The 144,179-nt window shown below is 41.6% G+C and overlaps 1 protein-coding gene and 1 long non-coding RNA gene across 3 annotated transcripts; one reads left to right on the top strand and one right to left on the bottom strand.

Annotated features, from left to right (window-relative positions):
* Positions 1 to 74,180: 74,180 nt before the first annotated feature.
* Positions 74,181 to 76,865, bottom strand: LOC143679092 (uncharacterized). The gene is made up of 2 exons (XR_013173550.1): positions 75,938 to 76,865; positions 74,181 to 74,465 (listed from the first exon to the last, which is right to left on the bottom strand). It is a non-coding gene; the product is annotated as an uncharacterized LOC143679092 (long non-coding RNA).
* Positions 76,866 to 80,719: 3,854 nt separating this feature from the next.
* Positions 80,720 to 121,215, top strand: DUSP10 (dual specificity phosphatase 10). Of its 2 annotated transcripts, none has more exons than XM_077157913.1 (5): positions 80,720 to 80,799; positions 81,429 to 81,555; positions 83,829 to 84,679; positions 117,118 to 117,489; positions 119,971 to 121,215. In XM_077157913.1, the coding sequence occupies exons 3-5, from the start codon at positions 83,872 to 83,874 to the stop codon at positions 120,234 to 120,236; spliced, it is 1,446 nt and encodes a 481-aa protein (XP_077014028.1). In that variant the 5' UTR covers positions 80,720 to 80,799; positions 81,429 to 81,555; positions 83,829 to 83,871; the 3' UTR covers positions 120,237 to 121,215. The 2 variants fall into 2 exon arrangements, with proteins under 2 accessions (XP_077014028.1, XP_077014027.1); XM_077157912.1 differs by having other exon boundaries at positions 80,731 to 80,953.
* Positions 121,216 to 144,179: the final 22,964 nt, after the last annotated feature.

The following is a 144,179-nucleotide window of genomic DNA, read 5'->3' as shown; positions in this document are numbered from 1 at the left end:
AACAACAATGTCCCTTCTGGGAATCGCAACCCCCCGATGCTTCTCCAATTCATTTGTTAGAGCAATAACTTGGTAGAAGGGGCCAACTCATATCTCCTTCACGAGGACACGCTGCAGGTGTCAGGCTCTTCCACCAGCACCTTCAAGGTTTTCAAGCAAGAATCTGGTCATAGATGCCCCTTAAAGATAATCTAATTTAAACGCTCTGCCCTTGGAACCATGTGCGAGAAAAGATCCCCTGAGTAAACGAATGCACATCGACAAATGAAGCACCCACAAGTTGTTTCTTTGGCACTCTGGTTTCTACTATAGCACACTGGGTATGATGTTACCTTGCCTACATGAAAGCTCTGGATAAGCAGAGGATGATAGAAAGAGGTTGGGTGGATTTATCAAAACCCCGGGTTCAAATCTTTACTCTGCCACTTACTTTAAGAAAGATATTTAATGGTTCTTATTCTTTGTTTCCTCATTAACAAAACTAAATAAGACCAGGAGCCTCATAAGAGGACATAATTATTAATCATATTAGCATATCTAATCACAGCATTGCAGCTATTATGTAGTAATAGATTATTGATAAACAAGAGTGATCATTGTTTTTACTCTTCTAATAGCTCTAGTTAAGTCCCAAATTATTTCTCTCCCTCTCATTTGTCAAAGCCCCAGTCAGAGACACTGCAGCCGAAGTGGCAATCTTGCTTCCAGGGAAATGCACAGACTTACTATAGGGCCGACTTCTCTGGATTTTAAGAGATCCAGGTTTTAGGGTAATTTGATCCTTGCACAGGAAATTGTCTCAAAAATGACTATTACTTTTCCCACTGACCCTGATTTCCTGGATGCACCAGACTCCTACTTCTCAGTGGAGAGTCAGGCCAGAAGCTATAGACCCATTCTTCTAAAACTCAATGTCTCTATCTCAGGCACCAGGAAACATGGGTGAAGCCAGGCTACCTGTGATAAAATAGGACTTCTTTGTCCACAGTGAGTGCTGGTGTCTCTTAGAATCATCCTTACTGCCCTCCCCTATATTTTGAACACATATAAGTGACACCCTCCAGAATCTATTGAATTCAGTCCCTCAAACCTGTGCCCTCAGCACTGACCTACCCACACCACCATCTGGGCCCATCCAGCAATCATGAGTCCAGATGCTCTTCCACCTAACTATTATATATGCTATTATAAACATCCGTGGTCATCTCTCCAGACATGCACTCATTTATCCTTCTTTACCTATGGACAATCTTCATCATTTGCAGATTCTGTATTTTGTGAATTTACCCTAAGTTATTAAAAGTTCTTTATAACCCCAATCAATAAAGAGGGTACTTTTGCTGTTATTTGTGGACACGGGTAGAGCAGCAAAAAATTTGAGTCACCAGACACACATCCCAGCTGAGGTCAAATAAGCAACACTCTGCTATCTTGTTTCGTCTCTTATATCGTGAACAAGTTCCCATTTCACAGTATATTGAATGGCACATTTTGTGCATTTTTGTGCTTTCCATTGAGATTTCAACTCTTTAGAATGGCCTTCAAGCATAGCGCTGAAGTGCTGTCTAGTGTTCCTAAAGGCAGAGAGGCTGTGATGTGCTTCACAGAGAAAAGACATGTCACTTTGTTCAAACATGAGTTACAGTGTTGTTGGCTGTTAGGTCCGTGTTGATGAACCAACAACATTGTGAAATGAAATGACTTTGAGTACAAACACATGTAAACAAGGTTATATATTAATTGTTTGATAAAAATGTTGTGACCAGAGATTTATAGGAAACTGGCCCTGTATTTCCCCTAGGAGAATTTGTTAATTCAGTGTTCGTGGTAATGTCATGGTATATAGCTACAGCAAATAACAAGAATCTACTATACATATGCTTGTTCATTTTAATTAGTCGTTCATTCTATAAGCATTCATTAAGCTCTCACTACATGTGGGCACCTTTTTGGATCTGGATGCATTTGACACATATGAGGGGCCCTGGCTTCTAGGAAGAAACACTAAAGTGTCTGATTGGTGATCCTGGAGGCCTTTATCTATTCCAAAATAGCCAGTGTCCCTGGAGACTAAGTCCAACCCAAGACCAAGCCACTGGAAATGCATTTTTTGTTCCTCTTCCTGAGCCTCTCCTCAGCCGGGCTCCTCAAAGTCCTAGGCAGTACTGGAATTGCCCCCAGACAGGCCTGCATCTCTCTGACACCAAGATCCTAACCCCGGGGCAGAAGCCTCTCCACCTGAGTAGGGTCATACCCTAGTCTCCACCTAAACCTGGGAGCTTCTTCCTCACCCCCTCCCATCCCCCAGAAGCAAGGTAACAGACAAAGGATACTTTGAAAAGCATAATCCTTTTCCCTTCATTATCTGTGTACTTTAAATGTTCATGGATTTGCTTTTTTAAAGCAAAAATACAGTAGCCCAACTCCTCTTTTATTCTTTGGCATGGGCAGGCACCAGGAATCGAACCTGGGTCTCTGGCATGGCAGGTGAGAACTCTGCCACTGCACCACCATCGCACTGTTCAACCCAGCCCCTTTCAAAGCGCCTTCCAAGAAGCTGTTTGATTCAAAAGATAATCAAACCTCTGGCTGTGCTGTTCAGTGGCTTCTAACTTCTGCTAAACACAGAAAAGAAATCGAGGTTAGATCCTGCCTATTTTATCTTGGAGGGAAGATGCATAGAATCTATTTAGGAAAGAGCAGGAGGGGTGTGTGTGTATGTTGGGATGGGGAGAGGTGTTTTTCCCCAGACAAAGTGGGGAGTTTATCCCCCAAAGACTCCTGGCAGCCAGACCCAAGAACATCCTTGGAGACCTGGCTTGAGCAGCAGCAGGTCTTTCAGCGGGCCTGCTCGGTTTTATGCTGTATAGGTAAATAGAGCCACAGAGTACGTGCTCTCTGGAACTGAAATGCCTGAGAGATCCTCAGCACTTCCTCAATTATACATTTATTTTAAATTCACAGCATAGACCTCTCCCAAGCCCGTAATTTTAACCTGAGTGCCTTTTCTTCTCTTTCTGCAGATTTTTATTTCAATGCTGTTTCACACTACAAAGTCGATTTCCCTCTAACTCTCTCATGTTGTGATAAATTACTTATATTTAAGATCTCAAAAGCCATCACTGTATTTTTCTTTCTTTCGGCAAAGACAGGGCATTCTAAGCAGTTGTTTATGATGTTAAAAATGTTGCCGGCTTTTCTTCCCTACATTGCAACTGAGTCATGCTTCACCCACCAGTGGCCCCTGCCTCAGAACGATGGTGACGTTCCTAATGACAGCATGCAAACCAAGCAAGTCAAACAAGAAGCCACAGTGTCCAGTTGCAGCTCACAGTGTTGTGAGTGACATGCAGCGAGGAAAGGGCTGGAGGCTCCAACGTGAGCTGTGCCTAAAATACCTTTCCTATCACATCTCTCAGGTTTATTAATGTTGAGGGAGTAATTGTACCACTATCATTTGCAAAAACTTTATTGAAAGAGGAAGAGTGGAGAGGCTAGGGTGGAGGGAGAGGCAGAGGAAATTGGGTGGTCCTGAGAGAGGTAGCCTGAGGATTAGCAGTGGTCCTTTCAGACGGGAAAAGGATGACACTAGAGCTGACCTTAGCAGAGTGTTATGTGCCAGGCACTGTTCTAGGTCCTTTACCTGTATTATTTCATTGACTCTTCACAGCAACCCTGTGAGGTAGGAGCTATTATGATCTCTTGGGGCAAATGAATTGCTGTCACATTGCATGCAGAAGGATGATTTTATATACAGATAGACATATCACATGTCCATTGATAGGGACTGATATTGTCTGTAGCTTGTGCATTTAAGATCACTGGAAGCTGACCTTTCCCTGTGGCCTAGTTTAGAATATAATCTTGTGCCTCTAGGAAGAAAACTAGAGACCGAAATCAGCTGGATACTCACAAAACCCCAGGCATCTGAACGCAAGACTAAGCGTGTGACCCCTCTAGAAAGCCACAAACAGTGCTCATCTCACAAGGAGGAAGAGGAAGACGGACTCTGTGCCATGGGCGCAGAGGTCCAGCAATCCCAACTCTCCACGATCTCCCCCATTTAATTAGCCCATTCCTGAAATCTCATCTTTAGACACCCCTCAACAAAGACGGGGCTGGTACAGAGTAGGACCTCAATAAATACCAGTTTCTTTTTTATTTGGATTGGTACAATGTATTTGCAGTAAAATAGACCTTCCACTGAATTCATTTATAAGATACAGTCTGAAGAACAGATTTCACTAAATGTGAGGGGAAAAAAGCTCCTGAGGTTACCAGGCATCTGAGGTGGGATGGAGCAAATACCCCAGGGGAAATAAAGGATTTTGCCAACATTGCTTGGGACATCCGTGGCAGCCAGAGGTGTGGGGCAGTGAGATGCCTGCAGTCTGCAGAAAGCTATAAAGGATGGACACAGCCTAATCTTATGCCTCATGCGTTTCCTATTTTCCTTTAGCAGTAAAGCTATAGATGATTCTCCTAACTGAGGGGCCATTTTGTGGGTATATTTTGGGGAAGGAGTAGATGGATTTGGTTTTTCCTTTCCCTATTCGTTGCACAGCATGGGAAAGCATGGAATGTCTGATGGCACCAACATTTGAATATCCAAAATACTCAGCAACCCCTCATCCTTTGCAAACTCAGAGGTCTCTTCCCTCTTCAACTTACCTCTTTCAGCTGGTCTCTTCAATCATAGTAAATCTTTCTTAGTCCTATGTGTGACCAGACAATCAAATGACATAATGACATTTTCAACAATCTTTACCTGTCAGCCAATGACTCTAATCTAAAGGCTAATACTGCTTTCATCTTTTTAGCACCAGCATTTAGCCCAGTGATGGTGTTAAAAAAATGTGTGTTGAACAATTAGGGCATTTTACCATTTACAGAAATATGTATCAAATATTCCTTGAAAACTTTCAGGTTTTCATTGGTAAGGAACCATTCAGTAGGTACGGTCAGAAAGTTGAGTAAGGTATAGTTTCTATTCTCTGGAAATTTATCAAGCACATACTCAGAAGATGTATAAGTCTCAATAGGCAAGGTACAATCAAATACCAAATTTAGTCATCTGTACATTATCCGTGTTTTTCAATCCTAGCTTTACAGTATGATTATTTGTGAAGCTTTGCAAAAACACAGATGCCTTGAGCTCACCCACGGAGATTCTGTCGGGCCAGTGTCTATGTATTTTTTAAACAGGTGATTCATATGAGCATATAGGGTATAAATTCACTGTAATAAGTGCTAACGAATATAATTAAACCTAATGCCAGCAAGAAACAGAGTGGGGAGTACAACTTCAAGGCCACCTGGAACTTGTTTGGACCGCAAATCAGAGAGGATGTGGAAGGGCAGAGATGGGGAAAGAGGCGCATTATGGCTGGGAAGGGGAGTGGAGACTGAAAAAAAGGAGTTGCAAATTAAATTGATAATTATTTGCTGAATGGCAACCATGCATCTCATTGCATAACACAGGAAGGGTGCAGAGATTTACAGGTGAAGAAAGACGGTGGCTCTGTGGCCAGACAATAGCAGAAGGGGAAGCAAATGACCAAAGGGAGGACAAAGAGGGAAAGTGTGTTTCGGCCATAGGCCTGGAAAGGGATGCCCTTTCATCTGTGCCCACAAAACAGCTCTGGGTGGCTGCAAAAGTGACCTGAAGAAAGGTTGAGACAGACAAACAAAAAAAGAAAAGGAAAGCAACTTTCCTTAACAGGTGCTTGGACCTGGAGCTCCAGGTTCCTGGGATTGTTATCCCAGGAGCTTTATCTCAAGAGTTGGGGTGTGTCGCCCTGACCTTCCTTAATTCCCAGATTGCCAGTTTTCTTTTATTTTCCTCTGTGGTGAGTATTTTGCCTTTCTGCTTCCTTTCTAGGGAGTAATAAAGAAGTTGGGTGAGGGTAGGGGCTGTAGTTATTGAAGGTAGATTGGAGTTTCAAGAAGAGGAACTTAAGATACATTAAATGAGAAATGCTCTAAGCGGAGGGGTGGGTGTCTTTCCCCTGCCTTTTGTATCTGTGAGATAATAAAAAAAGAGATGATCACTGATACCGTCCCAAATGGTCAGGCCAGCTTGCCAATGAATACACACCAATCTTGGCAAACATGTTTATAATATACAGAGCTAGGCTTCTTTTGAGGAGTGCTTCAATTTGTATGAAGTGCATTTAACAACACGTGGTGGGGTGCACATCCGAAAATGATGGGAAAAGTCACCGGAGCAACTCAAGATGCATTAGTATTTGGCTGATCTCCTTACTGACAGCTTGTCCGTCTCTGCCCAACTGAGGACAAAGGGGAACTGACCACAAAATAATAATAATAATAAAAGAACTTAAAGCAAATAAGAAGGAAGATCCCCACATCTCCAAGGTCATGAGAAATACGTTTACGTCATATCTGCACAACAGTGGATCTATTATTAGACTGGCAGAAATTAGCACCAAGTAAGGGCTAAAGATTTCGCCCAGAGGTGTAGAGATTGAGAAGGAACAACAGTTTCCTAGGAAAACAAGATGATTCCAGTTTAACTCATCCAACAACACTCTTCCAAGAATGAGGCAAGAAACCCTAACTGCATCTTGGAGGGAGCTGGAAGCTGTCCCAGTGCAGTGATGCCAGCTGCTGCCAAGGATGCCAGTGCTGGGAGTGACCGCCTGCAGACTTTGGCGAGGCACACTCGCATGTCCACATGTCTGCTGTCGGTGTGGGCCGGACGGCAATCTAGAGTGAGTGATTGTCTGGGTCCCCAGGTCAGATCCCACACTCCCCACACCTCATGGTGAGTAAGTTTCAGCCTGCCTCATGCCCTCAGTCTGCCTCATGCCCTCAGTCTGCAGGACTCAGCTCTCTGTAGCCAGATTCACTGATTCCCCCAACTTGAGGCTTCAGTCTCAGATCAGGGTGGGCTTGAAACTGGAAATACTGAAAGATTCAGTATTTCTCCATAACTCCAACCCCCTCCATCAGTGGCATCTCAGTCTCGAGTCATTCTCCCAGTTAGACCAAACCCGGTACCAACCATTTAACTGACCAGAGCATATGAAAGGGGACCTAGCCCCTGTGCCTTCCCTAACCTCTTTTGTTGACTAGGCCTGTCCACCCTGGTAGGCATGTCCAGTGTCGAGGTCTTAGTCCCTCTCTTGTCTACTGTTCTGCCACCAAGAGACCTCCATATCACCTGATAAATCATGACACAAGATCCCTTAGGGGAGGGCTTCAATCACGCAGCTCGTATGGAATTAGCAGTGGAGGCGTGGTGCTCAGATTCTAATTCACCTTTTTTCTCCTTCAGGATTCTGGTTGTGAGGAGATACACATATTGCTAAATGAGGATCACAGTATCAGTTTTCTTCAGGGCTTCCTGCTTCCAAATCAGAATTAAAAACAGCCAAGTCTTCCCAACCAGGCTAACTTGACTTATCTTCCCAGTTGTTTCCAAGCAGAGAAACTGGAGAGAGCTGGACCTCCCTGCTAAGGGGCTGACAGCACAAAATGCAGGCTCTGGAACAAAAGAAATTAGGAAACAAGAGAGTGTGCATGATCAGAGAGCTAGAACATTTTAACCCTGCCAAAATAGAAGCAGGGTCAATGAAAGAATCTCATCAGTATCACCAGTCACATAAATGAATCCTCTTCTTGTGGGGTGGGAAAAATACAGGAATGAAATGAGGCCTGGAAACCTCTACCTCAGCCTCTCCTTCAAATGGTGGAAGTGTCGGTGGAAATAGCTTCCTCTCTGGGTTGTGGTGGAAACAATTCAGCTGGGCCAAATGGCATGTAAGCAATAGAAACAGTCCTACATTCTGGGGAGGTTTGGGGGATTTAGGGAACATTTTTTGTCCCATTAAGCTTGCAACTAATGTTTGCAGTTGCGTTACTTCCTTTGGAGTAACAGGCAGATAAGAAATCAGAGATTGGCAGTTGTCTGTTAACTCTTTCAGAGCTGGATAGGAAACAAGAGACTTGCAGTTGCCTTATTTTATCCTGCTTTACTATGAACTGTCAATCTTCTGCCTTTCTTATGTCTGTTACTTTTGGAAGGAAGTGGCCACATCTATAAGGCCAATTTCCATGATGGAGGTTAACGTGACCAGGCTACCTCTGCTGACTACATCTCTTCCAACTTCCACCTTGCACGGGTCAAAGATGCACTGGGCAAAGGTCACAAGTCGCTGGACACTGGGCAGTCAAAGGGCACCCCTGTGGTGACTAACTCAGAGCAGAGTGACATAGAAACAAGCAGGCTCAGAAAATCAATTCCTAGTAAAAGCCCAAAGGTGGTTTTCTGTAAGGATGCTTTCCCCCCAGTGTTCAGGACAGGGCATAATGCACCACCCTGAGACCAAGGAGAGCTGAGATGTGCCAAGTTTCTTAAAGAAAAGAGGACTTTGATACCATGGGGCTCAGAGGGCCATAGTACGGATCACTTGTGGGTAGGTGGCATAGTCCTTGGAAAAACACAAATGGCAGTATCTTCCTGGCAGCTATATCAGGGACTACTCAAAAAGTTAGTTTCTGCAGAGGGCAATTTCCCACCCAACCACACAGTTACTGGGGAACCATCTAGAAACCAAGCATCCATAATGAAGTCCCAGGGTAGGACCACAGCTGGTAGAGTATCCAACCTCAAAGACAAATTCTTTCAAGGTTATTTCCTGGTGAAATGGAAAGTTTTTAGAGGTTATTGAGGCACAAGGAGGCCTCATTTCATTTTGACCCTCGCAGAAGTAATCTCCTACAATCATGCACCATTTATGTGATATCTCTCATTCCTGGAGGCTTAGAGCCTAACACAGGACGTCTGTTTCAGCTGTGTGTAGTACAGTGCTTATGCTTTCCGTTCCTTTCCTAAAGCTTAATCCTAGAAATGCATCTCAATTCTTCAGTGCTTTTTCTCCTCCAATGGTTCTCAAAGCGTGGTGGGTGGGCCAGAAGGTTCAGCAGCGTCTGGAAGGGCGTTAGAAATATACATTTTTGGAGCCTCATCCCAGACGTCCTGAATCAGACACTTTGGAGCCATGGCCCAGTAATCCATTTACGGTAAGCCTTCCAGGGGGTTCTGGTGCACTCTAAAGATGCGAACAGTTGTTCTACTGCCACTGATCTTTGCTGATTAACTCCTATTACTGATGGACTGGGCCAGAGGCCCATTGGCTCCAATTCTGTTTAATGTTAATAAATGCACAATTGATATTCAAGTCAGTTTTGGAGGCCAACCTCATCATTGGGACACTCGGCCTAAAACTGAGTTTCTCTAGAGATAGATTTGTCATATTCCCTCTCACTTATATTTTGTCATCTCCATGAACAGTGAATTCTACAAAGTAATTTGGTATCCTTGGCATGGTTTTCTTTGTCAACTAGCTCTCTACTGCTATTTCTATAATAAGATCCATTGAGAGAAGCATCAAATGCTTTGTTATCAATGTCTTATATTCACGCTAATGAAACCCCCATTGTCCACCAAAATTGGAATGGTGTCAAACAGTGTCATTAAGTTTTCCTGAAGGGTCTCTTTGTTCTCCTTACATGCTACCCACTGCCCACCTATTTATACCCAGTGAGCTCAGTTCTATTAGCTTTGGGTGCATTGTCTCACAAGAGAAAGTAGATGAATGAAAAGGCTGTTCCCTTTAGGCTTCATCTTCAATGGGTTACCTCTGGTTGTCAGAGACCTTAAGTGACTTCAGTGTTTCTCCAGGCAAGAGAAGCCAGTAAAACCAGGCAGAGCTAGATAAACTGTGCTGGACCCCACGACGTGTATACCATCCTAGTTACACCTCTTGGTTGCTGACTTGACTTGACTGAGAATTTCATTCTTTCAAATGGAAATAGCATCACTTCCCAGCCCTGTCCATCTCTGTCTCCACATTTCAGAACAAACTTGACACATCTGTGAGGGCTCTAGTTACTGATCACACTCACCTCACACTGGTACTTCTCCAAAATCCCATTACTCTAGCTCAGAGGTTCTCAGTTTTAATGTGCATTAGAGTCATCTGGAAGGCTAGTGAAACTGCAGGTTGCTGGCTCTCTCCCCAGGCATTTATGCAGGGGAGGCGGCCCTGGATTTGCATTTCAGACAAATTCACAGCACTAAGTCTGATACTGCTGGCCCTTGGGATGACAGTTTAAGAACCACTACTGCAAGTCTGAAATGGCAACACCTGGATTCTTTCTGATTACTGCAGCCCTGCCACCCTTCTATTCTTAAGGCAGTGTTTCATTCATTTCTTTGTTTCATTCTTCCTTGCAGTACCACATCTCATGTAAATTGCCAAGCAACTGCGATCTGTTGCTTGAACAAACACAATTAATATAAGCCTCACCATCTTCCCATAACTTTTATTTGGGACAGTGAACCGACCTGGCTCCATGAAAACAGCTTAGTTCTTGAACAACAGTAGAGTTTTGGGATGTTGTCAAACCACATAGTATCCTTTAGAAACTCTATGTATCCCATGGTATTTACTGTTAGGCATTTAAACACATGTAACAGGATTATAGATCAGCCTCATTTAAGATAAAGTTTGATGGGGGGATCAGAATTGCTCCCTGTGGGACTTAAATTAGGTACAAAGTAATTAACTTTAAGCAACCAAAAAATTGGCTCTATAAAAATTCCATCTCAAATCAGCTTTTAACTCTGAGCTCATTACCAGTTACCTTCACTACGTAGGAGACAAGTCCCTGGAGATGTAATTAATCACTTCACTTTGAGAAGCCTCCCCAGATATGGAAATCGATGAAGCCTTAGGTCTGACCTCTTAGAATGGCCATATACTTCTACAGACTTTCCGACTTTTCAATTCACTCCTAAATCTGGAGCAATCCATCTTCCCTTTCCTGAAAACAAGTATATTTGAGTTTCAGTTGTGATGATGGCTTAGTAATGCAATATTAGTACACTTTATTTCATTCCATTTTTTCTGAGTGAGTATTTTAAATAACTCTTGGAGAGCTAATGCAGTGACTCATTAGACTTTTATTTTCACAAGGCAGGCCTCTTTGCCCAGCATAGAATAAACATTCTATAAATGTTTGTGAATCAAACTACTAACAGGTTGCTGATTCATTACTTATCAAATTAATCAATTAATGAAAGTTATTTTAAATTTATGATTATAAAATTAGCATAATTATTTTAAAACTTAAAAAATACAGAAAGATAAAAAAATAAAATAATCATACATGATCTTAAACAACTATAAATACTTGAAAGCTAACAACTATTAACACTTGAAATATTCTTCCCATCATAGTCGCCTAAAGGCATATGTGTATATGCATACATAATTGTAACCATATCTTTTATAAAATGTTGGATTCTGTCCATTTTATCTACATCATGCCGTTCCTCAAGTCACTGGCAATTCATTGCAAATATCATTTTCATGGTCATATCATATGACATAGAATGAATATGCCCAATTCAATATTTCTACTATTGTCAGATTTCTAAGTGCTTAGATAAAAGTTTCTAGAAATATATTTTCTTTCTCATTAGTATCTATTTCTAAGAGTAAATCACTTTTTCAAAAGATAAGAACATTTTTAAACCCAATACATGTTGCCAAATTGCTTTCCAGATGGTTGTTTCTGTTTCCACACTCAGTACCTGTGTATAAAAGCATCTACATCAGTGCACTCTTCCCAACACTATACTCTTTACATGCATTATATGTTATGTGTCCATTTTAGTTTCTTTCTTTGCTAGTGAGATTAAACATGGCAAGTTTCGATAGCCATTTGTACTTCTTTATTGCATGAACTGTCTGTTCATGCCCTTTATCCATTTTCCGATCAGCATCTTAGAATAATTATTCATTTGCATATGCTGTTTATATATTAAAGATGTCAACATATATATGCCAGTTTCCCAGGCTATCAATGTCTTTTAACTCTGCTTATGATTCTTTTTACATATGATTTATTTTTTTCTACATGATTTTGTCCATGGATTTTAAACCTAGAACGTATTTCCTCAGCCAATAGATTAGATAAATAGGACCCTAGTTTTTCATAAATATTTCCAGTTGAATTTATGTATTAAGTCTCTATAAAGATATTTGGTGCACTGAAGTAAAGAGCTAAATTTTCCAAAAGATACTTACTAAACAAATCATCCTTTTTTCATTTATTTGTGATTCTTTAAAATATATTAAGTACTTACATGTTTATGAGTACTTATACAACCCTGTCTCACTGATTTGTTTTTAAGTTGTTGATCATAAATGTTGCCCAATTTTTCTATTGAACCATTTGTCTTTTCTTATTGATTTGTGGAGGGCTTTTGTCAATTTCAAATAAATTCTTTTCTAAGCCATGTGCATTTGCAACATTTAGCTATTGGCTTTATTTTTCAATTTCAGTGCAATTTTGACCAGTATTTCTTTTTCTTGGGGTTTCTAAATAGCATTTGGATTCTCCACACATAATGTTTTTCCTCCTGTCCTATAATTCATCCCTGTTTTTCAGGCCCTATTGCATTGGTCACACTTTCAGAGCATGTAACAATAATGATAATGATATAAGCTAGTCTGGTTTTATTCTTGATTTATGAGCTTAATATAGTTAACCAGATGAATGAATGAATGAATATTATTGTTTCCAGGTAAGAATGGAATAAAATTTTGTGTGCCTTGCCCCATTACAGTAGTTCACACATTCTTTAAGCCACGAACTCTCTGTTTGGGCAAAAGATACTTTGGCACGTTCTACTGTACCCATGGGCATTTGCCATTATGTACACAGAATCTCTGATTTTTCCTCTGTGGTGTGTTCATTTTTATGCTCAATAGTGAGGATTCACAGGTAGGAAACATACTTAAAACACATTCTTATGAGTCATGAATGAATGGATAAATAAAGACATGAATAAATGAAATGAATGACAAGAGGTACTCACAAGAGAACAAAGTATTGTAAGCCTATAGGGTTGAGGTTAATAAAGCATGTGAAAGGACATTTTACAAAATCAAATAGGGGTGCAAGGGTGGTTCAGCAGTAGAGTTCTCTCCTGCCATGCAGGAGACCCAGGTTCAATTCCTGGCCCATGCACTTCCCCCAAAACAAAAAAAACAAGCAAAGAAAGAAAGAAAACAAACAAAAACTCAAAAAATGGTGCTGCAATAATGGGATATTCACATGAAAAAAAGAATGAAATGTGACCCTGCCATACAGCATATAAAAAAAAAATTCAAATAAGTGCTATCCAATGGTAAGCTATTATTTGTATTAACTGTATCATGATCATAGCAGTATCAATGCCTCAATGGAAGATTCCCAGCTGTCGCATATTCTAAAAGTTCCCATTAACCTCTCCATGGAAACAACTGTGAGAAAAATTGAGATCACTTTGCTTATTGTTTTTAATGAGGCAAATTCTCTAACGGTACTTGAGTCTGAGAACCATGCTCTTCGTTTTTATATCTTTCCATAATATCGACATAATGAGTGGCCTACACCAAGAGCGTCATAAATGCTCCATAATTGAAATAATTGAAGGGAGAGAAGTTCGGAAGAATCCTTGGCTGACATTTCAGCACAAAAATGATTCATTCAGGCAATTTGCTTCCTCAAATGGGTGAGAAGCTGTGCCAACAGGTGCACTGTTTCCAGAATTGGGCACCCCAGGTCTAAAAATTGTGAAGAAGGGGTACCATGATGTGAACTGTGAACCCCAAAAACGTTCTTTGCAAAACACAAACTTCAGAAACAGACATTGCTCCTTTTCTTGGAGGGTAGGTGGGAAAGGTTTCCTTAAGAGTTTGAAAGGTAACTACATTCCAGCCTGATTAATTCTTTTAACTCTACTGTTGAGTAAGAAATAATACCAACAATCACTTGTAACTGTTCTGCTGGACAATATCAGCAGCCTGGAACTATCACTGCACTCAGAATTTTAGGATCCTTCAGCAATAAATTCCAGAAATCTGAGGCCCACATTCAGTACCCCTGCCTCCCTTTGATCCCCAGCAGCACCTTTCCTGGCATCCAAGCACAGACCTTGTTAGAATTTGATCACCTCATAAACCTTTTCTCTGGATATTTTTTTCCCTCCAAGTGTCCCACATGTTCATTAAGTGGTTTTTCTCTTTTCCATCCTGCAGTTGATATTGGTAAGAGCACTAATCTTTGTAGATATATTTTGGCTGGAGAGGGCTCCAGCTCCCTGGACTCCTCACAATGGTGGGATAGTCTGACTTAATAATTTTATTGCAACCATTACTTACCTGTAGAGACAGGTGAGGTGCACAAAACTCCAGGAGACACTGCCAACTCAAAAGCTTGAGGACACAAATATGCTATCTATCTCATAGTACAGGGCATCAGAGAGGAAACAATTGTGCTATGGATAAGAACAACTCGTAGAAAGACCCTTGTAAAGCTGGAGAAAATGGGCTCAGAGGGACAACCAAGCCAGATAAGAAAGCATACTGAGAAGAACACTTAGAGCAAATTTTCTCCATGGGAAGACTTCCCTAAGAAGTACTGCCAAAGAGGGGAGCAGTAAAAAAGGATGACATACAAAGGACCTGAAGTGATTCTCAAAGTGCTGGACAAGTGATAGCGGAGAAGACAACAGAGACATTATTTTCTGACCCTGGGCCATAAAGCTCTATGATTTCTGAGCCATTTGTGCTTTGAGAAACAGAAGGTGAAGAGGCGATCAATAATCCTGTGATATTGACCTTTTTCCAGTTCTTTTCTTTCAGAGAATAGGTTGGGTCAGGATATTTTTGTTCACCCTCTTCTCTATCTAGGTAGCAGTTAATTGTCATTAACCTTCGTTTTTTTTGTTTTTTTTTTTTTTTTGTCCCCTGGGAAAGGAGAGCAGGCAGAGAGGAAATGAAAGAAGCTTAAGAATTATGTGGGTGCACATTCAGCATTCCTTTCTCACCCAATCTACTCTGGCAAGGGTACTGGTAATGTCAAAGAAGTGGAAAGAGCCACTTTCCACTTGGCTCTTTCCTTGGACTGAGCCTTAGGGTGGAGAGTCTTACAAGAGGGCAAGGTTATTTTTCAAGTCTCTATATCACCTCCTCTCCATTTCATTTTCCTCCTGGAGAAGCATTTTGAGTGGTAATGATTTAGAAGTGGGTATTGGACATCAGGTGAGCCTTGTGCTCCAAAGGTAGAAAGGGAGGGATCTCTGACTCTGGAGAGCATAGCATGGCCAGAGTAGGCTGACTCAGCTTCAAGATTTTGGGAAGCCACTGGTCCATCAGTGTCTCTCTTGGCTCCTGGTGCACAAATACAGACAGGGATTTGGCTAGGAGCAACTGTTTCATCTCCCAAAACCTCAGAAGCATGGCAGCAGGTGGCAGGGAAAGTTCAGTACCAGCAGAGAGGCGCACACCCTGGAAAACATCAAAGAAGTCATAGGGTGCCTATATGAAGAAAGGCCAGTGGAAGGGGTAACTGGAGAAGCCTGGAGCAAACCTGTGAACTTCAGACTTAAATCAGCTGACCAAGCAATGACTTCTCTTCCCCACAGAAGGATGAGGCTGTTTCTGTGGTCAACAAGAAAAAGTCCCCAATTCTTTTGCATTGGCAGCTATGAGTATGGAAAGATTGGTAGCTGTTTTTCCCCTATTAACAACTTAACATGACCATTTTTGTACTGTTGTTAAATATTTTCCAATATAATTTTTACTGACTACTACTATATGTTCAATAATTAACCAGTTGACTCTTAAATTTTTTCTAATATGAGTAATTCTGGGATGAACATCCTCAGTCTATTTATTTTTCCACATCACTGAAGTGAGAGTGCTAGATCAAAGAGGTGGCAGGTTTTGAAGACTTTGGATAGGTTTTCCTAAATTGCTTTCCAGAGAATTGTGCTAATTAACATTCCCAGCAGTAGTCAGATGAGGTCTGATTAAGTTTGCTCTTGTGAATTTCTCAGGGTGTGGAGCTTGGGAAAGGAGTTTTGAGAATGAGTGTGAGGTTGCTACTTCCAACTAAAAAGAGGAATTGAGGCCACACTCTATGTAGACCTAGTACCTTTTCCTTCCATTGTACATGGAGACTTTTCTCCTATGAGACTATGAGAAAATGGACTTAAGTAGAAGATCAACCAGAAGAGGACTCCAAGAGGAACTAATCTTAGATTCAGAGAGAGCAGAGAACAGAGCCATGAGAAAGCCACAACAGAGAACACTGCAGAATGACATAACCACAAGAAGTAAGGGTCCACCAGCCAGCAACCTTTGGAGATGAAGAAGGAAAATGCCTCCTGGGGAGCTTCATGAAACAGGAAGCCAGGAGAGAAAGCTAGCAGATGACGCCGTGTTCGCCATGTGCCTTTCCAGATGAGAGAGAAACTCTGAGTGTGTTCACTATGTGCCTTCTCACTTAAGAGAGAAACCCTGAACTTCATCGGCCCTCTTGAATCAAAGTATATTTCCCTGGATGCCTTAGATTGGACATTTCTATAGACTTGCTTTAATTGAGACATTTCCACTGCCTAAAAACTGTAGACTTGCAACTTACTAAATCCCCCTTTTTAAAAGCAGTTCCATTTCTGGTATATTGCATTCTGGCAGCTAGCAAACTAATTTCTCAAAATATGTTCTCCTGGGGGTTCCTGGAGGAGGGCAGAAGTAGTGTGACCCCAGTACCAGCCCAGTTTTGCTCAGATTTTAACGATGCCACACTGTTTATCCATTCCTCTTGGGGAGATTGTTTTGCTTCCTCTCCTTTCCTTCCTATACCCCTTCCTTCATCCAACATTCATTGATCATTTGGTACTGTGAAAGAAAAGGGAGTTCAAGGATAAGGTGTTCCCAGTCCAGTGTGTCTTTGAGTAGAATCAGGAGAGTGGGAGGAGGTCCCACATGCATAAACAGTTCCCATATGGTGCTGTCTCCTTGAAGAGGAGAACAACGGTCTCAGCAGGAGTTTAGGAGAGACTTCACTGATGAGGACACTGGTAGGCCAGGTGGTGGAGGCCAAGTCAACATTTTCTAGGCAGACAAAAAAGATAAAGGACCTTCCAGGAAAGCATGTGCCAAGGTACAGAGAGGTAAACTAACCCCACATGTTTGGGGTAGGGGGGCATGGACCATGATGAAGGGGGTGGTAGCTAGAGGGCAGAGAAGACCAGGCCCACTGGCACAAGACAGGAGGCCATAAAATTAGTGCTGGTTTATATGCCACTCAAAGGGTTTTAATCTATCCTGTAGGCTTGGGGGAAGCAGAGAATGTTTTAATACTTGGTATTTATATGATCCATGTTTATTTTTTTTTTAGAAGCAACTGATGACTGAGTGAATGGATTAGAAAGGGGGCAAGACCAGGATGCCAAGTGATTAAAGTGAAGACATAAAGTGATGACATGGAGATATCACCATGCATGGGTTCTGTGATTAAATATATTTTTAAACAGAGGCAGAAAGAAGAAAAGGTATTGCAGAAATGACCAGAAATTGCAGAAGAACTCATGGCAGACAGTGATAAAGGATGAAGCCAGGATGGTGTCATCACAGAGAATGAAACAGAGCCAAAAACATCCCAAATATTAGGATAATGTCATTATTGTTCCCTTACCTATGACAGCTGACAGGCCAGCATGATCTATGGTCTTTCTAAATCTTTTATTAAGTTTTCAACAGTGTGCTGCCTTTACAATCCACTGCCTCAGGGAACGTTTAAAATTTGAATTTGAAAATTGTATTCACAAAATTAGATATTTTCCATATTGTTTTTCCTTTCTCCAGCTCCAAATAGACTTCTGGCCAAGGGCTACAGGGGATGGGAGCCTTTGCATCCTTTAACCCTCAGATGTGAGACGAGATGAATTTTCAGTCCCCAAGCCAACATTTCAGAAATGGCTCCCTGTTCCTTTATTAGTTGCAAATATTACATATTCTTCTCCTGGAGCCTCGTGGCAGACAGAACCTACTTGGATAGGCCTCAGGCCTGGGTTGTCAGGAAGTTAAGGGAGAGGGGAAGGAAGCTTCTGATGAGGTTCTGAGAAAAAATAAACCGACAAAATAATGAGGCAAGCAGGCTATATTTGGAGGAAATTCAGTTAGGCAGATGACTTGGAGGAGTCAGACCCTGGAGGAAGTTCAGTGAGAGCTTTGGTGATTGAAACCAGGAAGTTCCCTTTAGTTACTCAGGCACTGAAGATGAGAGGGCCAAGAAAAGACCCAGAAAAAGGAGAGAAAAATCATCCTGAAAAGGAAAATCCTAGTTTTCTTTTTAATCTTTTCTTATCTTGTGTTCTCTCAGACTATTTGTGGGTATCACTGAATATCTGGGGATATTGAATGGATGAGGAGCATTTTTATGTAGTCTGATGTATCACATAGATGAGACATCTGATAAGCAATGTTTCTCCTTCTCATCAAGGTTGTGACCCTTGGTGGCCACATGAGACCTGCTGGATTGCCTTCTCTCTAATTTGCTTTACTCTCTGTCATCTGGATCATGGTCCAGCAACTTTAACCATCACATTGACCTCACCAACCATTCCTGTCCCCAACCAAACCGACGGTGAGCCTGTGACTCCTTCATACTGTTCAGGGCCCAGGACTCCAGTCCTTCACCTGAGCCAGCCTTCTTGCACTGCTTTTTCTGACTTTAAACCTCTGCTTCCATCCTCACCCACAGTTTATATTTTGCTTTGGGTCACAGCATACTGGCTACACAACCCATGCAGTACAGCTCAGCCACTGGAATACTTCACCTCAATAGAGGCCCCAGTGAGTGAAGTTTCCAGGTGACTCTTGAGCAAGTCTCACCATTACCTGGATGACTTCCCAAATCCAAGCTGTGAAGAGTCCTAAGACCTCAGGTCACCTACTGCTAACTCTTCTGAACTGTGAACATGCAGGTCGTGCAACATCCCACTTAGCAAATAGCTGAATGTCCTCAGGGTTGTGCCCCTGAATGGGTCACACTGCTCTGAGATATTCCAAAGGATTCACATCTTAAGAGAAAGGTATGGTGGTTCGGAGAAACAAAATGTCAAGGAAACAAGAGGTTCTCTACCACCAGGAGCTCCATCTCCAAGATTTGCTTCCTTTCACTCCTCACCCAGTAGCTCATTCTCAGCTACCAAGCTGGCCTGAACACATTTGTACAAATGTGAACCAGCCTCACTTCTAGGATGGAGCTTGCTAAAAAACCAACACAAGCAATAAGCAGTTTCCCAAAGCCTAAGAATATCCAATGGAAACTTTCTCTCTCTCCAGAAATAGGTTAAATGATGGAATGACAGAGAGAAGTTTCTATGAAATGTACAAGAATTAAGATTTCATTTTGTTTTACTAAAATATGAGTTTTCCATTCACTGGACCGCAGTGCTCCAGAGACAACGACCTAGAGGTCCATGCAAGGTTGAAATCATCCTAGTAAACAGGGCTCTTTCTAGGATTTTAGACTGGGATACCCCCCAAGCCACTGGTGCTGTTAACCAACATTTTCCTCTACCAACTGGCTTATGTCACATAATCCAGATCCACTCTGTGGTCCCTTTTCAACAACACAGTCCATCAATATATCTGCAAGTATTTATTGAGCACCTACCATGTGTTTAGCAGAAGGTTAGGTGCCATGAGAAATGTAAGAATTTTGAAAAATATGTCACTGTCTCTGCCCTTCAAAAATGTCCAATTTTGTAAATCTAAGGCAAAGGGAACACACATAAAACAATAGTTAACCACATGTGCACACATGTATGCAAACAAACACACACCTACGCACAGGTAGATATCTGTCTGATTACCTCATGCATGAGGTAATGAAGACTTTGGAACAGATAGTATAAAGGTGGCTTCTGAAAAATCTGATATATCTTAGGCAATTCCAAGTGTATTTGAGGACAGTATTTACTGAATTTGTTTTTTGGAAATTCTCTACTGGTCAGTGTTTTATTAGCACTTTTTATCTTTAAAAAAATCGAAATAAATGCTAACTATCCAGGGATGTTTTTAATGGGAAGTAGGAACTTAGCTCACACATCTCTCTCTCCATGTGTCTATTCACTTTAGATATTTCATCAAATCCTGCTAAAAAGCAGTCAGCTATTTGCCATCTGCACTGAGCAGCTGCAGTTTCCTTCCTATCTAAACACAACATTTTATTATACAGAAATTGGCATATTGTGTTTGTCACTTGCTTTTTTTTTTTTTCAAATCCGGCCCATAGTTAAACTAATCAGGAAAGGAAAAGTATCTTCTTGTCCCAATTCCTGGCCAGGTGAGGTGAATGCAAATGGAATCGGAATCACATCTATCCACTTGGTAATGTTTCCCCAGTTTCACATTAACTTGCCTTGTCTGTCAAGTCCTTGAAACTTCTTACATGAGACATCTGTGCACAACGTTATTTATGAATAGGAGCAAAATGTATAAATATGCATGGAACTTCCTGTTAAATGGAGTGAATGCAAATATTTATCTCCACTCCTTCTGAAATTGTATTAAAATGAGAATAGGGAAAGATGAAAGAAAGATACAAATCAACAATGAGAAGGATGGCAGGAAAGCAGATCTCACTAATAACAAATGTGAACAAAATTTTGGAATCTGGAAACAGATGGATGAGTGGCAACTAAGAGCAGAGAAAAAATGTTGAGGAGTTAGGTATGAGAAGAAAGTCAGTTTGAACCCCAGAACCCTGGGAAGTTTTAGTAATTGGAGGCGATTGATATTTCTTTGGGCGAGACAAAGGGTGGAGCTCAAACCAGAATTAGTTGAAATCGTGTATGGAGACTGAGATAGTGAAACAGCTGATCTCCTTCCTATCCCACACCACCAGGCAACTAACCCTCCTTCCACTCTGTCAGAAAACTGGAAGCTTTTCTTTGGAGAATTTAACTTGAAAAGCTTGGCTTGAGTATTCAGATGCAGCAGAGTGTGGAGTGAGAATGCTGGGCTGGAAGCATTGCTGAGGGAGTGAATGGTTAATCATAGTGAGCCACCTGGCTCCCAGCATATGGGCTTCCAGGCTTTTGCTCCCCCAGACAGACATTCATGGATTGTACGTTAGAGAAAAATATGCGCGGTCCCAGAATGCTGGCAGATACTGCTACATGTGGTTCTCCCTTGAAATGACTGTGCTGCTATGTCGCTAAAGCCTGGTAATAACCAGGCAGTCCTCACCCCCGTGCACACATACCCATTCTCAAGGCTACTAAGTTCACTTTTCTTTCTCTCTTTAACACATGTTTTTATTATGCATACACTATTATGGTTATTGTAGACAACCTGGAAAATATATAAAAACATGAATAAACTAAAAATCATCTTTATGTCATCTATAAATAATCTGAGTTTACATATATAATCCAAGCTTTTTAAATGTATTTATATAACATAAATAGAATCCTTTTATGGATCTCTGATTCTTTGCATCCTCTCTTCTGCCATGCTTTTTAATGTCTTTTTTTTTTTTTTTGCTTAGTATATCATTAACATCTCTCCTAGTCAATAAATAAGTTTCAATAACATTATTTCTTGTAGCTGGATAGCCTTTTTTATATAAGCATAACCATAATCTATGCTGTAACTCTCTGAGTGTTTAACATTTGTGTTGTGCCCAATTTTTAATATAATAAACAACATTGGAGTGGACATAGTTCTTTGCAAACTTGACTATTTCTTGAAGATCATTAGAACGTGAATTGCTGGTTCAAAAGATGCATACCTTTTCAAAGTTTTAAGACACAGCTGAATTGCACTGTTAAAAAACTTCACCAATTTAGAGTCTTACTAGCAATGTACGAGAGTATTTTTCCCTGATCCATGCCAACTTAGGGAATTATAATTTTTTTAAAAATCTCAACAATTTGATGCTAAAAATGTCAAGTTGTTGGTTTTTAAATTTACATTTGATTATTAGTTAAATATTCCTAAATGCTATTTAGCTATTTATATGTTCAAATTTGTAAATTGATTGTCCATTACATTTCCATTTTCACTGGAATAATTAGCTATTTAACTGATTTGTGCATACTTTTTAGATATTAAAATATTTACCATTATTCTGTCATATATAACAAATATTTTCTCTGGTTTAGAATTTTTTTTCAGGTTTGTTTATAGTTCTAATCCAATTTTTGTTACCTTGCTCTTAAATATGAACTGAGAATCAGGGATCACCAGACAGGTTGAGGTAGGCTGCAGCATTAAAGCAAAGACGAAAACAAAGAAACAGAGAAAGAAAGAATAAAATTTTAAAGAAATTAAGAAAATGAGGAGAAAACAAGAACAGAGAGCATAAGAGAACACGAGAAAATGAAAGAGGACATTATCTTTAAATCCCATATATTCAATAAAATGGTTGAAAGACAACTCTAGAGAAATATAACACAAAGTGGAAGGGAGAGAAAAATAGGAGAGAAAATGTAGAAAATTTAAAAAGTAAGAGTTCCAGAATAAAAGAAAAGAGAAGGCAGAGGTGGTGTAAGTATCCAAAAAAAAATAGAACAAACAAGCAAACAACCCCCAAATCCAGGGTACTTAAGAATGAAAGATCCTGCCAAGACCTTAGGAATATAGTCAGTAGGTTTATGTGGCTAATTGTCATTTGTGGTAGGAAAAAAACACTTGGTCTCTTTCTCACACAGCTTATCTAATCTATGTGTGGAAGCTGTGAATTCGGGGCAAAGTGGAAATGACACTGCTCTTTATTCATTGACTTCATTTATAGCAAACCTTTTATAGCTTCTTCCTCTCACCCTTCCCATATTTTGAGTACCATCCTCACTCTAACTAATCCAGCCCTGTCCAAGGATTTTGTGCTACTAGTCCACAAAACTAGTAGCCTACATGTTTAAAGACAAAATATGAAATTCAAAAATTTTATGAATCTCCCTTTCCTTCTCTTTGTTTTGGTTTCATAAATCTCTCCTAAGGCAGAAAGTATCTATATTTTAATTGTACAAGCAAATGATGCTCATGTTCTTTACACTAGTGAGGTAGGAAATAGTGAAAGGAATGGAAAATGAGTGATTAGCAAAGCAGAATACACTATGTTCACTTTTCAAGATAAATGGAATCCCGCTGGGCTAAACAGTATCTAGAAACTTGCAAAAGTGAATTTTTATAGCATAATTTATGAATGTAAGCATTGTTTGAATATTAAAATAGCAAACCAACAATTAGAACTCCCTTTAGCTCCATTGATAATGGATTTATGCAATGAGGTGAATCAACCATGCTTTTTTTCTCTAGAAAAACCTAAATCCATAACCACCAAACTTCATCAACTCATTTAATCATTGTGTATCACCTAATGATGGAAAACTGATTTGAAAGTCAATCCAGTTTTGGCAATTTTTCTGGAGCAAGAAGTAGGAAATGAAGAACCTAATGCTATCTCACATATCTAATAATCAATAAAATTTAGAAAATATTTCAGTTGTTTCCTTGAATTTGAATTACTAAATGGAGTCATCATTGCATTTTTTGAGTATATCACTAGATGATAAAAATCAATGGTATGTGTACTTGGCCTCTATCATTGAAGATCAATACAGCCAGCTGTATTAGTTTACCAGAGGTGCTATGACAAATACCATGCAATGGGTTGGCCAAAGCATGAATTTATTGCCTGGTGTTTTTGGAGACTTGAAGTCCAACATGAAGGTCTTTACAGGGCTTGCTTTCTCCTGGAGTCTCTAGTGTTCTGGCAATTCTCTGTTAAATAGTTTTTTCTCCCTCTAGCTTCTCTTACTTCTGGCTTCTACTGACTGATGGTGTCTGAATTTCCTCTGCTTAATCATACGGATTAAGACCCACCCTGAAATAATTTGGCCTCATCTAAATATGAACTTCAATGATACTATTCCCAAATTGAGTCTACATTTTAACTAATAATAACATCTTCAAAGGTCCCATTTACAAATGGGTTCACACCCAAGGGAACATGATTTAAGACCTGAACATGTCTTTATGGGGGGCATGATTAAATCCCCAACACCAGCCAAAATGGCTTTTATTTTTTTTGGCATTCTTAACCTGGAGGATCACAATTGGTCTTTGCCACTTGAATCTTCAGCCGGAAATGATAACAAATGAGCAGTATCGAATAATATTAAAGAATAGTTTATAGAGATGGTTTCCAAGACAGCCAGATTCTGCCAATTGTTACTCCATCCATTGCACATTGGAGGGCTGCTCATCTCACAGATGTTAGTTATCCCACTAACCTCTGCCCTTTCCCCCAGTGGAGCCAGACCCTGTAGTTTTTCATAGGTGGTCAGAGAGCACAGAAAAGAAAGGTGTCAGCAGGGAGGGGTTGGGGCTGTGGGAAAAAATATCCCAGCAGTTTGTGGCTGTTGATACAAGTTACCTGTATGAGTCATCTCTTTTGAATCCCTCCTCTGTCTGGGGAAGAGACTCTGTAAGTACCAGACCCCATCACCCAAAGACTGTTTACAACCGGGCAGCTGCTAAATGAGACTATGATGGAGCCGGTGTCACACAAAACCCTAGTTATAGGTGTCTGCAGTTAGAATTCTGAGTTCAGCACTCTGGAAGATGTTATGATTCTACGTGCACTAATTCCTGAGTCCCTTTTGCTACCCGGCAGCCTTACTCCCTGCATATGCTGTGCTCTGCATTCCAGGGGCCGGGTGCACTTCCCCCATGTTAGTGGCTTCTCCCCACCCCTCGCTGTACTTCCTGATGGCTCCTTTCCTCTTCTTCCCCTCTCTCTTTAGTGGGGATAAGCATGGTCTCTTGGCATCGTTATTATCCTTTTGCAGAAGCAAATCTCTAAAACAACTAAGGAAAAGGAATGTCTCTTTTTTTTTTTTTTCAGTCCAGGTACTTGGGCTGGGAAACAAAGAAAAACTAGCTATATATATATATATATATTATATTGCACTTAGAATATATGAACCCTGTGCTAGATGTTTTCCTTTTATAGCATTATTCAATGAAAGCAGCAATACTACATAACCTGGAATATTTAACTAGTTGCGTAGATGAAGAAACTGAGTTGTGGCCTAAAGCCACAAGCTAATCAGTGACCAAGTGACCCATTCGCTTGACCCAGGTCTGCCCGAATGGAAATTTGGCCCACAGGATGCCAAACTCAGGATTAGCAAAGTGTGCCTGATGGGAGCCATGGGGACAAATTGCATAGTTGCATCATGCTCAGCAAATGAGGTAATGCATTTGAAAGGGCTGTGCAGCTACACGGTGCCATTCAGATGTTATTCCATTTATTATGGTTTTATTTTTACCTCTTTCTCTGGGGATGCGACTGCACGCATCCTAAACTATCCAAAAGTTCAGAGTTACCAGCTGCCAATGAAGCAGTGTGAAGGCCACAACAAGCCTCCTCTGGAGAGAGCAGAGACGCACCCTAAGGGCACAATTTCTTGAAAGCCTCAGGCTGTGTTCTGGGTAAACCAGGGTGCTTGCCCTTTTGTTCCCTCTCACATCTTTTTTATTTTTTACCTCTGTCTCTTAGTTGGCTGCAAGAGGATTGGTGAATTTGATTCATATCCAGAGTAGCAAGCTAGCTTAACAGTTGTATGGCAAATAACATCAAAGCCTATAACAGCTTTTGATAAAATATTATAAAAAGGTAGATATTTTAAATGTGTGACTGGCTCTTAAAAAATCATTTAAAAAGGGAAAACATCTTAATCAAAAATAGGTATGTGGTTAAATTAGCATGGAACCATATCCTGTATTGTGCATTTATGCATACATGCAGATACAGAAAATTTTCCAGGACTTAATTGGTTAGGCCGTATATATGTTCCCAGAATAAAAATTAAAAGATTAGACATAGGACTGTTCAATGTAGGGAGCCCTATTTTCAAATGATGGACTAAAGTTAATAGTACGAATATAAAAATGTTCTTTCATGAATTATAACAAATGTAGCATACTACTAGTACTATGTTAATAATAAAGTAGTGTGTGAGAAAAACATACACTTAATGTAAGCTAGAGGACTATAGTTAACACTGCAATTGTAATACACTTTCATCAATTGTAGCAAAGTTTTCACACTAATGCAAAGTGTCAACGATAGAAGATATATGGGAATACTGTAATTTTCACATGGTTTTTCTATAAACCTACAAATGCTCTAATTTTAAAAATCAATTAAAAAGTTAATTCCAAAATTATAAATATAGTATATCTATCATATATTTTAAAGAACTTTCTCAAAAATATAGAAAGAATGTATATGTATGTACATACAACATATGCCTATATAAATGCAAACCATCTGTGTAGCTGTGGTTCCCTCAGGGAGGAAGTAGGAATGTAGGAAGAGGGAGGAAGACTTTAATTAGCTATAGTTTTGAATTGTTTAAATCATGTACAAGATGAATAAATGCATATATTGATTGTGTAATAAAAAATCATCAGTGGGGGGTGTGAGGGTAGTTCACTGGTAGAATTCCCACCTGCCATGCAGGAGATCCAGGTTTGATTCCCGGCCCAAGCACTTCCCAAAAAACAAACAAACAAACAAACAAAAATGAAAAAATTCAACAAATAGGGCTGCAGTAAGGGATACTCATATGGAAGAAGAATGAAATATGACCCCTTCCATATAGCATGCAAAGAAAAAGAAAATCATCAGTGAATTGGAAAACTAAAACTTATTAGTTACCCAAAATTGCTAATCAAAATAGATATTTCGTTTTATTATTTAAATAGGTAAAGATTTGTAAAGCAGAAAGGAATGAATCATCAAAGAAATATATATATTTTAAATTCCAGAGCTGAAAAACATGAATTTTTATACAGAAAGTGCCTCTCAAGTTCCTAGCTCAATGACTGCATACATATGCATGCATGAATATGTATGTATGAATATGCATGCGTACATACATACATCTCCCCAAGGTAGATCATTGTGACATTTCAAAATAAAAAGTAAATGCTTAAAACTTCCAAAGAGAGGGATGAAAGACTTGCAAGATCTAGAATTAGAATTGCATTAAATTATTTAAAAGTGACTCAAGAAACTAGGAAACAATAGAGCAATGTTTTAAAGTTCTGAAGGAGAATTACTTTTAACATAAAATGCTATCCCCAGACAAACTAGCCCATCTAATGGCATAGGAGAATAAGGTATTTTCAGGCATGCTAAGGTTCAGAATTTTACTTCTCATACAACTTTCCTCAGGAAATTGCTGTATGATATGCTACCTCTAAAAGAAAGAGTAAACAAACAAACAGAAAAAAAAAAAGTAAGGCATGATACCCAGAAAAATAGAGGCCACAGCACACAAGAAAAACAAAGGAAATTTCCAGGATGACTGCAATAAGAAGTAATTGGAAAACAGATGTGAAACAGGACAAGAAAGCAATCAATGAAAACAGAGCAGAATAATAAAAGGTTCCTGGGAGGATGTGTTTGGGGAGAATAAACAGAACCCACAGTTTATCTGATGTGTATAATAGTGTAGAAAATTGTGGGCAAATTTGAGAAGAAAACATAATCTGTCCATAATCAACTAAGCAAACAAAAATAACCAATTATCAAATGCAAAACACTGTTGTATATGCCAAAAAATTAGTAATAATATACTAGCTGTTGAGCAGAGAAGAATATCTTTATAACCATAATAATGTCAACACTGATTCTCAAGTTAACCAAAACTTTTGATTTAACTCTAAGGGGAGAATGGTGAGAGGAGAGATGGTGGAGGTGTTGGGGTAAGAGTGCTTACACCCTCATCTCCTGTCACATTAAATTAACAACCTCAGTAAAAAAACTGATAAAGGGATAGTAAGTCAAATGAGCATATCTTTTGGAAATATGGAGATTATTATGTAAAAAGATAGCCAAAAGGGTTGAAAAAGCCTCTTATTGGAAGTAAAACTCTGGAGTAAGGAAGGATGGAACAGGGGTCTGCTATGTTCTCTTACTTGTTATCTCTTGGCTTTTAAAACATGTGCTATAAGTTTGGTAAAAATAAAACAGTTTAAAGCAACTGTAATAGTAAAAAAAAAAGTTCAATAATGAACTTCAATGTTTGTGTATAGTAGAATATTAAAATATTTCATAGCAATAGTTTTTGGCTAGATAAATAAAATGTTCATGAGATAATAATAAATACATTTAAAAAGTAGGTATGGGGGTGCATGGGTGGTTCAGTGGTAAAAAGTTCACACACCCTAAAATTAAAAAAAATAAGCTACAAAAGTATATTTAACATATGCTCCCACACATGAAAAAAAGACTAAAAGAAATAAAGAAATACAGTGATTAGCTCTTCAGGTGGGATTATAAGGAGTTATTTATATTCTTTTGTTTTGTTTTGTTCTGTTTTAATCATCGAATTTAAGTGAAAATTTCTATCTAGGTGCTTTCCATAACACCTTCAGGTTTCACAGCTTTGTAAACCGTTTTGATTAGGACAAAGAACATTAAAAGAACCTGACTGATTAAATGACATTTAGCTCAATCAACGGTTGGGAGAATTCATGAACAAAGTGCCACATGAGTGAATTTGCTTTATTTGAATCCATTTGTTGAACTTCTGGGAATCCTAACCACAGACTTGGACCAGAAGTGGTGGAGGCCAAAAGCGCCATAATGAAGACAGGAAAAATATCAGTGTTGACAGCCAACGGCATTGACTACAGAAACTCATACGCGAAGGGTTACAGCTTCCTTTCTCCCCTCCCTATTCCTGTTCATTCATTAATAAACAGCCATTTATTTAGATGCCAGGCCCCATGGCTGACTTGGACAACACAAAGCAGATATACCGTGTATACGTGACGACCATCCCCTTGATCTCCTTGGGCTGAGATTTCATTGTCATCTACTCCAGGACACAACCCTGCACATAGTAGGTGTACAACACTCATAGATAGTTGGTAATGATTTCCTCATTTGAATATGTTTTGTGTGTGTATAACCGTCTTGTCACAATATAAGCAATAAAGCCAGAAATAAGAATAAAGGCGCAACCACAAGGAAACCAGTATGAAGTTGACTAGGTCCATGAGAAAAGAGGGTAGAGGTCATGAAGGCAGGGGTGGGAAAGGGGGCTTGAGTGCCGTAATCAATTTTGACAAGGCAAAAAAAATGGTTCCTAAAAAACAATTTTTCAAGAAGTACATAGAATAAAAACATTTTCTGTATTACTTTATTCTAAAAAATGAATCTCTCTATATTTTCTTAACTTCTATAACAATGAGAGAAGTTTTGACATGATAGAAGTCTCCCATAAAAGACAACATGAGTTAACATATATACTATTTTGATCTTTAAAGCAGAATGAACCTCTGATTCAAGACAGGTAGGGAGGAGGGGCTGGTTTCTGAGTTGCATATGGACCTGAAGAAAGTTGCAACACCTACGCATAAAAATCCTTATATATTTTCATTCTCTATCAAATAATTGAAGAGTTTTCTAGAACTCAAGATTACAGTAGCTATACTAACCTTTTCCCAGGAGGACACAGGCTACACAGTAGTGGTATTTGTGTATAACAGAATATTACATCTACACATTTGTTTCCAGCATGAATCTGAAGTTGCTAGTGATTTAATTAACAGTTAACCGTTTCCTTGGTGATGTCTCTTCCTCTGGCGATGGTCAATATCTTCCCTCTGATATAAGGAGGAGTAGATTGGGTAGATGATGAAAGGAGACCTTCTCCCCTAACAAACCCCAACTTTAACACTCCAGCCCCTCAAGATAAAGACCCCCTGCATAAGAGGCCAAGGAATGAGAATTAAGGTATTGGAGGTTGGGGTGATGACAAAGTTTCTGTGCCAGGTACAATCTACAAAAGAATCATGAATAAAAAGACATGGAGGCTGCACATAATACTTAGCGGCAATATTTTAACAAATATTAGCAGCTAAGTATGTGAAGATCCTAGAAATATGTCTGGCAAGTAGAAGGCCTTCAATAAATTCCATCTGCTAGAGTCACGTGATGGCTGATTTTATGTCCCAACTGCGTTAGGGCATGGAGTCCAGTTGTTTGGCCAGATTCTGGTCTAATCATTACTGTGGAGGTATTATAAAAATAGGAATGGCATGTATAATCAGTTGGCCTTGGATAAAGGAGATCACTCTCCATAATCTGGTGGGTCTCATCTGATCAGTTGCAGGTCTTTCTTAATAGCAAGAACTGGAGGTTCCAGGATCAGAAGAATTTTTGCCTCAAGACTTCAACATCAACTCTTACTGGAATTACCAGCCTGCTGCTTGCCGTACAGATTTGGACTTGTCAACCCTCACCATGTGTGAGCCAATTCCTTCTAATCTCTTTCTGTATGTATCTTGTTGGTTGTGTTTCTCTGGAAAACCCTGACTAAGTAATAAATAATAGTGATGCTGGTTGTTATCATTAGTAGGAGTACTAGCAATTGTAGAAGTAATAGAATTTGCATTGTCTATACGCCAGGTGTACTTGTTATTTACCTGGTAACTTGATCAGTGTTAAATGTAACCATTAGATAGCAAATCTTTTGGCATAAAACAACGTAAGTGGTTTCTTACCTGAACTAATTTGTTCTCTGACTTAGCCAAATGAGCACTTTGAACAGAAGAGGATTCACAAATTGCACACTGCCCCTTTGCTCACTTGCCTCCAGCTGTGCAATTAATAACTGTGAACAACTCCCACACGGGCAGTGGGAAGTCAGAAGCCTTCCCTCCTCCTGGCACCACCAGCACAGATGGCAAGCACAGTCAGCTCTGCACAAGTCCACACTCATCAGGTACGTAAGCTTCCTAGCAGGATGACCTTCTCTTCGGTGAGGCCCCCACCTAGACCCCGCCCCCCGCTTCCCTTCCTCCTTTGCTCTCCTGTCTTACAGAGCACAGCACCCCACAGCCCAGCCCTTCGCCCTGGCTCATCGCTGCCCCTCATCCAGTCCAGGTTCTCTGGTAGCCGCTGTCTGAACAATACCACCCGACTCAGTGTTTAGGTCACCACTTTCCTACCAGGGTGCCACCCCTAACTTTTCCTAGGTTGAAATCTGTGAACCAGTCCACTCCACTCAGAGCACTCCCTGACTAATCCATCTCCTTGTTGCTCTGGTTTCCTGACTGTTAATCCCTTGCCTTGTGACTATCCTACTCACTGTTATGTTTCTCAATAGCTTCCAACCAACTGCAGTCATAACCATGCTCCTGCCCCTGCCCTGAGCCCCAGCCCCTGCAAGGGGAAGCCGAGTGCTGTGGCAAGCAGGCAGCCTTGGGAGTCAGGCAGGCCTCGGTTACATCCTGACTCTGCCACTTTAAAACTGTGTGGGCTTATAGATCTCGAGATTCAATACATTTTGAGTATGCACCAATCAAAATTCCAACAACCTACTTTGAAGACTTAGAAAAGCTAGTTACCAAATTCTTCTGGAAGGGAAAGAGACCCTGAATAGCTAAAACCATCCTAAAAAAGAAGAACAAAGTAGGAGGATTAACACTTCCTGACTTTAAAACTTATTATAAAGCCACAGTGGCCAAAGCAGCATGGTCCTGGCTCAAAAATGAAAGTATTGGCAAATGGAATTGAATCAAGAGTACATAAATAGACTGCCAAATCTATGGTCAAATGATCTTCAACAAGGCCCCCAAATTGACTCAACAGGGACAAAATAGTCTTTTCAATAAATGGGTCTGGGAGAACTGGATATCAATAGCCAAAATAATAAAAGAGGACCCTTATCTTACATCCTATACAACAATGAACTCAAAGTGCACCAAACACCTAAATATAAGAACCCATACCATAAAGCTCCTAGAAGAAAATGCAGAGAAAAAAAATTTTTTTTTTTTTAACGTGGGCAGGCACCGGGAAACGAACCCGGGTCCTCTGGCATGGCAGGCAAGCATTCTTGCCTGCTGAGCCACTGTGGTCCGCCAAAAAAAACATCTTTAAGACCTAGTAATTGGAGGTAGCTTCCTAAACTTTACACCCAAAGCTCAAGCAACAAAAGAAGAAATAGATAAAAGGGAGCTCCTTAAAATCAAATGCTTTCGTACCTCAAAAGACTGTCAAAAAGGTAAAGAGGCAGCTAAGCCAATGGGAGAAAATATTTGGAAATTACACATTGGGTAAAGGTTTGACACCCTGTATACACAAAGAAGTCATAATCAACAACAAAAGAACAAGCAACCCAAATATAAAGTGGGCTAAAGATGTGAATAGACATTTTTCTGAAAAGCAAATATAGGTGGCTAGAGAGCACATGAAGAGATGCTCATTTTCACTAGCTATAAGGGAAATGTATATCAAGACTACATTGAGATACCAATTCATACCTATAAGAATGGTTGCTATTAAATAAACAGGAAACTATAAATGTTGGAGAGGATGTGGAGAAATGCAGATACTTATACACTGCTGGTAGGAATATGCAATGGTACACCCCTTATGGAAGACAGTTTGGCGGTTCCTCAGGAAGCTAAATATTGAATTTCCCTATGACCGAGCAGTAGCACTAGTTGATATATACCCAGAAAAGCTGAAAACAGTGACATAAACAGACATTTACACACCGATGTTCATAGTAGCATTCTTGACAATTGCCAAAAGATGGAAACGATCCAAATGCCCAACAACAGATGAATGGATTCACAAAGTGTGGTATATATATGATGGAATATTATGCAGCGGTAAGACAAAATGACATCCTAAAGCACATGACAAGATGGATGAGCCTGGAGGACACAATGCTGAGTGAAATAAGCCAGACACAAATGGATAGGTACTGTATGATTCCACTTTTATGAGGTAAAATCAGAGGCTCATAATTCAGAATATAGGGAACCTAAAGATACGCAGAAGCTAGAGGTGGGTGAACGGTTAGCTAATGAGGTTTAAGTTAATTGTAAAGGAATAGAGAGAAGTGAAGGCAGTTCACTAGCGGGTTTATAAGTAATATCACCATACTGAAGAGGAACAAGATTGAAAGGAATTGTATAGACCTACATGTCCCACCAATTAACACTAAAAATATAAATAAGTTCTTGCATGAACTACTGCAAATGTACGAATGTTGTACAGTGTATAAGTTTGGGGTATGGGGATAACTGCTATTGCATGCCATGGGATATATTTAACAAGAAGCTATCAGCAGTACCACAGCAACACCAGGGGTTAGAAATGGGTGGAGGGACAAGAGTTAAGGGGAGATTTGGATTTTCTATTTGGTGAGGGTGTGTTATTGGTTATCTTTCTGTTGGGAACAATGAAATTATCTAATATTGAGGGTGTTGATGGAATGTTGACTTTGGACATTATACATGAGGCCTAATGAATGCAGGTGGCTGAAGGATGCACTGACTGGTGAATGATGAGGTGTACATATGATCGAATATTGTGCTGCTACAAAAAGGAATGAAATTGTGAGGCATAGAACATTGTGAATGAATCTGTGGGACATTTGGTGAGGCAAAATAAGTAAAAAACAAAAGAGCAAATATTGTATGGTCTAATTTAGAAAATATTTATAAGAAAAGAGGGGCCTAGATTGTAAGCTCTTATAGCAGTCACATTTAGTCCAGAGTGGTAATTGTTATTTCTGGATTTTGCTGTTTTGCATATATATAACCTGGTATTTAGAGATAAGAATGAAGCCAAACAGGTGAAGATTAAGGTAATTTAGAATACAGGTGTAAGGAAGACATTGTCTATATTTTAAAACCTCATTTACTCTTTGAGACCAAAGGAAGAAAGATTTATTTTTTCCAGAACCTAAATTTTCTGTAGCACATAATCTAACTTAACCTGTCTGGATAGATCATTTAAACAATCAAAACACAGGGAGCCCAGAACAAGAATGACGGCTTTTAATCCTGTATAGCTTAATGTAATGCCTGGATACATCCCAGAGTATATTAAGCAGTTACTCAAAAGTATTGGCAAAGTTCCTTGAGGAATGGGGAAAAAATATGGAACTACTAAACTTTACTACCAGGGAACCCCCTGATATTGTGTCAAACACTAGGGAAATCCAAATCAATAGGCTAAGCCCTCAATCTTGAGGTTTGCACTTGTGAAAGTTATGTATGTAGCAGAAAAGCTTAGCCTGCATAAAGGGATGCTTAGGAGTTATTTCCAGAGGACCTCCTTTTTTGCTCAGATGTGGCTTCTCTCTCTCTCTAAGCCCAACTCTGCAAGTGAAATTATTGCTCTACTCCCTGTGTGGGACATGACATCCGGGGTGAAAGTCTCCCTGGCAGCATGGGTGATGACTCCCAGGGATGAGCCTGGTCCTGGCACTGTGGGATCAACAATACCATCCTGACCAAAAGAGGAAAAGAAGTGTAACAAATAAGGTATCAGTGGCTGAAAGAGTTGAGAATCTCTGAAGGTCACTCTTACTCAAGTTTCAGTTAGCCATTGCTATCTACCATAACTTGCCAAACCCTAACAAAAACCATTCCTGCCAATCCTAAAGCACACCTAGAGCATTATATAAGATTCTACAAAGGTTCCATGTAACTAGGGTAATATTCCAGAAGACTGTAACCTCCAGATGGGTCCCTGGACCAGATGAGTCCTGAAATGCAGAGGGGCCAGTCTCTCCAGAACATAACTAGATCCATTCCCTTATCCCATATTATTGACAGTCCCTTCCAACATGAAAACTTCATAACGGGCATAGCCCAAATACTCTTAAGAGTGGGAGAAAGTTAAAAAAATTATGGTGGAGTTGTACAGAGAAGGTAGGGTTTAACAAATGAGTATGACTGTTGAATCATTATATTCATATTTCTTTTAGCCTCTAGTGTCTTAGAGCAGCTAGAAGTAAAAACCTAAAATTGTAGAATTGTAACCTATACCAAATTCTGAAACCTGTTCCACAGCTAATTGTTGTGATGTGCTTTGAAATGTATTGCTTTTTTGAATATATGTTATTTTTCACAAAAAAGAAAAACAGTCAATTGTGATGATAAATGCAGAGCTATATGATGATATTGTGAACCATTGATTGTACACTCTGAATGATTACATGGTCTGTAAATATATAATATGAATCAATATAAATAAATAATTGAAAAGAAATCTGTGTGGCCTTGGGCAAGTTTCTCATCAGTAAAACAGCATTGTTGTGAGGCTTAAATGAGCTATGCCTAGGAAAGCGACTAGCACAACACTCAGCACAGTTTCCTATTGGTTCAGGCATAGTTAAAATCTCACTTTTTTTCTCAATGATTTCACCCTCACTACCTCTTTACTCTTTTCATTCCATACTCCTTCAAATAACTTCCTGATGCTATTTTAATCTCTGAACAGAATGTTAGATTTTGGTTGAATACATAATTTACACATATTTCCTGTCATTGTGTTTTGCCTTGTCATCCAGTTTAATTTATGAGTTCTAGAGGTAATTGTGTCTATTTTCCCAATATATAAACTTGTATGATTACTTATTTTTACTCTATGCAGGAGATAAAAGATGAATAAATTATAAACTAACCCTGCCATCAATGAGCATTTAGCCAAGAAGTGTAGGCCCACGTAGAGACATTTAATTGCCTGAAGGGTAAGTCCTATCTGAGTGCTCTAGGAATTCAGAGGAGAGTAACACCATTTTCAAAGAATGTATCAAAAAGGACCTTCAGGGGGAAGGTGATACATATGAGTGAACCTGGAAGATTAGGAAGGCAAGGATATGTATTAGTCAAGGTATACCAGAAAACAGAACAGACATCATATATATATATATACGCACATACATATACACACACACATATACATGTACATATATTTGTAGATATTATGAAAGTATTATAGGAATTGGCTCCTGCAATTGTGGGGATGGTAAAATCCAAATTCCAAAAGACAGGCAGTAAGCTGAGAATGTCGGTGAAGTTTGTGATGACTTCCCCAGGAGAAGCTGGCTGGCTGAGGTAGAAATAGAAATTCTTTCTGACTGCTGAAAACAACAGCTCTCCCTTTAAGACCTTCACCTAATTGGATGAAACTTCTCTCATTGCTCAAGGCAACCTACTCAGTTGATTGTAGATGTGATCAGCTATAGATGGAATCATTCCACTGATGATTTATATTCATGAAATAGTTTCATACTAACAATCAGGCCAGTGCTTCCTTGACCAAACCACTTGACACCATAACTTGGCCAAGTTGACACATAAATTAACTATCACAGGAATGGTAGCAGGAAGGGCAATGTAGTTGGGTTTAAAAAAAATTTCACAATGATAATTCAACATGATACATGCACAAAGGATGGCTAATGGTGCAAATAACCAGAATACAATATCCATGACTGAGAGTAGTGGGAGATGTGGCTGGAAAGATTGGCTGTGGGGCAGACAGCAAAGGTCAGGGATGCCAACAGGAGGAAATGCCAACAGTAGGAGATAAATGAAGACAAATTATTTGATTAGGATGAGATTTGTTCTTTGGGACAATCTGCCCATGGCAGGTAATTAGGGTTGGAAACTCTAGGAGGGGAGGAAACTATTTGAAAGAATATGGTAATAGCCCAGGTATGAGGCTGCAAGAGCTGAATCGGGGTATCCCAGTGAAAAGGTAAGGAATCAAAGGGGTGGATAATTGAAGACATCACTTGGGAGGAACCAATGGAATTTTGCAATGGATTCATTTTGTAAAGTGTGTATTTGTGTCATCCATACAAGGACACTGTGCCAGTTTGAAAGGATGTATGTACCCTAGAAAAGCCATGTTTTAATCCTAATCCCATTTTGTAAAGGCAGCTGTTTCTTCTAATCCCTATTCAGTACTGTGTGTTTGAATCTGTAATTAGATCATCTCCCTGGATATGTGACTCAATCAAGAGTGGTTGTTAAGATGGATTAGGTGGAGATATGTCTCCATCCATTCAGGTGGGTCTTGATTAGTTTACTGGAATCCTATAAAAGAGGAAATATTTTGGAGAAAGAGACATTCTGAGAAAGCAGAACCATGTAGCCATGAGAAGCAGAGAGTCCGCCAGGCAGCAACCTTTGGACATGAAGAAGGAAAAAGCCTCCTGTGGAGCTTCATGAAACAGGAAGCCAGGAGAGAAAGCTAGCAGATGATGCCATGTTCACCTGTGCCTTTCCAGATGAGAGAGAAACCCTGATTTGTTCACCATGTGCCTTCTCACTTGAGAGAGAAACCCTGAACTTCATCAGCCTTTTTGAACCATGGTATCTTTCCCTGGATGCCTTAGATTGGACATTCCTATCGACTTGCTTTAATTGGAACATTATCTTGGCCTTAGAACTATAAACTAGTAAGTTATTAAATGTCCCTTTTTAAAAGCCATTCTGTTTCTGGTATTTTACATTCTGGCAGCTAGCAAACTAGGACAGGCACCCATTAACTTCTCCAGGGAAAGTCCCTTCTAGCCTAACCTATTATTACTGGTTTGATTAGCCATAAGTCAGGTCATCCCCTTCTGTCTCCACAAATATAATTGCATGCAATAAAAACTTGATATCACATGGTTAGCCCACAGTATGTGGACTATCCTTCCCTGTCACTAGCATGATATCAGCCATCAGTGAATTTAATTTGATAGTGCAGAACATCCCACAAAAGCATCATATTAAACACCCTGAACTTGTCAATGTTTTCTTGAGCCAGGAATCTAGAATTAACGTGCACTGTCTCAACAGTTTGAACTGATGGGTGATAGAAATGCTGCAGACCATCTGTCGCTGCTCTGTTTGTGAATCATCCTCTCCAAAGAGAGCTCAGTCCCTCTTCCAGGAGAGCTATTCTCAGGTGCAGGGTCAAGTCCAAGCCCTAGCCCAGTGCTTCCAGGCACCGTTTCCACCATGATCTTCAATTCAAGGCAGCCTCTTCTCACTGTTCTGAGCTGTCCCTGAAACACAAGATGTTTATGGGTTAACTTAACACAGGAAAGAGGGCAGAGAAAATTGAAGCAATAAGAACAGTGGGAGAGGGAGAGTGAAATAGAGGCTAAGGGGGACAAGGAAGAGTGAAAGAACAAGTTTGGGAGAGTAAAGGAGAGGAGGGAAGAAAAGATGAAATTAAAAAAGTGGATCCAAGAAGCAAAAAATTCCTATTTGAGCTGTTAGGGGTCTGACTCTACATTTGTGGTGGAGAGAAGCAGCCCTGGTATATGCTTGAGATCTTATAAATGGTAAATGGTCACAACCTACCATCATTGCAGACTTGGTCTCTTTCCTTTGCTGCTATTTTTCTTCCTCCCCATAGACTCCCTTGTTTCCTTCTTATTTCTCCCTTTTTTCCTCTTTCCATTTTCCACTATTCTTCTTTGTCTGTGATCTAGTCCTGTGAGTTTCTAGATTCTTTCTACACATTCCATTATGTGAGATTTGGGCTAAATTTGCTGCTAAACACTGAGCCAATAAATGTGACCAAAGAGTAGTCTCCCCTTCCTCCAGCTCCCCACTCCATATTTACTTTCTCCAGAGGCTGACTTTGCTCTCTGGGGTCACACTGTGTCATGGAGCTAGGAGGTAAACTCGCTGTGCCCAGCGCTGCTTTGACCTTACCAACTGTCATGGGTGCTGTGCTGGTTTGAACTTTCCCCGAAACACAAGATCTTTAAAAGCCATGTTTTAATCCTGACCCAATCTTTGGGGGCAGCCATTTCTTTTAATCCTGATTCAATACTGTAGGCAGAAAATTTTGAGCAGATTATTTCCACAGAGATGTGACACACCCAATTGTGGATGTGACCTTTGATTAGATAGAGATGTGACTCCACCCATCACAGGTAGGTCTTGATTAGTTTATTGGGATCCTTTAAAAGAGGAAGCATTTTGGAGACAGTCAGAAATGACAGAGCTCACAAAAACTTCAGCACAGAGCTGATACACATACTGACACTTTGAGAACAGAGACAAAGGTGTTTGGAGATGCTTGAAGCCCAGAAGATGTTGCCATGAGATGTTAAGCAAACCAGAACCTGGAGAGAGCCAAGGGAAGCCAAGAGATGAAAGCCAGCCTTGGAGAAGCAAAGTGAGGAACCCCCACATGGACAGAAACTGGAAGCAACAGAGTCTAGGATCTAGGCACCAATAAATGCCACCCACATGACTACCCAGCTGACAGAGATGCTCTTGATCAACTGGCCTTTTTTTAATGAAGGTATCTTTCCTGGATGCCTTAGTTTGGACATTTTTGTAGGCCAGAAGTGTAACATGAAACTTATTAAACTCTTTTTGTAAAATCCATTCCAGTTCTGGTATATTGCATTTCGGCAGCTTCCAAACTTAAACAGGTGCACTTACACCTGCCTCTGACTCCCAGGCAGCCCTGGAAGTGGCTTTTCCCTGCAACATTCCAATATAGTCTCCCTGTTATTTCTATACTTTTTCCTTCTGGCACAGGAGTCAGTGTTTACAATCTCTGAATAAAAACAAAATGCTTCTGCCATCTTCAAGTGGTCAGTACTTACAGACTTGAGCTGCTGACACCTGTGGGAATGAGCAGCAAGCTTACAGGCAGAGCACTTTCGTCCATCCCATGTTCATTAACAAGTCCATATATGCCTCCATGCAAAAGGGACTCCTAGGAGTATGATGAATGGGAGTGGGAAGACAGATGAAAAGGGTGATCCTAGGGAGAAAATGTGCTTTACACATGAAGGCATCAATATATGCAAGCACTATGCACAGGCTCATTCATTTATCATTCATTTACCACTGAGTTTCTACTATACCCAAAATATATGCTAGGCACTTCAAATATAAAAATAGATTCATATTGATCCTCATCCTCAAGAAATACACAATCTTCTAAGGCAGTTATGCAAACAGTTAATCAAAACACAACGGAATAGCTTAATGTAATGCCTGGATAAATCCTAGCGTATATTAAGCAGATAATAAAAAAATATTGGCATGGGTGCATCGGTGGTTCAGTGGTAGAATGCTCACCTTGCATATGGAAGACCTGGGTTCAATAGCTGGACCATGCACCCCCTCAAGAAAAAAAATCTTTTTAATGCATTGGCAAAGTCCCTTGAGGGATGGGAGGAAAAATACAGAACTACTGAATTTTACCACTATGGAAACCCTTAATGCTATATCAAACTTTAGGGACATCCAAATCGATAAGCTAAGCCCTTGATCTTGAGGCTTGCTCTTGTGAAGCTTATGTATATATAGGAGAAACTTGGCCTACATAAGGGTATGCCTAAGAGTTACTTCCAGAGGACCTCTTTTGTTGCCCAGATGTGTCATTTCTCTCTGTCTAAGCCCAGTTCTGCAGGTGAAATCATTGCTCTCCCCCCTACATGGGGCATGACATCCAGGGGTGAATGTCTTCCTGGTGGCATAGGAGATGACTCCCAGGGATGAACCTGGCCCTGCACCATGGGATCAACAATACCATCCTGACCAAAAAGGGGAAAAGAAGTGTAACAAATGAGGCATCAGTGGCTGAAAGAGTTGAGAGTCTACTTTGGGGGTCACTTGTACTCAAGTATCAGCTACCCATTGCTATCTACCATAACTTGCCAAACCCTAACCAAAACATTCCTGCCAATCCTAAAGAACACCTAGGACATTATCTAAGATTCTACAATGGTTCCAAGCACTAGGGTAACATTCCAGAAACCTACAACCTCCAGATGGGTCCCTGGACCCTGAAATGCAGAGGGGCCAGCCTCTCCAGGACATCAACTAGTTCCACCCCCCATCTCATATTATTGACATCCCCTTTCAACATGAAAAAGCTAGAATAAGCATAGCCCAAATACCCCTAAAGAGAGGGAGAAAGATCAAAGATGATGGTGGAGTTGTACAGAGAAGGTGGGATTAACAAGCGAGTATGATTGCTGAATCATTATATTGACATTTCTTTTAGTCTCCAGGGTCTTAGAGCAGCTAGAAGTAAAAACCTAAAATTGTGGAATTGAAACCAATATCAAACTCTGAAATATGTTCTACAACTAATTGTTGTGGTGTGCTTTGAAATTTGTTGCTTTTTTGTATATGTTATTTTTCACAGAAAAAAAAATAAAGTTGTGATGATGAAAAACCTACCATGTAGAAAAAAATGGCAAACTGGGAGGGCTATATGATAATGGAGCTGAATCTTAAGGGATCATCACCTGGCATGGAGAAAGCAGACTCCAGGCAGAGGAAGCAGCATACCATGCACCCAAGTATAAAAGAGCACAGGCTATTTAGTGTTGAGAGTTAAGCTCTCTGTGATAGTTTGAATTATGTACCCCAATTTAGATATTCTTAATCTTAATCTTTATTACTGTGGTGGGAAGCCATTGTAAATAGCACTTTCAAAGATGTTATTTTTAGTTAAGTTTTGGTCAACTGAACAAATTAATCAAATTACTGGAGATCGTATAAAGAGAAAATTCACAGAAAAGAGTGGGGAGCCTGAAGTTAGAAGTCAGCAGGAACCCAGAAGAGAAAGGAGAGGACATCTCCATGTGACAGGAAAGTCAAGGAACCCAAGGATTGCCAGCCATCCAGAACTCTCCTGACCCCACGAGGAAGCAAACCTTCCAACCTCCAAAACTGTGAGGCATACATTTCTGATTTTAAAACCAGTCTGTGATATTTGCGATAGGAGCCTAGTAAAACTAAGATACTGTTGTGGCTCTATCACAGTGTATATGTGTTGGCAGTGGGTAAGTGACAGTAGGTAGAAATATAGGTGGGGCCCAATTTATTAGAGGCCCTGTGTGCTGAATTTAGGAATTGAAATTCCTAATCTTAATTCAGGCAATAATGGGAAATCATTAAAGAATTAAGAAATATTAGGTGGTAAGATAACCATGTTTTTAATTTTGTAAGATACTGTAGTAGCAAAGTAGAAGTATAATGAATGTTAGAGTGTTAAAGAAATCTCAAATCTAGAAATCACATCAGCAAATCTAAGCAATGGCAATGGAAAGGGTAAATTAAAGAAGATCTTAGTGAACTTTATTTTTAAAGGATCAGATAGTAAACATTTTAGCCTGTGTGGACTATTCTGTCTCTGTCACAATTACTCAACTCTGTCATCATAGCATGAAAGAAGCGAGAGACAATAGACAAAAAAATGAGTGTGGGTAGTGCGCCAATAGAACTTTATTTATGAAAACAGGCTGTGATGAGATCTGGCCTGGGCCACAGCTTTCTGACTACTCAGTTAGAGGAATGTTTTAGAACTAGAATTATAAAAACTTATATGTGCATCCTTGTGTGTGTGAAGATGGCAAGAAAAGTACTTGAAGCTCTTCCCCCAATAGGTGAGTGACTGTGCTATTTTCTCACATGTGCCCCTTCATTGCTGTGACCAAAGAAATCAGTGTTATAATCATGAAAAGTGTGAAAATAATAGATCAAGAATTGGGTCAATAAAGAATTGAGCCCATCAACCAAAGCTAGCCTGCAACATGGTCTGCCCACAGAAAAGGACCAAACTCAAATGACAAACACAGGGTTTCATGAAACAAAGAGTCATAGCTGCTTTTGTGAAGGATTTGGATTGAAATGTCCTCTGCTTCATTTCTGGTTTTGGGAGGGTCCATTCCATAGCGAACCTCCTGAATTTCCACACTTTTGTGGTGGGGACAGAAGGCAGGACAGTAGCTGACATATGCCATAAGGGTAATCAAGGCTTTTCACTGAACCACAACATCAGACCACCCAAGCATCCCCTCACCATCAGTCTTGGTTCTGGGGTACATTCTGTGTTTATGGGGGCCTCAGGGCTGTCTCAGTGAGGCCAGGGCTGTTGTTGATTAGGGCAGACTTCGGAGACCTATTGCTACCCAGCCAGATCTTTCTGATATTGAAAACTTGGAGAAGTAAGTTGGTGGAGGTTAATAGCACAGGTTTCTGAGTTAAAAAGACCTTGGTTTGAATTCAAAGTGAACTTAACTTCTCTGATCTTCAGGTACCTGTCTGTATATTGAGGATTTTTTAAGTACTTTCCTCATGTGGATGTAAAAATTGAATGAGGCAATATGTGAAATTCATATACCAGAATATCTAGCATATGTTAAGTGTTCAATAAGCATTAGTAATTAACATGAATCACTTCTCAGCCTTTTGCCTATGATCAGGTGAAATAATTAATACGATTTTTTTTACTTCCATACCTAGTTTAGGAGATTCCTGGGTGATGGAATTAGAACGGAATTCTATCTATCTTGGGGTCTGTGAATGATTCCAGAAAAATCCTTCTTATTTCACAGGGTACAGCATCAATGTTAGGAAGCCACCTGCTTTTTGTCGGGTTGTGAGCCAGGTGCTTTATATATCTTTCCTCACTTAATACTCATAAGAATCCTGGAAGAGAAGCAATTTTTCTTTAGTTCTAATTAGGGAAAACCAAGGCAGATATAGGTTGGGGAATTTGCTCAAAGTGACCCAACTCACTGTAGCCAACCCAGGACTGTTCAAACTACTTTATTATTTTTTTCCTGCCACATCATGCAGCTATAATCACTTATGTATTTGGCTTAATACCACTACTTTCTGTTGGTTTTAAGCCACTCCCCATGGACTATAAATACTTAGAGAGCAATGACTTGTAAATGCTTCTGTATCTCTCTCAATACCTAATACAGTGTCTTGCACCCGGTAAGAATTCCTTTATTTTTTTTGATGAATGAGTCGGTGCCCCAACCACTCCTCCTCAGAATTCCCCTGCCTCTATACATGATCCCTTCCCAGCTTTGAGATCCCTAAGAGTCTCGTGGTAAGCTGAGGCATGGGAGCTCTTGTCTCAGCAAATCCATGAGTCAGGTACTGAGCCTTATGGCTGGGAAGTAGGGGAGTAGGGGGACGGGGACTAGAACCCAGGTTTTGGCCTCCAACGCTGCCTCTACATTTCCCCATGCTGGAGCTCCATGTCCAAGGACCCACTACCATTTGCTCTTCCGTTGCTCTACCTATTGGGAGGAAGGCAGTCTGGAATTGCCACAAATCTTCTAGTTCTTATTCCCTGACATGGCATGAAGTGGGTGAATGGTTGTCATTAAGGAAAAAGAGCATTTGTACCAATGAGTGCCTCATGCTCTTTTCTCATGAGAGCCCCAGCTGGGTTTCTTAGTTAGGTCATCAGATAAAATTTGTATGAGCTCTGAACATATTTTCATGTTTATCCAGACCTCTCCACTATCAGCTCTTCCCTCAGTATAATTTGCTCTGAGAAAAGAAATAAATGACTGTGTAAGGAAGGTATTTTAACTTAAAAACTAAATTTGAATTTAAAGGCTATGCATTCTCTGAGCTCAGCCTTCTATTTTTAAACAAACTGTCTGCTTGAATAACAAGGAAATCATGCTGGATTTTACCACCCTTCCTTCTTCCCCACCCTGCCGTTCCTCTGGTCCCATTCATTGGTTTAGCCACCACCAAGCAGCCGGGACAGAACCTGAAGATTCAGAGATGAATGGACCCTGACTGATGACGCTTGCAGTTTATCCAGTGCTGTGGCTACAGCCCCTTCACAGCAAAGATGTGCAAAGTTCTGTTAGAGACTTTGAGGGCAATGCCTTACACTAAAGTTTACAACCAAGGCATCCTTGATTTATAGGACTGAAAGGCACAAGGTGCTTGCTTTAGTCTGCTAGGTTGCTGAAATGCAGTATACCAGAAATGGGCTGGCTTTTAACAATGGGGATTTATTAGCTTGCAAACTTTCAGTTCTAAGGTTATGAAAATACCCAAATCTAGGCATTATCAAGACAATAACTTCTTCATGAAGACTGGTTGCCAGCAATCCTGGACTGCTCTGTCACATGACAAGGCACATGGTGGTGTCTGTTGGCCCCTCCTCTTCTGGTTTTCATTGCTTCAGCTTCTTGCTTCCATGTTTATGTTTGTTTTCTGTCTGAATTTCATCCTCTTATAAAGGACTCCAGTAAGAGGATTAAGACCCACTCTGAATGAGGTGGGTCACATCTTAAGTTAAGATCCTATTCATAATGGATCCACACCCACAAGAATGGGTTAGCTTTAAAAATGTGACCTCCTGTGTCCATTCAGCTTTGAACCACAGTGCTCTAGGGTCTCCCTGGTATATAAGTGAGCCTACACAGGTGAAGCAGCACCAAGGGCATCATAGAATGAAGAGCTAAGTTCCTGGTGAGGCTTCCTCCAAGCAAGTTAAAAGTCCAAAATCAATGACATAGCCCAGAGAGACAGTTTTCTACAAACCCAGACCAAAGGGGAAAGTTTGTACAACAGTTTAACATTTTAATGTGGTAAAAGTCAGATTTCTGTTTGTTACTGTTGTTGTTTTTCAGAGTAGTGCTGAGGGATGGGTTGGGCTGGAGGACAAGAATTGGAGAGGGCAAAAGGCGGAGTGGAGAGCACAAGTAAGTTATGTATCTAGTCACGGGAAAATTATTTTCTCGACGTGTTAGCAATAAACAAAAAGCCAATTTTACCATGATTTCTATTTTGCTGATGTTACTTTTTTGTATTTTGACTTTTCAACTCTTTGAAAGCTCTTGTGCAGACTGGGTCCAGATTTCTAGTCCTCCTATACAGGAAAGAAAAGGGCCACTGCTACTGTAATCTTGATGTGTGTATAGCTTTTCATAAGTAAGTCTCAATTAACCACCATTCCTGTGACCCAAAGGAAGCCCCTGCCCATCCTGGCTTCATTAATAAAGTGAATACCTGGGTTGAAAGTAATTAAATGGGCTGAGCACAGTTCTCAGGGCTCTGAGAGCCAAAATACTATCTCTTCCCATCTCAAGAGTAATGGTGGAGTGTCTTTGTTGGGAACATAATAAAAAGATCAGGCAAGAAGAAAGTCCATTGTCTGCAGCAGAGATAACACTGGTGTACCTGGAATTTGTTTAAAATGTACTTTGATGGCTTATTATGTCAGGAAGAATGTTTCCTTATCTTCAAAACTATTTAGTGAACAGAGAAAATAATCCCCTAATGGCATTTATTTATCTAGATCTAGTTTTTTAAAAGATCAGGAGTCCACTATAAGTCAGACTGTTGAATTCACACAATCTCTTTTATTCACCTTCCATCATTGCCTAATAAACCTATGCAAGGAGATAGGTGGGGCTGGCCACCACTGGACATCTTCTAGAAAGGCAGGCCTCGAGGACAATCACCCAAGATGGATTTTTTTCAGGAGCAGGATTATTTTTAATGACATTTTACTCCAAGTAAAAGCAGCTTTTACTTTCAACTTGAGATGCAATGGCAGATAATGGGGAAGTCCTTCCCTTGAACAAAGAAGTCTGGGAAATCCAGGGTTTAATAAAGCTGAGAAGGCTCCCTTACTGGAGACCAGCTTAGAGTCTTTGATATGCTGATATGTCCGGTAACTTTGCAAGGGAGCATTTAAGAGCTTTTCCCAAACTCACTTGACTAGAGGCCTTTTGTAACAGGACTAGTGTTCCATGGGACATAATTTGAGAATTGAGTTTCTTTTGACAATAGTTATTCTTTTGCATTGGTCTTTGCATCTTTTTTTCAAGTCTGAGCTTTTTAAAAGTAGATTTTAGGGGGCAGGCTACGGTGGCTCAGCAGGCAAGAATGCTCGCCTGCCATGCCAGTGGACCGGGTTCGTTTCCCGGTACCTGCCCATGTAAAAAAAGAAAAAAACTAGATTTTAGGACTATTCAGACACAGCAAGATTGATTATATTCCCTGGTGTCCAAAAGAATCCAAACTAGTCACTGGCTGAAGATCAATGACTGGATCTTATCAATTATTGGTCTTATCTTCTTGTTCTTACTATGTACCTAGGTTCCCAATGACAAATCAGCCTTCACTCAGTTATATCCACATGGCTGGGGAATGGGGTCTCAATGATTCCTGTCGACACTACTCTCAAAATATTGCAAGATGCTCTTTACCATGCTGTCATGGTCTGAGATAGGAAGATAAGAGACTTAGGGAAAAACCATTTCCCCAGAAACAACTAGCCCCATTCTTTTTGCCCTTTTACAGTTTCTGTTTTAAAATATTTCTCCTTCTCTTCTTAATATAAGAGTGTGTCTACATAATACACAAAACTGTAGTCTACATATAAATTACTACAGCTCCATAAGAAATGTTCTTAACACTTTTAACTCCTTGGATTCTTTTCTGCTCACTATATCTATTTAGGTTATTGTTTCAGTTTACTAAAGTTGCCAGAATGTATATGCCAGAAATGGGTTGGCTTTTACAATGGGATTTATTGGCTTACAAATTTATGGTTCTAAAGCCATGAAAATTAAGCTTTCTGTGAAGCCTGATTAAGGCTCCTCTGTCACATGGGAAGGCACATGGCAAAGTCCAATGGTCCTTCTCTCCTGGGTTTTGTCGCTTCAGCTTCTGGTTCAAATGGCTTCCTCTCTGAGCTACTGTGGGACCTCTCTTAGCTTCTCCAGGGCTTTTTTCTATGAGCTTCTCTCAATTTTATCTCTCTTAAAGCACCCCAGACTCACCCTGGGGCAGACCTTAACTGAAAAAACCTAGCCAAAATGGTCCTACCTATAACAGGTAGGAATGGATTAAAAGAACTTGGTCTTTTCTGGGATGCAGAAAAGCTTCAAACTTTTCCAATTATGTTTGCATTTTAAAAGAAGACAAACACGGAGCAGGCCATGGTTCACCAAATGGAATGAGTTTCTAATGACAGCACAAGGAAAGCCTGGTTTAATGAGGTCTTTGAGAAAATTGCTGTCTCCTGAGCATTCCTCAGTTCAGGTGGTATGGGTGTTTTCCACCTCTTTTGTGCATAAGTCTAGTCCTGTATATTAAACATCTCTGGGCAACTGGACTCTCAGATTTTTTATGAGTTTGTACTAAACCACTCTGTAACTTAGTGGCTTCACAACAATAATTTAGTATTTCTCAAGATTCTCTGAGTTGGCTAGGCTTAGCCAGGCAGTTCTGTTGCATGTGGTTTGGCTGGGGTACTTACCTGGGAGGTCAGCTGGGGCTGGAACACCCAAGATGGCTTTAATCATATGTCTGCAGATGGTGCTGGCCATTAACTGGGTACTTCAACTCTCCCTCACATACATGGCTTCTCCTCCTCCAGTAGCATAGACTGACTTCCTAGAAGCATGGAAGATAGGTTTCAGGAGAGCAAAGAATGTTATGGTAGCACTTCTACCACCATATTTCATTGAGCAAACAAGTTGCACGTCCAGCTCAGATTCAAGAGCAGGGAAAATGGACTCCATTTCTTTTTTTGTTTGTTTTTTTGCATGGGCAGGCTCCAGGAATCGAACTTGGGTCTCTGTCAGCCACTGAGCCATAGTTGTGCCACCAGGGACTCCATCTCCTAATGGAATAAATGTCATGTTGATTCAATTAAAGAGGAGTTGTTGATGTGCATCTTTATGGAGTCTCTAGTACAAAAACTATCTGTGGGTTCTTGGGATAACTCAGAGACTAGTTTAGCAGAACAGTTCATGTCTACTGATGGTTTCAACTTTGTTAAGCTCTTGAGAAAAGACTACAGAACATAAACTCATAATTTCATTCTTTTATGTGAGTCCAGGCCTGTGGATATCTCCCAGTGGGATGGACATGGCTCTTATTTTCAATTCTCAAAGAATGTAAAGGAAGCTTGCTTGTATAAGGGATAGGATCTACCATATACCTCAAAAGTGTTCTACCAAAGGAAAATATGGCAACAAGGCCTGATACTTTCGAATATTCCATGTTTGACAGATTTCCTCAATTTTACTTTCCAGATGTTTGGAGTAGAGTAAATCCCAACTTCTAGCTCATTTTTGGCTCCTGGGGACAGCCCTCTGGAGCCTGGGATGGAATCAAAGAGTAGAGGCCATGGCTACAGATGTTGAGAACTGACTTCCCTCTAGCTCAGAGGCCATTCTTTTACTGGCAGGGTATTGCAGATTTAAAATTTACGTTTTGAGTGAAAGAATAAATTCTAACATCAGCATGCCCCCATCCATTTTTTGCATCATGATTAACCAACTAGAACAAAAGGCAGATATATGGCTGAGCTCTCAGAAAGCAAGAATGGCTGTGATCCACTATCCTGTCATGTGCACTGAAGTCTATCCCAATTATGGAAAATGAGAGTTCTGATAGATACCAAGAAGACTATCCCAGTGGTTAAACTTTGCAATAGATGACCATGAGATATTGGTACTTAGCCACGTAGCAGAACCTTCAGAATACTTTACATGATACCTGCCCAAGTTGACTTGGTTGATGACCTGCCAGAAGTCAGGGTGAGGTATTTTATGGCACTTTCAATCATTTTTTGCCCTCTGAGTCTGTTTCTGCTCATAGTTTTCACGTGTTTTCTTCCCATAGCATTCATTCATCTGTGAGATGCAAAGAAATTAGTATTTATTTGCATTTAAATTGCTTTCCCCCTTGAATCTAGAAGCTTTGAAGTGAGCTCATTAGGAGCGGCTACCATGTGGACATGAGGTTGGAATGAGATGCAGGTCATTTTGTGCACACTCCAAATCTGTCCAAAACTGAGTCTGAAAGAGGGCAGGCAAGAGGGCCTGGATGACGTCCTTCCCAGGAGTTTCCTCCAAGCTATGTCTACATATCAAGCAGCACTTCTGTGCATGATCATAAAGGCCGTCCTAATACTGAATGAAAAGAGAAGAGCATTCTAAATACTTAGTCCACTGAATTATCAAGCCTTCCTTGAAAATGAGAGCTTGGTTTCTACTTTTTCTGGCTAAATGCATCAAACTGTTGTGCTAATCTCTGCTTAATGATTTGGCTTGTGTGATGCTGATTGTAAAGTGTGAATGTTTTTCATCTCACCCATTTTTGTCAAGGCTGAGGGCTGGCATAGCCTGCAAGTGCTGTGATTTGGGTGATCCATGTGCATGAGGCTTTTAGTAACCTCTCCATGACTACCTCCTGGAGAACCGTGGGCCTGGTTAGGGTCCTGGGGTTTGGCTCCGTGCCTGGATTCTGGCATGGCTGATAGTGCTGCTGTACACCTGAGCCTGGTTCGTAATCACATCAAAGCTATCACATCCACGAGGAAGCTTCAATTCAGCACAGACTACCACAGTGTAGGGAGAGCAAGCCTGGCCTTGCCATAGCTGTGCTGTAGAATTAAGATCAAGTTTATGCCTCCCCACATCTTACTAAAGGGCCCATGTGGGTTGCACAGGTGGTTCTGGCTTTTCCATGATGAATGAAGACATTCTGCTTGGACTCCACTCTGCTCCCACCCTCCCCCCACCCCAATCTGACTCCTCAACCTCTTTAAACAATTTGCTGTCCCCCAAAACCTCCATGCTTGCTTCCACCTCTCTGCTTTTGCACATCGAACACTCTCCCTTCCACTCAATTTATCCATTGCTTAAGAGGCCATTTAAGAATCACCTGTTCTGAGAACCCCTCTCTGGTCCTTTTGAATAATATGCATATCTTATACAATTCCTCTGCATATCTCTATTGAAACACTCATCCACTCACTTTATGAGACTTTCTTCCCAACTAAAATGTGAGCTCCTCGACACGATGGGCTGGAGTTTTTATTTTCCCATCGCAGAATTTCTCGAGCAAAACAATGAATCAAAAAATTGGTCAATGAATGTGTAAAACAATTCTTTGATGTGTGTCCAAAGAATCATAGTCAAGGACGCGGCTTTAGTATGTGGGAAAGATCAAGTTCTCTGTAGAAAATTACTAATTTGTTAGTGAGTCAAGTGTAGATAGCTTTTACCTTGTTTGGGGTGATTCAAGTTTCATGTTTCTGACTTAAGGGACATAAAGCTATGATGGAAGCCCACCAGCTTGGGCAGAGGAAAGCTGCTAAAGGATTAAGTGGACCTACACAAGAGAAGACAAAGGTATGGCATGGCCTAAGGAACCCTCCTGTGCCCAACAGTAGCTGTAGGATTAGACAAATTGTTTAGCATCTCCACACCTCCGTTTCCCCATCCATAAAATGGGCGATGGTACCTGTTCTTTTCTTCCCCCTTCTTCTCTGTCCCTTCCCCACCTGGACTGCACAGAACTCCTGTGGGGACAATCAGAAGCAGAGTGATTATATGCTAATACCTCACAAGGATGTGACAGGGACTGTAAAGTTCAGGCCTTTTGCCATCTGTTCCTTTTCCTGCCTTCTTCTGCTTTTGTTCTACTTTGCAGGAAGGCTGACCACAGCAAGTACATTTCCCAGGCTCCCGTGTAGGTTGGCTTCTGGCTAGGATAGCCAATGGAAGAATAAAGGGCAACAGGAGGGGATCAGTAAGGACATCCACCCTAGTCCCCAACTCAAGAGGTGACTCCTGGAGAAGCTGGCCTCCTCCATGGCCCCAGCTCCCACCAGAAAGGCCCTCCTTAGTTCTAACTCGCACTGGATGACCTCAGCTCTTGGCGTCCAGGAAGACCATCTCTTTAGCCTAGAACCTGTAGATGCATTCTGTTGTTACTGATCTCTGTATTGTCCCATCACCTCTGTTTGGCATTTAAGCTCTTCTTTTACTCTGTGACCAATTCTCTGAATTAAGTTTCCTCTCTTTGAATTACCTGGATGTTTTTTGTTTTCCTGGTTGGACTCTGGAAAGCAAACTGCATAGACCCAGTCTTTGCCTTATGCTCTTCAGTCTGTCTCCCTTGCTAATAACTTTGTGCAGAATATGCAAGTAAAATCCTGACTGTATCCCTAGCCCAGACCATGAACAACTTGACCGAGCAAGCCATCTACAACTCAGAAAGGCACTGTATCTAGCTATCCTGAGTCTATTTTGCATCCCAGAATGGATAATTCATTTGCCTATTCCTTCATTCTTTCAGAATATTTTGGAGAATCCCTCTGTCTGCAGAAAACATTTCTAGAGACCCAATTAGTGGGAAGCAGGATGTGGGCTATGAAAGGCAGAGAAGCTGCCTTGGAGTCTGTCAAATTTCTCCAACCCAGCTGTGTTGAGTGATATGAGGTCTGCAAGAGCTACAGAAGAGTGGGGAAGATTACAGGCTGGAACTTTCCTCACCAGTGCACCCAGCCAGCTGATGACCAGGGCTCAAGTGCTCTGTTTGGGGGATTGTTGGATTGTTAAAATGTGCGGGCTACACAGGGTTGGTAAAAAATAGCATTCTGCATTTTGTCTGCTGCAAAATTATTCCACTCTGTTATCGACTCAGACACAGCCCTCTCAAGTCAATCAGCTATGACCTCTCCAGGCCTCAGAATAAAATGGGGGGATGGGCAAGTCAGTTGTGGTGTTCAACCAAAATATTTTGAAATCCTTATTTCTGAAAATGAAGTAGACAATAAGAAACATGTATAGTTCCCTAAAAAGCTAGAATCCTCTTCCTTTTAGCCCTAATAGTTGCTGCTATTCATTAAACACCAATCAGGAAACCAGAACCACGCAGGACATTCACACATGGGGTCTCACTGTGTTCTCACCAGCACATCAACCCTACATAGACATTTTTTTAATTCCCATTTTACAGATGGAGAGTCTAAGCCTGCCTGAGTTTTCCAGAGCATACAGCTTCTAAGTGGCTGGGATCCACCCCCAAGTCCATCGGATGCATAGGCTTGAGGCCCTTCTGTGACTGCACACTAGGCTGCCTGTCAGGGCAATTTCAGTTTTCAGGTTGGCACCAAGGGGTTCTGAGCCACTTACCTGTTGTGGCTCTAGAAAACAGAATAGTTCACGTTCATGGTGCTAGAGCCAAAAAGAAGGAGGAAAAAGCAAAATGAGTGCTGAAAAATAAAAACAACCAGCAGCAGTAGCCTAAACTCACATGATAATGTCATGGGGATTCTCAGTGGCTTTGAAGCCACCTGGTCTCTGCTCCCTTCCTATTTCAGGGTCAGTTAGGAGTTTACTGCATTCCCAGGAGGAGCCATGGGAGACACAGGTGGCCCGTGTGGCATCTTGTCTTGGTTTGCCAGGCCTGCCAGCCCACAGATTATTTGGTTTTACCAACAGAAATTTATTGGCTCATAATTTGGAGGCTGGAAGTTCAAAATCCAGGTATCAGCAAACCATGCCTTCTCCAAAGTCTGGAACATTTTTTTAGTGGCTGGCTGGCAATCAGTCTCTGCCTCTGCACATGGTCATCTGTCTCTTTCTTTCTCATCCTGTGGCTTGTGCTTCCACATTCAAATTTCCTTTGCTTATTAAGCTCCAGTCATATTGGATTAAAGATTACCTTAATTTAGTTTGGCCTTATCTTAATAGGCTCTTCAAACACATATTTACAAATGTGTTCATACCCTTGGGTCCAAGGGTTATGACTTGTGTCCTCTACCATATTTTGACACAATTCAGTCCACCATATAACTCACAGAGTTCCTGGAATGGAGCTCCATCTTCCTGGTGAGCTTATGCTACTGGAAAATTGAATGTACTTGTAGAGAGCATGGACTCTGGGGTGATGGCTAAGTTCAATACCAACTCTGCCACTTACCAGTCATGCAGATTTAGGCGACTGAATTAAACTATTTGAGCCTTGTTTCCTTATCTATAAATGAGGATATCAGTAATTCTTCTATTATAGGTTTTTAGGGGAGGATTAAATGAGCAGATCATTGTGAAATACTTATAATATTGCCTCCATAGTTAGTGCTATATAAGTGCTAGCTGCAGTTCTTATAGGTGTTTTATCATTTATCAGATGGCCAGATAGCACAATGCTTGTGGCTGTGGACAAGATGTAGATCTTTTAAACATGTCTGTGACTCCACAGTGGTTAAGGCATGACTGACCTCTAAACGTCCTCCAGGCCCTCAACTCATGAGGGCTCTTTTAGAGAACATGTCCCAAAGCTCTATTTCTGCGGAGGGAGACAGATCTCCTGGCCCAGCACTGCACTGGAGACCTAGATGCACCTAAAGCTTTAGACTTTGAGTTCAAAAGTGATGCCCATAAATTCGTGAGCCTTCATGGCACAGATGTAGTTGACACTGCAAGTTATTCGATCAAACCCAGGGGAAAGAGGAAAACTGACTGTGAAGAAGAGCTTGGTGGCAGGGGCAGGGACAGGCAGGGTGAGCAGTACCCCCATTTTCCTATCTCCCTGCTGCCCTCAGGGCCAGCCCCTGCCACTCACCTATAGCCTCCTGAGCTCCTGCCTGGCCACTGCTAATGGTTATTTTCATTCCTTTCTCTGACTTGCCATTTTTCTGCAAAGTCAGGTTGTATTCAGATCTTTCACTTCTTTAATTTACCTCTTGCCTTGCTATTATTTAACTGTATAATAGAGTCAGCTCAAGAGAGTATTTTGGCAGGGGAGAGGAAGAAGGAGCCCAAAAGAGAAAATGTCTGGATCCAAAATCCATTTTCCTGTAATGTTTGGGGCTTTGGAGCTTCCATTTCAGGTTGACATTTTAAAATGCATCTATAAGAGCACCAGGAAGGGAATTGATGATGACACTGCATTCCTGAAGCCATTTCACAAGGTGGCTGAGGAGTAGATTTATTATATTTATTTATACCAACTGTCAGCTAATGTTGGGGCCTGGGTCAGGGCTGTGAACCCTGGGGTTGGCTCTGGTTTTGATACTTTTGCCTTGCTTGCCTTTCTCCCTGGGGGTCTGTCCTGGGTCAGGGGACTGATCCCTCTGAGTCTGTACCACCACGACAGACAGGACAGTTTGCAGCTGGATGGCAGCCAGATGATATCATGCAGTTTCACTTCACTGTTTCCCCAAAGTGAACTAGGCCAAGTGTATTGAGGCAAAAAGTTCACGCATGGCTCAATACCAGGCAGAGGGCCTTGAAACAGGAAGCACAACCTATTGGCAAGTCAGAGACTCAAATAGCAGGCCGGTCAGCCAGGGGGCTGGGACCCAACCTAGAGCACCCAGCAGGGGTTCCCACATGAGCCTCCATTCCCTCCTTTGTAAAAAGACACAGGCACATCTGGCACATTTTGAAATGACATTTGTCATTCAACCCATAGGGCGAATCTGCAAAGGGACTGAAAATCAGAGCCTATTGGGTTGTTTGGCTCTTGGCAGCTCCAACCTGATTAGTATCCTCTTTGCACTAGTTTTGGTTCAGCAGTACGGATCCTGCCTTCTAGAAGTCTTATTCTGGAGCTCATAAAAGAGGTTGGAACATAGGTTGGCCCTGATTCAGGGTGGGAAAAGATGAAAGATTGGCACAAGGTTATGTATCAGGAGATGAGGTGTGGATTATTGGGGACCAACTTGGAAGCTGCTACCATAGTGGGGGGAGATGGTATTTGGCAATCCAGGAAAACTGAATCAGAGGGTGTGAGTGGCACAGGGAGGGGCAAAGAATAATAGAGAGATATCAGAACAGGGATTTAGGGACCAGAACTCAAGTCCTAGGCCAGCATACTCAAACTTGAGCACAGTCTGAATCTATCACAGGAGACTCACCAGGAAGAGGCTGCATAAGGAAGGCTGCACAGCGGGTGGCATGACCTAGCAGCTCGGTGTACCTTTCCATGCACCTTTCCCCTGAACACAGGAATTTGTTTTTAAAAATTGTCCCTTTACATTTCTACCAAAATCTGAACTTTCCAAAGTCCTTTCAACAACCTGATCTTCTGAAACTCAGAGCACATGATAAGGCTAGAGAGCAGTAGGCATAATTAGCATCATGAGAGAGATGGAAAAAAAAATAATAAGGCAAGAAGACCCGCATAGGATCCCCTGGCTGAGACCAGCACTCTGACCTTGAACCATGTGTCTCTTGACCTTGCTGTCAGAAAAGCCACCCACCAAAGTGCTTGTGGGTCACATGCCACTGGGAAGAAGGAGTAATAGGGGACCCCAAACCATAGAGAGAGATCCAATCTTTGCAAAAAAGCCATAAAAACTTCTGGCCTTAGTTCTGCACATTTTTATGAATTTTTAAAAATGTAACTCACCATTCCCCCCTCAGCACACATCCTAGGTCCTAGCTCACTGTTCTCTTCATGCTGAGCATACAGAGTGTCTTTACTGGGTTCCCTTTGGTTTCCTGAAGAGCCATCCCTTTTTATCAATTTAATAATTTACCATCTGCACTTGACTTTTCCAGCAGTCGTGAACATAGGATGGGACATTCATTTGATCCTTGGTGCCTTATTAGCCAAAATCCTTTCCAGCTCAAGTTGCTAAACAGACCAGGGCATAATCTTTGCCAGGCATTCTGGTCAGAGTTCAGTGTCACCAGATGTGTTAGGAGTGCACATTTAGGGCCTCTGCAGAGGAGCCCCAAACTTATTCTCAGGAGGTGAGGTTTGGAGATAGGTGGAAGAGGTGAGGGCTGTCAGCTAGAGCCATCATCTCCTTCACTGCTGCAGCATGAGGACTCAAGGATGGTAACTCTCTAATGCCTCCTCTCTGTGAAAGGATCTTGGGGCTTCCTCCTGCATGGGTGGGCAAGAGGAAATGTTCTCACGGTGTCATGGAAGAACTAGCTTTCTTGGAGAAAAAATGGCTTGCTCGGGACCCCTCTTGTAGTCAGATGATGGACCTGGGAATTGAACTCAAGTCTGTATGACTCCTAAGTTCATTCCTCTACCTGTGCTATCTCACCCAGAAGGAGATTTGAAGTCTTCAAACGAGAGGATTGCTTTTCCCCTGTGTAAATCAACACAACACTTTAGCCGTTGCATGTTCTGGAAGGAAACCCTTTGTCCAGTCAGTTTGAACTGGATGCTCAGGGCATTGGAGAAGGTCAGTCTCCTCAAAGCTGGGCTGATGGCAGAGGTGGGTGAGCAGCAAGAAGTGACAATGTTTGCTTAAGACACAGACACCTTAGGGTGGTCTCGTATTTCTTAGAGGGTCATCTTGGAGTCAGCATCTAGTGGTGTGGGCAAATTGTTACAAATATGTAAATGTTTGTCTGTCTGGTTTCGGCCTGACTTAGTAATTTGCTTATACAACCTCTGTGCCTCTACTGGGTGGCCCAAAGGACCAAGATGAAAAATTTTATGAACAACCTGCTATGTTTAGTCTGTTATACAGGAGAGTATCAATTTCACCAACCCAGATGGTGCCATTACCACACATATATCCTGCAAGGGCAGGGAATTCTATTAGCAAATATAAGCAGTGAAACCACAGCATTTCACCTCAGCGACAGGGGCTGGAACAGGAAGCAGCTAAATCCCTACCACCCACACCCCCAACATTCTCCCCAGTATTCATCTATGAAGCTAGAATCTGACCTTTCAGCCCTTGCACTCCTCTCTGCCCCTGGGGGCTAAACTAGGGGTTGGGGAAATCCTCAGTCTTCACACCTGCTTGAAATAGCCGTGGGTTCTATGTGGGTTCCATCTGGTCCTTAAAAATGGAAGGAGCTGTAACTTCTCACTTTCAACCTCTCTCTCTTTCCCTACCCCATCTTTCTTTTCTTCTCTTTCTCGGTTGTTTTTCCTTTCCTCTTTAGAGAGTTGTAGTCTTCCCCGAATCACTCTTTCCGAGTGGACTTCTGCAGGCCTCAACCTAGAGTCCATTCCTCACGAAAACTAGATGGCCTTTCCGATAGTCAATAAGAAAGCCGAAGTGGCCACACTGCTTTCCCCTCAGAGCTGTATCACATTTCAAATACTTCGTTTGTACTTTTGTCTCCCCATTTTCCCAAGCCATACTAGAATCTAGTGCACTGCTAAGCACACGATTCATGCCGAAAAACAGCTAATAGATTGAGTAATTAAATAGTTCCTTTTAAAAATGTTTTCTATAGCATTTCTATAGCCATTGTATGAAACATCCCACATACAATGGCTATAGAAATGCCATGGAAAAAAATTTTAAAAGGATGTTTCATTCTCCCCAAAAAATTTCTCTGTTTCTGTTGACTGAAAAATTTAAACAAGCCCAGAGAGTCACAATGAGCTCATATCTCTACTTCTCTTGGGTTCTTTCTTAGGCACTGGAGAGGGGAGCCTACCTCCTCTCTTCCTCAGGCTCCAGGTCATTGCCTTAGTAGCTACTGGCAATTTCAAGGATTGTCAAGTGTGTGATAAAGTAATGTGATAAGAACCCTACCACTGAGACTTTATGCTTGTGTAGCATTTAGCATTTCAAAACATAGTTTCATGGTCATTATCTCAATAAATCTGTTATAAAAACACCTGTGGGGTAGATGGGGCAAGTATTTATGCCCATTTTGCAGATGGGGTCCTGAGACACAATTTGATATTTCGGAATGTAAAGTTTGCATAGGCAGCAGATGGTACACTGGAAAACGCATCAGAGTTTCTTCTTAGAAGGTCACTGCCCTTCTTAGGAGTTCTGCCGACCTAGCTACCTCTTGCTGGAGTCATCTTTGCTTAGGGTTAAAACTTATGTCTAGTGTACATGAATATTCATAACAGCTTCATTTGTAATAGCTTGAAATAGCCCAAAGGTCAATCAACCAATACATGGATAAATAAGATGTGCTAGATCATGCAATGGAATATCATTCCTCAATAAAAAGGAATGAAGGACCTGCCTCCTATAACATGGAAGAACTTTGAAAACATGATACTAAGTGAAAACAAGCCAGACACTGAAGACATATATCATGTGATTCCACTTATATGAAATATTCAGTATAAGCAAATCTATAAAGGTGGAAAGTAGACGAGTGGTTGCCCAGAGCTGGGGATGAATAGAGGGATTGGAAGTGACAGCTAAAGGATATGGAGCTTCTTTCTGGGATGATGAAAATGTTCTAAAATTGTTTGTGGTGATGGATACATACCTCTGAATATAAAACCATTGAACTATATCCTTTAAAAGGATGAACTGTATTGTATGTAAATTACATATCAACAAAGCAGCTATATTAAAAAAAAAGAAAATAAGAAAACTGACTAGGGGCTGTGTTGTCCTAATTTCCTCTCTAGCTCTGCCCCTGAAGCTGAGAAGTGCCTGACACCCTGACCTTGTCTTAGGGTGAGAAATTCCCCCCACTCTCTGTCCCTTCCTATCCTCTACACACACTGCTGTAAGCTATGTTCTGTGTTTCTCAAATGTTAGTATTCACACAGATCATCTGCAGATCTCGCTAAAACGCAGATTTTGCTTCCGTAGGTCTGGGACAAAGTCCACAGTCTTACATTTCTAAAAAGCTCCCAAGTGATGTCACTGCCAAAAGCACACTCTGCTGACCACACTTTGGGGAAGCAAAGGTGTAGGCCACATAACCAGTTAATTGAAATTTTTACTTTCCAAATGATAGCTCTGCCAAATGAAAGCATGACTTCTCAGTGCCAGCCCTGTACACATCAATCAAATGTCAGAAGGAGCTGATAATGGAAAATTTTTAATCATTGCTACTAACCAATTTGGTGAATCTTTGGTCCACAGTAATCTTTGTGGAAACTGCCTACCAACTTGTCTGAATATTTTTTCTTTGAATAACAAATTGGCTATTTATCTTAGGACCCACAGGGAAAACCCTGAGTTGTTTTAAGTCTTGTACTTCCTTGACTATGCCTGCATATTTTAAAAGCACAAGATTAATTTCTGTCTTCATAGCAACAGGAATCTTCTCATTTTGAGAGTAGGGAGGAGGCACAGAAGGAAACAAAAAGTCAAATGGATTACTTATTGCCATGTAAGCAAGCATCTCCTGGTAGTTTTCCTTCAATTATGACCTTTAAATGGTGTCTTAGTTTGCCAGAGCTGCTGTGACAAATGCCACACAAAGGGTTGGCTTAAACACAAGAATTGATTGGTTTATGGTTTGGAAGGCTGCAAGTCCAAAATCAAAATGTTGGCAAGATCAAGCTTTCTCCCAGAGTTGCCAGCATCCTCAGGATGGCCATCCTCTCTCACCTGGTGATGTCCTTGGTCTCCTTCTGTGGTTTTCTCTGACTTCTGGTTTCTTTGTCTTCTGGCTTCTTCTGATTTGTTTCTTCTGACTGTGTCAGAATTTTCTCCCTTTATAAGACCTCCAGCAATACAGAATCAAAACCCACCCTGATTTAATTTGGCCTCCCCTTAAATTAATAATAGCATCTTCAAAAGGTCTTGTCTGCAAGTAGATTTACAGCCACAGGAACACATGAAGGTGAAGAGTGCGTCTTCAGTTCAGTCTAACACAATTGGCTTGTGATAGAGTTTAGGCATGCTGTTTTTATTTAAAAAGCATGCAGTATGTCTACAACATATAACACACCATACCTCTCCCTCAGGAAGACATATATGTATATAAAGGTGAATAAGACACTGTCTGTGTTCTCAGAGGTGCTCGAATTCTAGTGGAGGAAAGAGACAAGCTCACAGAGAAAAGCAAGAAATAGAAGGAAAGGAGCCGTGGTGCGGGCAGAGAGCCTTCCAGCCTGTGGTCACCATTCGATTGGCTGAAATGCAGTCTTCTGTACTGATTTTGCTGATGTTGGAAAACTCAAGAATCCTGGCCACTTTCCTTAACCTAAATAAAATTTTCATTTAAACAAAATTTGACAAAGGAATACAAGGGAAATAGCAGAGATAGCACTAAGCACATTTAGCAGCTCGTGAAAGCACTCGCCATTGTTTTGGGGCAAGCTTGTTTCTTAGGCTACAAGATTTTGGAAGAATGAGAGATGGCTGAGTTCTGAAACTCAGAAAAGCACTGTATTTGGTGCTGAAAAATTTAGGTTCAAATTCTACTTCTGCCATATTTAGATATACAACAGTCATTGCTTTTTAAACCAGCTGGGCCTTTATATTTTCCTTGAAGAGGATTATAATAACTTGTTCACAGGGATAATCAATGAATAAATGAGCTAACACAGAGAGAAGGGCTTTGTGAACTGAGAACCACACTACGAATATAAGAGCTAAGACTGTTTTTCTTACACTCACATACTCCAGGCACTAGCTGTCCCTCTCCTTCCATGCATCTGTCAAGCCTCACCTGCTCATCTAACTTTTCCATCCATGGTGCTGCTTTAGGTCCCTGATGAACAAATTAAACTAAGTGACTGTGGCTGCTTCCTAAACACAAGGCATTATAGTTATGATCGGAAGGAAAACTAAGTTCAAGCACTGTGTGAATTTTCTGAATCTCAATTTCCTCAGCTGTAAAACAAAGCCATTGAATACATTTTGAAATTCTCTCTTCGTTATAGGACTTCCCAACCACAGGAGGCGTGATCGTTTTTTTTTTAGGTGGGGAAAGGTTGCACTATATCGCTTTCATATAGAGAAAAAAAGCCTGCAGATAGTTTTTCTTCGGGATTTTGAGTTTAAGCCCTTATTTTCTACTAGCTGGGATACTAAAAGAATGAAAACATCATCATCAATCTGCTGAGTTAGGCTCCATTCCCTTTGCTCCATTCTCACTGGGTGAGGGCAGCTGACTCTCCTGCAGGGTTTTTCTACTCTTCCCAAGGAGAACAGAACCATTTAGCCTCAGGTTTTAAGCTATTCAAACTAATAAATTGCAGATTTTATCATTCCTGTTATTCCTATCTAAATGATAAACTGGACACAGGACAAAGTCTTGAGAAGAAAAATATTACTTTTAAATACAATAAATAAAATAACAGCTGAGCCAGCAGAAATTGTACCATTACAAGCTAGTTAGCATTTCTATCAGGGCTGCTGTTAATAAGGTTGGTTTTTTAATTCAACCATGATTAATTTCATCTGAAACTCACCATATAAATTCTCACCTCCAGATGGTGAGACAAGGATGCGTTGTACAATATGCACACGCAAGTATGTGCTAGGTAAATATTTTCCAAGGCTTATTTGATGTATATAGGCTTTAAATACACAATCTGTATGATGAGATATTAATAATTACTCCTTTAGAGATTGATATGTGCACAGTGACTTGTAGTTATTTACTACATAGCTATTTTACATAGAACAGTATTCTCCTTGGGTAAGAAAAAGCAGGGAATGAGTAATGAGCTGTTATAAAGGTTTTGCAGTCTGTCTTTACCCTTTTTCTAGGCATATGCCTGGAGGAGCCTAGCTTCTTTCTCGGAAGAAGTAGACTACATTCCCTTTGATGTCTCAGGCCAAGCATCCATCTATTAGGCAGGGCAGGCAGGTGCTAAATTTTCCCTGCATAGCTGTGACCTAGGACCTCTTTCTTCATGTAAGGCTGCAACTACTCCCCAAAGCTTCTTTTCGATGAGAATGTCCTTAAATGGGGGTGGGGAGGTGGGGAGAAGAGGGAACATGGCTGAGAATAAAGGATTGGCAGTGATGAGACCTAGCTAGGTTCTGGTATTATACCCTTACTAACTAGCTTTGTGACCTTAATCAAGCCACTCACAACTCTGAGATATCCATATGTCATATTTGAATAACATCTGTTCTATTGGGGTATAAATATGTGTGGTTTGAGGATAAAATTACAGCCACAAACCACTTTGAAAATAATGAAAGCTCCATAACTTAGTGTTACTATAAATCTCATTCAAACTGACAGCTTCTTTCCATTTTATCTCCTGTGAAAATTGAAATACCTTGGTCACCATTCTTGATCTAGATTTTACTGGTCCCCAACTTATTTACAGGTTTAACTGTATTTTCTTTATCCTGAGATGCCAATACAGCATAGCAATTGAAGTGCTCATCTGGAGTCAGATGGACCAAGATTTAAATTCTGACTTAACTGAGAATTCTATCATTGGTCATGATGAAGTATCTATTACTTCCTGCTATGAACAAGTGTAAAGTTAGATGAAATAAATGAGAAATTTTTCAGCCATTGAACAGTAGATAGCATCATACTACGATCCCTGAAAGAAAGGGAATATACTAAGTGAGAATCACATTTGCCTCAGCTTTCTAAAAGTGGAAAATTTCTCCACTGTAGCACAGAGAACTGGAGAAAAAGCTAAAGATCAGAATTTAAGGCTGCAAAAGGCTCTAGAATTGGGGGAGCTGGGGCAGGACACAGGAGAGAAAGGAGCTGTGAATGGGATTTCTTGAGGGTTCTTAAGGGACAGCTGGGTTGTGTAGTCACAGAAGGAAATGACAAGAGGCTTGCTGGATACTAGCTCCTACAGGGTGGCTAACAGAACAAAGATACTTGAGTTTAGCAGTGCTGGGAAAGGTTAGAGTTCCAGTTTTGGCCTTGCTAGCTTGCAAAATATCCAGATAAGACACTAGAAAAGGGTTTTATCTGATGCAGTCTACATGGGAGAGAGAATTAGGAGTTTGAAACCCACCAAGAGCAAAAGGGCTGGGAAACATTTTGGGATTTCCACTTGTTTGCCCTGACAAAGCCTAAAATCAAACCTAGTCAAGTTTAGTTATTAGCCAGTAATGATTATTGAGAGTGTAGAACTCAACACTCTTTAGAGAATGATAACAGAATCTAAGGTATCTACCATACAAGTTGCAATGTCCAGAATACAATCACAATGTTCAATACCTTAAACGTGCAAAGAATTAGGAAAATGTGATTCATGTTCAAGAAAATAAATCAGTGGAAACTGACCTCAGGATGGTCCAGATATTGAACTTAGCAGACAAATACTTTAAGGTATCTACTTAAAGTAAATCCAAGAATTAAAAATATATATGATCTCAATGACCAAACTGAGAAAATCTTAGCAGAGGTTTAAAAAAAAATCTCATATATTAGAACTAAAAAGACATTTTAGAACTGAAAAGTAAAGTAACTGGAAGGAAAATTTAATAGAAGAGCTTAAAAGGAAGTTGGAGATTACAAAATAGACAGTGAACATCAAGATAGATAAATATAAATTATTCAGTCAGTGGAACAAAAGTGAAAGGAAAATGAACAAAGTCTCAGGAAATTGTAGGGAGATATTAGGTGCCCAACATACAAATAATTGGAATCACAGAAGAGAGTGAGAATGGGGCAAAAAACATATTTTAAGAAATATTGGCTGAAAATTCACAAATCTGAAGAAAAACATCAACTCATCAATCTAAGAATCTTGGGAATACGTAATCAAAATTAACATTAAGGAAATCACATCTAGGCACATCATGGTCAAACTGATGAAAATCAAAGCTAAAGAGAAAATCTTTAAAACGGACAGAAAAAAAGACAGAAAGAAAGAAAGAAAGGACAAGGAGGAACCTTAAATACATATTGCTCAATGAGAGAAACTGGACAGAAAAGTATATACTCTGTATGATGCCAAATATACGACATTCTGGAAGAGGCAAAACTATGGAGACAGTAGAAAGATCAGTGCACCCAAGTGGGCAGGCAGCAGGGGAAAATGATGAATAAAGTATTTCCTGGAGTGGTGAAACTATTCTGTATGATACTGCAATGGTGGATATATGCCATGATATATTTGTCAAAATCCATAGAACAATACAACATGAAGAGTGAACCTTCATGTGAACTATGGATTTTAGCTAATAATGTATGAATATTACTTCATTGATTGGAACAAACATACCAAACTATTGCAAGATATTAGTAATGTGAGAGACTGTGAGTGGGGGGAGCAGAGGTATATGGGAAATCTCTGTACTATTTGCTTAATTTTCTTTAAACCTAAAACTATTCTAAGAAATAAAGTCTATTTATGAAAACTAGAAGACATGTTTTATACAGAGGAAACTTGACAAAAAATTTTGACTACTTCTTATCAGGAACTATGGGGGTCAGAGGAAAGTGGTACCTTTACAGTGCTAAAACAAACAAATCCCCTGCCAACCAAGATATCTGTATCCAGAAGAAAAATATCCTGCTACACTAGGTGAGCATCAAGTTTGTCTCCATCTTAACTGTTTTCCTTCACTGAGCCAAGCATAATATTGAATGAAGGAGTGAATAAATGAACAGGAGGCTAAAGCCCAAAATGAACTGAAGGAGAATAAACATTTGGATTTATTTGGTCATAGCAAAAGCAGGGAGAAAGGGAACTAACTACTTGGACCTCTTCAACCATCATTTTTAAGTCAGAGTGATTTGAAACTCAAGCTTTGTGAGGATATGAGGAGACACTGGGCTGCTTTATATGCTCTCAGATGTTGACTCCCAGAGATTACCCCAGGCTCTGGGGTACTTGAATGAGCAAAACAGGTAGAGTTGCTACTCTCGCAGAGCTTATGGTCTAGTGGCAGAAATTTAAATAAGAAAAAATATAAGCTAACAGAAAAGCTGCATGTTCTCATAGTCTGAAGGGATATAACCAGGACCGGGGGGGATGAAGGGATGAGAACTGGTCAGGAAAGTCTGTGGAAACATTCAGACTCTTTCCCAAAAAGTTCCCTTTCCTTAGAAGCTACTATACATTCCTCCTCTTACTGTCCCTTTACTTCCTCCTCTTCTCCCTCCAATTCTTCGTTCTCACCCCCTCCAAACCTGATTGAACTCCCTCCATCCTCCTTTTGCCTACTCCATCCTAATTTTTCCCTTAGAGCATTTTTGCTTCTCATATGGAGTGTCTGGCATTCTCTCAATTTCTCTAATTTGCATTGCTATCCTCTGTAAATAACTAATCATCTATCTTCTTTGCTCTCATACATATAGAAAAGCATTAAACATGTACATGTACCAGACATCAAGTGACATTTCATATGTGATTTTCATTTCTATTCTATGAGGAAATTTTTGTTATTTATCCCTATTTTACAAATACGAAAACTGAGTCTTTGGGAAATTAATTAATTTGACCAAGGTTACACAGTAAGTAGAAATTATTAGACTTGTCTTCAAGCCTATCGATTGCACAGGTGATGCTATTAACCATTATGCCACCCTTAGGACATTTCTAACTTAACAGGGTCCCAGGAAGCTAAACTCTACCTGCCTATAAGGACGCTGCTGGGCTGGCATGGTCGGTTAGTAGGAGTTAAGGAGAAGGAGAGGCAAAGCTTAGGTTGCCTTAGCAATGGTGGTAGCAGCTGCTTGTGGCTGCATGGCAGGGAAGGGATGGTTTATAGCTCACAGCCAACAGCCCTTACTGGAAGAAGACCCAGTTAGGAGGAGCATCTGAGGAGGTGGGACACCATGATGGAGGTACTCTAGGACCAGCAATATTATTCTTGAAAATCAATTCATTTATTCAGTCAACAAACATTCCTTGTGTACCTCCTATGTCCCAGACCTCAGTCTAAGTCCTGGGCATTTCGGATTAAACAAAATAGACAAACATCACTGTCCTTGCCGAGGTTTAATTTGTATACCTCTCATAGCAAAGTGAATTAATCAGTGACCAAAAATCACCAGATGACGATAGCAATGTATGTATACCAGCCTTGAAGATAAGCACAGAGTCATCAAAAGAATTAATCAGGCTGCAAATATTAACACGCTTTTTTGCTTCACACACAAAAAATATATTCTGGAGTCCTTCTAAAGATGCACCAGAGAACAATCCCTGCATACAGGCAAATTGGAGTCTAAATTATTGAAAGCAAATTTATACCGAACTTTTCAGAAATTCACATCACATAGGGAGCAGGCTGTTCAACTGAGCAGGTACTAATAAGGTGGCCTCATTTCTCTGACTGTCACTATTATACCTAGCAGAGCTCCCAGTTCCACAAGTCCTTTGACAGTGAAGTTATTTCAAACACTGAAATCACATGAAATAAGTAAAGCGTAGTCACAATGATAATTTATTATCTATTATTATTATTGTGTATTTATTAGTACAGTTTATATTAGTAGAGTTTATTTGTTATTATTTATTATTACAGTCTCCAGTATTGATTTTGTAATCAACTTCTTGTGTGACCTTGAACAAGTCATTTTACTTTTTAAAGTTCCATTTCCCTTTCCTGGAAAAAGCAGGGAAAATTAAACCATTTGTAAGTTTCCTTCCGACACGGACATTGCCTTTCTGCAAAGTTCCACGAAAGAATCATTCCAGGCAATTAGAGTGGGTGGCGGGTAGCTAAGATGCATGTTGGGTGCTGAGGAAAAGACAAGGATCTGTCCAGAGGATTGGACCTCTCAGAGTCATGACCTAGAACCCTTTGCAATCAGAAGCACTGGACAACCGATCACAGAGACGAAAGGTGTCATGGCATCGTTCACTCGGGGGAAACTTTGTTCGCGTGTTTGTTCCCCATGGGTCATCAGCTGGAGGACAGCACATGCATGCCTGGGCCCTGTCCAGAAAGCCTGGGAGTGCTTTAAGAGCAGCTGGGCCTGGGTTCTGCAGAAGTGAATTCCCAGATAGCACAAGCCTATTTCTCAAACATCAACACTCCTCTCAGCAGCCTCTGACCTAGTTATTCGGCACCATTATTAGCAATACCCATTATTGTTGTGCGTAGAGCGATGGTGAGGCTCTCCATTTGCTCACGCCTGTGACCTGTCCCCACATTACTGGGTCCTTCTTTAGTTTTAAAGCTTTGATTTGTTTGTTTATTTGCTTTGCATGCTTGTTTTAATTTTTCCTTCTGTAATTAACTCTCTCTTTGCCCTTGCTTTTTTAAAAACTTTGATTTGTATTTGTTTGTTGCATGCATAACTGCCTAGGCGAGGTCCGAGAGTGACTCCAAAGTGTACACCTGGGCTTTCTGGTGTGTCCTTTCTCAGAATGAGGCCTTTTAAACCTTCATCGGGAACAGCCAAGAGACTCATCTCCAGATAATTATGTGCTTCCTTAAGTATGGTAATCTATATTTAGAAATAAAAAAATTAATTCATGAAATAAATGATTATTTGCTTTAACAAAGAGGCTGTTTTAAATAGGGAGGCCATGGGTGCTGTGTGATGGGTATTGAAAAGTCAGGACAGTTTCTTGCTGTATGAAAAGTAAAAGACAGCTTCACTCCTTGAACTTCATGTTTTCTTATCTGCAAAATGAGATTAGGAACATGCATCACAGAGTTGCTATGAAGTTCAAACGAGATAAAGTCTTTGAAAACACTTCACAGATGACCACAAGAAATGCAGTCAAAAAAAAAAAAAAAGAAATGCAGTCGTGGCCATCATGACATGCCATTTCGTTATCATTTGTGGGTATATCTTATCTTCTAAACTATAAGCCATTTTAGGACAGAAAGGTTGTCATAGATTCAAGGGTGATGTTAAAAATATTTAACAAGTAGTAGGGCATCAGCCAATCATACTCACCTAATCAAAGCAGATGTTGGCTAGAAACAGTCAGAATGCCCATATCAGCACTCAAATCAGCCCTGCTCACACCCACGGGACTTGTCCAAAGGGGCTAAGCTAACTAGCACCATGTTTGCACATAAAGAATGTTCAGTGAATAAATTTAAAACATCATCTGCTTTGTGAAATTTTATTTGCTCATGCATGTGTTTTAGAAGATCTTTTGATGTAAAATGAGTGACATCTCTCTCTGTTTCCCTAAGATTTCTTAGGGGCATGTGATCTCTCCCTGCCCTACTTGACTCCCAAAGGAATATTTTCTCCCAAGTTCAGTTCCAGGTACACATCCCTGAACATCTGAAGCCTCTTTTCTTTTACCGGAATTACAGATTCATTAACCCAGACTTGTCAGAAATGTTATTATTAGGACTTTAATCACCCATGTCCTCCTTTTAAGTTCTTTCTAAAATTACTTTCTGGCAATAATAATTATGTCAATCAGGGGCCAGCCGAATATAACTGTGGCCCTTGGGCCTAATCAAGATGGGAGTTTCCAGCCATAATTTTTTATTTGGCCCCAAATGGTTGTGCTAATTTCCCCACCCTCCCTCTTCTGTCCTACCTACCATTCCTATGACCTAAAGTGACGACCTAGCAAGTAGAGTCCCAAAAGACCAGAAAATGAGAGAACTAGGTTTTTCTTACATTCTGTTGCTATGTTTGGGGTTAGTGACCAGATTCTGTGAGTCATGTCATATAGGAATGCAGATACAAAGGTGAGACGATAAGTAAACAGTGCCTAACTCAAGGGCGGAAGTCAATATGGTCGAGGTTGGGGAGCTATTAGAGTTTGAAGGGAGAGAAACCAGGGAAACCTAGAAATATAGAGTGGCAAAAAACAAATACATGGATTGTCAGACTCATATTTTGGAAGAAGATCCCCAAAGATGCTTTTAGAAGAAGGTCTTTGAGACTGCTTCTAATGTGATCCAGGAGAGCCTTCTTGAATGAACCAGATTCACTTAAGCTGCAACCAAGCATGCATTTTAGAAATGGCTCTCCTATCTCCAGCTGCCACAGCCTCCCTTTGTTGCTGGGGTTCTGTGACTCTCCATCTATAAGGGGAGACCAGCTCCAGGCTCTGAGGCTGCCCTGACCATAGTCAGGCACCATTAAGTGATCTTACTTTCATGAATTCTGCTCAGTATGAAGTCAACAAGTTACTCATCCCTTTTGGCTCTGACCTCATTTATTTACTCAACAAATATATTCTGGGCACCTCCTGTATTCAAGACACTGTACTGGGTGCTAGGATTGCAAAGAAAAAGATCCTTTTCCTAGGGGTAAGGGAATTCAGGTGACAAAATGTAAACCAAAACTTATATGTGAGGGGAGCAACATACGTGAAAGCACAGAGTTCAAGCAAAGGGCAAATGGCAATAGTTCAGAATGCCTGACTTGCAAAGCATGGACTGTGAGCCATTCTAGGGTAGTTGCATGGACTTTGAGGAGCCACTGAAGGGTTAACTAGGAGAGTGAAGTGTTTGGAATTGGGTTTTTGACAGCTCATCAGAGAAGCAGAGTAAAAGATGGACTGAGAAGGCAATATCTAAGCAAGATTCCACAGTGGCCTTGACTAGTTTGTTGGTAATGAACACAGGGAGGAGAAAGTGGATTTGAGAGCTATTTGGAGAGAGTATCACAAGGCTGGGAAATGACTGGATGAGAGTGGTGAAGGAGAGGGTATAAGATACTATCTGCTCCTTCACGTTTCTGCTTAGTGACCTGGTGGCAGTGGCACCAAACTCAGGAATAGGGTAAAGGCACAGGAGCAAGTTTAGGAGATAAGGGGATCAGTGCAGTTGGTTAGAGATATCTGTGGGGTATTTGGGGTTGAAATGTCAGCAATACGTTGTACAGAGAAGTGTTACTCAAAAGCACCTGTTTTGCAAACTGTTACTGAGACCTCAGTGGGATAAAGAGCCTTTACCAGGACAAAAACTAATGCTCTACTTCTTTCAGAGAGAAGCAAAATCAGTTGAACTAAAGAGTGTATTTAGTAATGCTGCTGATTTGCGTTCTGACACGAGCTCTTTCTCTCAACTTGGACCAGTGACAGCTTGTGGACATGCACCGGTCCGTGCCCCAGTTTGAGATGCATGTGTCTATGTTAGGAGTTTCAGAGAGTCTGCACTGGTAGTACATGTAGACCATCAGCACAGAATGCCCTCTGCCCTCCCCCTAGATTGTCCCCTACCTCACTGGAGAGTGCCTATTCCCTCCGTTGTCCCTCTCTCCCCTCAAAATACAACTGAAATTTAACCACAATCCTTTCTGTCTCAAAAACAATGGTGTCCCCTCACTTTTTAAGGTCAACAATTCCACATGTCCTTCCACCTATCCGATTCTCCCTCCTCCAAGACTTGGTGCTGATAACGGATCCCTTCCTCTCTTGTACCTTCTCCGTCTCATTTCAACAAGGCCCTTCACCTTTGCCTCCAAAGTGCCAAGTCCCCCATTCTAGAACAAAACAAACAAACAAAAAGTCCTCTGGCTACAACTGCTTCTTCCACCTATCTCTTTATCTCTCTCCTTTCCTTCATCACAAAGCTTCTTGAAAGAAAAGTCAGCCCCCTGCTTCCCATCCCTCACTCCCCGTGTCATTTGGCAGCTGCCACGCTGCCTCTCTGGAGCCTACTCTTGCTGAAGTGCCCAGTGGCATGCATCCCTTCTCCATCCTCACATACTAAAACTCCCTACTGTTTCAGACACTTTTTGTCACTCCTCTCTCTAGAAACTTTCTCATTCCTAAGATTCTCTTTCCCTCAGGTTTCTTCTCACATTTTGACCTCTTTTTCCAAAGTTCTTCTCCTTCCATAAATTTCTAGCAGATATGATCAGTGTCATATTTTCAGAAATAGTTATTAATGTGTGTTCCAGGGTCAGTCACATCAACTCTGTGGCTTCAATGTCCTGCAAAATGAGGAGGTTGACAGTCAGACCCTTCTGCGTTCTATTCCTGCTATAACTTAGTCCAAGAAACACTGATTAAATGCTTCTTATGTACTAAGAATTGTGATAGATTTAGGAAATGCCCTGAAGAAGCTTGAATTCCATTAAGAGTTAAAGTTCACCAACTACCTGCAATGTGACAATAGTTAGTATTTGTAGGTTGGAATGAGGCAGCATATAAATGAGCAAATAAAGAAATACAATGAATTGCACATTTTTATTTAGCCAGCTAACAAATATCTCTTGAGCTCCTACACTGTCATATATCGTGGTAGCTACACAAATACAATCATTATTTCTAATCCTCACAAAATCTGGAAAAGCAGTGCTATTATTCCCATTTTATCAAAATCTAAACCGAGATTCAGAGAGGGTAAGAAACTTTCATGCACGAATAAAAGAGAAGCTGGAAAGGCACTTTGTAATTACCCACTTAGTTACGTGCTTTCTGGCTTAATACCTATTTTTAGGGCAGAGAATATGTGTTAATTTTCTTCACCGCTGTACCTCTGGTACCTAAAAAATAGAGCACAAAGTAGGTGCTCAATGAGTATTTATTGAATGAAGTAATCAGTCAATTTAAACCCTAAGGTGTTTTGATTCCAAAGCCCATGCCGTTTTTGCTAAGAATGGGTCTATATTTGGAGTTTAAGAGAGTCTGTACTGGCACTGTACATAGATCATAAGCAAAGAATGCCCTCTTTACTCCCCTTATAAATGCTATGCCTCTTTTTCTCTGTTTTTCTGTAGCACTGCTATCCAATAGAGATACAATGCGAGCCACAATTGCCTGTGACGTATGTAATTTCAAGTTTTCTAGCAATCGCATTAAAAAATGTACAAAGAAACAGGTGAAATTACATTGAATATATTTTATTTAACCAAATAAATCTAAAATATTATCATTGTATCTGAAATCAGTATACAAATCACTAATGAAATATATTCTTCTATTCCTACCGTGATGTATTTCATACTCACAGTGTATCTTAATTCAGAGTACCCTACAATTCTAATGCTCAGTAGCCACAGATGGCTGATGACTACCGTATTGGACATAGCAGCTCTTGGTATTAAAAATGTGGTCTGGGACCAGCTGCATCAAAATCACCTGAAAGCATGTAAGAAGTGTAAAATCTCCACTCAGACCTACTAAATCAGAATCAGCATTTTAACCAGAACCCCAGGAAATACAATTCCCAAGTGATCTGAACACACTTAGAGTTAGAGAAACACTTGTTGAGACAGCAGGCCAGGGACTTCCAGTCCACTGCAGGCCAGCGAGGAGGAAGCCTAATGTTGCATGTTTATGGGCACACACGTCATGCTTTCCTGACAAAGATCCAGGAAAACCTAAAACATTAGACAGCCACAAAAAATGGAGTGAATTCTGGTCTCAGATAGGCTTTTATGAACTATAACTAATGCATTTTAAAAGTCTGCTCCTTAGGTCCTTGTGCTGAGATTTTATAATAATTCAACTGTATGTCATTTCTTGGGAAAGCAGAAATAACTGCAACAAGTTGTTAACATTAATCATGGAATTTAAAATGGCTTTCTTAATACATGTTATAAAATTGGGAAAGCAATCTGTACTTAATATGGAAATTCCTGATAGGCTCAAAATTTAGGATGTTTAGATAAAATTAAATATGCATTTTTGGGAAAGCAAAAAGATTCACATCTTTCTTCCTGTAGGTTAAATGGACACAAATCAGAGGCTTAGAACATACCTCAGGTTTATTTTTATCTCTGAAGTTTCTAGATGGTTGTAAAGCCCCAAAGCCAGACGCTTCACTGGGATTTCCTAATTGTAGTAGGGAATTTGTTCTCCTTTTATCAATAACCTATCTTAGGATTTTAACCTTAAAAATTCTAACCTGATCATCTCTTCAGGTAGTTTTAAACCCTTGGGAACTCAATTCAACCAGACTTTAGTAAAGCAAGACAGATGGAGATGGACTGATGCTCGATATAAAAGTTATCTCCCAGGCTTTACTCTACTCTGTCCAGCAAAGGGAAAGGAAGGAGATCATAGCAGCTTAAACACACAAAGGGAGAAGATCTGCATTCTTCTAGGAGAGAGGTACAATTTGCTCCCCAAACTATGAGACTGGAGAAACTTGTCTTGAGGATTCTGCTACATTTGAATGGTACTCTGGGTGCACTCTTGAACATCCCAGCACTCCTAGAGGGTAGGGTCTGCTTCTTTCATCTTTGAAGCCCCCTGAGCCTGGCAGAGAAACAACTGGCTGCTGCCAGAGTGGATGCTGTGCCTTGCGGGGATGTGCCAAGACTGGCACCACCGTCCATTCCTTCCCATCCCAGGGGCCATGGGCCCAGTGTCTGCTGGGGACACCCAGAGTAAGCTTCAGTGATATCATGGGTTTTGGCTGCAAAGCATTCAACAATTCCTCTACATCTGAGGAAAAATTCTGTTCTAAGCTACTTAGCTTTGGAAAATTCTGGACTTGGCAACATTTCCTCTAATTGCCCTCTCTCTGCCCAAACCTACCCTTCCCAACTGTTCAATCAAAAAATATAAGCCCAGAATTTAAAACCAGTCTTCTTTTTGTCTGTCTGACTTTTCCCTACATTTTATCCTTCCCTCCTTGTTTCACAAATACTTTGATGGCTGGAGGATGAGTGCAAATGGAAAAGTTTGGCTTTAAGGAAAAAAGTCTCTAGTGCTAGATAGGTTAGATGCAAACTTTGGTAGAACATTCTGTGTGATCTTCATGAGCAAAATATCTAAGTCTCTAACTTCCTTAATCCATATATCGGGACTAAGTATTGCATAAAGATTGGGACTGTATGTTGAAAAGGGTGTCAAAATCTGCTGACATACCTGTTCTGTGCGGAATATAGAGAAAACACTTCATTGGATGTGTTACTTTTGTTGATACGCTTTGAAGTTCAGAATGGCAACTTACAGAGTTGCCTTCATTTTCCTAGCTCCTAGGAACAGAAACTGCAAACTGAAACATGAAGGTGACTAAGGATTCCCCGTAAATTATGCATCTTGGTGTGTTCCTGTGGAGAAGGTCACCTTCACCTGCTTCGTCCTAGGCTCTGTGCATTGGTAGATGCATGCAACAAACCTCGGCTCTCTATTTGTCCACTTCCTGATCCGGTCAATTTACCAACTTTAAATTCAACATTTTTCTGAGCTAGAAGTTTGTGGCATCCATTACATTTCCTCCTTCTCTAAGGTTCCTACTTGAAGTAAAATTTTCATCAAGTCCAATAGGGATTTTTTTCTTACCTTTTGAATCACTTGAATTGACTTGACCTGATCTGACTTCAATTGATTTGAAATCCTACTATGTGCCAGAGGTGGTACTGAAGGCGCAGTACTCAGCACACAATAGGCACGTGAATTCACCTGGAAAAAGACTCATCTACCACATTTGTACGTTCTTGGCCCTTGCACGCCAAGAGTGTAATCCAAATGTGGTTTCCTTATCCATGACATAAACCAGGAGACAATACTGAACAGTCCTCTTGGGTAGGGAATCCAGAAGGACTTGGTTCACCTTCACAGAGCATTTGAAGCAAGATTTCTTGGTTTGCTGCTCCATGTCTAGCCCAGAATTGGGAGCTGCATTTCCTTTCAGAGCACATCCACCTAATTCGCTGCTACACAAATAACTCGTTAACTTCCAAGGTACAGGTTCTTGATGAAATGCCTCTTCTGAAAAAAAGAAAAAAAAAGGCTATTTATCAGCATCAGTCACATGCTAGAAAATAAATGCTGGACCAGTTGTCTGAAGGGAGATTAACACAAGGAAATGTATGCTGTGGGTGTTATACAAAGGAAGGAGCTCAGAGAGAAAAGGAAGAAAGGGAGATAGCTTAATTCTGTAAAACTCAATGAACCAAAGTGGGAAATTTTCCTAGGCATGGAAAGCAACGATAATTGCAAAGAGTGCTGATGGATTGGAAAATGTAACCATGGTATGGATTCTAGTGAGATGGATTTTAATGAGAGAGATGGTGGCATTTCTGTCGATGCTAGGGGAAAATAGAAAGTGGAGATAAATAGGAGAATATGGCAACAAAACAAAGCAATGAGTTTAAGCATTCTATCTCCCCTGAGATAAACACTTGGTTAACATCTTCCAAAATAAGTCAAAATAGGGGTTGTAATTGAATTTAGGGACTTAGAGTTCTCTATGCTTCCAGTAATTGCAAAATACCAAATCAGTAGCTAGAAAGGTGTCAGATGAGGTAAGGTATGCATCTAGAAAAAATAGTCCAAAGGTACAGATAAGAAAAATGCTCAGTTCATACATTCATTCAAGAGAAACTTATTGAGTTTATACTATATGCCAGCTTCTGGGCATGGTGCTGGAGATATAATGAATAAGACTTGGTCTTTGATATACGGAGAGGTTATAGGTTTTCCCTTGAACTGTTCAGTCCAAATTCCAGTAATAGAAATGATTGACATTTAGAGCAATATTTGGAAGGATTATGGAAACAAGGTGGAGGTGTGGTCTAGTCTCAGTTATGGAAGATGTCTGGATGAGACTACATGAGGACAAAAGGAACTCTGAGAAGTTCTGAGGAAAAGAAAGGAAAAATTAGAGGACCCTTATGAAGAGGTAATTAAAAATATCCTGGTACTCTGGAGGCAGAAGGGCATATGATAGAAGTCTATAAACTCAGAAAGAGAATGAATTAAATAACACACAGTGGGTAAAAGCACTTGCTCTGCTGCCAGATTGTCTGGATTCAAAGGTAAGTTCTGCTACTCTCTAGCTATGTGACCTTGAGAAAATTACTTAACCCTTCTGTGTTTCTGCTTTTCTGTTTCCTCATCATTAAATTATGGTTGATAAAAATATTGATGTAGAGTGTCAATGTGAAGATTTAAATGAATTAATATATTTATAAATCACATCAGAGATTTGCATAGAGTGAAACATTCAACAAGTGCTACCTATTATTATTTTCCGAATTCAGATCTTTAGTATTGGGATTCAGTAAAGAGTTCATTGTAAAGATAAATAAGGTATATGTGACATGCTTGGTAATCTACAGGAACTTTTTGTATCTAAGTGCAATATATCTTCATCTACTAGGAGCTGCTGAAAAGGTTAGATTAATTCCTTAGTCAGAGCTGAAACAAGTCCCAAGGGAATTTAGGAATTCTTAGAGCACCTGTTTACTTTTAACTCTGCATCCCGCACCGTATTTCAGCTTCACAACTGGACGCAGCTTCCTGGGGTTCAGGGACTGTGAGTCTGAAGGAATATCCTAATGAAAAAGCATGATTGCCCAGATTGGACAAGGCGAAAAATGTTAATGTTCTCGATAATATTAATAATAATAATACGCCAGCCATCTCAGAGGAAGGTGTTGCTGGGGGACTACTGCCAGTGAGTTAGTTTTTGTGTGTGTTATTTTCATAAAGCAAATAGGTTTGTGTCATGGTCCACCCCATTAGGTCTGGTCAGATTTCTCTGCCGACAAGGAGCAGCAGGCATTGTGAGGTTACAGATAGGGGATGAGCAGACTGGGAGGGAAAGTCTACCTGCCTGTAAGGGGATCTGCCCAGGACGCTCATTGATTCCCCAACCAGTGGGTCAGTTTGGTTTGGTCAGTGGAGGACCAACTTTGAGAAGAGGTCTGAGGCTAAGTCCTGCAGTCAAGCATGCCTTTGGCCATGCAGATCCATTATCTAGGTTACAAATTTCCCCACAGGTAAAATGATGGGATATTTAAAAAGCAAAACGAAACAATCAGAATCTTTCTTCCAATGGAATCTCCTTTGGAATCTCATATTTGACATAACACATGTATATGTACGTGTGTTAATCGTATGAAGGGGGTAGGCATGGGGCCACAGAGCTCCATTAGCTCATTCCTGCTCCTGCCCCTGCTTGTATCGGTGCCCCTTCTCCCTCTGGCACATCCTAACACAGTTTCAAAACCACTGCCCTAGATATGTGCTAAAGTCCCTTCCAGGCCTAAAATTCTGTGGTTCTGGTCCCTGTGGCAGCTAAGTGACCTTAAATAAAGGAACAATTAGAGGTTCTAGAACAGCACTGTCTGGTAGAAATATGTGAGTTACGCATGCCATTTAAAGTTTTCTAATAACCATATTTTAAAAAGTAAAAAGAGACAGGTGAAGTCAAGTTTTTAATATATTTTATTTAACTGGACACATGCAAAATACAAACATTTCAATATGTAACAGATGTAAAAAAAAAAACTGAGACAACTTAAATTCGTTTTTTAGATCAGATTTTCAAAATCTGGAGTGTACTTTAAACGTACAGCACACATTCCATTTCAGGCCTGCCATATTTCAAGTGCTCAACAGCCACACGTGACAGGTTGCTACCATACTGGAAAACACAGAGCCTTGAACAGTTCAGGGCCTTTTCCTGCATCACGTGTGTACCTGCCTATGAACTTAATGGGCCGGATCTGCATCTGCAGGCCCCTAACTCATAGAGAGGGAGATAAGCACCCCCTTACCCCTGCCTCTGTTTCCACCACCCCACCAAACCCTGCAAATGTCACCTCCGGACCTTCTCAGCCCTTCTCCAGGCCTAGAAGGGATTGCAGAGGGTTTCAGTAGGGTGGCCTTAAGGGTCACAACCACCCCCTGCCTCATTTTTCTTTTCCTCAGCTCATTCCCATTTCTTGCTGATTTAATACCACCTGTTCTAGTTTGCTAGTTTACAGTTCTAAGGCCAAGAAAATGTCCCAATTAAAACAAGTCTATAGAAATGTTCAATCAAAGGCATTCAGGGAAAGATACCTTGGTTCAAGAAGGCGGATGAAGTTCAGGGTTTCTTTCTCAAGTGGAAGGGCACATGGCGAACACAGTCAGAGTTTCTTCCTCATCTGGAAAGGCACATGGTGAACGTGGCCGGGGTTCCTCTCTCAACTGGCAGAACACATGGCGAGCACGGTGTCATCTGCTAGCTTTCTCTCTTGTCTTCCTTTTTCATGAAGCTCCCTGGGAGGCATTTCCTTCTTCATCTCCAAAGGTCACTGGCTCATGGACTCTCTGCTTCATGGTGCTACAGTATTCTCTGCTCTCTCTGTATCACTTTCTCCAAAATGTTTCCTCTTTTATAGGACTCCAGAAACTTATCAAGACCCACCCTAATGGGTGGAGACATATCATCCCCTAATCTAGTCTAACAACCACTCTTGACTAAATCACATCTCCAGGGAGATGATCTGATTACAGTTTCAAACATACAGTATTGAATAGGGATTATTCTGCCTTTATGAAATGGGATTTTGATTAAAACATGGCTTTTCTAGGGGACATGCATCCTTTCAAACCAGCACACCACCTTTATCCTAGGATTTATTATTTCCAAATTTTCACCAAGCCTTTCCCAGCCTTACCCTTTGCACCTCCAGGAACCCCACCTTGACCGTTAGGGTTATTCTGAAGATCTGGCCCTCATTCTGCCATTATCCCCCACACTTAACCATTTTAGCGCAGACAAAGGAAGTAGTTTAATACATTTGTTCAATATTATCCAATATTGGTCTAAGTTCTCTTCATCTTTTGCTATGTTTAATACATCACACTGTGCACTGAAGAAAGTCAGTATATTTTACGATGTTTGGTGGAACAAAGAAATGGCTCAGTGCAATCATATTACAGCACACAAACACAGTGAAGATGCCTTGTCATTTCTTTGGGACTAAAACTGAACCTTAAAGTTTTGCCAGTTATTTGTAGACTTATCAGGTACATAGACATTGACTGCCAAGTATTGCAAATCTGAACACTTGGGGCAGTATTTCAAATACTATTTTCACTTTTATGACTAAAAACTAGGAACATAGTCACCTTTTCTTGTACAAAAGAAGTTTAGAAGGGTAGTGAGTGAATAAACCTCCATTTGCAATCTGATTTTTTCCCTACCACTCTATAAGAGTGGTATATTCTTTGTTAAAAAAATAAAGCCTGAAATATATTAATGACCTGGTAAATTACTCCATGCTTCAGGTTTGATAAATGATAGGTAATTTTGCCATCGTTCCCAAATTTTCAGCCTACATGGCTTACGTTCTTAGTCAACTAAATTATAATAATCTGCTAGTTTGAAACATAAAAAGAAATAATCTCATTAGATAAGTTACATTTCCTTTTGAAGTTATGTTCCCCTTTCGGATTTCATGGGAAAAGCTGGTTGACTCTTCTGCAAGTGTATAAATCCTAAATTTGTTTGAATTAGATACCAAGGCATTAGCAATGAATTTATAGATCATACCTATCTTTGAATAAATAAAGGTATATTATAGATCATACCTATCTTTGAATAAATAAAGGTACCTCCTTTCTTGAAGCAAGGATAATACTTTTTTACTAAATGCCTTTTATCAAGCAGAGAATCTTTTCTTCCCTTAAGCACTTACACAAGTACTTGTCCCTTTTATTCTGAGATGGAACATTACCATTTTAGATTTTAAAAATTAAACATGGTGACTCTGGATGAACAGACACAACATAGGAGAATCAGAATCCAGTCTTGCTTCCAGATCCCTTGAACCCTGAGTTGGTAAATAGTTTTTCAATAATCACATGTTGTTAGGAAAAAGCAAGCTTGTAGATTCCTTGCTCCAAACAGATCCAGAGTAGACTCTGTGGGAAGTTCTTCTCTGATTTCTACATAAATCATAAGAATCCAACTTTCCTGATCACAACTTGCAGATCTCCAAAGGCATAGGGACAAATGGTGCCCTAAGGATTCCCTATCCTTTAAGGGTGGGGATGGTGTGCGTGTGTGTTGGTGTGTGGGTCAGGAAGGAGAACACCTCCTTTCCTAGTCAACATAATTTTATGCATTTGGTGCATGTTGAGACACTGGTGTGAAGAGCTGGAATAAGGACGTGTTATATGCACATACGTGATACAATTCCCCCCCCTCACCGGGAGGTACCCCAGGGGATTTCTGTTTAACAGCTCATTGAGAACAGCTGCCTGGTTGGCCTTAAATTGGCATTTCCTGAGTTCAGATCTACCCTTAAAGAAACTCCATGAATATGTCGCTGCCACTGCTTACTTATTAGAACTGTAGCTTCGAGTGTGTCTCCAAACACCTCCAATCTGGTAGAGAGAGAAAACACAGCCAAGCATTCCATATCCTCATAAAGTATTACTCCCGTGTAATTATCTCGCTCTTTTTGCCTCTGCCTCTGTGAGACTAGAGTGGTACAAAAAAACAAACAAAGAAAAAAAAAAAACAGGCACTGTATCTTTAGGGTTCTTTGATGCAGACTCGAAGCCATTCATTTTGGCGTCTCCGCTGCCGAGACAAGTGTCCCGCAATGTTCCTGACATCTTCGTGACAAGGCGCAGACCCGCTAGCCTCGTCCGGTGCTCTGCTTCCAGGGATGCACGCCCTGGACGGCGGCCCCTCGGACTGCAAAAGTCACGAGCACTGGCGGGGCTTCCCGGACGGTCCCCTGGCCACTCTCAGTCTGGTGGACTAGATACCGCTCGGGCCCTTTTCCACCCCGCGGCGGCCGATCGAGACGTTCCGGGTCCTCGCCTGGCCCGGGGCTTGCGGGGCCGCGGGGAGGCGGCCGGAGAGCGCGCGGCGCCTGGACCCAGCGTCCGGGCCGGCAGCGCCGGCTGCTGCGGGTCGGAGGCGTCGCCCGGGGCTGCGGCCGGCGCGCGACGAGCCTCGGGACCCACGGCCTCCGGCCCGAGCCGGGCCCTCCACCCCAGAGCAGCCCCCCGCGGCTCTGCCTCGGCGTTGGGGGTCGAGCTCCGGGGTCAGGCGGGGGAAGGCGAGGGCGCGGCGGGGCTGCCGGCCCTGGAGCGCGCGGGCGGGTGGCAGTAATAGCCGGGGGGGGTGGGGGGGTGGGGGACGCGGCGGCATCGGCGGGCCCCGCGGCCGGGGTGGTGGTCCGGTCCGGGCCCGCTGCGGGCGGAGCGCGGGGAACTCAGGGCCCGGGGGTGGGGGTGCCCAGGCCGTCGGCGCTGGGCCGAGGAGGAACGACCGGCGCTCGCTACGCGTCCACGTCCGTCCCGGGCGCCGGTACTCGGCGAGCTGCGTGGACCTCGGGGAGGGGCTCGTCAAGTCCCCTCGGGTGACTGGGGGAACCCGGGTTCTCCACGAGGGACGGTAGTTGTTCCCTCTTCTTCTCCCGCCTTTGGAAAGTTACTTCCACACTTTTGACGATCCGTCCGGAGTAAGAAGGGAACATTAAAAGCAGACACACACACACACAACAACAACAACGGCCTGGTCTGCCCGGGGTGGGGGGCTGTGGGAGGGTCCCGTCGAGCGGAACGAGGCAGCCTTAGCGGGAGGGGCAAGTCCGGCCCATTGACAACTCGGCCCCGGAACGGGTTAACCGCGTCCTGGCCGGGTCCGTTCACATGTAAATAGAGAGCAGCTGCTCCGCGCGGGCCCCGGCTGGCTCTTTGAAGTTTTTGATTGGTTGCCAATGACATCACCGCCCGTGTTGTAACACGGAGGCCCTCCAGCGGCGTCGGTTAAACCCTCCTTAAAGAGGCGAGGCCACGCCCTCGGCCCCTCCCCCCACGACCTCCCATTGGCCGCGGGCCGCTGCGAGGTAGCGGTTCGGCTCCTCCGGGCTCCTATTGGCCCCAGGGGCCGTCGGTCGGCGGGAAGCCCGCCCCCTGAGAACCTTACATTTACAGTGTGGCAAAAGAGAAAGTAACTATGTTGCTGCTGGAGATCAATGAAGCCAAGTGAATGGGGGCTGACCGCGCAAGTCCATAGCTGACGCCGAGCGCCAAATGGTGGAGGGCTACGCTTGTTAATGAAGTAAGTGAAAGTCACCGCGGCTACTCCTGAGAGCCCGGGAGTGGAGGTGGAAGAGCATTAGGCGGTGTGTGTGTGTGTGTGTGTGTGTGTGTGTGTGAGAGAGAGAGAGAGAGAGAGAGAGAGAGAGAGAGGAGAGAGGGAAAGGGAGAGATGCTCTGCTGATGGGGGAGCCCAGCAGGTGAGGTTAAAGGGTTCGGGCTGTTGGGTGCTCCTGCCCTGGGCGCTTACTCACTGCAGTCTTCTTGGATTGGGGACGAGGGAAAAACGAGGTTCGTATGGGATGCTTTGCTGCAGTTTTAAATGCCTGGGGTTTGCTAGTGCGCTGTGTTGCGAACAGGGGCGAGCGCTCCAGGAGCGGGGAGGGAGCATTCTCTTACCACTTTATTTTGTTTTCAGCCCCTGCCTAGTGGTGGGAGTGAGACTAGTGAGGGGGGAACAGCTCAGTGTTTTTGCTGGAAGGCTTCCTCTTCCAGACTGGATGTTTTCACGGGCCATATATACGCCCGACCCTTTGCTGCAGGGATTGCAGATCTCTTTATACACTCTGTGTGTGTGTGTGTGTGTGTGCGCGCGCGCGTGTGTGAGCCGCGCACTTGTGTGGACGTGGGGGTCCCAGCGTGTGTCTCCATGAACACACATATGCGTCCCTCTCAAAGGAAACAGACTGTTGATCCTGGGACGTAGCCTACCAGGTAACACAATAGCAAAGACTTTCATCGGTTGGTCCAGATGGGAAACAGTTATAGCTTCTGGAATAGTACTCACTCTTCAAAAAAAATACTACGCAAGTCGAGGGGGGGCGTTGATCCTTCGCTCCCATCCAGGGGTGGGTGAGAGAAACCCGAGTAGGTGGGGAGCTGTGGATGAAATGGGTGCCAGCCCGTGTGTGTGTGTGTGTGTGTGTGTGTGTGTGTGTGTGTGTGTGTGTGTGAGAGAGAGAGAGAGAGAGAGAGAGAGAGAGAGAGAGAGAGAAAGAAAGAGAGAGGAGAGGGGAGAGAGGAGAGTGTTGTTCTGCCTGTGATACTTTGGCTCTGTATCAGATAGTGGTGTGTAGATGTAGACCGATGATAGGTGACATTTTTCCAGACAGCTCTTTGAAGTTCCTTTAGGTGAGCAGATTTTGCTTGGGGTTTGGTTTCTTCTCTGTGTGCACGAAGGAGGAGAGGAGCCCGCAGGGCCACAGAGAAGGGACTTGTCCCGTTGCAGGTGCTCTCTGAGGAGACTGAAGGTAGTTCTGCTGGACAACACTCTGCCCCCTTCAGCAGGGACAGGCTTACTGGGAAGTCTCTTTATCTAATCCATGTGAAGTTCAATCCTTTTCAAAGGGGGAGAGTGTGATATCTGTATGGAACTGAAACCTACAGACCTGCTGCCTCCCCTTGACAGAAGCTCTCCAATTCACAGCCTGTGTGAGTGGCAGAGGTGAAGCCAGGAGGAGAGCTGAGATGGTCCTTAGAGGCAGGAATGGAGGGTGTAGGAGGGGAGCAATGGGTGGGTGATGTGTCTGGCTGGGGTGAAGTTTCCAGGCCTGGGTTCTGGGCTTGAGGCTTTGTTTTAGGACACCAGCCGGTAGTGAAAAGGGGAAATGCAGCTTAAATTACTAGAGGCTAACAGGAAACATGGGGTTCTTAATATGACTGTGTTGTACTTTTCAAAAGACCTGGCAAGATGGAGAGCAAGAATAGCTCCTAGTCAAAGAGATTCATTTAGGGGGATACTTTCATTCCTATTTGCAGAAAGTTGACATCTGCCCCCGATGTATATTTAGCTGCTGTATATTTCTGTGAGCCATGCCAGCGTTCTTGGCCATCCCTTTGCTTTTGCAGTGGGTGAAGGAATTAAATGGGAAGCATGCAAGGGGGGACAAATGGGTCTTTCTCAGATGGTTGCCATATACTGCTGCCTGGGAGGTAAAGCCAAGATTAGATGGCCTTTTAAAGAGGCTTCTTTTCTGTCTTCAGCTTTTATAATTTTTTTTATTCATTTTTTTTACATTTTCAAGAGCTGTACTTTGATGTAGGTCCATGAAATGTTGTTCATCAACATTTTCATAGACTAATATATTTAACCTTAGACTTAGCAATGGCGACCGTCAGGTTTGCATCCTCTTTGAATATGTAGAAATGAGATTTCAAGCCTTGATAGTGGCATGATAAAGGGCGCTTAGGACGACTTTGCTCAGAAGGATGCAAAGGTCTTCCCTGAAGGATCGGATTAGACTGCCTTTTGTGTCACACGACTTTATTCTTTCTCCACCCCCTCCTTCTTTACAGACTGTCTTGACTTCTTCTTGAATTGCCAGTTTTCAGCCTCCTCATGCCTCCAACTCCTTTAGACGACAGGGTAGTAGTGGCACTGTCTAGGCCTGTCCGACCTCAGGATCTCAACCTTTGTTTAGACTCTAGCTACCTTGACTCTGCCGCCCCAGGCAGTAACGGCCACCCACCGGTCATTGCCACCACCGTTGTGTCCCTCAAGGCTGCGAATCTGACGTATATGCCCTCATCCAGCGGCTCTGCCCGCTCCCTGAATTGTGGATGCAGCAGTGCCAGCTGCTGCACTGTGGCAACCTACGACAAGAACAGTCAGGCCCAAACCCAAGCCATTGCCGCTGGCAGTGCCACCACCGCCATAGGAACCTCTACCGCCTGCCCTGCTAACCAGATGGTCAACAACAATGAGAATACAGGCCCTTTAAGTCCATCGTGTGGGGTGGGCAGCCCTGTGTCAGGGACCCCCAAGCAGCTAGCGAGCATCAAAATCATCTACCCCAATGATCTGGCAAAGAAGATGACCAAGTGCAAGGGTCACCTGCCAAGCCAGGGCCCCGTCATCATTGACTGCAGGCCCTTCATGGAGTACAACAAGAGTCACATCCAAGGAGCTGTCCACATTAACTGTGCCGATAAAATCAGCCGGCGGAGACTGCAGCAGGGCAAGATCACTGTCCTAGACTTGATTTCCTGTAGGGAAGGCAAGGACTCTTTCAAGAGGATCTTTTCCAAAGAAATTATAGTTTATGATGAGAATACCAATGAGCCAAGCCGAGTGATGCCCTCCCAACCACTTCACATAGTCCTCGAGTCCCTGAAGAGAGAAGGCAAAGAACCTCTGGTGTTAAAAGGTAATGTCTCTGCTCCCCTCCCAAGCACGGTCCTTGTTAGCCTAAGTACACTTTGGGTTTTCTCTTGGAAGTAACTATTTTCCTTACCCCAGCTACAAAAGATGAAAATAGACATTCTTCTTCTCGTCTTCCCTTCCATGCCTTTTCTTTATTATTTGATATAGAGGGGGAAAAAAGAAAACTAACCAAAACAAAACCAGCGACATTGAACTGGAAGCCAGAAGATCTGGGTTCTAGCCTTGATTTTGCTTCTAATTTGCATGGTGCAAGCCATTTCACCTCCCTGAAACTATTTTCTCATCTTTCTAAAATTGGGCTGTGTACCAGATGATACATCAAGTCATGCCTAGTCTGGTAGTTCTCTATTCCAGTCAACAGTTAGTTATTGGAAAGTTATGGTCTCTCAGACTTAACCAATGTTGGAATGGAGGAAACAGCAACTATGGATGAACTACAAGTAAACCTCTGTTCCTCTTCCATCTCACTCCTTTGACCAGCTTGGCATTTATATGGTTTGCAAAGCGACCTTCAAGAAGGGCAGAGACCCTTAACATGACTTATAAGGCCCGATGGAAAGTATATGTTCAACAAATATGTCCATTCCTCTGTCAAAGCTCCAAGCTGACAGAGACTTTCTCAGGAAATACCCCCAAATGTCTTATTCTTTCTGGCCTTACCTGACAGCTGTTGGCATCATAGCTTCTCCCAAGATGGGGTGGAGAGCCACCTGCCTGGTATACTAGATGCAAACACCAGGTCCGTGGAGCTGAGTCCCTGCAGGAGGAGTGAATTACTCAGTCTTTCCTGTGCTCCTTCCACACAGTGCTCCCTAATCCAGCAGGCGAGCTTTCATCTTACATCCATCCCAATTGGGCCTCTTTGCCCCAGGCACCATCCTTTGGGGTCCTGCACATGACTTTTCCTCTTCAGCTGCTTTTCCTGATGGTGCTAATGAGAGTTAGTCATCTGTCTTCTCTACTCTTATGTTATGAGCCAAGGTACACAGTTTCTGGGTGACTGAAATGTGTTGATCAAAGATGCTGTGGGTGCCTTTGAACATCTTGCATATTTAAATTGCAATAGGACATTTGGGTGAGCAAGGTGGTTGTTTTGCCTTTGTAGGACAGCACTGATCTTCTCCTTGTCTTCCCAGTGAGGCATTCTGCATTTGTTAAGTGATGTTCTTGGAAAAAATGGTTCTGAATCCCTTTGGCATGACCCTCTGTTCCTAAACTTGCTTTCACTGGGCTCAACCCCCACAAAGGTACAACCTTCCTTAGAGCTCTTTTGGGACGATGAACACCATGGAGTTGTATCCAGAGAGTTCCAACACTGCCCAGGCATATTCTCTTATTTAAGAGTTTTCTTGAGGCTACAAATATGTTCAAATTTCCTATGTAGCTCTGTGCTTTATTGTTTCTTATTTGGATGACTTTGAGTGATTCCCAGTAGGTTTACTCAGCTAATATTCTCTTACCATGATCTAGGTTTGAGAAAAGACCATCTACAAATTCCCCATTCATAATCATTTGTCTTGGTAGGTTTCAGAGGGGTGGTGGATGGTCTTGATGCTCTTCTGTTTCCTCACGTAGAGTAGATGTTCTTGATAAAAAGCAAGCCTTGTTTGTCTGCTTCATCTGAGGACAGATAAATTAAGAAGACGCTGGACTTGACCACAGGGTTGATTAGGAAGAGTTATAGATTCAGCCCTCTATTGTACAGTGGGCTTTGATGCAGATGGGGTGGTCTGTCAGTCCCTGAGGAACGACTCTCCTTGGTGCTGCTGATGAAAGTAGGGTCCTTTGCCCCCTTGCTGTGGGTGCAGTGGAGATTCAGGGCAGCCTGGGCTTGTTCCTCAGTGTCAAGAGATTACAACTGTCTCAATGGGGCGGGACTGGACACGCTGCTGACCTCACCTCTGAGCGCCGTGGGCGGCCGCTGGGAGTGCTCATTTTCGGTTTGGTGAGATACAGCGGCGGTCGACTTGGAAGACACTCTGGTGGTAGAGGTTGGATTATTTGTAGCTTTGGGGGCTTTTTCTTGAAATATCTGGTAACTTGGTTGAAACATATGTATTTCGGGAGCAAAAGGATCTGTAATCTACTTTGTTCTTATCATTATTATTATTTTTTGTCTCTTTCGGGGGTGGGGGTGGGGTGGCCTAATATTGGAACCAAGATGGAAAAGAAGGGAAAGGGGTCAATTTTAGAAGACCGTCATCGTATCCTCTCATCTGGTTAAACCAGAGGTTACTGTCACAGCACCACTGATGTGAAGGAACTGGGTGGGCATCTCACAAAAGACACCGCCAGCCACCGCTCTCAGATTCTCCTGAAGAATACTCTTCAGTGAGTTAAGCAGTCCATTGTGGTCTTCCATCTCTGACGAGATTTATTTCAGTAAATCGTGGTGATTTAAGATTTTATTTCAGCAAGAAGAGCAGTGGTACCATTTTGGGATGAGTGATTTTTTTCAAAGGAGGTGTGGTGGAGAGGTAGTTAGAATGTAAGGTAGAAAATTCTAAGGCCTCGCTAATGTATTTTCAGAGATTTCAGTGCGATCTTGGGTAATTTATGGCTGGCCCATTTGATTCTCCGTCTTATGTTTGTACACACTGGTTGCTACCCTCCTTGTCCAAGTTTTATGTCCCCCGGTTTCAGTGCCATGTTCTCCATTTTTGGTGCTGCCTGTCAAGTGGGTGGCTGCTCTGTTGCCATTTTCGTAGTGCTGTGTCAGGTCAGGAAGAAAATGATCAGAGGTGCAGAAGCCCCTGGGATTAAGTAGTGTTCTAATTTCAGTGCCATCTCTGTTGTGACCTATGTCTGAATCCATGTTTTATTCTCTTCTTCTGAAGAATAAATGGCATCAGGCATGTGGTTTTACTCTGCCTGGTGAAAATGATCCAAATGAATAAATATTTAGGGATTTGAGAAGTCTTTGAAAGAATTACCATCCATGTTACCAAAGTTGATTTTTCATATGATTTCTAACCAAAATGATTGGGAACACTAGACAATTATACCATAATGAGGGTCACCCACTCTGCCGCAGAATTTATAAGCCTCCCTTTCTTTCAGCAAGTGTGGGTGCAGGGAAATAATTTGTCCTTTGCTTATGAAAGCAAGGAGGGTATACCACCTACCTCCTCCTCCTTAAAGGTAGTATGTGCCTTTAAAAAATTTTTATAAAAAAATTTTGAACATAGAACAGTAGAAAACAGTGTAACCAACATCCATATACTCAGCACCCAGATTAAACAATTATTCATTTCTCCCCTAACCACTCCCTCTTTCTTTTGTGTTGAAATATTTTGTTTAGAAAAACTTTAAAACCATGTAAATATGTTTATTATTATAAATTTCATAAAACCAAAACATTTTGTAGCATATTATGGATAATGTTTTCACTCATACATCATTCAGTGTTATGTGCCTACTTTGGAGATCTTTCCCAAACTTAGAATCCCATGTGACTGGGTAGCCATCAGGTCCATGGAGGCACTTCCCTGCCGCACAGTGCAAGACTCAAGGCCCCTCCGTGGGGGCTGCATCTCCCCCTCTCCACACCCGTATGTCAGACCCGCGCCTGTGCTGCTAGAAAACAAAGCTGAACTGACTGCTACACTCTTCAGCAGGCCTGCTTCCATCCCAGAGGAATTTGTTGGGAGACTAGGGGAGGAGAGGAAAGCAGTCTAGGTGGTTAGTACATGGAGAAGATTTAGTGACATACAGAGTCAGAATTTTATACTTTAAAATGTTCTATCAGGTCTCCTGAGAAATGAGCAACATAAATTGAACTTTTTGATGATGATTTTTCCATCATCAAAAAATGATTCTGAGATAAACACTTGGAGGCAACATAGAGTTTGATGACAAAGTGTATGCTAATGCTTAGGCATGAATGGGTATGCTCAACAAGATTACATGAAACTATTCTTTCTAGTCCTGCTTTGTCCAGTTGGGGGAACAGAAGTCCCCTCTTGTCTCTCTGGGAAATTATGAGGGTTTTTTAAAAAATAAATTAAGGTCATATCTACACTCATCAACTGACTATTGTTATTCTGACTTCTATCTAACGTCCAAACCTGTCAAACATTTGCCTTGTAGGAAATGGAAAAATTAGAAGAGGACTTAGTATCCAGTCTGCCTGAGTTCAAGTCTTGGTTCTCTTCTTACTAGCTAGGAGCCCTTGGGCAAATTGCTTAATCTCTTAGTTCCTTAGTTTTGTCATTTACCGGAAGAGGATCTAACAGTAACATCTCAGTGTTAGTTTGGGAGCTAAATGAATTAACGTACACAAAATGTTTAAAAGTTCCTTGTTTGAGACGAACAATAAATGTAGCTCAATATTATTACTATCGATTGAACAGTAATGGTGGTGCAGTAAAAAGGCAATTTTCACTCTTTTTCTGAAGGAGTACAATTCCAGTTAGGTATAGTGGTGTGTGTGTGTGTGTGTGTGTGGTGTGTGTCTATCTGTCTGTCTGTCTGTCTGTTGCTATGGCCTAAAAATAACTTGGTGACTGTTAACTAATTTAAGTAGCATACAGTTGGAGTGCCAAGTAATTACAAAAACATGCTGGGCCGAGAGGCCAGAGTAATTTGGGCATATCCTAGAATTATTCATTTGTAGGGGAATTTGTAAAAATGTGATCATAAATCTGTCCAGCTGATGTCATATAACTAAATAATGAAAGTATAAAACGATTAGGCTTTGTTTTTCCTGGCCTCTCATCAGGCTGGTTTATTTTTGGAGTACCGATAGTAGTCTGACTACAGAAGGGTGGGTGGAGGGAGGGAGAAGTGTGCTTCGTTTTGAAAGTTTTGAGAAGCTTTGGGTTGTGAAGAGATGGGGTGTGAAGGATAAAGGAGGGAATGAGTTGTAAGGCCTGCTGATTTCTTCTGGTGAGTCCTGAATCCTTGGCGTGAATTGGTTCACAGCTACCTGCACTCAATGTGAGGTTATGGTTATACTAGTCCAATGAAACTGTGAGTGAAAAGAGATATAAGTGAGCTCTCTCCCCCATCGCTGTCCCCGCTGCCTTTGTCCTCCGTGATGTGCTCAGCAAGTGGAGTGGAATTGTTAAGCTCACTTACACCTGGGTTCAAAGCTTGCTTTTTTTTTTTAAAGGACCAACTGTGTGTGTGTCCTTTGGCAGCTCCCCTTATCTTTCAGAGTCCGAGTTTTTCTCCAGTGCAAAGCAAGAATAATTCCAACGTCACAGGATGAAGTGAATATGGTGGAAATGGATTGCCTGAAGCTTGAACAGCTCTCAATAAATTCAGCCTGGACCCTGCCTCCTACAACCATCTCCTTTAAAGATGTCTTAACCCTTGAAGGGGGGGAGTAGCCAGTTGTTCTAAGCAGAGTGCTGTGGGAGCATATTAGATATCAACAGCCTTGCCCTTAATTCCAAGCAGTTAATTTAACCATCTGGATTGTCAAGGTCAAGTCCAAGAACCTTCTCTCCTGGCAGTGGTGGATAATGCTTTCAGATTAGAAAGAGCAGGGTAAAGGGAAGGAAAGTAGACAGGTAGTTTTCCTAACTGTGTTTAAAAAATGTGTGCATATAGAAGAAAAGAGGGAAGAATGGTGAATGTATACAGTTTTCTACTCGGCCTTCTAGGTAAACCCATCCAGACAAAATCATAAGGGCAGAAAACCTCTCTTCCAGAGCCTTTTGATGCCCAGGCCCCTGGGTGCTAGGCATGCGCTCTCGAGCATCCCCAGGCTCTGCTTCCATAGACCCTGTGTGAGCCGCAGCCAGAGCCCCCCTGCACCAGCCCTGCTGGTGAGCAGTCTGGGCATACAAATGTAGTGCACGGCCTGTGCAGTTCAATCCATAGGAATATGCACCGCGAGCAGAAATCCTAAACCCAGGAGAGATCATCTCACCTTTGTGCCGAAGACTGCCCACTTTTAGAACTGGAAGGGATGTTTAGAGACCTCCTAGTCCCATCGTTTTTACCCCAGGTGGTTGATAGGGAATCACGTGGTGGAGATTTAGAACTCATGCTGCCCAGGTCCCCCTCTAGAGCCTCTGATTTAATTGGTCTGTGGTGCAGCTCCCAAGGTAATTCTAACACGGGCAGATTTGGGAACTATTGATCTAGTTCAGGCTGCTCATTATGCAGTTACGGAAACAGGGCCTAGAGGTTTATGAGTTGTCCAAGGTCACATGAATGATTAATTTTAGAGCCTTTGTCCTTAGTGCTAAAGAAGATCCGCCAGGATTGGCAGATTGATGTATGTGTGTATTACTATCTAATAATGACAGGACCTAATGTATAACATGAAAATATAAAATAGTTAATCCATAATTAAGTAGGGATACATTTTGTCAAATTTTGAGATTTCAGTGCAGAGCTAAAAGGATGCAAGTTTAGGACTTTTGAAGCCAGCAGCTCTTGGTCCAGATGTTCACCTAGGACCCAAAATAGGGGTTACATATTAACATTGACTTAGTCCCATCTTCTAGGAAACCTGATGGTTTAAGGAAAGCAGAAAAACAATCAGAATGTACCCCTGGGTCCAAGTGCCTTAGGCTTCCTGGTATAAACAGGTGCTTTTTCCTAGGTGGTCTGCAGGGCTGTACAGCTGGGCGGAGGAATTCATTCATTTGTTCAGCTGATATCCTTGAATGCCCTCTGTGAGTTAAGCACTAGTTTGCAGGCCTCGGAATCTCCCATTGCAAAGCTTAGGCTCTGAATGAGAGCGTGTTTGGAAGAGGCCGGTCCTCTACATTCTTTCAGCGTTGAAAATCATGTCCCTTTTAGTATTTAGCACTCATCCTCTTCTGCGACATTTGCCATGATCTAAAAAGAAATCATTTGTTGGTTGTTAATGGAAAGGGAGGCAGAGCACTGTCTCTGCCTCAGAAGCTCAGGGCTGGCAGGCCTCTTCCGCAGAGGAGAGAAGAAGCTTGCAATTTGAACCCCACTCATTTTGAACATGCTGCTGATACCACCAAAGCCTATGCTTCTTTTTCCTGCATGCTACCGATGAAAAGAGGACATGCCAAGCAAGCAAGCATTGTAAACAATATTTCAGAGGCAAGGTTTTGGCCTGCTTAAAAAAAATACTTGCAAGTAACAATTAAAAAATCACTCTAAGAGTCAGAGCTGGGATGAAAACACAGGTCTTTCTGATTTCAGAGCCTGGGTTATTTCCCTTCAACCATATATATCCTTTTTGGGCAAATTTCCATTGGTTTTGTTTCCAAACCTCATTCATATAGCATAGACTTACTAATTCAGAAAAATTGGGGTGAGGAGAAAATAGTGAGCATGAATCATGGCCTGAATTTCATTATAGAACAGTGAAAAAAAACAAAAACACACGCACATTTTAACTCCAAGTTGATGCAGTTTTCTTTCTGATTCTGAAATATTTAATTCTTTAGACGTTCTCATCTGAAATCCACGAGCAAGTTCTTAGCATCATTTGTTTTCCCAGCTTATGTTTATAGCATCAATTTTTTCTTCAAAAATTGGAGAACTATACATACTTTTTTCCTTCAGCAAGACCCATATCTTATATAACTTAAAGGACAAGGTGCTTTGAGCCTGCAATTTTAGTTAAGGAGAGGAGATGTGCATGCCTGGTTCCTTCATATAAGTTAAAGGCCATTTACCATCTGTTAGGTCTCGGCAGAGCAGATCACCAACAGGAAGTCATTAAATCACCCATATTGCCCTTAAGGATGCATTTGTGGTGAAGGCCTAATCATTGCACAGCCTTCCCCCCATGACTTGAATTTCATGGAAAACACACCGAAGCCAAACTCTCCCCAAGTGCTCTATACAGTTTCCCTTTCTTTGTCTTATTCCTCTGGATAGGACCCTGGGCAAGCGTCTGTCACCCCCTCTCTAACACCAAGCAAATAAATGAAACTACTCAACTCCGGGAACCCTGTCAGGCATGCCTATCTCCTCTGCGGAACTGAAAACTCACATTGTAGTGTGAGCTCAGCTGTGTTATGTTGTGTCACTGGCTAAAGAGGCCTCGCAGCATCCCAGCCCAGTTCTTTCATAGCTTATAATTTGTCCTACAGAATAAATAATCCAACATTCTTTGAACCACGGACCTGAGGTCCACTATCATTGTGTCACTTATTCCCAGTCGTTGTTCCTGGCAAGAGAGGAAAAAATACATATTGGAAGGAACAGGAGGAAAGGCAAGGGGGAAGGGAGAGAAAAGCATAGTCTGAGGACATCATCTTCAGCTCCCAAACTTAAGTTCTGGGTTCCAGTCTGTGAGCTTTTGCCATTAGCTATAGCAGTGTCATGGCTTTCCTCTTAAAATAGTAAGACTGTATGTGAATTTCGAAGAGGGGCTTCCTTGAAGGGACAGGGGAAATTTCCATCGGTCTTGTATTTCTATTCTGATTTAAATACCACATCTTTAGGTTAAGACTTTCAAATAATGGGTCATATGGTTCTCATGAAGTTGTGTTTTAATCTGCCAGCAGAAACATCATTTAATCACCCATTAGGTTGAGTCTGACCAACCTATCATCCCTGAAATTAGAAAATTGTTTGCCAGATAGTTTAGAAGGAAAAAAACTAATAGCAAGTGAATGCTTTCTGTGTGTTGGGAATTGGACTGCTATACATGTATTTTATTTACTTCTCAGGAAAGTTGTCTGAGAGGGGTATTATCCCCAGTTTTACAGAAAACCTAACCCAAATGTTTTCCCCATGCCATTTAGCTAGCCAGTGAGAAAACTAGAATTGAAACACAGTTTTCATGATTTCAAAGGCTGAGAGATTTCCAACTTGCCCAGAAAGTGACTTACTGTATCCCATTTGTTATGGTTATTTTAACTGTGCTTTATCTCTGAGAATGCCTCATGTCATAATATTACTCCTCATCCCCAGGTTTTCTTGTATAACTTCAATTGAAAATTTCAGTGCTAAGAAGATTGTCCTACTGTGTGTCCTTAGAGATTAACGGGTTTCCTGGGGTCCTTGCCCCAAATTATATGCCAGCCTGGACCTTTATAAAATTTGGCAACATTAAATTTCATCAAGGCAGAGGCTTTTAAGGATTAACAAATCTAACCAAGAAATTTTTGAAAATTGCAATTATCTCTAGCACTTATTGCATATTTATTATATACCAGATTCTGTCCTATGAGCAATATATCCCATGATAACACTACATTTTTATGTATGATTGGCTGAGACTCAGAGAGTTCCAGGCACTTATCCAAGGTCACTCAGCTGGTGCTACTAGAATCTTCTTCTAGTAGCCAACAGATATAAGGCGGTGTTTCACTCTAAAAAGTGCAAAGTAGATGAATGGGAAGCAAGGTGGGTGTCATGTTAGGTTTAATGAGTGAAGAGGCATATAATGTGCATCTGTGACAACTTCCCAAAGGCAGGCATTCAGCTGATTATGCTTTATAGTCTTTATGCATTCTATTTGTTTCTATTACAAAATTATAGATTTTTTTCCCCCAAGTATATAGAGAAAGAATTTCTAGTAGATTATCATTAGCCTTTGGGGAAGTTAATTCTCTGGGAGAAGTGAACAGAGATCCTGTCAAACCAGTAACGATTTACTGCTTTCTTCTTCCCTCTCTTTCTCATCGCTCTTCCCCTCTACAGTCTAAGCCTACAGCTGTAGCTCACGTAATCAGGTGGTGTGGCGAGGACAGGCGCCGGGAAAGAGTATAACTGACACCTTTGAAGGACACCCGGATGGACCTCTGGGGACTGTGGCTAGAAGCAGCATTCACTGAGGCGGTATTCTGTCTTCTGAAGGAAGGTCTGTGAGGGTCGATCGAGCCACTCCAGACCTTCCATAGCCTCCAGTGAGGGGGCAGGGCCGAATGATCAGGGCGCTTGAATTGGAAAATGGGGAAGAAAATCTAAAAAATACAAGTGATAGATTTTAGGGAAGTTTTAAAGAAATGCAGAGGTATTCATTTCATTGATGTTGGGTTTTCACTTTTACACGTGGAAAATCAACGTGGGTTTTATGAACCCCAGGAACTCCAGAGCGACAGGAGAGTTAATGAACAACCACTTGATGGTGGTCCCTCACACAGGCAGGCACTCACTTGCTAATTGTTAGGAAAGACATATTCTTCATAGAGCATAAGAATTGGAAGAGACCTATCAAGCATTCAAGTATCTGGTCCAACTGTCCCATTTTACAGATGGAGAAACTGATTCCTTTTCCAAGAGCCCATTAAGAGCTGATGGTAGAGCTGCCCTAGAATCCACGTTCCCTAACTCTCAGTTCAGTGTTCATTTTGTACTTATTTTATATTTTCATCACAGGAACTATAATCTTTTGGTTTGTATCTGAGTTGTCATTAAATAAGCAAATCTTGGGTGTACAAGTATTCAGCCAGGGAGCACCATGTTTTCTTTTTCTTTATCTTTTGATTGAACTTATCAAGTGACATCTTAATAATGAATTGTTTTGCTGATGCACCCATACATTTGTATTCATCCCTAATATTGGGCATTTAAATATTTTCTTTATTTTTTCTTTATTACAGAAGTTGTGGGCTTACATAATAAGCATGCGTAAAATACAAGTACGCATCTAGCACCCTGTTGTTAACACTGTGCTTTGGTGTGGAACATTTGCTACAATCAATGAAAGCACATTTTTATAGTTGTAATATTATCTGTAGTCCATGGCTTAACTTCGCTGTTTGTGTAGTGTACTTTCATGGATTTTTTCTAAACAGAGTTATTCTGTTACCATACACATAATCTAACATTTTTCCTTTTGATCACATTCAGACACAATTTCCCATTCCCTCTCCATCCTGTCCCCTGGTAATCTATATTCTAGGGTCTGTCTGTGAGCTTGTTTATCCCAATTGCTTCAGTTACTGAGATCATATGTAGTGGCATTATTCACAATTGCCAAAAGATGAAAGCAACCTCAGCGTCCATCAACCTATGAATGGGTAAATAAAATGTGGTATATAAATAGGATGAATATTATCTGGCCATAAAAAGTGAATGAAGTCCTTGACACATACGACCACATGGATGAACCTTGAAGCTAGACACAAAAGAACAGGCATTATAGGAATGTCTGTTCCCTGTGGCAGAGGGAATATAGTATGGAAGTTTAGACCACAGGTTCTGGAGCCAGACTGCTGAGTTTGAATTCTGCCTTTGCCACTTATTAGAAGTATGAATCTGAGCAAATCAACTTTTCTATGCCTCAGTTTCCTTGTCCATAAAATAGGGAGGATAATAGCACCTTTCTCATGGAATTAATTAAGGACTAAATTAATTAACATATGTAAGTGCTTTGAACAGTGCCTGACCCATAATTGGTAGCATTTATTAATGTTTTACAATTATAATATTGGATATTTTCCATAATAATGATGATATTGATGATGGTGATTAATTTCATCAGTATCTTCTTATACCTGAGGAATATATGAATGGTATAGATCCGAAAAATGATTTGACATTGCTACTAGTACAATGTAAGTAGGAGAGAATCTTGGATGCTTGTTAGGTCTTTTTGTTGAAAGGTTTAGAAAAACCCAGCATTTCTAGTGGGGTGGTCAGATAACTACATCTGTCGTTTACTGAGTCAGTGTCATCCTGGAAGATGACAAAATATTTCTATCAAGGAAATCTTTATAAAATTAAGTCTTTGCAAAGATTCTTTATTGCATGCCCATTGTTGAAATATTGAGATAATTTTAGAAGTAAAAAAAGAAAGACATACTAATCCCACTCTGACTGTCCTAGTTTCATTTTCACGTTCTCTTCACCCTTTCCCCATATATGTGCATATTGCACAAAGTTTCTAAAAGAAACTGAAATTAATGTTCACTTTATATTGTATGTACTTTTCTGTCATGTATAGTCATCATAGAATTTCTTCTTTAATGATATAACATGCTTTATTTGATGGGTGTACCACATTTGACTTAACTAATTTCCCTATTAATAGAAGTTAAGATTTTTTCCAATTTCTGAATATTTTCTTGAAACCTCTTTCGGGACTCTCTAGTTTTGAACACTTCTCTAGTTTGCTTTTAAAGTAATGGTTGCTAGTTTGTTGGCCATCTTGTTTCCCTCCCCCACCCCAATTCCCCTTTACTTTTTCAATCCCACCTTTTCTCGTTAGAATAAAGAACTTACTACTAATAAGGTTGTTAGTTTAAGGGAAGTCTTTACCCTTACTCACTGGTCTTTCCCCCGTCCCTGGTGTGTTTGTGTACCACACGTACATTGTGGGCAGTCTGCAAATCTAAGACTTCTACTTTGATGGGAGGAGTGCGGAAGTTTGCAGGCACCACTCAGCACTTTAAGGAAAAAAGAAACAGAAGCTACTGTGGAAGTGAGTGATCTGGCAGGGCCAACAACAACTTCTTGTTTCATTAATATGAGTCACTCCCAGTTCTACTAAAACACTTCAAAAGGGACATCGTTACAATGTTAGCAGAAAGAAGTTAGACTTTCTGAAACGCTGAGTAATATGTGTTTTATTTTCCCATTTTTTTTTTTAAACCCTGGAATTTCAGTGCAGAGCAGAAATCCTCTGTGTACATAAGCAAATGTGGGCAGCAAGAATACATCAGAATGGAAAGACAATTCCCATTAGCTCCTTTTGCCCAATTGAGGTAGTATGCCCTTTAAATAGGAGATAATACTCTCGCAGATAATTAGCTTGTCTTCCTTGATAAAGCAGGTGAATTGGATTTAATTAATTAATTAATTAATTGATAATTAATCTTGCGTATTATGTAAAAATGCATTTGTCTGCCCTTATTAGGTGAATGTCTTCATTCCTACCTAGAGGGTGGATAGGAATCCCACCTCCCACTCCAGTGAGAAGCGAATTCGATGAATGTCAGGGTGATGGTGTCCGGGAAACTTTCTCTTACGAAGGCTGGGAGAAAGTGAGTGTGGGGCACCACCATTAAAAGGCATAGAAGTTCTGTGTTATTATCTGCATCTTTAAAAATATATATATATATATTTGAGAGGCCTGAGAAGATGCTACCAAGCCTCCTAAATGAATACCTCGAAATCAATCTCCTACTAGTGACAATCTTTGGGATTCATGATACAGAGCTTTCCCCAAGGAGTGGTGGCTAGATGTAGTTAGCTGGCGTCTGGGTAGTGACTCCACGGGGTGGCCTAAGAGGGTGAGGAGGGGCAGGTCAGTGACTCATGAGCCAGAGCTCCTCCCTGCAGCTCTTTGTCCCAGCCATGCAGAATGCCACAAGATTTCCCCATCCAGCTGCACGGTGCCGTGGGGACGTCTTTTCCCACCGAAAGCCATGGTCCCTGGTCCCTTGATTTTGCTGGCATTTAAATGCGTGTTTGGGAGCGCTGGGAATATGGGAGAAGAACATGCTGAGGTTACTCTGTTCCAGAGCCTCTATCTCCAGGTTGAAGTGTGTGTTTTCCTGAGGAGAGAGACTATTGGATGTTCTGTGGGAGCTGAGTTCTCGCATAGTGTGTGCTAGCTACAGTGCCTTAGAGTTTCGCCACTAACTCTCCCCTTCCCCATATAAAATGGGGATAATGACATTGAGCTCACATGACAGTGATAGCAGCAATACTATTAGCTGTGTCTTTGTTGAACAACATGGTAGCCACAAGCCACGTGGGTCTCCTGAGCACCAGAAGTGAGGCTAGTCCAAACTGAGATGTGCTGTACGTGTAAAATGCATGCCGGGTCTCAAAGCCTTTGTTTAAAAGATGAGTGTGAAGTTTTTCATTAACAATTGTTTTCCTATTGATTGTGAGTTGAGCGGATAATATACCTTAGATATGTTGAGTTAATAGAATGTATTATTAGTTTTCCCTGATTCGTTCAACTTTTTCTTATGTGCCAATTAGGATAAAAAAATCTTACCAGTAGTCACATTATACTTCCAGTGAATGGTGCTGTCACCCCCAGTGTTGAGACGGTGTACTAAGCCCGTGAGAGGTTTGGTGTAGCACACCAAGTCACACAGCCAAGAACCTCCCTCCAGGGTCCCCGCTCTGCACCACCACAGAGCATGGCTGCTTTGAGCTGTGTTTCAGAGCTACAGTGGGTGAGAAAGCTGAGTGCTATCGCTCAGCTTGTTTATCATTCTGTCCCCACTTCCCTGGTGGACAGGTACATTCTTGACCCGTAGAGTGGTTCTGTCTTCAAGCAGCTGCTTTGCCCACTAGACTCCACCTGGAGGCAGGCAGGTCTCAGACCCCTCAGAGCCCCTCCACCCTTACATTGTGCAGGCAGCATCACAGGTGTGGTAGCTTCAAAAAGAATGCTGATACCCCTTTGAGACAAGTGTTTCTTTTTTTTTAACATTTGTTCCCCCTATTATTTTTTTTATTCCATATGTTCTACTTGTCTGTTGTTAAGGTAGATAAAAGGAGCATCAGACACAAGGTTTTCACAATCACACAGTCACATTGTGAAAGCTATATCATTATACAATAATCTTCAAGAAGCATGGCTACTGGAATACAGCTCTGCATTTTCAGGCAGTTCCCTCCAGCCTCTCCATTACATCTTGAATAACCAGGTGATATCTATTTAATGGGTAAGCATAACCTCCAGGATAACCTCTCAACTCTGTTTGGAATCTCTCAGCCATTGACACTTTATTTTGTCTCATTTCACTCTTCCCCCTTTTGGTCGAGAAGCTTTTCTCAATCCCTTGCTGCTGAGTCTCAGCTCATTCTAGGATTTCTGTTCCACATTGCCAGGAAGGTTTACACCCCTGGGAGTCATGTCCCATGCAGAGAAGGGGAGGGCAGTGAGTTTGCTTGTCCTGTTGGCTGAGAGAGAGAGGCCACATCTGAGCAACAAAAGAGAAGACAATGGCTTCTTATATGCTGATCTTAGGACTGAATTCTCAATAAAGGTAGGCTGATGATATGGGCAAGGGCTGTTTTTTGTTTGTTTTGTTTTTCTAATAGTTTGCATTGCCTAGGATCCTACTTTTGTGGTGTACATCCCAGTACATCTCATAAACAGAGTGTACAAATCAATTGTTGTCTTTTCATGAGGGGCCTTTGTTTGGATTTTTAAGCCATGATCCCGGGGGCTTCATTTTTCTCTTTTGTTTTGGTTTGCTTTCTCTTTTCCTGCCAAAAATAGATGCTGTGTCTCTCCTACGGTCCTGCTGTCCAGACCTTCTAGTCACATTCAGGCCCAGCCTTTGGCATGCAAGGCCTTTTGAGGTCATTATCTCCTAAAAAGTTGACTCCTATGAGTGCATCTTGGGGCTGCCCAGTGCATCTTCTAGGAAAAGACAGACTTAAACTTGGTAGTTAATGGGATGGGAAGTTCCTTCACCCACAAAAACCAGGAATGAAACAAAAAGGTTTTTGAGGTATAGAAGGAGGCCTCTCAAATCACATACTTGATTTCTTTCTGACTCCTGCCAGCTCTTTTCATACTGCTGTTGCACCACGCTTGCCTTGAGAGGTGACAGCAGTTTACACCAGGTAACTATGAGACCTCTCTCTCCTTGCCACCCTTGGCAACCCTGGGAGCATCAGCCCCAGTTCCTGAGAGAGGCGGAGCGGTTCACCTGAGCTCACTAAGGAGGTAAAAGAGACCAGGCGTTCCCTTCTCTCTCAGTGCCCCAGGAGACCAGAGGCCCTCACGCTCTTTGTCCACCTCCCGAGAGTACCTGCATTGAGCTACTCCTTTGAAGGAGCTAGGCCCAGAGAACTGAGAGCAGGGAACTCCTATGTCTGAAAAAAAAGCTCTCGTCATATGGCTGTATGTTTTAAAGTGACCTTGGAATTAAATGTCCTGCTTAAAGTGCAGATACTAAAGGCGCATGAGGATCCTGGAATTCCTGATGCCAGATCCAATGTTGTATTCCTTCAGCAGGGAAATGCACCCTCCTGGGGCTGGCCAAGACACCCTGTCCAAACCATCTCCCTGCTACGGCTCACCATATTTGAGTGGGAGGGCCAACTCGCTCTGAGAGAACAGAACCAGATGTTGTGCAGTTTTGCACACCCGGTACATTCCCCCTGGTTCCCAGCCCATATTTAGGGCTTCATATGTATGTTGAACTGAACTGAGGGTCCCTCCCATGGCTCACCTAAGCCCCTCAGGCTGAATGTTCCCCTTCAAGCCTACTTTCCCCTTTCATGACTGCTTCCTTCTCTCTTCACCACTCATGATTCATGTGGAATGCCCAAGGAGGGTGGCCAGGGAGCTGGGGGTGGTCCATGGAGAGGGGAGAACAGGTTAAAGGCCACCCAGTGTGATTTGTATTGGATTCCAGCCCTCCTGGGATGGCCATCTGCCCTTTGTCACAGTGAAGGCCTGGCAGTCCTGCAGGCTGCCTCTTCCCCACGAGTTTTGTCAGCCCTCCTTCCCAGCCAGAAGAGGCACAGGATTTCTCTGTTCTTATGCTGGTCACCCCTGGTTGGTGCAGCTTCTGACTTATAGGGGTCACAGCCAGATGCCGTCATTTCTGGTCGGTCTTCAGTGTGCTCTTAAAGCATTTCTTCTGCCAGACTTTTCACCCTTTCCCCTAATGTCCTTTCACCCCTCCTCCTTTCCTCCATTATATTTAACCCTAAGGAATTTATATTTCTATTCTACTGAATCCCTAGCATTGTGCTGACCAGTGCCCATTGTTCATTTGATCTAGAAGTATTTAATGAGCACCTACTATCCAAGCCAGGTATTGCTGTATGTGCTGAGCAATAAATGCTTACAATTTCTATTAAAAACTACCATGTGCCATCACATTGACTTCTCTCAATGACACTATTACTGCCTTTTGTACTATCAGCTGCATTTTTGCAAATGAGGAAACAAAGGTACGAGGCTGTTAAGAAATTCTGCCAAGGTCATACTGCTGGAGAGTGGCCGAGCCCTGACCACAGCCCATGTAATAATTTGGCTCAGATTTCCTCTAAGGCAAATGTCTCTGCTTTCTTGGGAATCCACATTTTAATAAGAAACACATGAAGAATAATGAACATGTCATTTCAAATAGTATTAAGTGCTCAGAGGTCAATAAAACTGTGATATGATAAAGAGTAATTAGGGAGGGTGGCTGGAAATTGAGTGTCAGGAAAGGCCTTCCTGAGGAGCTGAGATGTGAGTCATCTACATGAGGAACTATGAAAAGAGAGTTCCAGGAAGGGGAGCAGCAAGTGCCAAGGCCCTGAAGTGGGAACCAGATCACACAGGCTTCGTACCCCCTCAGAAAGCGGCTCCTGTTTCCACCGTTGGGCCCTCCATCCAGTTCACCAAACCTGGGGCGGGGGAGCAATGGGATGTTAGGATTCAGGGAAATGTAAAGATTATCCAAACTTCAGATCTTGTAGAGGTGGCAACCAAGGTCTTAGAGCTAGAACCCAATGCCGCTGCCTTCGGAAAGGAGGACTGTGCTCTGATTCTTGCTTATTGTGCTTCTATCACCCTGGAGCTTCAGGGTGATGGGGCTGGGAAGTCTGGCCGAGCCCGTTGTGCTGTGTGTTGGCTGATACCCCATGTAGACTCACGGTCTTGTTGACAGTACATACTCCCAGTCCATCTCCTCTGAGATGTGCTGACCTTTTGGATTTGGCTTTATCCCCCTAATCACAGAAGGTGGCCCACCCAAGGTGTTGGCCCACTTCTAGCTGTTGACCTGATGCAACCTTGAGTACCTCCGGATACATGGAGGTGTGACTCACCTGGCTTCAGGCTGACCCTTCTAGGCTGTCCCTATGGAATGAATTGTCTAAGTGTTGGGCCGCCTGACTAGGTGAATCCATGTGAAGGGATAGTTCACACCTTCTCTTTCTGACAGTTCGTTGTTAGTGCTCAGCCTTCCTTAGTATTCTTACCGAGTATAGAATTCTGACTCAGTGACTTGAGGAAGTCGTAGCTGTAGCCGTGCCTTTTGTGAACTGAGGACGTTGGTTTGGTAAAACAATCCAGATTTTGATGCTGACACTTGATCCTATCCCCCAATGCTTCCTGAATTCCCTAAGCCACAGCCCTCTGACCTCCAGTTCATATTAAGACATACAGTCATAAAAACTGTTTGTTTGGACATGGGGGTTGCATTCAAAGAGAGCTAAGATGCCTGTAACAGTTTGGGCTGGGTGCTTTCTTGTGCGGTCTTAGCGATGGAAGCCAGCCCAGGCTCCCCTGGTGTAACCCTTGCATTGCTTCCTGCTTTTCCTCCCCTCCTCTTGTCATGAATGTTTCTAGATGACCTTTTGCAAATGTAATTTCCAATGGGAATGTTTCACGGTAGAAGTATGCTCTCCCGTGAGGCTTCCTCTTGACATTTCTAGAGATTTATTTAATTGGACTTTACTTAAATCCCGTCGGGAAACATACTTTTGCTGTGAAGTTGTGATGTGTTTAATTTGGGGTCTAAGATAAATGTCGGTCCTCGGGGGGTTTGGATTGTTAAGCAACAGTTTTCCTTTTGTACAGTGGGCTTGTTTAATGAATAGCTTGACTGGGCTTTCCTCTGTTTGTTTGTTTAGCAGTGTTTCATTATTTAAACTTCTCCTGCACTGAAAAGCAAAGAATGTTTTCCCTCTCTTCAGAGAATTAAACAATAATGGAGAGTATCTGGTTGAGCTCTTGGGGAAAATATGGCTTTGTGTTTTATAGCACTGCCCTCCTGTTAGCATTCCTCCCTCAGCATCCTTCCAGTATGAGCTCATAGACATTTTTTTCTCCTTTAATCTGCCTTGATGGATTCACCATCAATGAGCCCTCTAGTGAGCAAAGAAGGTGGAGCCCTAACATAATATAAATTAGTGTCCAAAGACTTGGAAAACCTCCAGCTAAAATGTCCTTAGGCCCAAACAGAGACACTGCAGAGAAGACATGGGGCAATGCTGGTAAGTAATGGCAGGTATGTGTCTTCTGGAAAGGAGCTGGTGTCTGTGCTTGCCACTGATCCCTCAAACCGAGGTTCTAGAGGGTTCTGTGACCTCTTACGGGACTTCTGGTCCTTTAGCAACACCCTCATCCTGATCTTGGGTCATTTCTGGCTTCTCTTGAAGGTACGGTACCAGCCTGGGCCACTCTCAGGTTCTTGGTTTGAAGTGCCTTTTTAAAAAATGAGAATTATAGTTTATATTTTGAAAAAGTAAGCTTTACCAGGATTAAAATTAAAACTGGTGAAAATCAGTGTATCCTGGGAAAGAAAAAGCATGAGTTTTTGTTTTTTTTAAACTTTTTTTAATTGTATATTTAACATATATACAAAGAAAAGAAATAAAAAGCAATAGTTTTCAAAGCACTCTTCAAAAAGTGGTTACAGGACAAATCCCAGAGTTTGTCATGGGCTACCATTATGATCCTCTCATATTTTTCCTTCTAGCTGCTCCAGAATATAGGAGGCTAGAGGGCTTAAATACTTTTTTATCATCACAATCGACTTTTTTTTTCCTTTTTTTGTGAACTATAACATATATACAAAAAAGCTATAAATTTCCAAGCACAGCACCACAATTAATTGCAGAACATATTTCAGACTTTGACATGGGTTACAATTTCACAATTTTGGATTTTTACTTCTAGCTGCTGTAAAATATTGGAGACTAAAACAGATATCAATTTAGTGATTCAGCATTCATATTCATTTGTTAAGTCCTGTCTTCTATGTACAATTCCACCATCACCTTTGATCTTTCTGTACCTCTCATTGGGGTTGTTTGGGCTATGGCAATTCTAAATTTTTGCTTTTGGAAGGGTCTGTCACTACTATGGGGTAGGGAAATGAAACTATCTGATGTTCTGGAGAGGCTGGGCTAGGTTTCAGGGCTTACCTGGACCAGGGACCCATCTGGAGGTTGTAGGTTTCTAAAAAGTTATTCTAGTGCCTGGAACCCTTGCGGAATCTTATAAATTGCCCTAGGTGTTCTTTAGGATGGGCTGGACTGGTCATAGTTGGGGGTTGGCAGGTTATGATAGGTAGCAAGGTCTACCTGAAGCTTGTGTAAGAGCAACCTCCAGAGTAGCCTGTCGACTACTTGAACTCTCTCTGCCACTGATACTTTATTTATTACACTTCTTTTCCCGCATTTGGTCAGGATGTAATTGTTGATCCTATGGTGCCAGGTCTGGATTCATCCCTGGGAGTCCTCTCCCACATCACCAGGGAGAATTTCACTTCCTGGATGTCATGTCCCATGTAGCGGGGAGGGCAATGATTTCAGTTGCAAAGTTGGGCTTAGGGAGACTGAGGCTACATCTGAGCAACAACAGAGGTCCTCCAGAAGTAACTCTTAGGCATGCCTATACGTAGTCTAAGCTTCTCTGCTACCTATGTAAGCTTCACAAGAGTAAGCTTCATGATTGAGGGCTTGGCCTATTGATTTGGGTGTCCCTAAATTTTGACGCAGTATCAGGGGATTCCCTGATGGTAAGGTTTAATAGTTCCATAGTCTTTTTCCCATCCCTCAGGGGACTTTGCCAATACTTTTTGATTATCTGGTTAATGTACTCTAGGATGTATTCAGGCATTACAATAATCTATACAGGATTAAATGACCTCTTTCTCATTCTGCACTCCCTGTGTTTCAGTTGTTCCAATGAGCTATACAGATAAATTGAAATAGACTGTGCACTATAGAAAATTTCAGTTTCAGATCAAATAAACCTTTTTTCCATTGGTCTCAAAGAGTATGTGTGGTTCTAAAATATAGACACTGTCTTCCTTACCCCTATGTTCTGAATTACTGTAACCCCAACCTGTTCGGCGCCGTTCTTCTCTAAATATCAGATCATATATGTAAAACAGCCTCTCAAAATCCAGAAATAATAATCACCACTCCAGACTTAATGCACCTGCTCTGAAAGCTTATGCTCTAGGCTGCTGTTTTCTTATAAGCATTTTCTGGAAGGTAACCATACCATTGTTGGTTTGTTTCTGGTTTATTTTGACTCACCAAATGTCCCACATGTTCATTCACATCGTTGCATGCCTCATGACATTGTTCCTTTTTGTAGCAGAGCAGTCTTAGGCATGAGTTTTTCCTAGGTTTTGGAGTATAGGAGGATTGTATGAGCTGGTAAATAAATGCCTTTTCCTTCCTTCCTTTTCTCTTCTTTCCTCGCTTTTCCTTCTCCAACACTTACTGGTCCCCTGTTTCGGACATTTGAACACTCAGTTCCCACTGAACTTAGACTAAAACCCAACTGCTCAGTGTGGCCTGCACAGCCCCATTCAGGTGGCCTTTGCTGGCTTCCCTGACCACCTCTGGTTCTTTCTCCTCTAGCCCATTATATGAGCTACCACTGGCCGCCTCGTGCTCCTTTGGGTCACTCACAGGCCTCATGTGTCTCCCACCTCTTTCCATGAGGTCAGGTTCCCTCTGACTGGGCTGTTCCCCTCGGCCCTCCCTTCTCTGTACCGCTTTCCCAAAGTAGTCATGTCCTCGTTATCCCTCAAGACAGACCTTCCCTGAATGAACCCTTAGCCCCGTGAGCTTTGTTATCTCATCACACTCAGGAACTGGAGGGCAGTTCCATGTCCCTATCAGAATTCATCATTATCTGTTTATCTGAGTGTTTATACACGTATCATCTGTCTCTTCCCTTCAGTTCCTAACTGGGAGAGATTAGGAAGGAAGCAGAAGGACTTAGTCAGCATGTCACTTACTTCCTCGAGTCCCAAACTGTTTGGGACAGCTTGCTCTTACATAAAAGAGATGATAAAAGTGAAAAACATCAATAAGACTTTGAGCTGAGTGTTTATTTATGACGGGCTTTTCTCCTTGGGAACTGGACTTTGATAACAGTCACTTAGGTAAGCTTTATGTGGTTATAGAAATCAGAAGCAAAACTGAACTTGTACGTTTTCAGGAACATGGGGGTTTGAACTTGGCAGCCATCCTACCTCTAAACACCCAGCCTGCATTCTGATAGGTTCACTTGTTGTCAGAAGGCTATTCACTTGATTGAATCCCAAACCCCTGTCCTGATAGGAAAAACAACTACTTTTGCTTTCTTTACTTGACATTTTTGTTAGTGGAATGAAGCTCATTCTAGAGACAGATAAATTGCAGATGAAAACGAGACTCCTCTAGTGGGAAGGGGGTGGGGTGGGTAATAAAAGGGAAAACTAGACCCACCAAAAAATGTCTGCCGAGTGCATTCCAGTCCAGGCCTCTTGGCGAGTAGAAGACCTTCTTCTCCCTTCCCCTCTGGCACAGGGGTGAATTGGAGAAGTCAGTAAGGCTGACCATTACCCTGCCGTCCAGACAGTTCATACTGAAACCGTTGTGAGACAGAATGGAGGGCAGCATGCGAAGATATGGTTCCTCGTCTGGGCCCCGATGGGTCTGCAACTTGCTCATGAACTTGAGTGCGCCGATGCTGCCTCCATTAAAATGTGGAAGTGGGAGGGCGGCCGAGGGTTCAACCCCTTCCCCGACCCCATCCTCCTGCTGATGTCTTAAAAATAGGTTTAAAAGTATTCTGTGGATTCATTGAAAATTCAGGAATCAAAATGTATTCCACGTAAGGCAGTGCGATGGTGGCTCAGCAGGCAGAGCTCTTGCCTGCCATGCTGGAGACCCGGGTTCGATTCCCAGGGCCTGCCCATGCAAAACAAACAAAAAAAGTATTTGTGTAAAATCTCCCCTTCCTTTCTCCTCCAAAAGGGGGGGTATGTAAGGGTGGGGTGTGGAGGGGAAAGGGAGAAATAGCTGGCTGTGGGCAAGCAGGGGCCAAAGGGTGATCTTTGAAATCACTTTGACTTCTGCAAAACCTGAGGGGGCCCCTGGCTGTGGGAAATCTGCTGCTGAGGTCTTACCCGTTTAAATCCTGCTCACATAAAAGTCATCTGCTCATTAAAGTGACACAAAGCTGTTTAATTGTTGTCTTTGTGGGAAATTACATGACTGTCATCAGCTGTTGCTTCTGGCAGTGCTTTCTGTTCTAATGTAAATAAATGAGGTAACAGATTTAAAGGAACAGCCTGTATTTACATACTTGAGAAGGATCCTCTCAAACAATCTGCCTTGTGTGATTCAAATACACACAAATTAAACTTGTGGTATTCCAAATAGTGGTTACTCTTTAAACCCTTAAAGTAGAAATGGCATTAAAGGGGCATTTAGGGTACACGTCCCTTCTTGGGAAGGTAACGTGAAGCTGACTATTTTGTGTAGACACAGCTACTTAAGCAGGCTGAAATTTACTCTCCAGCCTTTTTCTGCATCAACTTTGTAGCTGGAGGACTTGTACATACCAGACTCTGCGAGCTGGGAGGGTGGGATGGTGGGGTAAGAGGAAGAATCCTTTTTAAACTCCCATACCAACAGTCCAGAGTCAGAATCTTTTGGAAGGCTTAACATTAAAGCTTTATTTTCCATTTTTTAAAAACCACAGTTCCTAAATCACTGGAACTTTCTGACTCAGTTTGCTTTCTGGATGTAAGTATTTAGGTAAGAATTTTTTTTTTTTAATTCTCTCTGTTGAAGGCATTACAAAGATTTTATGAATCAAAGAAGGAAGCAAAATATTTTGAAATATGGTAATAATGGCAACAGCCCACAAACAATTTATTGATGAGAAATAGTTGTAGACATATACAGAACCAAAAATTTAGAAGAAAGCACATTGCAAATGATGCAAAGATTAGGAAAAGGCAAATATTACTCTTTGTTCTTGAAAACGTCACAGCCAAGTATTAGCTTATTCCTAGAATGCTGGGTTTTATAATATACCTAATTGTTGGGGTATAAGGGATAGAATGTGAGGGATCCCCAAAACGACTATGGTACCAGAACCACACTGACTATACAAGTCTGCTAAAGTCTATTTCATGTAAACATTAGCAGTCTAATTTGTTTTTCCTTTGGCAGAAAATTCAATGAAAGGACTTTCTTATTAACTCAAAGTTCAAGGAAATCCTGGTGTGAACTTTTCAGGGATTTTCTTTTTTTCTCTCCAAACATTATTGAATAATCATAACTTGCTTAGATTAGCATATTAAGGAAGAACAGGAATAATGTTTAGTCTGTGATGGGAAACCACTGCTTTGTGACAACCAACACCTGAAGTAACTTCTATCATTTGTCACTTGATAAGTATACACCAGGGAGGTTCTTTAACTTTACATTTTAATTTTGGTAAATTTGTTTCTGAAAACAGACTGATCACCTATCTCATTATCTCTTCCCTTTTGCTCCTATTGTTGTCTAACATTGTAGAGAATCACCTGTGTTCAGGTGCCACAGCCACATGTCTAAGTCCTGTGTCCAAAGGGATTTCAATAAGAATATTTCTGTTCTCCAATAACTTAAGTTCCAGTAAAGCTTTAATTTGTATAATCATATGAAGGAAAACATGAAAAATGATTAAGCAAATATTAATAGCATAGTTTTAATTGTACAGCGAGGTTATATATGTAATATATGTTATATATGTAATAATAAAATAATAAGTAAGCTGTTGGAACTAAGAAGCTGTTAGAACTAAGTTTCTATCGAGTGACTTTGAGAAAAAATTTGGAGACCTCAACTTATTGAGAAACAGTTTGGAGACCTCAGTGTAGGGCAGCATATCTGTACTCTATCCCTGGAAATAAGTATGCATTTGGCCATTTTATAAGACTTGATGCCTTTTTCGCCACCCCCCCCCCCCCCCAATTCTATTTTATTCTCAGGACTGAATATATTGAGGTTTCCAGTGGAGACTGGAGATCACCAACTCTAAGACCCAGCCCCTAGGATGCCACTTCACCCTGCATTTGTGGCACATAAGCTATTACCAAGCAGCACTACTGTAGTCAGGGTGCTGCCATGGCCTCTGCTTTGCCGTCCTTTCCTTGGTTTTGCCCTTGCTTTGGACTGGCTCTGGCATGTGCTCTCCTTTCTCCCACCCTTCTGAACCCCTTTTGCCCACCTCTCTGAGCCAGCTCTACCCTCCTTCAAGTTCTCGCTTATGATGAAACTTTCCTGCATCTGACTACTTAGGGTGCTTGTTATCTTTGCTACTCTATTGACAGCTATTGACAGGTTTTGAATTTCTTGTTACAGATACCAGGGTGGGCATTGTGAATCATTTCAGTCATTACAACAGCGTTGAGCAGTATCCCCATTTTATAGTTAAGGAAACTATCCTTGAAAGGTTCGATAATTTTACCATTCCTCTAAATCCAAGCTAAAGCTCTTTCCATGTTGCCTTAGATATCCTAGACTGGCTTCTATAGTTTGCTTTTAAAATGCATCTGTAGATAACGTAGATCTCCCACCAGAAACCAGACCTCAAGAACCCACTGGATGAGAGGCTAAAGTATATACACAGTGAACCTTACCCACATAATCAGCATGGGGTCAAATGAATCCAGGATCCTGAGATTTCTTATAGATTTTAATCTTGTGGTGCCTCCTTGCTAACATCTTTTCGTTCGACGTTTCATAGGTAAGCCAGGTCACCCTGGCTCGAGGGAGGCAATCAAAAGACATGATTGTAAGAAAATTCCTCTCTGACTCAGCCCCCCAAGCAAAGCTTCTGCACTCAGCTGCCTAAGGCTCTGCCCTCCCCCCACCCGCCCTGGGCAATGGAAATGTTTCTTTATCCCTTTGCTTCTTAGCCGCACAGAGCTCTTACATGACTCACGCTTTCTCTTTAATATAGCCTCCTTTCACTCTCCCTGGGAAAGAAATACAAGTTCCCTGGGCACAGGATCATAAGACAATTTAAGTGATGCCACGTGATATTGAACTTGAAATCATTCCTACTGTAAAATATCCAGTCCGTGTCTATGGGCTATAAGGACAATTTCATAGAAGACAAGAAGCGCTAGTTTTGTGGGCTAGCTGGTACCTTAAATATTCCTCCTGGTGAGGGGGATGATAGCCTTGCCCTGAAAATTAGGAAGTGTCCATGACCCACCACCTTCTCTTTGAGAATTTGAACACTGGAGGTCTGGCATCAGCCCTCATTTGTCCAGGCTTTGCTTCTTCCATGAGGATTCTTATGCAAGTAGAATCTTGATGGTATGCCCTGATATACTTCAGTTTCCATGAAGAACCCATAAAATAGGTATCCACTAGGAATTCATTTTATACCAACATCTTTTCCCATTTATAATAATAATGTCTACCTCTTCTATAGCATTTTCTCCATATTAATACTACTGTTACCTCCCTATTAACAGTATGACACTGAAGTGTAGAGTTATTAAATAATTTTGTTGTCCATGGCAACACAGCTAGTAAGTGATGGGAACCTGGATTTTAAACTTAAGCAATCTGGTTCTAGGGTCTGCATCCATAAACACTATCATCAAAGTACTGTTTTACTTAAAAGTCTTGTCACCCAGTAAGAAAGACTTGGCACCAACAAGGGGTGATGACGATACTTCTAGTCCCTCTACTCCATGCCTCTCTCTCTCTCCCCCTCTTCTCTCTATCTCTCTCTGTATGTCTGTCTATTTCTTTATTGGCTTTAGTTCTGTTTGCTGACCTTCAATGAGAGTTTTACTTAAATCTTTGGAAAGCACTTCCTTTCATCTTAGCATTAAACCAAAAAGCTTGTGTGTGAAAGTGCTAACCGTTTTAGGAATGTGGAAATCTCTTGCTTATAGATTCTGCATTTGGATGTGGTTTCTTTAATGCCGCACAGAAATGCCTGGCATGGGCCTCGGCATTGCATTACAGAGGACTCTTCTGTCTCTAGGACGCAACAGTCCCGACGGCAACAGAAGCGGAAGTGCATCTACAAAGAGTTGTTTCCCACTGAAACTGGAATCTGTTGCCTCGGTGGGACTGTCACGTAACTGGCCTCCTCTGGGAAGAAACTGGTCGATGGCGTTTCTCTCTATGTTTTCTTCAGGGGTGCAGGGTATTCTCTGCTGCTACCCTTGACTCGGCCTGCTGACGAGTCAGCAGTGTTGGCCTGCTGACGACACTCGTTTTGACAGAGCTAAACCTAGTTTTGAGATAAGGTTTGAAAATGTTTGCCCCCCAGCATTGCTGCTCATGCCCAGAAAATATTTGCACTGATTAATTCCAAGTATTTGTGTACGTAGGGCACTTACCCAACTGGGTAGGGACGGCAGGAGTGGGGAGGAAGGTGAAGGGAAAAAGAGCAATTGTTTTAATAATTCAATCCTCCTCTGGAAAAATGAGGACTCTAGAGACATGCAATCTTTATTGGGAAAGCCAGGCCAAAAAAATGAAATCAGATACATTTGTTAGGAAGAGAAGTGAGATTTTACTTTCTTTATGTTAAAAATATGTTATTCAAACTTTAAAGCTGATCAAGTATCTTGGTTCCTAGTTCTTGCTTTTCATAAGTTTTTTTTTTTCCTTTGAGAAGAAATTATTTCTTCTTATTGAGGTTACATTCACATAACATTCAATAAAGTTTTAAAATAAAAACTCTGGAACACTAGCTTACTGATCACTTAGGGTCTTTATGTTAGATTTGCTGTTTTACAGCAAATCCTGGAGAGGATGTGGAGAAACAGGCACACCTATCCACTACTGGTGGGAATGTCAAATGGTACAACCGCTGTAGAAGGCAGTTTGGTGGGTCCTCAGGAAGCTAAGTATAGAACTGCCATATGATCCAGCAACCCCATTGGTAGGTATCTGTTCAGAGGACATGAGGGCAAGGACACAAACAGACATTTGCACACCAATGTTTATGGCAGCATTATTTGCAATTTCCAAGAGATGGAAACAGCCCAAATGTCCATCAGTGGATGAGTGGCTAAACAAGCTGTGGTCTGTACGTAGGATGGAATATCACGCAGCTGAAATAAAGTCATGAAACATGTAAGAACATGGATGAACCTTGAGGACATTTTGCTGGGTGAAATTATCCAGAAACAAAAGGACAAATGCTGTATGGTCTCACTGATATGAACATTAATGAGTGAACTTGGAGAATTTCAGTTAAGAACACAGGTTATCAGGAGATAGAAATAGGGTAGAGATTGGGTAATTGGTGCTGAACGAATATGGATTATGCAACAGGGCTGATGGTAAAAATTCAGAAATGGATAGCACAATACTACCTGATTGTAGCACGGTAATATAAATACGTGAATGAAACTGAATGTGAGTATGATAGAGGGAGAAGGGCTGCGGGCACATATGAAACCAGAAGGAAAGATAGAGGATAAAGACTGACATGGTATAATTTAGGAATGCCTAGAGCATACAATGATGATGATTAAATGTACAAATTTAAAAATGTTTTTGCATGAGGGAGGACAAAGGAATGTCAGTATTGCAGGGTGTTGAAAATAGATGGCATGTGGGAAAAGTACAATCAATATAAGATAGGTTCTATAGTCAACAGCAAAATGCTTCCACTGAATCTAACAAAGGCATCATGCCAAAACTAAACATCAGCAGGTGGGGGAATTGGGAAGGGGGTATGGATTCTTTGTGGAAGGAAAGGAACTATCTTCAGATGAGTGTGGTGGTGAAGGCATGTCTATACACTTAGGCTGGATTGTATGATGTGTGAATACAACTGTTTAAAAATGAGGAAAAAAAAAGAGCAGCTTTGTTTTTGGTCTTCAAGATGGTAGTTTCCCAAAGTTATTTTAAAAATCATAAAAGTTAACATTTATGAAGCACTTAACTTTATGCTTAAACGTTGTTTCACATCCACCAAGAACTAAACTTGAATCCTCCCAGAATCCTACTGGGAGGTAGGTACTATTATTACTATCCCCTTTTGGTAAGCGGAGAAACTGAGGAACAGAGAGGGTAAGAAGCTTGCCCAAGGTCTCAGAGCTAGTATCTGGCATGCTGGGCTGCAGACTTAAGGGGTCTGTCCTCCGAGCCCCTGCCCTGGCCCCCTGCCCTCCATGTAGACTCTCAGGGGCTGCACAAGCCCACAGCACAATCGAGGCAAGGACTGCAACCGTGGTGATAACGGCGTAATCGTATATTTATTGAACACCAGTTATTTACCAAGGTGTTTACACAGCCTTCTTTTTTATCTTTCTGACAACACTATGAGCTGGTGATGCTGTCTGCACTTTGTAGATAGGTAAACTGAGGTTTAATGAAGGAATGTTCCTTGCACTGATCTCAGGGATTGTGTGCGTGGAGTCACCTTTGCCGCCTGGGTCTGCCCACCTCTAGCCTTTGCTCTTAACCACAAGGACATCCTGCTTTTATTTGCTTTGTTAGTTGTTAGGTTTTCACATTATATAGAAATAACAAATATAAAATAGTCAAAAGCTCTCGATTCAGTGATTAGTCAGTTCAGCCTCTGGTGGCATTTGATGGGATAGGGTCGGGGGGAAACTATTGGAAGAGAAAACTGTGCTGGCCCTGCTCTGTCCCCTGCCAGCTTGCAATTCCATTTTCCAGTCCCCCCCAAAGAAGACAACAGTCCTTCCTCCACTCCTCTCTAAAAAAGTGCTGTGACTTGTGCTAGCTCGTTTTGCATTAAGCATTACCCCAGAGTTTTGCATGGCAGTATATAGACGTACATAACTCTTAATGAGAACTGTTGACTCAGTTGATCAGCAGACCCGCAATTGAACAGCGGACGATTTCTGTAGCTCCCTCAATGAGAATTTCCCTGTCCAGCTAAATATGCCTGAAATAGAATATTTCCTTTCCTGGTCCATTCTTTTTCCAAATATTGTATATAGAGTTCACACATGGTTTAAACATGCATTATACACATAATTTGTACATGTGCACCCCTGTGAATTGGCGTATTCTCGGTGTGTCTGTCTCAAATTCCCTCCCCTCCCCCTTCGCCTGTGTGCCCCCCCCCACATTAGGCAAATGGAAGGCCCATGCCACCTGTTAGCATTACATCATTGGCTCCCCAGAACACACTTGCACCAAAAGCCTTAAACAAAGTAGTTCTTCTTGTATTGTTTGCACTCAAAGAGCTGATATCATGCCAACTGATGTCATTGTATGTCTTTGTGTTACTGCTATGGCAACTGGGCAGGTGGGGAGCCTCCACTGATGTCATCGCAAAGGGAGGTGTAGAGACAGAATTTTAAAAAGCTGTATGCTTCTTTTTCTGTGTGTGAGGTTTTCTGACATGCTTTTTTTTTTTCTAACTAGCTGCTTTTAAGACAAATTACAGCTTCAGTACCCTAAAGAAGAACAGAGAAGTGATTTTCTTTTCCTTTCCTTTCCCTTAGAGACTTCTATTGAGTTTGTTTTGTTGTCTGTTCCTCTCATCTAATATGGAAAAGTAACAACTCCATTTTCTTAAAAAAAGAAGTGAATTAGGCTCCTGTCACAGAATTGGTGTGGAACTGTTTACTTGTATTTTATGGAGGCATAACTGAGCAGATTTTAAAATAATTCTTTACCTTCCCTTTTGCGGGGCCTTTGATGGTGACACTAGGTAACTTTTTTCTTTCTTTCTTTCTTTCTTTTTTTTTTTTTTTAGTATTCTCTGATAGAATTTTTCCAGTTTTCTGTTTTTTTCTTTCTACTTTAAAGATGATCTCTTTGGGCCCAGATTAATTTTATTTTCATGATTCCATAGCAGAATAAACTAATATAAGGGTAGCATCTAATTCTGGAAATTAGTAAAAATGAGTTTATAACTCTTTTGTTTTTTCTTTCCAAGAAGCAAAGGTAAATTTTGACTTTTGCAGATTAGTTAAAAGTGATCATAGTATTACCCTCTGTATTTTCTTTAGATCATTATCATACTGTAGTACAGGTGACTTCTCACTCTGTCCATAAGTGGTGAGCAGTCAAGAGACGCGGTTTAGGGTGCAGTCCTGAGCTCCCCGCTCTGGTTTCTGAAGACAGGACTGGAAATGGAGAAGGACGTATGTCAGGTTCAGAAACTAGTGGACAGACAGACTTCTATCCTCGTTTCAGCATAGCCGTACCCTGTGCGCCCTTTGTGTTCCCTGCCTTTATCTCCGGGAGCTATCAAGATGGCCATAAGGCATTTGACTGTCTTTGGGTGTAAATGTTTTATTCTTGTGGCTTTTAACTTACGGGATTTGTCAAGGTCCCCCTCTTTTCAAAGGCATGTATTGAGTGTATCTAGATCTGTTTGATTAGATTTAGAGCTCATTTGGTGGTAAAAAAATGTCAACTCAAAGTTCATAGTTCCTAAGTGTATGTGGCTTAAAGGGAAAATTTAAATAAGAAACTATGATCCATAATTTGATTCGTAAATTTCCTAACTTCATTTAAGAGCAATTGTTCTTTCGTGTGTTTTTTTGCATAGTCCTTCAGTTTTTGATCACATGTATGGTGAATGTCAGTGAACTGGCCATTTTTTGCTTAATATGAAACAAGCATTTTGTTTCCACACAATTTTTACAGTCTACTCTTGTGTGGTTTCATAATATCCTGTTCAGTTAATGTAATAACTTTTACTTTGGGTTTTCCTGTTGTCATTATTTGGACTTTTCCATAAAGCAGATAGTTTGGTAGTGAAAGTCTTCATGCATCTAGCTGAATGCATTTGGTCAGATTGTTTCCTGAGGATATGTTCTTATAGGTGAGACTCCACTTGTTGAGGGGGAAGTTTGTATTTTAAACATGGTGCAACAGGCTCAGTTTAAACTTTTTATCCTAAATCCTTAACTCTGGGGAGTAAAGCTGAGCCTGAAGCTTCGAGCTGTGAATTCACAGGATCCATTAAGTGGTTTCCTGCCAGGTTTATGTGTGCACTGTCCTCAGAAAGTCAAGTACCAGGGACTGGGCTGCTCTCAGACTTTTTCTCCTGGAAGTCAGGAGTGACAGATGTCAGGCACCTCCATGGGGAATATCAAAAAGGAGATCATATAGACAAGCTGCCATCCCACCCTGCCTGTTTTCTTTTCTAAGCACTTCTTGACTGCTTGTGCTTGTGGGAAGTAACATAAATACTGTTAATAAAAACCGCTGATAGTGACTAAGCATACACCATGTGCCAGGCAGTGTACTAAGCACTTTACATGCATTCATTCATTCCAGATTCGCAGTCACACTAGAAGGTACACACCCATGCCCTCATTTTACAGATGCGAGAGGAATTAATTTTCCCTAGCCACAGAGCCAGGCAACAGTGAAACTGAGGCAGTCCAGCTCTTCCAGGGTCCCTGCTCTCGGCCATTCTGCCGTTCTTGGGTGGGGTGAGCTCCTGAAGGGTGCAGGACACAGGTCTGCAGTGCCAAGATCCCCTCAGGGTCTCTATTCACAGAGGTCATTTCTGCTTTCCTCTGTTCCCAGACGGCAGGGGACGATATAGGCCACTGAGCATATGGCTCTTTCTGATCAGATTTGCTGCTAATGGCATTGCCTGACTCTGCTCGAGGAACTCTTTCCAGGGGAACCCGCCCCAGTTTGTCTAAACAGCACACTTCCAAACCAAGCACTGCATTCAGTCATATCCCCCGAAGCTTGTGGGTCTCCAAATGCACTTTTGTTTTTGCTTTGTTTTGTTTCCAAACATGCACATCAGCAAGGATGCCGCCTCCTTGGGTGGAGCCGGCCCTGATATCTCCGGGAGGGTCATGTCTCCTCTCTGTGTTCTGGTTCCAGGTGGACTCAGTAGTTTCAAGCAGAACCATGAAAACCTCTGTGACAACTCCCTCCAGCTCCGAGAGTGCTCGGAGGTGGAGAGTGGCGCCTCCGCGGCCTCGAGCACGCTACCTCAGCCCGTCCCCACCACCCCCGACATCGAGAGCGCCGAGCTGACCCCCGTCCTGCCCTTCCTCTTCCTGGGCAACGAGCAGGACGCACAGGACCTGCACACGATGCAGCGGCTGAACATCGGCTACGTGATCAACGTTACCACCCACCTCCCGCTGTACCACTACGAGAAGGGCCTGCTGAGCTACAAGCGGCTGCCGGCCACCGACAGCAACAAGCAGAACCTGCGCCAGTACTTCGAGGAGGCCTTTGAGTTCATCGGTAACTATCTCCTGCCGGGAATTCTCAGCCCCGGCTGCCCTTTTTTCCCTGCAGGCTTCTGCTGGAGATTGCAAGTCTGAGGTTTATTCCTGTGATATATATCTATATATAAAGAGATGAAAAAACTGCCCCGAGGTGTGTCGGGGCTCTGAAGTCACAGGCCATCCGGTGCGTCTGAGCTCCCGGCTGGGCGTAAAAGAACAGTCATTCAGTTTGGCTGGGAGCAGTTCAGCTAGAGATCTTCGTCCCTCACGCTTATGCCACGAGAGGTGGTAAGAGGTAGGATTTATACGCCCCCAGGCCAGAAGAGTTGATGGAAAGTAAGGAACCGGAGGCCAAAGCTGGTGCTGCAGGCAGTAAAGCGTGCTGCATCTCTGACACCACCTCCAAGCACACACAGGCATCACCCCACGAAGCCTTTGACATCTAGGGTAAAGGTGCACTGATTTCCTTACCTTGGGTTAAATCTGATTTGCAAGTGGTATAGATACCCTCCTTACACGAGGCTGTGGCAAAGGCAGCACTTGCCCAAGAGCCAGTTCTGTGGAAACTTTCTCAGGAGAGTCATCATACTGGGGCAGAGGAGGGAGACAAGAGTGAGGACTGATGAGTTGATTTTCACTTCTGGCTGCTTTGTCTCACTTCTTAAACATTGGGTAGCAAAAGGGGTGTGTGTATGTTGGTGCTAATGAGATAGATTTCCTCCAGTTTTCTCCAAATTCACTCAAGGGGGAAGGGTCAAGTCTTGTCCCCTGGTTCCTTCCCCAAGCAGAATATTCTAGCGACAGCAGGCTTTAATCTCCCAAAGGAAGCAACTGGCAGCCTAACCTTGATCCCCACCTCAACTTTTGGTATTTTTATAGTCTTGAACTATTGCAAGGCTCAGATTATCATTTGGGGAACACCAGGCACATAACAGCCATTTTTTTTCAGTTGACACCAAACTTTTTTTACCGTAAAGGAGTGGCCTAGTACTTTCCCTAAATATTGCAGCAGGTTGTTACCAGGTCTGGGTCCCAGGAAGAGGACACACTCATGTTCCGTGCTTCATTGTCAAAAAAAAAAACCTTGAGTTTACCAGCCATTGGGTCTGGAGGATTTGCTGGCGAGTTGGCAGCCCAGGTCACTTTGTCCTGCTGTTTTTCCTGCTAATTGTGCCTTAAACTCAGGACCAGGGAGCATTCAGTCTGGGAGGAAATTCTGAGTGGTCACCAAACTCATAGAAGTGAAGTGAATTCTCCAAGTTCACAGAAATTGTAGCATCAGAGAAGGGTTTGGAACCAGGCCAGGGGTCTTTCTACAACACCCTGGGACTGTGTTTACATTGCCCCATTAGCTCACAACTGGCAATATTTTTGGATACAGGGGTACCTCCAGTTCTTTACTAATAACATTTTAGCCAAACCTCGAGCCCTGGGGAAGAAATATTTGCCCTCATACAGATGAGAAACTTCCTGGTTGGTATATGGTGTTCTGACTACGATTACATCTAACCGTTCCAGTTGGGGGAAGTTAAGAAATTGTTTTCCATTTAATGAGTAGCATAAGATATGCCTGTTCTTAAGAGGATTTCAACCAAAGCGCTCACATTCTTTGTAGATTATTCAGGCTTGCCTGCCTTTTCAGAGGGAAGACAAGACAAATCCCAAACAGCCTTTAGCCTGAAGAACAGTTGAGAATCACAGCCCGTATAGGCACAATTGTGTTTATACTGTAATACCGGTTGGATAAGCTGAAATCTCACAGTCTTGTTTTAAGGAAAACACAGCAGGTTTTATAAACATAATAGCATTTACTGAGAGTCTAATATATGCTGAGCAGAGTCTGGGCTTAGGCTTTAATTATGCTGCTTTGTTTATTCCTGAATCAGATAATATTACCCCCATATTCCCATTTCTTCCTTCTTTCCTTTATTCCTTTCCTTTCCCTTCCTCCTCCTCTTTCTTTCTTTAATACTATGATTCCAGAAAAGAAATGGAATAAATATTGGAGGGAGAAGTTGAACAGCTGTCAGGGTCTAGTCAGTTGCTTGCTCGGCTTGTACATTGATTGTGCTGTATGTCTACCTTAAGTCAGCCGCCACCACCACCTATGAGGTAAACTGTTACTGGGAATGATTCTTTCACCTAGTCTTCTCTTGAAATGTAGAAATCTATCTTGTTACTAACACTGGTTTTAGTCACTTTTGGAGATTGTGACATAATATACATAAATAACTATTAGTAAAATTTTTTCTTTTTCTTTTTTTTTTGGGGGGGGGGGCATGGGCAGGCACCGGGAATTGAACCCGGGTCTCCGGCATGGCAGGTGAGAACTCTGCCACTGCACCACCGTTGCACCGCCCCGTCATTGGTTCTAAAAGCTGTTTTGATTCATTCTCTCCCTACAGAACACGCCAGTGTCGAGTATAGACAAAAGCTAATGGCTGTGCCTCCATCTCTCTGTCCTGCGCTCACCCCCGGTCTTTCTCCCTTCTTGCAGAGGAGGCTCACCAGTGCGGCAAGGCGCTCCTCATCCACTGCCAGGCTGGGGTGTCGCGCTCCGCCACCATCGTCATCGCCTACTTGATGAAGCACACTCGGATGACCATGACCGACGCCTACAAATTTGTCAAAGGCAAACGACCAATTATCTCCCCAAACCTTAACTTCATGGGGCAGTTGCTGGAGTTCGAGGAAGATCTGAACAACGGTGTGACTCCACGGATCCTTACACCAAAGCTGATGGGCGTGGAGACAGCTGTGTGACCACGGCCAGGACGGAAGGGATTGCTGTGCTCCACTAGGAGACAAAGCGAAAGTGGATTATTGACTTTTTTTTTTTTTTTCAGTTGGGGGTAAAGTTTGTGAATAGAAAAAAAAAACTGGTTTATTTTTAACAAGTGTGAGAAGAATTTAACTTTTGATGCCATTGAGATTCACTTCCCCAAAACTGCTAAAGCAGGGAGGCTAAAGAAGTAATTTTTTAAGCCAATTATGAAACTATAATAAAACGTGTTTCTCCCCCACCCCTTTTCTTTTAAGCTATTTGTAGAGTTTATGGCTAAATAGTCTGTGCAGGTTCATAGACCGAAGATACTATACTTTAAAACAATTAAAAAGAATCAAAAGTAAGTAGAAAGGACATTGGCTCATGAAGCCCTGGGATCTGCTGGGCCATCCAGATAGAAAAGAAAACCCCAAACAAACCAAGCCCTGCTTTGCTCACTGGTGCAAAGAAAAGAAGAGGACAGCTTAAGTGGTCTAAGAACCCGTCACACATTCTTTAAGGAGGCAAGGTTATTGTTGATTGTGTGTGTTTATGCTCGGGATTATTTTTTCCCCTCTCTGGGTTTAAGAAGATTGTCTTTTTCTATAGCAAGGAACTTGACGATTTTACCATATGCCTTCACTGGCTTCTTGTGCAATAATATGATGTTTTGAGTGTGCAAACAACTTAGAGCTGGCAGCCTAATAACAGACAAATAATGCAGATTTGCCAGCTTGGAGATAGAAAGGAAATAAAACAAATTACTTTCTTTCCCACCTTTTTTCCTTTTTTTTTTTTTTTTTTGATTTGATTCTGGTTACAGTGCCATAAACCTTGTTACATATGTATATCAGAATGTAAAAAAAAAAAAAGACAAAAATTTATTTAAAAATATTTTTCGCAAAAAAAAAATACTTGGTGTGTTTCTGTTGATTGTGTAAAAATTTATTTTCATCATATAAATGAAACTCATTTTGGGATGTGTCTCCCCCCTCTCTTTTTCTCAACTCCACTTCAAGCTTCTCTTACCTTCTTGTAATCTATTGTACATATAACGCGATTGGAAATAAAACACAGTCTTTATATGGGGAGACAGATGAGGAAGGAAAAATATTCTTTGCTCTCAGTGGGAAGCCAAAGAGAGTTAGCAAGGAAGTAAAAGACCTCCAGTGTTGATTTGCCCAGTTACCAACGCCTGCATTTCCACAAACTCTGCCATCTTCTTCTGCAAATGTGATTCTCTGTAGGTTGGAGAGACCTCAGATTAAGCAGATTCTGTGCCAGCCTCTGGACCTTGGTAACCAAGTCATGGCGAGACGATGAATGAGAACTTCAGTGCTCTTCCTCAGGGCTATTTAAATATGTATAGATTCATGGCAGTCTGCCACTTGGGAGTCTTGATGGTGGTCCCCATTGCTCCTTGCTCAAGTGACACCTTCGGCAACCTTCAACTCCAAGTCTCTTTCTCAGGAAGAGGCACTCAATTATCTTGCTGCAGCAAATGTAATATGCTGCAGCAAATGGCTCTTCCTGTTCTTTTCCCAGCAAGTTGAGCTCAGTTTCATAAGTATAGCTTCTTCATGACAAAACTTGTTTGATGCATAGCTGGGTTCCTAATCCACTGAGGGTTGGAAGGTGGGGGAAGGAGAAGAAACACAATCCAGTATACCCTACATAATTTTAATTAAGACTAGATGTTCAGGGGAACTTGGCCATGTGGGAGATTCATGACAAACTTAAATTTGTTTGGGGTGAGTAAAAGAGTTGAAGAATTCTAGTATATCCAATTCTATATGACTCTGTTGGGCATATATACTTTTGTGAACATTTATTTGCTTTAACATTTATTTGCTCATTTAGTTGCAATAGTGAAATATTCTTCATCTTTATTTTTTGAAGTAACTTTTCAAACAGAAACAACTTAAAATTTTTCTTGTATTAGAAAAGTGGATACTGAATTTGGAAGGATTAAATGAGAGCTGTTGAATTACTTTAGTATAATGTGTTGTACTAAATCAGGTGAAAAGTGAATTTCTCTTTAGGTGCTTTCTGCTCTTCAAACTAACAAGTTCCTTGGTGCTAGAGCATAGTTAAGGAGTCAGGTCGATATAGAATCAGTGTTTTAAAATACATGGTGATTTACCAGATTTTTTTTTTTTTACTAAGTCCAGATGTTGCATTTCAGATATTGCATAAGGTTTATTCCCTTTCTTAAACACACGTACACACACACTCAAGGAGAAGCATCAACATGATGTTTCTTTTCTAGGAGATGGAAATGATTTATGTTTGGGGCAGTTCATGATTTTTAGAGAGTCTGTCCTGGGGCAGACGGGAATCCTGCCAATTGGCATACCAAGAATTCTGAGTGGAGTCAGGTCTTTTTACCTAATCTGCTCTGAGTCACTTAGCCTCCATTGCTTCATGAGGAACACTAACCACTTGATGAAAATAATACGGATTATCCAAGTCATTAGTCTAGAAACCAGACTCCCCAGTTTTCTGGGCCTCAGTAGGCACTTGGGAGCCTCAGGGCTGGGTTGGGAAATAATTGAGTGCATCTTCCTGAGAAAGAGACTTGGAGTGACCAATGCATGCATCACTCTTAGAATTCAGCACGGTGGTTTTATGCAGAATGGCTTATTTTATGATTTAATAAATGAGTCTGTAATATGTTAGGAGGCACTGTTACCTTACCTTGGACAAAACAGCAGCTCCATCCCCTCTATGGCAATATTTAATATGTTTCCAATCAACTGCATATTAACCAGTATATAGAGTTTACAATCACGGAAGAGCTGGTGTCAGTTACTACTGGATCAAGGACGGGGGTGGGGGGCTCAGAGGTGGGGGCAGGGAAGTTGGTAAACTGAGGATATGAACAATGGTAGGTATGAAGAAATGCAACCAATCAAGGAGGCACGTGTGGGCAGTAAAGAGGGAAAGATGAGCTTCTAAAGGGCAACAAAATCTGTGAAACAGGAGAAAATGAGATATGGTAAAAAAAACATGTCAGATTACATGTACAGATGCAAAGAATTAGTATCTGAATCACACTCCAGATGCTGACTAACATAGAATGCCAATAAATTGCTTTAAGGAGCCCTTTTGCAGTGGTAAGAAGTCTGTGAAGCAGAATGGAAAACTGATCAAGCAATAGCCTTTACTTTGGAGATGAGCTGTTATAAATAAGCCACAACACCTCATATTTGAGGTCTTGGTTCAAACTTGTGACATTCAATAATATCAGGAAATACAGCTTGAAGTTTGCTTTTAAGCTCTGATTGGAGAAATAGTTATATATGGATGGGGTGGTGGTGCTAGTGGCAGACGATGACTTTCAAATGGCCCTCAGAAGGTTGAGCAATAATAAAGTAGAACAAAGTGTCAAAATTAAACCTGTCTGTAGAAGACCCCCCCGCCTTCACAGAGGTGGTAGAATGCGAATGCCAGTGCTTCACCTGGTTTCCAATCTGCCCCTCTGGGACAACTTTTGCCAAAGTTTGGGGCAAGAAAGATGCATCAGGTTTTGATCATGAGCGGGAAACATAGCGAATGAGGGGTTGATTCTAGGGATTAGAGCTGAGATGACTCTGGGATCTAGCAAAGAGGTCAATGCGAGTTGGGTGCCTCTGTCTAGAATTATGGGTCGGAAGTCTCCGTAGGTCAACAGGGCCAGCAGTCAGGGAGAAAAGCTAGGCATTAAGTGGAGGGAGCAAAGAACTGGATCCAGGAAAAAAACTACAACCCACATCTGCCTTTTACTAAACTCAACGATGCACGTGACTTGGAAATAATCATGCGCCCTTTGCTGTGCTGCTGAACGAATATCTGGCTCAGAACTTTGCAGTGTTGAAGGGGCGCTTTGGAGAGAGCTTTGGAAGTTGTAATCGTGGCCGCTGGTCCAGGTCAACAAGGTGAGCCAGCAGATTAGTGAAAAATGTACGCAAGCTGCAATAGTGCCCAGTGCCCCCTTCAAAGTGTAATGACCGCTGTTTCACTTCTGCCTTCCCAAACTGCAAATTTCTCCTAAAGTTGACCTTAGCCCATTGTGAAAGAGGAAAAGGAATTCTGAAAAGTGTCATTTCCATTTTAGCTAAATTGATAACATGCAAAACCACCATTATTCACCCCTTGGCATCCATCTATACCTTTTATAACAATACCTAACTTCTAAATAAAAACAGTATTAAAGTGACAGTTCCACCTAATAAGATGAAGCAGCCACTTATACTTCTATAGTTGAAGACACTAAACCTCTCCCCAAAAGAGGATACATAGCCCATATGTTAACTTTATCCAATTTTGGATGATCTTTCCTCTTTTAGCTGAAACTCATTATCCCTTTGCTAGCCTGTAATATAAATACTGAGATATAAGGATAATTACCTTTAACACATTTTATATTAGATGGTAGACGAAGGAGAAAAAAATTGGTTAATATATAACCAAATATATTCATATTAAAATAAATACTAATATTAATAAATCTTATCCTAAGTTCTACACCTGATCATGTGTCATAGCTGGTGCTTATAACTTCATTCTTTTGCCATATATTTTTTGTCCTCAGCAGGCACCTCATCTGATCAGGGTGCCTTGCGTGTTGGAATGACCTAAGTGAGTATTCTGGAAGGGTCTGAGATTTTGGCAATCCTACCTGAATTACTGTTTTCTATTCACTTTCATTACAGGACATGAGGATATAAGAGGTAACCTTGCATTCCAGGATGCCTCTTATTCAGTTTTTCCGATCATTTTAATGTCACAATCATTTTAATCAGCACTGTAACCCTCTTTCTCACCTTGTTGATTCACCTGTATGAGGAGTTCAAAGTGGCCCGTAGGATGTATCTGTTTCTAGTGTCATGAAACCATTACTCTGTCTCCCAGTAGACACAACTGTCCCTTAGGAATTCAGGGAGTGCTGTCCACTTCTTTCCCAGACTTTTCTATCACTGATTTTCTAAGTCCCTGATCCTCCAGCCAAAGCATTAACCACTGTCCATAAAGCATTGTAGATTCATACCTCTATCTTTCCTTTTAGGGAAAATGAATAACCAGTCGCCCTACAGGAAGTTCTGCCCACTGGGAAAATCTTTCTCCCCGAGTATTCTTCTAGAACACCCCAGGGTGGTACTGCAGTGATGAGGTCATTCATTCTTAGATGATACCAGGGTATCATGCAAAACTATCCATAAATAAAATCATTTTTTTCTTTCAGTCTGTATGTATGATTTAGGGAAAGGAGGTATAATAGCAGGAATAGGGGTCATGGGTGTCTGAGTCACTTGCTTATTCAACTTATTTGTACCTTGATTGAACTTGAATGTGATCCCATATATTTGAGTTCTACTTGATAACAGGATGCTGTTACTCATGTCCAATTTAGTGGCTTGGTGGGTCAGACGCCATTTACTTCATCATGGGAAGCTCAGGTGGCATTAAACTTCCTGCTTCAACTACAGCCCAGTAGGAAGCCAGAAGTTGTTCCAAAAAAAAGAATAATTTTTCCATAGAAGCTGTCATAATTTTGCTCCAAAATCCTACATATCGGCTGTGTGATTCATCTATAGAGTAAATGGCTCCATACGGGATCCCCTTCTAATACAGGGGATCAAGCACCATTGGATCTACTGGGTCCTGACATCATTTGTTCTGAGACCCACTCAAAACTAATGGCCATACACTTACTCTGTAAATGAGTTAAAGAAGCAGGCCCATGAAATGTATGTTCCCTCTAAAATCTGAAGAGGTGCATTTAAAATGGGGTCTCTCTCTTCATGAGAGGAGAGGCCAGATGCAGCAACCTATCTTTCACTCTGAAAAGCATATCTTGACATGCTCCAAACTACTGGACCTCTAAAAATTTCATGTGTGGAGGCCCCTGAATTTTTGTAAGTTTTGTTTTGTTTTTTTACCCTGACCTCTAGCATACAACTATCTTAACAAGTTACCTACCATACTTACTATATCCTGCTCATTTTAAGGTCCAATCGACTTGATATCACTAATATAAAGGTACTCGCATGATGTCTTGTGGAATGGAGAGACGGTTACGGTGTCTGGGAGCTAGATTGTGACATAAGACTGTAGAACTGAAATAGCCCTAAAGTATGACACTGAAGGTGAATTTCTGGCTCTTCCAGCTGAAAACAAAGGGCTCCAGACCATTTTCCCAAGGATTAGCAAATATTTTCTGTAAAAAATGAGAGAGTAAATACTTTGGTTGACATATCATCTCTTTCATTTTTTTCTTTATTAGAGAAGTTGTCTATTACAGAACAATCATGCATAAAATACAGGATTCCCATATACCATGCTTTTATTAACAGGTTGCATTGAAGTGGGAGATTTTTACAACTGATGAAACTACATTTTGATAAATGTACCATTTTTCATAGTCCATGGTTTAACATATGTCTTTTGCAAGTATTCAATTCTGTAGTTGTAGCTCAAAAGCAGCCATAGGTAACAAATGAGTGAGGGTAATTGTGACCCAAGAAAAGTTTATTTGTGAAAACACTCACATAGCAGACTAGATTTGATTCTCAAGCTGTCATTTTCTAGCTCCTGGTCTTTACTAATAGAGAAATAGCACTTGCCAGATCGTAGCTACACCCTATATGCCAGGACTTCTGTTTATTTGCTCCATCAGTGAAGCCCACGTGGAACAGCAGCTGCAACTGGAGCCAACACCTGACCGAGATTTTATAAATCCATTGACATTCTCCAATGTTCACCTATGTTCTGCATAGGCCAAAGAGGTTAGATAAATGGAAAGATTTCCACCTCGGCATTTTTTTCAGTCCTTATTGGTGACACTAATCTCTGCCATCCCTTTAGGGGTCCAGTATTGCTTTTTGTTTACTATTTTGGCAGACAGTTCACCTATTGCAGTATAATAATACCCTACTCTAAAACTTAGTGGCTTAAAAGAAAAACAATTTGTTTTGCTCGTTAATCTGAAATTCTGTTCATCAGGAACAGCTCATCTCTGCTTCAAGAAATGTCACCTGGGGCACTTTAACTGTGGCTGGAGAATCTATGTACAAGATACCATGCTCCAATGGCTGGCAAGTTGCTCCTTGTAGTTGCTTGGGAACTCAGCCAGCATTTTCCACTGGAGTATTGGCTCCTTTCCACATGGGCCTTTCCATGGAGATGCTTGGGCTTCCTCAAAACATGGTGGCTAGTTTCCAAGAGCAAGTATTCAAAGAGGCCTGGATGAAAGCTACAGGGCTTCTATATCACATAAACTCAGAAGTCCCATAATATCGCCTCTGCTACATTCTGTTCCTCAAGTGAATCACTAATGCTAGCCCAGATTCAAAGGGAGAGGATAAATGTTACTTCCCCCAACAAAGTGGGTTTAAGAGAAAATTATATCAAATTTCACAGATCCATTTCATCACTGGGAGCTATACTAAACAATATTCTGCATGACTTATCCTCTGCCCCATCAGGAAAAGATGCTAAAGAGGCAGAGGCAAAGGCTCAAAGAAGAGAAGAGACCAAAAAAACTCATACTTTAACTCCTGCCCCTTGGATATGTTAGTTCCAAAAGGGTCATCAGAAAGATATTTCCTCTCCTAGTCTGGCCATGAGTGATTGAAATTCCTCACGAAAGAGATTTTCCCAGTGCTGGACATCATTGGGCCCCAACATTTATTCATTTATTTGTTAATGCAACAAACATTTTCTTCCTCTGTGTCTTGCAGTGGCTTATTAAGAAGATGATGCTTTTGAGGGCTTCTGATATGTAATTCCATGGGACAAGAAGGCAGTTTGCCTGCCCTATGGCACCCAGTTCTATGCCTTGCTTGTTGTAAGAGCCCAGTATTTTACTGCCTAAGACCATTTTAACCCGTTGATTTTTGCCAAAGTAAGTATCCTTTACATGAGACAACATTTCATGGAGACAGTATACCAAAGGACTGTTTTCTGCATTTAGCTAACTTAAAGCTATGGTAGGGAGAAATTAGTTTGTTGAAAGTAGGGGAAGGGCAATGTCAGGGTCAATAGTGGGATAGCAGCAAAATAACTATCATTATAATCGTAATGCTTGCATTTAAATGGTGCTTTCTTTCTGAAGGTCTCATAACACTTTTCTTAGTATCTCTTTTGAATTCAGAAGCATTTACTGAAAGCAGAACAAAGTATAATCATATTAGAATTTTAGCCTGAAATACAATTCAATGCAAAATGGATTTATTAGAAATTGTATTACTGAACTTCAAATGGACATTTTTATTGTGTACTTTTGATAAAAGAAGTACTAGAGTATGGGTCTAAGAAAAAAAAAACAACTACAAACACTTAACCTCAATAGTCACACATTTCCGTGTAACACATGGGGAAACCAGGGGATAAAATTGCCAAGTAGTAGGTTGAGATGCAAAACTCAACATCTCTCAAACTCTACACCAACAAATTTGGTAGAGATATTTTAAATGATGTGGCCCCAGGACACTTTAATTCCAAGAATAGAAAGCAAAGCTAGTAAGGATCTTGTAAGATGTCAGGCAGAGAGCAAGAACTAGATCTAAAGAATTATTTAAGATGCTGAGTAGGTAAAAGGCAAGCAGCAGGAGAAGGTAGAGTCCACAGGTATTCTTTTCCTACAGTCTTCGGAAGACTAGAAAGAATATAAATAGGCTTCTGGATGTTTATGTGCCCTTAAAAACAACATGTAATTTTGTGAATGTGTTTGAACATATTCATTATGGTGGACTTACTTTTCATCAGATTTTTTTCAAATGGTTTCTTAACCAAATGGGTTAAGAACTTCAAGCCTAGACACTGATTTGACATTACTCTTAAAAGTTCCAGATTTTGCTAGCTACTATGCAGTTTGGCCTGTGTATACTCCTCCAGTCTCAGCTAAAAAAGCAGGAAATACCCTTGATAATAAGGTAGAATCTAGAGAAAGTTTGCCTAGATTCAAATCCTTACACTACCACTTAGAAATTGTGTGACCTGGAGCAAGTTAAAGGGTTTCTTAACCTGCGTGCAGGCCCATTTCCTTATGTCTAAAATGGGGATAGTAATAATACTATCAATCTCTTCTGGTTTGTGGGCACACACTACGTTCCAACACATTTGCTTTATCTCTTTATTTCCAACATCATGTTCCTTCTTACCTTGGAGTCTGCACAAGTTATTCGTATGGTATTTTGCCTCCCTTCTTTTGCTAGATAACTCTTGCTGATCTTTAAAGTTTCAATATAAATTTCACATTGGTAGGAAATCTCTGATTCCCAGTTCAGTTCCCCTCTATCATGTTATAACCCAGGGGTGTGCTGGAGTCATTTCACACTGGCTCATGGACTCAAATTGCTAGCTATTCTGGAATTTTGTGAGCTGGCAACTGTTGGTAGCTTGAAATCAACTATGGTAGAAGTATTTACACCTTGGAAATTGGCAAATGCTACAAATCAGGACTTTATTTATTGAAGTCTGGTTTACCAGCGCACCAGTATATGTAGTATCCTAAAATTTTCCTTTGTTATACTTGCTCACAATTTTAAATATGCAACTATTTATTTGATTATTTAAGCTCTGCCTCCTTCTAAGTTGTAGGCTCCATGAGGGCAGGGACCATGCCTGCCTGTTCACTGCTATACCTGTAGCACCTAACACAAAGTTGGGCCTGGGTCTTTACTGTTAAGGGGGTAGGCTGGCACTTATGCTGATTCCTTGGGCAAGGAGAAAATTGTTCAGGAGTTAAGGCAGTAGAGTCAGTGTTGACAGTCCTCTTCTAAAATTCCCTCCCACGTGTCATGTGATAGCCAGTAGCATAATACATGGTATAGTTCTTGATTTGGAGCCATTAGAGGTTCCCATCACAGGACCATGTGAGGTGAAGGGATGGCACATGTCCACAACTCAAGTTTGGAGAAATTCAGCTTCCCACCTTATTATAATAGTCCTTCATAATACTCTACAGAGTCCAACTGGGTGGCCTTAGTGCCTCTGATGCCCACACCAGTCCCCTTCAGTCAGCTGCAGATGGGGCTAAGTGGCTGCAAAATTATCTTGGAATATTGACTCCCAATGTGGTGCTGTGTTTGCTATCCCTTGGTACTTTGCCAGCTTGGAGAGAGTGCATATGGGTAGTTTTGATTGCCTGAGCCCATGAGATGGTAAAATCAAAAGAACTAAAAAAAAAAATAGAGAGCCATATGGCTTATCAGATATGGAGAATCTGGACCAGTCTCAACAGCTGAGCTGCTGTGGTCTGAATACCTCCTCCCTGGGTCTTAGTGCCTTCAAGCCCTGAGGGTGGCATTCACAGCCAGCAAGACGCATACGTGCCTGGAAAGACAGCAGTTTCCTGTCCTATCTGGGGCAGTTGACCTCTGCTGGGGACAACTTTCACCAAGAGTTGGCCCCCGTTCAGTTGTTTCCAGACCAGGAATGTTCCTAGGGTAGAATGGACCTTGCTAGCACCCTGGGGGCTTTGCAAGGCTGGGCAGAGTTTGCCTCCATAAAAAATCAATTCAATGGAGACAAGATCCACAGCTGCAGGAAAACACCAAGCCACTCTGCTTTCTTGAGGATGTCAGTCACTGAGCTGTAAACAAATAGGTGAAGAGTCCCTATAATATTTGGTGATCACCAGTACAATTTAAATATCCTGAATCAACTAAGGGAGAGGCCCTCCCAATTTAGAACCATTCAATTCTCATTCCTTATCAGGCTTATTGGATACACAGGACTTAACCAGAAATATACCTCATGACCTTCAAATACATGGCCCTCAGGGCGATGCCCAGCCGCAGACAATCAAGGGTTTCCAGCATGGGTGTTAGATGAGCTGAGCTTCCTCAGATGCCAGCCTGGAAACCTGAGTAGTTGTAAAAGTTTTGGATCTGCAAGCACTAGGAAATGAAAACACATACACACACTGCACAGACAGCTAGGACACAGCAACACTCAAACGACTTCACAGTATACTCAAAGTGCTGGGACTTATTGGAAAACCTACTTTGTCCACTACCCTCCCAGACTCCAGGGTAGCAGGGCTCTTGGTGATCTGCATTCAGATCACCCAGTAACCCTGTTAAAAGGCAGAGTCTGCCTCTAGATGTAGGATTTAACCAGATATTCTGCATTTCTAACACGCTTCCAGGGAGAGCCAATGCCACTGGTCCCTCTGGTCCTTGTGGACTCTTCTCTGGGACCTACATGGGTTCTGCCTGTGGTCCGATTTTACTCTCCACACTCGCATTTCTAGAAAATAGAGATACTAATAAAATGTGCAAAATGCAGATGACAATACCTGTTATTTCTCAGGTTCCCCTACCTCCCAGCAATATTGTAAAAAAATAGCTCTGTGTTCAGAAGAAACCACTTAGAAACACAGTGCTATTAGCTCCTTACTTAAAAGTACTGTGCGTAAGGATAGAAAAGTGCTTTGTAATCACCCAGTGTCATCGGAGGTACTGCACATCACAGGCCATTGCATCCTTCCCCCCGTTTCATTTTTTTTTTTTAATTCCAAGTTGCTGTTGTTCAAATATAAGATTTATAGACAGGCTGCACTCACTCCATGCCCTCAGCCCTAGGCTGAACTGTCCTTTATTAATGGATTGGTGGCAAACCTGTGGCCTGGCTAATCAGGTCAGGCCCTTAAATGTCAGGGTGCTCATTGGGACTGATGTGATTTTCAGCCCCAAATTGTATGTCAGCCCGTGTGGGGCTAAAAGGCTAGGCATTTTTAGCTTTAGTTAAGCAGCACCAAAGTCCTCCAGGTGGAAGCTAAATTTCCCTTCTACTGCTCTTGGAGTGCTAGCTGAGAGCACAGAGTATCCTCGCTCCGAAGGCCTCGGCACAGATGGGGCTGCTCGAGCTTGGTTCTCCTATATTTAACATGGCCCTAATTATCCACAGGTCTCTGAGTGAGAGAGGCTGATGAGCAGTTCAAGTTCCCCGCATAGAAATAGCCCCAGAATAGTTCCAGTGTTGTTTCTAATTGCAATGGATGAGCAGACTGTCTCATTAATCCTCCCCTATCAGCGTGCAAACGGGCTGCCCCAGAATAGCCCTGATCTCAGCCAGCCCACAGCCGGCCTTGGGGCTGGTGGTTTTGTACATATTAGGAGTGGGAAGGATCTCTCTCCCTGGGATAGGGGGAGTGCACGTGTGTGCGCGTGTGTGTTTGGGGGCGGGGGGCAGTCTATGGATTCTGGAATCTTAGGTAAACCTAGCTATAGGATGCAAACAGGTAAAGAATACCACGTTGGGTCCGGGCAAGACTGGTTCTGAAAAATTATGAAGCAGCTGAAACATGTCCTTCAAACACCCCAGCCTGTTCTTGCACCCATTTACCTCTCCTGATCGGTAATTTTAATATTTGACTCTGTTCGGTTCTTCTGGCTCTGTCCTGCCTGTCTCTACCAGCGTGGGATCTGATGGCAATCATTTTTTATACCTTCAGGGGTGAATGTGCCACATAATAGGTCTTTCGTGTATTGGCAACTTTACAATTAACAAAAGTTATTTTTCCTTACACACCCATTCTGTGACCCTCACAGCAATCTTGTGAGTTTAAGAATGGCAAGCTTTATTCCCAGTTTGCAAAGAAGGCAACTGAAACCCAGCAAGTAATAGTGTGTGAGTACCCCAAGATTACACACTTAGCAAATGACAGACGCACCACAGGATGCCAGAGGTCTTGTTTTGTTTTCCCCTCTTTTAGTGCCGGGAGATACTTGGTTCTTCGTTAGATAAATGCAATATCTTAAATTAAGTTCAGTGTGATGCCATGGACAGAAAAGACTCTTTGGAATCAGATTGGGATTTCAATCCTGTAACTTGGGGCAAGTTGCTCAAACATTTCTGAGCCTCAGTTGTGAGGCTTAAATGGGATAATGTACCTAGAGAAACTCTAGTCATCAAAATGCAAGTATTGAGGGAAAAAATAACAATTCCACAATTACTAGGCTGATTCTACTTCCCCTTGGGGAGATGCAAAAAGCACACGGTTCATAAAGTAATATGTGGACCACACTGGCAAGCTCAGCTGGGTGTTCGGCTGCACCTGCCAGGCTTTGTTACAGGTTCCATAAGTTTCCAAATGGGGGGCTTATGTGGGGTCACTGCTGATAACTCAGAGACCAATAGTCATGATCTGGTCCCTACTTCCCCTCACATACTCCAGTCTTACCTCTTGCTCTCACTCCCCGACTCCTGTCCAGTTCCATCCAAATTCACCAGAGCCCGCCCATCCTGGCAGGGTATTCCTTGCACCTACCCAAACGGCTCCTTCCAATTGGAACACTCCTCTTGACTCACTCCTTGTTTTTCAGGTTTCAACTTAGATGTCTCTTCCTCCAGGAAGCCCCTCCAATAACTCCCTTCCCCAACACTCTGTACTTCTCTTGTCATAGCCTTACCGCTTTGCTTTGTAATAGCTTCTATACTTGTCTATATCCCTCAGCAGACTGTAAGGTCTGTGAGACATTCTTTTTGTTGCGGTTGCTGTTTTTAATTTTTCCTCAGAGTAACCTGTAACTGATATTTGAGAGTTTATTACACATCATTAGGCGATTTGGAGGCAAGTCATCCAAAGGATACATTAACAGATTCCTAGAAAATCAACTCTAAGAGGGCTCTGTTTACAGCATACTGGTCTCTGTGATTGTGGTCAGAATTATCTAGAAAGATTTTTAATAAAAGACAGGGTCCCACTTCCAGAAATTCTGATGTAGGTATATTGGATGGGGCCCAGGATCCGGCTTCTAAAAGGTTACAGGGGTGATTCTGCCACATAATCAGAATTAGAAAATCACTAAAAGAACCTTCCATTTCACTCACTAGAAACCCAAGATGAAGTGACATGTTCAAAACCACAAGGCAAGAAGTGCCAGAGTTAGGAGTGGGATTCCAGATTCTGATCCCTGTCGAGAGTCTTTTAATTGCCTCATTTCCTCTGCTGGGAATTTCTCCCCAAACTGCAGCAGGTGCATTATTTTCTACTTCCCTTCTGGCCATACAGATTCATGATTGAGTGTAGAGGAGTTTTCTTCTTACTGAAATGTTGCATTCCATTGCTGAGTGAAATGATGTCTCATGGTAATTCATAATGCAGTTCTGAATAAAATGCACTCTGTCAAGGGAAGCTGGTACCAATGTAAACCTTGAGTTTTGTGTTGTTGGAAGAATATAATGAATTGGATGCTGGTTCCGGAGAAACTTTATGAATAAACTGGCTCGTGTATTTATCTTGTCAATGACCACTGGCTATTTGGAAATGGCCATATTGCTGAAAAATGGCCCAATCAATCACACAATTTTCAAATTACTTTAACTTTGGTTAGAAGGTCTCAGGTCAGGTTGGAAGGAGCCACAACGTCAACTGGTCAAAGCACCCCACACTTGCAATTATAGATGAGGAAATTGAAGTCCAGCTAAGGGAAGGGACTTGCTGAAGGTTATAAGACTAGGTCTTTTAATTTCCAAGCCAGTAGTATCCTTTCCATTGTAGAATAAAAATAATGAATCTTGCTGCCCCTATTACAACTTTCACATTAGGAACTAAAGGGATTTTAAGCCATTAAGTTATCAATGTGGCAAAATACTTAGGAGGCAGGTCACGAAAGAGCAATGGGTTTTTGGTTTTATATTTCAGATCCATGTGGACTGCAGAGCTGAGGTTCCCTTCCTGCCCATGACTTTGGGGTATCTTCACTGGGAGTTGTAGCAAGTTATGTTGTAGTTTTAGCATACTCATTCCCACCCCTAATCATTTTTTCCTCCAATTACCTAACTATTTTTTTTTATTAGAATCCTACTATAGGCTAGGTACTAAATTTGGGGGGGGGGGGGGGACAGCCCTGGTGCCAGTTTTGCAGCTGAGTGAATGCTCTGGCTTCTTCAGCTAGGTTGCTATGAGGTCCATTGACAAAATTTGGTTGTGTGTGTAGGGTCATGCTTTTACACACATCTGCAACCTGACCATGGTCCCTGGAGGCCCTGCAACAGTTACAGATCAGAAGGCAGACGCTGCTTGATGATGGAGTCTACGGAAAGCATGATAATAAACCTCTTTGGAATGAAGTATAAGGTAGCGTATTCCTCCACCACTACCATCACCAAATATGCTCTATACTACGTACCATTTAAACCTGGGTTCCGGCTATTGATCTAATTTCTTTACCTATTTATTTTCTCAGGAGAATACATAAGAGTTAGAATATATATAATACATTGTTGACAGAAGAACCAGCATTTCATTCTGGAAAAGTCATGATTGTACTTAAAAGTTTAAAGAATATTCTTTTTCCCTTTCTGTAGAGCACTGAGAAAATTCTGTGATCTCCCTGCTCCAACCTTACCTCCAAACACATAGAAATTCAGAATTATAGATGTAAGATGAATTTTGAAAAACACACTGCTAGGGCGGGCCACAGTGGCTCAGGAGGGAGAGTTCTCACCTGCCATGCCGGAGACCCGGGTTCAATTCCCAGTGCCTGCCCATGCAAAAAAAAAAAAAAAAAAAAAAACCAAAAGAATACCACACTGTTTATTTTGAAAGCAAAATGTAAATTCTCCAGATGTTGGGAATAAAGGGATCCAATATAAAAAGTAAGTATATAAGCCACATGGCACAGAGGGTTACAAAACCAAATGAAAAACTAGGGCTTGAAATCCCAAGTGAGAACAGGAGCCAAGGCAGCGAGCTCTGAACCTGGAGCTGAAAATGGGTTCCTTATAGTAAGGCAAATCTCCAGATACAATTCTGGTGCCAGGCCAAGAAAACAGCATGGAATTAGGCTGCTGTTGTAAACATGATGGAAACAGACTCAACCATAACAAATCAAAACTCCTAGCCTGCATCATGCTCTGGAGTGAGATGAAACTCTTGTTTTAATTATGCAGTGAGGAAGTTCAGAGACAAGACCTTAGCACATAACTGCTCCAGAACTAATGAACTCAAAATGGTCCCAGCTTTAGGGATACTGCTGCAACCATGGGAAAATAAGTAAACTTTAAAAAAAAAATAGAGCCTGATAAAAGATTTAGTTCTTTTCAATATGAAATAAAAAGGCCTACCCTGAAAAAGACTTAAGATTGTATCAAGACATAAGAGAATGAAAGAAACTACATAGGAAATTATGAAGGAGAACAGACATATCTGAAAAGAAAAATAATAGAAATTCTCAAAGATGAAAAATACAGTCATTAAAACATAAACACATTGAGTAGGTTAAACAGTATTCGAGAGCCAACAGAAGAGAGAGAAATACATTAGAATTGAGGAAACCACTTGGAGTGCACTAGACAAGAATAAATAGATATTTGGAGGAAAAGTTGAAATACATAGGGGACAGAAGTGGAGGCCCACCAAATAAATGTCTAAGGGAATTTCCAGAAGGGGAGAATTGAAAGAATGTGGTTAGGTAATATTAAAAAAGCATGGTGCTAGAGAGTTCAGGTATTGAAAGGAGGCATAGGATCCAGATTGAGAAAGAACAATGAATACCAAGAAGGAGATATAAAAAACAAATTGACATGTATACCAGAGAGAAACTACTGGATATTAAGGAAGTGTGAAAATCTTAAAAGCTACCAGAAAAAGTTTTACATCTAGTAATGGAGTAAATTTGGATCAATTCTCTTACTGAAAATAATTAGTAAATCTGGATAAAATATAAACAGCAAGTGTGAAAATGCCAGAGAACTGCCAAGGCCATTCTGAATTACGGAGACAAAATCCCAATGAAGGAAAACTAGAAGTAAGCTGGGTATTTGGGGATGTTTTGCCCCTATACGTTTCTAATTGTGGAACATAATTATAAATTTTCAGTTGAGAGACTGAAAAGTTGAGCAAGCTTTTGACAAATTTAGGGGACTTGAGTTCAAAACATTGGAACTGAGTCCCTCATAGAGTGACTCTGTGAGACTGCCCATAGAAGTTGTGGCCCAAATTTGCATCATATTTTTTTCTTAGATAGAAATTTGTGGCAGTGCAAAAACAATGACTATTGATACAGTTCAGTGCCACTGTGTTGATTTGTGTTAAAGCACTGCCACTTTGACCCACCATTAATTTTTGCATCATCGGTGCAAATGTTAACACAGTGAAAAAGGCACACAATGCCTTGGAATTATTATGAAAACAGTTTTGACCTCATGGATTTCCTTAAAGAGAGGATCCTCATGGGTTCACAGATCACTTAGAGAATCACTTGTCTACAGCACATTTCCAAAGGATGAAGAAATAAATTTGAAAATAATCACAGGAAGCTACCTTCACACAATGAGGAGTAAATTTAGAAAAGTCCCAAGAAGAAGTATTATCTAAGAGTAAGCAAACTCAAGAATTCTTTAAGTATCTTTCTGTATTATATGTAGGCTGCCCAAGAATTTGTCACTGATATCCTTGGAGAAGGGGCCAGAGTATCTCACAAAATTCCTTTAGAAGCATTCTCAGAGACATAACACTGGTAGGAATGAATTATAGAGTGGGCTCTGGGTACTGTTCTTTATATATTATTCTGAAACAAGGAAAACAGTTGCTTAATACAAACACAAAGACGCAATAATGTTTAGAATCTAGTTGTGGTGTACAATTGAGTTAAACACATTTGAGGGGTTGGGTGGGAGGGGGTAAATATACCCCTATGGGTCCAAATACAAAGAAGTGAGATGTGAGTCCATGACGTCCATTAATCATGTACCAGTGGAGTAAAGAAAGCTGACAGAGAAAGGGGCTGGCTGGAGTCTCCTCTGTTTTTGCTTCCTACCTGACATCAATGTGATGTGGGAAAGATCAAATTCCTTTGGAATGAATAGAACTCAACTTATCAAACAGCTTGAACATGCCACCATCCACATGTGACATATGTTCCAGTCACTTGTAGTCCCAGCACAGTGCCTGGTATACACTGTCCTTTAGGTACATTGACAGATGAGGAAGAGCAGAATAAATAAATATTTGAATAGATGACAGTGTTCTGTGAAAAGAACTGCCCGCTGTACCTGAGTGAACCTGAGCTGCAGTCATTCCCTCACCAAACAAAGGAGAGGGCTCACCGCCATAGCAGCTCTGGAAAATCTCCAGGGAAATGCAAATGAGTAAATACAGCTGGGTGGTTGCTGAGGAGAGGAGTAGAGGTCTGTTTTGCTGTTGATGCTGAGTTTCGGGGTTCATGTTCTAGTTTTGCTTTGACTTCTATGGCCCTTCCTTTTTGTTGCCTTTTGTCCTGCTCCCATCAGCTGCTGCATTAGCATTTGGACTGGGGTCTGAGAGGGGGTGACTAGGCTTCCCAATGCCCATGGAAGGTTTCATTCCTTATGGAAACCACCAGCAAATTCCTCTGGCTCTCTCCAGGCTAATGTGACATTTTGGAGGGAAATGGAGGGGGCAGGTGAGGCCAAAGCCTGGAAATTTGTCCAGGGACCTGGCCACCTGAACATTGACTCAACCTACTTTGTGGAAGTTGTGTCACTGAGGAGATGAAAAAGTGGCAGGGGCAGACTCCAATCAGTTATTTGTGTTATTTGAAGTGATTTGGCATTTTTCTCTAAATCCGTATTTCAAAATTAGGCAGTCATTCAGGTGAAGATATGCTGAAAGACTGTTAAATTCCAGAGAACACATTCCCATTTTCTCAAAATCTCTTTGGAATAATCTATAACATTTAAAAACTAAAGAGTTTTGTGTCTTGGAATGTGAAGTTTCTATTTCAGGCATCATGTCACGGTTCATTTTTGTCTCCATGATTTCTCTCCATTGCCTGTGAACCATAGCTAAGCTGACCTCTCGAATTTATTGATTGTTGGGGAAGCTCATTTATTTGTTCAATAAGCATTTATTTTGTGGTTAGGGTGTGCAAGACACTGCTTTGGGACTAGAATATATTGCAGTGGCATTTAATGCAGCTGATTTAGACTATCACTTGTAATTTTCTTGAATTTAACTCCTTCCACTCCTCTCTTTTTCTTACCTCTCTCTGTCTCTATGTTTTACTACAAGGATAATGCGAGAAACACATATAACTTACAAAACAACACACAATCTGGTCAATATGTGTCTTGAGGGCATTGGCAACCTTATTTCAAAGAGAAGTCTTTAATTCAAATGGAGCTGCCTTATGGATTCTGTACAGGAAATGACCTAGAGGTAAAGACCTAAGATATGGTTCCTGGAGCAATTAGAGCTCACAGCCCTTGAATGGGCTCTTACCTTTATTGGCAAAAGGTGGAGTTAATAAAGCCATCAGGAAAAAATGTGTTTATGTCCCTGGAGAGGGATTTGAGTTGTTCTTGGCATCAAATTAGATCCCGGATTTGTTTTATACTTCCTAGGTGTCCTCATTCAGGAAGGAAAAGAGACTGCTAATGATGTATGCAAGATAAGCCAAAAGAAAAAAACGTATTTCAGAGCCTTTCATCAATCCCTCACACCCTACCCCCACTCCCAGCCCTAAAAGATGACCCTCAAAACTTCTTACCCAAGGAAACGGAAGGGTTGTTGTCAATTATCTTATCATTTTGGACCCATACACACCTTTTTACAAGGCCCTTAACAAAATAGAATGGCAGAAATAAAGTCTATTTTCCTTGCAAGTAAACCCAGCATTTTCTATAAACATGACAGTAGACAGGCTTCCTGTTATCCAAACTTGAAATACAAGTGATTTCCTAGTGGTGGGATGGGGAGTGGGCTGCCAAATAGGGCAGTTGTTTAATAAACAACATCGCACAGCTGTTCCCAACAGGAAATGAGGAAGACTGTTGCAGACAACTGTTGGAATCCCAGACCGGGATGCTATCATGCCAAAGTTTTGAACACAAAACTCCCTTTGCCAAAAGACCTTGATACATTTTGGGAGAGAGAGGTCAAAAGCTGTTTGGACATTCCGAAGGAAAACAGCCCCATTTTATCTTCCCTTTTGATTTAACCATTTAGTGTTTATATAGGGAGGACAGAATGCCTTGACTAGATGTACAAAGCAAAAAATGAGGGACTCAGAAAGAGGAGGGACAGGTGATTCAGTACCCTGTATTTCAGCCAGTGAGTGTCCAAAATGCTCCCATCAATTGGTATTTGCCCATTTCTTTATTGTCGGTATGTTCTCCCAGCTTAGCTAGCAGAAAGAATGCGCAGAGGGAAATCTAAATGTAAGCCACACGTGAATGAACATGAAATGGTGAAAGGGCAAAATATCAGGACATTATAGGCCAAGGGAGATGTTTGATAGAAGGATGAGGAAATTTCCATGTGTTCATGTTGTTGCACAGTAGAGCCACCCAAATTTCACTAATCTGAGAGTTTCTTTTCCTGCAACAGGGAGTGTAGGAAAGTATCTCAACTGACCAAACCTTCAGAAGAAGGCTGAGGCAACCAGCTAGAAATCAGAACATATTCCCAATGAAGAGAGGCAGAAAACTCCATTATTACCCAAAAGAAGGAGAGAAAAGCCATTCTCTGGTAATAAGAAACTGGCAGCAGCCCAAATTTGCCAAGTTTGTTGAAGCAAATCCCAGCTTCCTTAACCGTATCTTTAATGAAGATTCTCTTTACATGCTTGCTTAAAGTTAACTTTAAGTTTGAAGACTGAGCCTGATGGGCAGACAAAGGCAGGCAAATACTCTGACCTGGAACTGGAGAGGCCAAGACTAGGAGGCTGTTCTAGTTTGCTAGCTGCCGGAATGCAATATACCAGAAACAGAATGGCTTTTAAAAAGGGGAAACTTAATGAGTTGCTAGTTTACAGTTCCAAGGCTGAGAAAATGTTCCAATTAAAACAAGTCCACAGACATGTCCAATTTAAGGCATCTGGGGAACGATACCTTGGTTCAAGAAGGCCACTGACGTTCAACGTTTCTCTCTCAGCTGGAAAGGCACATGGCCAACATGGCGGCGTCTGCTGGCTTTCACGTGGCTCTACCAAAAGGAACTCTCTCCAAAATGTTTCCTCTTTTAAAGGATTCCAGCAAGCAACTCTACCTTCAGTGGGTGGAGACACACCTCCATGGAAATCATCTAATCAAAAGTTACCACCCACAATTGGGTGGGTCACATCTTCATGGAAACAATCAAAACGCTCCCACCCAGCAATACTGAATGAAGATCAAAGGGCATGGCTTTTCTGGGGTCCACCACAGATTCAGACCAGCACAGAGGGGCATCCAGGAAAGGATTAAGGTAACTTTGGTGATATGACAGCTCAATGAGAGCAGGACAGATTTTCCTAATTGCACTGGCTGAAGATCTTCATGTGTTCCTTAGAAAGATGCAATTAGAAATTAATAGTAAAGCTGTATTTATAGTATCATTAGGTGAATATAATTATGCTGGAGTTAATTGCATAGTAAACTGTGTAGTCCTTACAGAAAGGTGGCTCTAGAATTTAAACATCTGAAGGATTTAGTGTTCATGGTCTGGATGTAAGTGATTAGCTTAATTTTGTATTTGCTTAGTAAGCATAAGGCTTTTCCTTATGCTGTACGTCTCCTTGGGTGGGCTTGCAAAGGGGCTGCAGGCTATTAGACAGACTTCAAAGACTCCCCATATCTCTTTTTAGTTCTACCCTCTATTGACGTATCATGTGGTTTTAGGTATTTTCATCGTATCCTCCCATCGCCTCCATAAAGCCCTGAACTTAAACAATACTCAGGGGATTCAGGTATGGATAATTGGTCATGTGGACCCCACTGACCACTGCAGTATTGTAGTTCAGAGAGGACAAACCAGATAAGTGTCTGAGCCAATGCTACTTTAGCAAGGCTCATTGCTCCATGTCACTTACAACAGTAAATTCCTATTTAAAGCAATTGCGGCCTCTTACTGGGTTGTTTTATTTGGCCAGCCTTCCATCCTCCAACACACAAACACACAATTTTCTGAAGACTGCCTCTTATCCCCCAAATCACATCATAGTAGCCCTATGAGCCCAAACAGTGGTTTGGGACTCAGAACTTTGCCCCTTACCACAACTTTGGGCCACAATTTACTGGATCAAGAATGGGGACTTTGAACAAGCTGAGTTGAGCTATTTAGAGTCACATCTCCAGGAATTTGGCATTAGGCAAGAGATGAGCAGTTGGTTTCTATGTGTTGGACATGCACTAGGTAATGAAGGAGGCATTGGTGCCTAAGGTTTTTTGTTTTTTGCATAAGCAGGGGCCGGGAATTGAACCTGGGTCTCTGGCACGGCGGGTGAGAATTCTCCCACTGAGCCACCAAGGCCTGCCCTAAATATTATTGATATTTTCATGTTTTATGCTTTTGGATTTCAATGTCCTGTACTTTTCTTGTTTTTTTTTCCTATGTTTTTTTGATGTGTGGGAAAATAAAATAAGGCAGCCACTACAAGAGAACAGAGATACAAGATATAAAGAGAGGTCTGTCTGAGTTTTGATAGCTTTTCAATTCCTGATTCTTGTCCCTTTCCTAAATTCTGGCTTAATCTTTTCTTGGCTTCTTTAAATTGCTATTGCATCCTTATAATATCAATTTTCCCTCATTTCCTAAGCTTGCCTGAATGGATCTTCTTTCTTGTACCTTCAAGAACCCTAACTTGGAAAGTGGCTGAAAAATATTGTTTGTAAACCCAAGAAGTTGGGGGCATCTGACAGCTGAGAAATATGAATGTTCATGAACTTCCCTGTTGGATTGTGCCAATGCCTTTGTCAAGTCTCTAAAGAGTTTGGGGGCAATCACTACTAAAACATAAGTCCTAATCTGGAAGTATGGAGGCTGAAGAAGAATTAGATGCATTATACCCATTATTACTAATGATTCCAGTTTAGATTGTGGCAACTTGTTTACAGCTACTGCTCATCATGGGAAGACAACCTAAGCATAATAAACAGGCTGTGTACCACAAATGGCCAAAAGGGAGGGCTCAGTCCCTTTGGTAAACAAGACGCTGCACTGCTCCCCTCTATGCACAGCCAGCTCTTCTCCGTTTATCCGTTCAGCAAACCAGTGAAATTGTTATGAGTAGGTATCACATTTTGCAAATGGAGTGATTGAGGCCCATAGAAGCAGTGTTTGAGCTTTTCAGAGAAGAATGTCATGAGTAACCCTGAGCAGTCTGTGCTCATTCCCACTTCATTATAAATATAATGTATGCTCATTAGAAACAATTTGGAAAATAGAAAAGTAGAAAAAATTCACTCCTTATTCCAAGTGTTAGTATTTTGGTTTATTTCCTAAGAAATAATTTTTCCTGGGCTTTTTTATAGAGTTGGAGTCAGGCTGTGTGTACAATTTTGCAATTACTCTTATTGCTTACCCTTAGATCAAAAGTATTTCTTTAAGTAATTACTTACTCTTGGTGATCATTTTAAATAATTGCATAGCACACCATACTGTGAATGTACGCTCCATTTACTAATATATCGTTATCTGTTAAGGATATTTCTTCTTTTTCGCAACTAAATATCCCTAGCAGCATCTTCCAAATTAAAAGCACAATATGCCTCTGAATCACCTCCAAGCAGCTCTTTCCTCTGACTGCATACCCTTTTCATTCTCCTCTGCCAATCCAGGTCTGCTTTTTTTTAATCACTTTGACTTCATTATAGGCTGATAATTCTTAATGACTCCATCAATTCATTTTTTTTTAAGTTGACTGTACCCCTTAGGTCTCTTCTATAAAGCTGGTGTCATGTTATCTGGCATTTGACTACAGATGGCTTTGCTTGCTTATTTTACCATGCCCTCCGCGTCAAAGCATTTACTATATTGTGGAGCACATGCTAAAGGTACTAATTGCTTGTGGAAGGGAAAAAGGGGGAAAGCGAGAAGGGCATGAACTACCATTGCTTTTTTTTTTTTTTTTTTTTTAGCATGGGTAGGCACCGGGAATCGAACCCGGGTCCCCGGCATGGCAGGGGAGAACTCTACCTGCTGAGCCACCATGGCCCACCTTACCAATGCTTTTTAACCTCGGCTAAACCAATTTCTTATTTCCTGAATC

Source organism: Tamandua tetradactyla, chromosome 4 (genome assembly GCF_023851605.1).
Source record: "Tamandua tetradactyla isolate mTamTet1 chromosome 4, mTamTet1.pri, whole genome shotgun sequence".
Classification (NCBI taxonomy): Eukaryota; Metazoa; Chordata; class Mammalia; order Pilosa; family Myrmecophagidae; genus Tamandua; species Tamandua tetradactyla.
Note: the sequence above shows the minus strand (reverse complement) of the source record. Positions and strands in the feature narration are given on the sequence as shown.

What these genes read in the sequence shown, in the direction of transcription:
- DUSP10 (XM_077157913.1), top strand. Translation starts at nt 83,872, where the DNA reads ATGCCTCCAACTCCTTTAGACGACAGGGTAGTAGTGGCACTGTCTAGG. An exon ending in AGAACCTCTGGTGTTAAAAG is followed by an intron (nt 84,680 to 117,117) that starts GTAATGTCTCTG and finishes TTCTGGTTCCAG; the next exon opens with GTGGACTCAGTAGTTTCAAG. An exon ending in GGAGGCCTTTGAGTTCATCG is followed by an intron (nt 117,490 to 119,970) that starts GTAACTATCTCC and finishes CCCTTCTTGCAG; the next exon opens with AGGAGGCTCACCAGTGCGGC.